Source organism: Protopterus annectens, chromosome 13.part0 (genome assembly GCF_019279795.1).
Source record: "Protopterus annectens isolate FY-2018-M chromosome 13.part0, PAN1.0, whole genome shotgun sequence".
Lineage (NCBI taxonomy): Eukaryota > Metazoa > Chordata > Ceratodontiformes > Protopteridae > Protopterus > Protopterus annectens.
In genome coordinates this window covers 673,198,902-673,343,080 of record NC_056747.1, presented here as the reverse complement: position 1 = coordinate 673,343,080, position 144,179 = coordinate 673,198,902, and positions in this window count along the sequence as shown.

Here is a 144,179-nt window from a genome sequence, read left to right as displayed (position 1 = left end):
CAAGGTTCAGCTGCAGCTGCCAGATCTCCGCCAAGAAAAAAAAGAGTGTTTAGACCCTATTTGACTTATCATGGACTGCGTGACACAGAAATCATAGAGTGATATTGGGTGGACAGGGAAATGCTAGGGGAAATATGCAACCTCTGCTGCCCACAGCTGAGGCCCCGGATAAATCATGGAGAGCCCACCAAAGTAGAAACAAATGTATGTGTAACCTTACATATAGTAGCTACAGGTACATTCCAGATACCCATGAGGGATATATGTAAGTGGTGTCGTAGGCCTCAGCTTCCAGAATATTACATCTTCAGTTTCTAAATACAATGCTAGAACATGCAATAGAGTATATTTGTTTTCCTTGTACCCCACAGGAGAGAGCAAGAATTATGCAGGAATTGTATGCAATAGTACACTTAATTGAACTTTTGGAGGCCATAGATTGCACACACACAGAAATAAATGCTCCACACAGTGAAGAGGAAAAGAGGTACATTAACAGGAAAGGATATAACACTATGTAAACTGTCAAGTGGTCTGTTGTCTAAGGGATCATCTACAATGTCTGTGATGGTAACCCAGGCAGTTTTCATGACACACATTTGGCACACCTGTGAACTGTACACAAAGTTTGCTAGGAGTGAGTTTCCATAAAGGCATCTAGTGGTGGACGCAAGTTATGCACTAGTCAGTTGTTTATACAATACTAGGTCAACAGTTTGTTCTTTTTTAGGCTATCAGTAGAAGCAGTGCTGAATGGTATTAACTGGGACAAGTGACCCCTGGGAAGTAGTCAGCATTAGAATGTTGGGGAGATGCACCATTTTCTGCTATACTCCATACTCTTACACATGACAGAATTATAAGTGTGTAATCTGCATTGCTTGTGTGTAGTGTACAATACAAATGTTATATTAGTTAAAATATAATAGTTATATTTGTGTGTAGTGCACAATACAAATGTTATATTAGTCAGTTGTTATATTGTTACTTTTCTTTTATACAGTTTGTAGAAAACAGCCAATATTTCCCTCTCTATAGAATTTGAATTAATCACTAGTACTAAGTATCTGGACATCAGTATAGTTTAAGTGAAGTGTACAATACTAATGTTATATAGTCATTGTTATATACCCTAAAACACATTACACTAGAGTCTGTTTTTATCCTGTGAACTCCTATATGGTGTTCTGAATTTGTATATGTAGCAAAGCAATACATATTTGTATAGAGTGTTTCCTTGGCTTCTTGCTATTTTGATTGACTGCACTTTTGCCTGCACTGATTGTACCTTTTCCTGAACTCCATCCAGCAATGTTGAATTAACTCATAAATGTAGTTTTTTGATATTTTGCTTAGCCATAATGTCTGTTCTACCTACTAAGGTCAATTGTCTCGTTTTTCTCTACTACTTTTAGTCTTGCTCCCTCTTCATTCCCTGCTCTCCAGCTTGCCCTCCTTCCACTAGAGGCTGAGAATTTGAATATCTGGAATCTCAGGACCCTTCCATTTTACCTGCGGTCTCATCTCTGAGCTCTTCCAAGAAAGGAAGAAAGAAAGTATGTGTTCACCTAGACCTGGCAGAAAAGCTGACATTTAAGATTATTATGTCTTGTAGCTTATAATTGTTAGTTTTTAGCCAGGACTGCTAGCAGCCATACCCTCCTCTGTACTCAGTGGTCCAATTTCAAATTACTCCCATCCACTTTCCTATCTTGCTCTCCTATAATTTGCATCACCTAAGTTTTGTTGTCTATACCCTGCTCCTGCTATCCTATACATTTCTTTAAAACATTCTGCTGCCCATACCTTGCCCCATCCTTTCTTCATATATCTTTTGCTCTTCTGTAATTACCTCTTTCCTTCTCTGAACAGTACTCCTTCACTTTATTATTCTCTACTCACCTGCACTTTTCTCTTACCTGAGCAGTCTGCAATCCACTGATTGTTCATCCTGAGCTGTTCTACTCTTTTGTCTCTACCCGCTCTGTTCGCCCTGCGGGCTCACTCCGCTCCCCTACCCTACTCCCAAATCTCACCCACCCCCACTCCACCTACATTTATTATTCCAGTTAACCCCTCCCGTCTCTATCCACACCAATCACTAGCCTTCCCGCCATTCTCCTCTCCTCCCATCAATCATAGGCCACTCCCTTTAAATACATCCTCCTATCCTCCCACTTAGTAAAACCACTCCCTACACAAATTACACCACAGTTACTTCCCTGCTCTCTGTCTCTTTCTCTCACCCTACTTTTCCCTCCATTCTTCCTTATCTTTCTTACTCTACCCACTCACATTATGTACTCTCCACTCCTTCTCACTCTTCGAATCCCCTTTATCGCACTTTTAATTCTAATTCCACTGCACCTTACCTCCTCCTATACCTCCTCTTCTCTTCCCCATTCTTTTTGGTCTCACCTCTCAACTTCCATTCCAAATTCTAACCACTCCACAACTCACTTCCAAATTCTAACCACTCCACAACTCACTTCCATACCATATCATCCTCTCTATTACAGCATAATCCTCTCCACTACTTCAAACCAAAGATCCTACCCATCTCTACAATACATTACTCTCCCAAGGCTCTAATCTACTGCACACAAGAGTCAAAAGGCAAACTAAATATCCTACTATTTTCCTTTTTCTTCCACCTACTCCAATCAGGCGATATCCACCCAAACCCTGGACCTAGCACTACTAACAATCTCTCCTTCCCAAAATGCACTACTAACAATCTCCCTCCCAAAATGTAGCAAAACCACCAATCTCAAAAGCCTAAAAATAGTTACTCTCAATGCCCAAAGTCTAAGAAATAAATCTACTCTATTCCACGCCTGGCTTCACCATAACCTTCCTGACATTGTAGCCATCTCTGAGACTTGGCTAAAACCTACCATCTCTGACTCTGAAATCCTTCCCCCTGGTTTTCAAGCCCTTCGATCTGATCGCTTAAATAGAAAAGGTGGAGGAGTAGCCTTGATATTCTCCAATTTACTCCCCATTACTCCTTACCCAAACCCTATTCCACAGTTTTACAATGCAGAACTAGTTATAGGTTTACTACAAATGAATACTCACAAAAGTATCTGCTTCATCTCCCTCTATATTCCCCCAGGTAACAATGCTATCACTCTTGAAGAAATCCTCCAGTGGGTCTCAACTAATATTAACCTAGAGACCTATATTTTTGGGGATGTCAATATCGATTGGAACAAAGTTAATAACCCAAATTCAGCCATAACTGTCAGTCTTTACAACTTTACTCAATTAACCACTTCTATTACCAGACCCAACAAGAGCAATCCTCCAGGATCTACACTTGACTGGATCTTAGCTACCCACCCTAATAATATCTTGGACTCAGGAATCCTTCCGGACTCCTTCAGTGACCACCTGCCAGCCTTCATCCACCGAGCAACCCAGTCTCCCCCCCTCCAGCATCAATACCTACATACACACAACCTTACTCACTTTAATCCTGTAACTTTCTCTAATACCCTCAAACAAACTAACTGGAATAATCTAAAGTCTTTACCACTTGACAGTGCCGTCGAAACTTTTAACTCTACCTTCCTAAATATACTTAACTCCCAAGCACCTCCTCGAACCATAAGAATAAAACTAAATTCACACCATGGTTAACTAGGGAAACCAAAAAACTCATGCGACAGAGAGACAAATGCTGGAAACTATCTCAGCATAATAAACATCCTGAGACCCTACTTCAATATAAACAACTTCGCAACCTTACTAAAAGACTTGTATACAAAGACAAACAATCCTACTACATGACTCTCCAAGCCAACCATTCTAATAACCCCAAACAATTTTGGAAGTCCATTAATTCTCTTCTCAACCCAGGCACCAAAAATAATCCTTGCCCTGATACTACCAAATCCGACACAGAAATTGCTACTCTTTTCAACTCCTTCTTTATTAATTCTATAGCTGAACTAAATAAGTCCTTCCCTATTAACCCATCCTCACAGTTCAGTCAATCTGCCCCAGCCTCTAAACCCAATCCTCCCACCACTTTTCAACTCAAACCAGTCTCTACCTCATATATAAAACAACTTCTCAGCAAACTGAAACCTTGCTCAAATGCCCCAGATAATATTCCATCTAAATTCTTACAAATTGCTGCAGATGGAATCGCTCTCCCCATTAGCATCCTAATCAATCGATCCATACAGGAATCATATGTCCCTAAGCTGTGGCATACTGCCTTTATACATCCCCTTCATAAGGGTGGTATAAACAATAATACCTCAAACTTTCATCCCATAGCCATCCTCTCCCCAGTATCAAAAATACTGGAAAAATACGTTCATGTTCAGCTAATGCTTTTCCTTACTAAAAACCACCTAGTCTCTCACACCCAACATGGTTTCCGTCCTGGCCATAGCACTATAACTGCTCTACTTTCATTCCTTGATATAGTCAATCATGCTCGTGACTCTGGCAAAATAGTTTCAACAGTCCTACTTGATGTCTCTAAGTCTTTTGACACTGTCTCCCATACTCATCTCCTTAGTCACCTCTCTAACCTTAACCTCTCTGACAATACACTATCCTGGTTCTCAAGTTAGCTTTCCAACAGATCCCAAGCTGTAAAATGGAGAAAAGGCACCTCTAACTTCCTTCCTACCCCCACTGGAGTTCCCCAAGGTTCCATTCTTGGCCCCATGCTTTTCAATATCTTCATCAATGACTTCCACTCTGCTATCCAAAATACTAAAATCGTACAATACGCTGACGACTCCACCTTAATCTGCTGTACCACCATTCTCACTGAACTTCTAGCACACACACAAAATGCCTTCTCTGCCACTGAGAACTGGATGCTCCATAATCACTTATCTCTAAATGCTAACAAATCTAAAATACTACTCTTCCCCCATACAAAATCCTTCCCTCTTGACAAAAAGACCTTCAAAATTAAAAGCCTTAAAAATTCTACCATAGAAATTGTCCCCCATGCCAAACTTCTTGGGGTCACTATCGATGAAAACCTAAAATTTGACATCCATGTTCAACTCAACATTATGAAAACACATCAAAAACTTGGCTTGTTGTACAGAAACTTCCACTATCTCTCTCCTTCTTCTAGACAAACGCTTGCCACTACCTATCTTCTTCCCTCACTAATGTATGGTGCCCCTCTATTAACTAACTTATCCGCCTCCACCTCCTCAAAAATGGAAATTTGTTATAACAAAATTTCTAAATTCACCACTAAAGCCAAACACTCCTCCCATCATTGCTCTGCCCTCCAGTCACTAAACTGGCTAGAACTCCCCAACCTTCTAGACTACCTCCAACTTACCACTGCCCACAGGCTATTATTTAACCCCTCTAAATGTCCTGCACTATCCAACATCCTTCAACCATATACCCCTAATAGGCCACTTCGATCGGCCCACCTAAACCTACTCAATGTCCACAAACCAAAACGACCTGCCGGGCAGCACCTCCTTTCTTTTTCTTAGCCAAAAAGTGGAAATCTCTCTCTCCTACTTTAAGATTGACAGAAAATCCTAATAATTTCAAAACACTACTCCATTCCTACCTATTTTCTAAGTGGAAGTGCAACTGCACTTTCCCCACCTAGCCTCCTCACTGTACATATTAACAGTAATGCTATTCAATTTCTTACTACTATCAACCTTGTTCATATCTACTTATTGTTACTGTTGTCCTGTGTATATATGTAAATACTGTAAATAGTTTGCTCTCCCTTTATTCCCCTCCCTAACATTTATGCTTGTTCTACCACTCTGCCATTACTAGACTCAGACTCTTTGTAATCTTTTAATCATCCATTTCAATATATGACTAATATGTTATGTAAACACCATTCCTTTTATTGCCTCTGTATCACAAATTACCAGCATTCATACCATGTAGACTGATGGCTGCATCCTTATGTATCTGTACCTTGAATCTTATGTTAATTTTTATCTTTTGTATTTTGTTTTTATCTTTTTATCTTTGTATTTTGTAATGTGGAGCTTTTCTCCATGGGCCTCCACTGAAAATGGGCTCCTGAGCCCAGTGGACCTCCCCGGTCAAACTGAAATAAATAAATAAATAAATAATAAATAAATATCTTTGCAATTAGAAACAGTCTTCCCAAAACAGAGACAAAGAGATACTATAAACCAAGCCCACACAGGAAGGCTTGGTGTGATTGGGGATGCGGATCAGGCAACATAATGGAACTGCATTGTACTATACCACTGCGGTGATATTCTTAATCACAACTGTTATGCACCTCATTGGCATTCTAATGATGTACAATAGAGGGAGGAGAAAGGGTGTCCAGACTAGTGTACCAGGTGTAGTTTGATGGTGATCGAGGCCTGGCATAGTAGGGGAACAGAGGGAGTAGCATCCTGCAGGGAAATAACTGTGGTGGGCAGGCTGGTTATATTGCCCCCAAGGGGTGTTGGGGGGTTTCACTGTTAACAACTGAATTGCTGGTTAGGGGGCTGCACTGGTCACTGAAAGGGCAATGCAGGGTTGTTTCAGGCTCTTGATCATTGACAGATGGCAGGGAGTAGCTGTTAGCAGACTCTAATCACTGTTAGGTGGGAGAGGTGGCCTGACAGTAGGCTCTAGTCTCTGAAATATAAAAGGGAAATTAGTCATGATACACTATTACTTTGAGAGAAAGTTAGGCTGGGTACATACTGTACACAGGCTGGAGATGCTTGAGAATGGCTGTGGACTCCACACATTAACAGGTGGATAATGAAGTTGGTCAGGTCTCTCTGCTTGCTGACACTCTACTCTGGTGGAAACCAAAGACTGTGACTCTTGGTAGATGTGGAGATACAGATTTGCGTGGGGCTTCCTGTTCACTCTTAATTATGAAGTCAGTAGTGTGGGTATGGCTCTGATCATCACCAGGTCCTGGTAAGGGGGCATCAGGCTAAGCACTTCATATCTCCAGCATAGGAGTTATGGGTGATCTGTGCACAGACAGTTGATGGAGGAAAGCATCAGCTGGTGATAGAATGCTGTGGAAAGGTGTGTACCCCAAGATTTCCCAGAATGCCTCCTACAAGATACTCTACCCTCAGTGGAAATGTTCAAGAATCATACATCTCTGACCATAGAGCCTACTTATCATATTTAAGAAATTCTTACTGTAATTTTGTAAGAAGGATACAGGGTGATTGGGGATGGTAAATTCATGAATCCTGATATGCCATATTTATCTTTTTTGTCCTCTGGATGCTTATAGTAGTACTCTGAATATGACAATTAGTGACAGCAAATAAGGAAAGTTTATTCAAAGTCAGTTTGTCCATTTTTCTCATCTTGTATAAAATATATACATTCTTCTTTTGCAGCATTTGAATTTATTTGGACTGTCTTTATTTGTTTTGTCACGATCAGCTCAGCTCAAAATTTGTCTTTCTGTGGCAACTTATACTTAGTTAAGGTGAAAATAAAGCACTCATTATATGAAGTAAAACAGGCAAAAAAAAATATTCTGTCACAGGAGGGATTAACCTGTATAAGAAAAGAGAAGACAGTGCATTTTATTGTATTAAACCAGTATGCATAGTAAAGTGGCTTGCACTGAAATCAGATGCATGGACAAGTGAAAAGGTTATGTAGTCAGGCAGGTTTTCTAAATAAATGTTACAGGTTTAGGAATGTGAAGGATTTCAGTGGTCATTGCAGGTGAACCTTTAGGCTGTTTTTGATTCATTTCCTGACAGCGAGATCTATATACACCCAGGTAACTCACTGCAAGCAGCTGATGACATTTCTGCAAAGGCTCATACCAGGTGGCAGGGAAGAACTTAAGTTAGAGTAATTTGTAGTTTGATAATCTTAGGTATCTGATGCTCAGTTTGGAAGATGGCAGAGTTGTATTGCATGGAAGATTAAATGAGAATGCATTTTGAAGGTCATTTATTGGTGAGCTATTCTATTGTCAAATAAATATGATTTTACTTTCTATGGTGGATCACAATTGCCTACAGCAAATGTTGTTACGTGGTGATGCAGTACTCACAGCTGTGGGGCCACAGTGACAAAACCTAAGAAGACAACTTATTCTTCATTTAGCAGGCTGAGAAAGAGCACACATTATGGCATTTCTACCTAGGTCTCACCTTTGGAAAGTGTGCACTTTACATTAAACGTGTTGCAGTTATTTTGCAGACAAGAACTGAGTTAAGCTGAGAGGTGCACCCAGGATTTTCGGAACAGCATGTTAGCTTCCAAAATGTAGTTCGGCAACAAGTATAGCCCATGTCAACTCATAAATGAGCCATTTAACAAGATGTTTAACCACAGGTCATGATTAAATCATGATAAGTACACACATTATATTGCATAACATAAATTAATTTTATGAGTATGCTTGACTATCTTTGCAGAGTGCAAGAGTTGAAGTAACTCCTACGTATTTGGTGGAAATGACTTCTGCAAATGGTGCCACATTGTTCAACTCAAGTGGTAACTACTCAACTGCATTCCATCAATTTTTATCACATATATGATTGACTAAATCCCCAAACTTTATTTCAGGTGCCCCTGCACCACTGGTAGTCAAACAAGTGTCAGTAAAGTGTTAAGAGCTGTCATCCTAATTGATTTCAAAATAATCACCCTGTGCAATGTTCAGCCAGTCTCCTTCTCAGCACTTCTTCTTCTGTGATTAAACCCCACTATCTACCTTTATTTTCATGTCTGGCAACTGGGACAGTCGGCAATAGTACCACAATTGTTCCGGTAAATTGCTGTTTCTGTTATCATTATTATGAAATTCTGCATTGTAATTTTGAAAGTACATTTTTTCACTGTGTAATTCATCCATAGGGCTGACAAACAGGAACTAGTTGATAGGGACTAAACTGGTTGCAAGAAGCCAAATAAAGATTATATAATTAGCAAAAATCAGAAAGCATCCTTCTCTCATAAGCAGCCTTCAAGTTTCTTCAGCAAGCAAAATAATCAACATTTATCTCTTCTCTGCAAAATCAGACTGGTCACTGTGACTTCATATTTAATAGCAAACTTTTTCTTGCTAGAGTACAGCTTGCCCTAATTAGATAAGAAATGAAATGATCTGTGTTGCTTATTGACCCAGGGTGTTGGAAGTTGTCAAATAAGAGAAAGTGCATTTGTGTTTGTGTTACAGAGTCAGTGAGTGTGTTTTCTTATTTATATGTGTTAAAGGGTATAAGGATTTCTGGAAGAGGTCATTCTCACAATTTCATATTCTTGAAGGTAAGAGGCTAGAGAGACAGACACAGTGATTGAATGGATGGATAGAATATTACCTCTGCAGGTGGGTAATTTATCCCTAGTTTTCAGGAGTAGATTATCATCTGTACTTTGTCCACATGATGCCGTATCAAAGGTCATGACTCCAACCCTGATTTATGACAGTAAAATTCCTACATGATTAAAGAGGCCTGGTCTTGTCTTATATGAGGATTCAGTTTTGGTTAAGTTTCAGAGGTCTAGATCCTATAGTAAATGTACATTTATATATTTGCATTTTAGAACGTCTTTTTTTTTTTTTAAAGAAAAGATACAGCATATCAAATGATGATAGCTGCTTACATCCATTCAGAATAAGTGATACATATGTGCATAATATCATGCTTTTAGATTCAGTAGGTAACTCTTCTCTACTGTAAATCAAAGGATACCTCCCCTCCTTACTGTCCCCAGATCACTGAAAATTACCTTCACCAATGAACACTGAGCTGCAGCAGATGAGCACAAGTGTAGGAACAAAACTGTGTAGAAAATAAGGGTTATACAACCATAAGGCACATAGGTTCATAGGTTCATACTAGGCTATCTGCCCTAGGGCATTTATAAGCCTAGCCAGAATGTGTTTGGCTTTCGCCACCCATTTTAAATTTATTTTGCTATGCCCTTTTTTGAGGTTAGTATACTGTGCCTCTGCCTAACAGTGACACAGAAGTGATACCTGGGGTAAACCTACGATCTCCCATCCACTCATCAAGACTCCTCTTGAAGAAAGTCAATGAGGGACTCTGCCTAACCTGGACTGGGATTTTATTCCAGAGTGAAGGGAGCCTCTGAGTTATGAATCTGTCCCTCCAGCATGTCCTACTTATTTCAGTGCTGAGGTTCAAGTCTCTCGAGCGCGTAGCTCGATGGGATTTGGATTTTCTGAGGTGCAGCATGTCCATTAATTCCAGGTTGGACATGGCTTTATACGTCAGGCACAGATCGCCTCTGAACAGGCGGTATGCCACTGAGTAGAGCTGGAGTTTCTTTAACCGGGCAGCATATGGCATCTGTTTGAGCCCTTTGATCCTCTTGGTGAGGTACTTTTGGGGTCTTTCCAGTTGCTGCAGGTGTCTGGTAAGGTACATCCCAAAAGGGGCATTGTACTCAATTATGGGCCTGATGAGGGATGAGTAAAGAGGCACGATGACCTCCCCTGATCTAGATGTGAATCCCTTCATGATTAGGTGGGCTATATAAAATGTTTTTCTAACCACTTTGGCTACGTGGTTGTCAAATGAGAGATTGCTATCAACTTGGGTTCCCAGGTCCCTAATTACTTCTTCTGTACTTAATGGATTACCACCTATGTGGTAATTTGTGGGCACTTTGTTTTTGCCAAAGGGGATGACTATACACTTTTTGGCATTTAGCTTGAGGCCATGGCTCTGGCACCAGTTGTCTGTTTCTATGAGGCCCTTTTGGAGGATGCTTGTGTCGGCTGGAGAGTCGATTATGGTGCCCAGTTTGCAGTCATCTGCGAACTTGGTCAGCCACAGTCCTTCCGTGTTGGCCTGTACCTCCGAGAAATATATACCGAACAAGAGAGGTCCCAGGACTGAGCCTTGTGGGACACCACTTGTAACTGGTTTGGAGTCTGACATGGCTCCAGCAATTCTAACCATGTGGGTTCTGTCCTTGAGCCAGTTCAATCCATGTAGTGACATAGGGGGTTATATTTAAGCTGGTGAGCTTATCTATAATGCCCGAGTGGGGTATTGTATCGAAGGCTTTTGCGAGGTCCAGGTAGGCTGTGTGGACCACCTTCCCCTCGTCAATGGCCTTGGTGACTGTTTCAAAGAAATCAACCAGGTTTAAGAGGCAGGATCTGCCCTTAACAAAGCCGAACTGGGTAGGATCCAGTGTCTGTAGGTCCCCAATATCTTTATTTATGAGGTCCATGATGATCCTTTCCATAGCTTTGCAGACCAAGCTAGTCAGGCTTATGGGGCGATAGTTTCCAGGATCCGTTGAGGCACCACCTTTATGGAGAGGGACCACTGTTGCTGTACGCCACTCTTTGGGCACATATCCTGTAGTAAGGCTGAGATTAAACAGTAGTTTTATGTTTGGGTTTAGCTCTTCTTGGAGTTCATGTAGGACGCAGCCCGGGACACCGTCTGGTCCCATTGATGCTGTGTTTTTTGCTTTGGAGAGGGCGGCTCTTACCTGAGCATCTGAGATGTCAGGGGGGCAGCACTCTGCTGGGATAGATATTTGCCCTTTTGGTGGGGGGGGGAGTTTGCGCTGAACCTTTCAGCTGGGATGTTGGCAATGTCTGTGGGTTCAGTGTATTTTTTGTCATTTTGGACTAATTCTGAGCATATCTGGGAATTACCACCCAGGTTACTAACATAACTAAAGAAAGCCTTGTGATTATCCTTAGTGTCCTGTGCAATTTTTCTCTCGAAGCTGGCCTTAGACAATTTTATGAGTGCCCGTAGTTTTTTGCTAATACTGATCAGTGATGTCTTCCCTTTTTGGGATTTTGCTCTATCATTTAGTAGCTTCCTCCTTCTATTGTATAGTTTGTTTATGGCTGGGGTCCACCAGACAGGACGTCTGCCTTTGGAGGATTGGGTCTTGGTTTTATTTGGGATCGCATGATCCATGCATTCCTGAAGGTGTTCATAGAATGCATTTATAAAGGATTCTGCGGTCTGGGCCGTATTTTCCACATGTACATTACTACCACGTAGCACTGCCCCTTGTGTTACTACTTGCAGTCCGCAAGCTTTAAAACATATACCCTGTGGAGGGGCTCAAAGTATGTGTGTGTGTGTGTGTGTGTGTGTGTGTGTGTGTGTGTGTGTGTGTGTGTGTGTGTGTGTGTGTGTGTGTGTGTGTGTGTGTATACCCCGTGGAGGGGCTCAAAGTATGTGTGTGTGTGTGTGTGTGTGTGTGTGTGTGTGTGTGTGTGTGAGAGAGACAGATGCATACACCATAGGGTGCAATAACTTAAAAAAAACACAATTACTACAACATCTATCATTTCAGCAGTATTCAGAAAGATTGAACATATTCATTCTTATTTAACTCTGCCAAAAGTCATATTAAAAGAATTTGACATTCATAAATAAAAACATCAGCAATGCAGCACTATTCAAAAGCAGTAGTGAATAGCTAGGTGGGAAAACTGAAAAAAGTGAACAGGTCATAGTTAGTACTCCGATGACCCATAAAGTAGACATGACTTGAACAAATCATTAGCCAGGAACAGACCCCAGTGTCCTGAATTTCTTGAATACTTTAAAGCAACACCTGTCAAGACAGAATTTTTCTTGTTCACCTTTGAGTTACTTTGGTCTCCATCAGTTCAGAATTTCAGTATTTTGCCCTACGAGCCCAATTGCCCTTTATAGTTGGAGTACCCACATATTTATGATATGATTAATGCAACACCCCTTTCCATAGGTTCAAAGGTTCATAGGTGTGTACTAAGCTAATGGCCCTGCAGCCTTTACAAGCCTAGCCCATAGGATTACCTTGGCATCATGCCACCCGATCTTAGTTCCCAGTGCCTTTGTCGAGTAGAGACACTGGAGTAATCCCTGGGTTGAATTTTCTATTTCCCATCCACTCATCAAGATTTCTCTTGAAGAGGACCAGTGAGGTGCTCTGTTTGACATGCATGGGAAGTCTATTCCATAGCATGGACAGTCTCTTATCTGACTGCAGCGCGATGCTGGAGAGATTTGTCTATCTGTTACTGTTCAATATGGAGTAGTGATTCACGGGGCAGACCAGAGTGTAACGGGGACTCATCCGAAACTATCAGTTTGTGATATGAGAACTGAAAAGTAATAGAGAGTTTAACTGGAACAATTTAGGAGATTGAACTGTAATCTCAAAATATGCATGTGGTAAAACTGTCATTGCCAATGTTATGACATGGACCCCTTCAAAAAAATCCAAAGAGAAAGGGGTCACAGGAAAAAGAATAATGTTCTAGAAAAAAGTCTCCCTGATTTAGCATATAGACAAGGGTAACCATTGTGGTTCACCTTTAGGGTGCCGGCAATGGCAGACTGGTGAGATATCTGTCTCACAGCTCCACAGTTTTAGGGTTCAGGTTTCCTCCTACCTGCCAATGACATGCTGTTTGATGCTGACTGATAAATATTATTTACTCTTGTAATTTTGGCTTATAAATGTCTGAATGGCTGAAAAGGTTCCATGAGCCAGCTCATTTAGTCATCCAACTAAAGGCAAATGACTATGCTGTTATAACTGACTACTTGCAACATCTTTTCATAGACCGACTGATACATATCAGTGCACAGTGATGATGGATGCAGCAAGTTCATATCTGGTAGGCCATAAGAATTATACGTAAGATAAGTTGTTGACTGGCCATCCACAGAGGTTGTGAATATTTAAAGATAATGACTGAACATGTACAGTGAGTCCATACCTCTCAACTGTACAGATTTTTGCAGAATGTCCAGATTTTTTGCTTCATATTTTTGGTCTGTTCCTCTTGCAATTTGAGGTTTTCTTGCAAATCACTGGGAAAATTGTTGAGTATTGAAGTCAGAAAATATTGGCAGACATTTGAGTTTCAGACTTCATATAGGTTCATAGGTTGGTACTAGGCTATCGGCCCTAGGGCCTATACAAGCCTAGCCATAACAATTCCCTGGATATTTCTTCCCACAATATTTACTTCCCTGGACCCCTGTCTAGCAGGGCGACTGACATGATCCCCGGGGTGAATTTCCTATCTGCCATCCAATCGTCAAGGTTCCTTTTGAAGATGGCCAAGGAGGTGCTCTGCTTGACATGTATGGGCAGTCTATTCCAGAGTATGGGGAGTCTCTGGGTCAGGAACCTATCCCCCCAGCATGTTTTGTTCATTGTGATGACAAGGTTTAGATCCCTGGAGCGTGTGGCTCTGAGGGATTTTTAAGTCGAGCATGTCCAACAGCTCAGGGCTTGACTTGGCCTTGTATGTTAAGCAGAGATTGCCTCTGAGTAGACGATATGCCACAGAGTATAGCTGGAGTTTTTTTAGACTGTCAGCATAGGACATCTGCTTTAGGCCTGCGATTCTTTTAGTGAGGTATTTTTCCGGCCTTTCCAACTGTTGCAGATGTCTTGTGAGGTACATACCAAACAGGGCATTGTACTCTATAATGGGTCTAATGAGGGATGAGTACAGTGGGACAATGACCTCCTTTTTTCTGGATGAAAAGCCAGAAGGATTTTCTGACTGTTGTGGCGATGTGGTTATCGAAGGTAAGACCACTGTCCACCTGTGTCCCTAAGCCTCTCATCACACTTTCGGTGTTTAGTGTACTGCCACCTATGTGGTAATTCATGGGTACATGTTTTTTCCCAAAGGGGATAACTATACATTTCTTGGCATTAAGCTTGAGCCCATGGCTCTGGCACCAAGCATCTGTTTCTGTAAGGCCCTTTTGTAGAATATCCACATGATTTGGGGATTCAATAATGGCTCCCATTTGCAGTCATCTGCGAACTTTGTTAGCCAGAGTCCCTTAGTTTTGGCCTGTACTTCAGAGAAGTAGATGTCAAACAAGAGCGGTCCCTGGCTGAACCCTGAGGTACTCCACTTGTCACTTGTCTGGAGCTGGATTTGGAGTCGGCTACTTTTATAGTCTGGGTTCCGTCAGTAAGCCAGTTGGCAACTCATCGAGTGACATAGGGATTTATGCCCAGCTTAGTAAGTTTATCTATGATTCCAGAGTGGGAGATGGTGTCGAAGGCCTTGGCGAGGTAAAGATAGGCTGTGTGGACTGCCCTGCCCTTGTCCACAGCTCTGGAGACTAATTTGAAGAAGTCAATCAGGTTCAGGAGACAAGATCGTCCCTTCATGAACCCAAACTGGGTGGGGTCCAGTGTTTGAAGGTTGCCAATGTCTTTGTTTATAAGTTCCATGATAATGCGTTCCATGCCCTTGCAGATCAGGCTTGTCAGACTGATGGGATGGTAGTTCCTGGGATCCAAGTTGGATCGCCCTTGTGGAGTGGGATAACTGTAGCTGTGCACCACTCAGTGTGCACGAAGCCTGAGGTGAGGCTATGATTAAACATGACACTTAGGTGCGGTGCCAATTCATTTTGTAGTTCATGTAGTACACAGCCCGGGATGTCATCTGGTCCCATGGATGCTGTATTCTTAGCCTTTCAGAAAATTCATGCAAATGCAAAATCAGCTAGTCTATTAACTTTCAAAGTTTATAAAAAGCAATATTTAAAATGTGTCCCTATTTTGGGGCCTTTGCCCCCCCCCCATTATTTGTGGCTTTGTCCAGATTTCTTGTGCTAAATGGTTGAGAGGTATGACAGTGACTGTGAGTGTGGCAATGTGATGAAATCACAAATGCTTATTGTATATAATATAAATTTCATACCTTCTTTGTCACAACCTAGTTCTACTACTGTGATTGACTTTACTACTGCTTTCAGTGTCAGCTTATCAACTGACTAACAGCACTTCTTGTGGGCGCATTGTTGAAAGTGGCACTTGTGTTTTGCTGGTGGGTGTGTTTTTCAGTTTAAATAACGCTGCATACCTGTGCCTTGATAGTTTTATACAATTGCTTACTACTGGCATACCTGTAACAACAGTACAGTGATGCCAGCTATCTCACTTTCTGATTGTACTGATGTTGTTGTATTTAGAGCTGTAACTAGGGTGGGGCAAGGTGGACAGTCCCCTTGTTGCAAAGAATTAGGGGTCTAATTTGTAGATCCTGATCATTTTAGTGCATACCAGTATTTAGAAATAAATGCCAATGTTTTATTTTTGGTCAGAAATGTTTGTTTGAGAAATGCTTTTTTTTCTTTTTTAAATGTTTTTCAACTTAAAGTTGAGGGGGCAGAGATCTGAGGATGACGTTAGATGCAAAAATAGCTAGTTACACCTCTGGTTGTGTTTTTACTTTTTACTGAATTTTGTAGTGTTTTGCAGCATTTAAAGCTATTGCTCTACAGTATTGTACGATAGAGTACACGATTGTCTATGTGTTATGCTTTTATTACTTGGCTAACTGCTTTAATGATACTGCACTAAAAGTATTTACTTTACAGCTATTGGACTTGAAACTATGCAGTTAGATTTCTGTATCTTCAGAAAATGCATGCTAACATAAATCCATAACAACTTGCCAAGTTAATAAATTCAATATTTCCTATTTTTAGGCCTTTCTCCCCAATTATTTAAGGCTTTGTCCAGATTTCTTGTGCTAAGAGGCTGAGAAATATGAAGTATTCTCTTAACTTGCAGGCTATCTTCTCACCTCATAATGCATTCAGTAAGCACAACATGTATACAGCCCCAGCACAGAACACTTCCTCTAAATCAGATTAGACATAGGTTGTTAACAGGCCATTGCCTAAGCCTCGAAAGCTAAAGATTAGGAAACCTCAAACATTAGTTCACACAGCAACACACCCAGCTTCGCCCTTCATACCTGTACTTAGCACACATACCTCTAAAAGTCACAAGGGTGAATACTCCAAACCTTTAAAGCCCAATAAGACTGCATCTAACTACAGGAATGATTTAGTAAATAAGTGACTCTATTGTCAGGCATACAGACACTATCCTCACCAGGCTGAATGACAATAGATTGACAGTTAGCTGTCTTTCTGGATCCAATACATACAAGGGCTTTTAGAGCCCTCCGTCCTGAAAAATACTGTTGACCTGATAGTGGTCCATGTTGGGGAGTGTGAATGAATTTAGACATTCCACTCAGATGGACATGCAGAAGGAAATGATGGCACTTGCCAACCATGTGTCTGAATCAGAAAAGACATTGGTCTTGACAGGCATTTTTCCATCACCCAGAATAATGCCAAAATTGAAAGAGAACATACCTGTCTTTAATAATTAGCTAAGTAGCTGCTGTCATTTTAAGGGGATCAAGTATATGTCAGCCTGGGAAGAGAAGGCTGACAAACCTTCCTGGTTTGCAAGGGATGGTTTGCACCTCTTTTATCAAGGATTTTACATTTTGGCTAAAGCCTTTTCTATTGTATAGTGCCTTTTTAGGAAGAGTTCATCTGACAGACAATCCAACCTAGTGAATTCTAATTTGGAACATATTAATATGGCCCTGCTCAATGCCAGGGGTCTTAACCAAAATGCCTCAGCTTAAGACCTCCTGCAATTTCAACACATTCATACATGTGTAACTACAGAGACATGATTTAAGAGCAATGAAAGCACCCCTCATTCCTGGCAATTGTGGGGGGATATCAGCATTTCTCAAAGATCCTTCATAACAGTATCCTTGGAGCACCAGATATGAATTTCTAAATCTCCATTTCACCATAAATAAGACTAATTACCATGTCATAGCTAATTATAGAACACCCTCAGTATCTGCTTCTGAGCACGATAGCTGTATTAACACATTAACTGAAATCTCTACTAAACCAATTCCTTTCTATTAGGGAATTTCAACTACTCAACAATAAACTGGCAGACCTAAATTGCCAATGGCCAGCATGGCCAGTGGGTGCTTGACATTATAAATGCTACCGCTGTTTTACAAATAGTTAACCATCCTACTAGGGGCATCCTAATATCTTTGATCTAGTTCTCACGAATATGGCCACTTCTTGCACAGCTCCATACATATCAACCTGCCATGTTAAATCAGATCATAATGTAGTGACCTTTTCATTTAAAACTGGTGGTACTTTTCCTGTTAATACCTCTGTCTTTTGGGACCTCTCAAAAATAAATTTAAAAACAAATCCTTATTGTGGAATACCTGTACAGTTTTGAAAAAGAAATTGCTTGATTGCAAAAAATAATATCTAACATCAAAAGCTAAGTACGCAACATCAAGAGGATATATTTCCATTACAACAAGATACTTGATTATTGATTAAGATGAGAGATTTATTTATGCTGAATAGCTGAATATTTGAGTTGTTTGGTTAGCTGGTATATACCTACATCAACTGCATTACAAGCTGAAATAACTACAAACTTGCAGTGTTAAAGGATAGTACTGCATTTTATTTTTCTGTTTATTTGTTTCATTGAATATTGTGCTAAAGATAGTACTGCATTTTATTCTTCTGTTTATTTATTTGCTTCACTGAATATTGTGATCTCTCTGTCTCTCTGCAGTAAGTGGGGGTTATTGTTCTCACTTCATTGATATTCGGTGTTGAACTCTTAGCCTAAAGGGTTTCTCTGTGCTTATAAGTCTTAGTCACTTATCTGTGAATTTATTTCTTCTGAGTAGCTGAATATTTGAGCTGTTTGGTTAGCTGCTATATACCTACATCAACTGCATTACAAGCTAAGATAAGTAGAAACTTAGTGTTAAAAGATAGTACCGCATTTCATTTTTCTGTTTATTTATTTGCTTCATTGAATATTGTGGTAAAGATAGTACTGTATTTTATTTTTCTGTTTATTTATTTGCTTCACTGAATATTGTGATCTCTCTGTCTCTCTGCAGTTAGTTTCCTGCCCTCCCTCCCTGTTCTTGCTGTGGTATTAATCTTGGTGGCTTTGGAATTGCCCGCCCCTCCTGTAAATTTGTGTTTGAACACTCCTTCTGGGTCCATCTCATTTGCTCACTCAATCGAGTACAGTGAAATCATATTTTGATTTCAGACACTCCTACGAGTCCCATCTGTTCAACGCTATCCCAGCTCTAGCCCAGTCTAGTGTTATTAGCTCATTCTACGTAACACAGAGAGAACATTTGAAAAGGCCAACCCACTTTGGCCAGTAACCTTGAATTATCTTCTGTTTCTCCTTTCTCCCTTTCCACTTTACTTTGTGTTCTGACTGAGTGTACTTCTCTGATAAGTATGTTTTTTGGCACTTTTTAGTTGTTTAGAGTTGAATTAAACAATAATTGAATTCAGTTCAGAATACAGTTTGAATGAATTGCTTTAACATTGCTACACACTCAAGTGTGCTAGCTTGCACTGCACTTGAATTGTTTTTAGTACTGTTTTAGCTGTTTTTCTGTAACAATAAAAATAATTCTAAACTTGTTTCCTGCCTTTCCTGTAACTATTCTAGTCCAGATACAGATTTGCTGTATCCAGAACTATTTGTAAGCTGCTGAGACCCCCAAGCATTTCTGTGTTGGAGGGAAGCCTTCTAGCTTATCAGTGGGAGTGGTAAGCACTAGGTAGCCTAGCTACCACAAGAGTGGTTTTTGGCCCAGAAATTGTAGTTTATTGGCTGTTTGGGCAGTTTTTCCATTTCTTCCAACTTGCTGGTCTAAAAGCCCGTGTTTGTGCTTGTTTCCTGTCTTTCCTGTCGCTAGTCTAGTCCAGATACAGTTTTGCTATATCCAGGACTGTTTGTAAGCTTCTGAGCCCCCCAGGCCTTTCTGTGTTGAGGGAAGCCTTCTTGCTCATCAGTGGGAGTGGCAAACACTAGGTAGCCTATCTACCACAAGAAGAGTGGTTTCTGGCCCAGAAATTGTAGTTTACTGGCTATTTGAGCACCTTTTTCCATCTCCTTCAACTTTCTGGTTTAAAAGCCTGCATTTGCACTTGTTTCCCACCTTTCCTATAACTAATCTAGTCCAGATACAGATTTTCTGTATCCAAGACTGTTTGTAAGCTTCTGAGCCTCCCCCCCCCCAAGCCTCTCTGTGTCGGAGGGGAAGCCTTCTAGCTTGTCAGTGGGAGTGGTAAGCACTAGGTAGCCTATCTACCACAAGAGGAGCAGTTTCTGGCCCAGAAATTGTAGTTTATTGGCCTTTTGGGGCGTTTTTTTTTCCATCTCCTTCAACTTTCTGATCTAAAAGCCCACATTTGCGCTTTTCCCACCTTTCATGCAACTAGTCTACTCCAAATACAGATTTGCTGTATCCAGGACTGTTTGTAAGCTTCTGAGAGGTGCCAAAGTCTGCTCTTCAAATTTTCCCTTAGATCTGCTAGTTCTTTCCTCTCCTGCACTTTTACTAGCTTATTAGTCTAGCACTTTACCATACCAGACTTCTTGTAACAATCATTGTAGCACACAAAAGTGTTACCAGCACTAAACATTCTACAAGGAAACAGCTCCAGTACTTATTATTAATGCCCACCCCTCCAGCCATGTCTAAAGGTCAGTTCCCTGTGCTTTCTCCTATTAACCTGGTGAACTTGGGCATTATGAGGCAATGTAGCAACTGCCTCATGTAAACAGACAACCCTTTCCTCTTACCTCCCAACACTCAGACTTGCGAGAGATGCACTTATATATCCAAACTGGAAGTCACACACTCTCCAGCCAACACCGGAATAGATGGTCAAGAGGAGAAGGTCAACACTTGCACCACACCATATGGAACACATAGCCCTCCAGAACACACACCAGCACTGCCTTCACATAAAAACACAAACCACACACCCACCTTCGCGGAGGTTCTCAATAAAAATCTACCCAAACAGCAGAGACCTCCAAGGCAGAAATGCAATTGACCATCACAACACAACACTAATCACGAGACACATAACTTTCCTAAACAGTGTGCCACTCAACCAAAGCCCCTAAGGCAAAACAGCATGCCCAGCACACTATTCATAGACGACTTGATAGTGAGGCACACTGATGTCCCACTTACTAGGTTGAATAAGGAAAAAGCAACAGTCAGCTGCCTGTCAGGTGCCAGGATCCACCATATAACACACGCACTCAGGTCCCTCAACAACAGATACAAATATGACTCTGTCATTGTACGTGTGGTGTGAATGACCTGAGATGTACCTCCCTAGACTACATGAAAAGAGACATGGAGGAACTCTCAGATTATGTAGCCCAGGCAGGTATGACCCTAGCCCTGAGCAGCATCCTGCCATCACCCAGAATGATACCAAAGTACAAGCAGAAAATGATTGATTTCAACAATTGGCTAAGTTTCTGGTGTCATTCTAAGGGGATCCAGTATCTGTCTGCCTGGGATGACATGACTGACAGACCTCGATGCTTTGCCAGAGATGGTCTACATCTGTCACCCTTGGGCTTCTGAATACTGGCCAAGGCTCTTGCCACCCCTATAGTGCCTTTTTTTAGGTGATGTTCCAAAGAACAAATTACCACTGTAACAGCTACAAACAAATGCAATCTGAGGGTCATGCTGCTCAATGCTAAAAATCTAAATCTCAAAATGCACTCGCTTGAAGCACTCCTTAAAATGGAGAACATCAAAATTTTTGCTGTAACAGAGACCTGGTTCAAGGTAGCAGAAAGCACCCCTGCACTACCAGGCTATAACTCATCCCATACCTTTCAGCCCCAGAACATGGACCAAAGCTCCAAAGGCGGTGGTGTTTCCATATTCATAAAGGATGCGCACATCTCCAGACTGGTAGCCCAACATAACACATCAGAGATACTTCAGGTGCAGCTAACATTGGCTAAGACAGCGATTAGGGTCGTAGCCTGTTATAGTTCCCCAACCATGTCGCAAGACACTTACTCCACTTTCCTAAGCACCCTGAAGAATATTAGGGTCCAACCTAACACTTCAGTCTGGGTGACTTCAACTACCCCTCTATTAACTAGGAAAACTACTCATGTACCAATACACTTGCCCAATGTTTCCTGGAATTCATTAATTCCAATGCCCTGGACCAGCTCGTTCTTACCCCCACTTGAAGTAGCAACATCCTTGACCTGGTCATTACTAACATGGGCGACTCTTGCTCTACAAAAATAGTCAACTCCTCCCTGGTTAGATCCGACCACAAACTAATCACCTTGGAAATCCACCCCCCCCCCCCCCGCAAAGGTAACCACAATGAAAAACTTCTCCAAAGCTAACTTTGGGCTATTAAGAACAGACATGGCTAACATTACGGCACCATGCAAATGTAGAATAGCTGCATGACTGCCAAATCATACACCAATGCACTGTACGAACACATACACAAATGCATGGATCCTGCCATACCCAATAGAACCAAGACAATCTCCCCCAAACAAAGGAAGCCAATCTGGTGGTCCCCTGCCATAAACAAATACTACAACAGAAGGAGAAAACTGATGCGGAATAAGGTGAAGTCCCAAGACTGGAAAAACTCCCTTATCAGCCTCAACAAAAAGATGAGATCCCTCATCAAAGCTATGAAAACAGAGTTGCTGCAGATAGTAAAGACAACCACAAGGCCTTCTATAGTTATGTAAGGAACCTCCACGACAATACCCACATTTGCTCTGAGCTACTGCACAATGGGACCTCAATATATTGTCTGACAGACTCAGTGCCAACTTAACCCCTCTCTCCCCCCTCCCAAAGGACCAATCACAATACCAGTAGATTGCCAGACACCCAGTATTACTGCTGCACAGGTTAAAACAGCACTGTCCAAGGCCAAGCATACATCATCTATGGGACCTGACAATATCCCTGCCTGTGTTCCACATGAACTACAGAGTGAGCTGGCACCTCACCTGTGTTCTCTGTTCAATCACAGCCTCACCACAGGCTTTGTCCCTACCAAATGGCATACTGCTATAGTCAGCCCTCTCCACAAAGGAGGAGCGACTACAGACCTTGGGAACTATCGCTCCATTAGCCTGACAAGTCTGATATGCAAAGCTATGGAACACATCATCATGGACCTAATAAACAAGGATATAGGGAATCCCCAAACTCTGGAACCCACACAGTTTGGTTTTGTGAAGGGTAGATCATGCCTGCTCAACTTGGTTGACTTCTTTGAGTCAGACACCAGAGCTGTGGATGAAGGTAAGGTGGTTCATACAGCCTATCTTGATCTGGCAAGGCTTTTGATACCATTCCCCACTCAGAAATCATAGAAAAATGCACTAAGCTAGGAATCAACCCCTATACTACTAGATGGGTTGCAAACTGGCTCACAGATAGACCCCACAGTGTGAAAGTAGCTGAGTCCAAGTCAGATTACTGACCAGTCATGAGTGGAGTCCCACAGAGATCGGTCCTTGGTCCTCTCCTGTTTGGTATCTACTTCTCAGAAGTCCAGGCCAGCACAAAGGGACTCTGGCTGACAAATTTCGCAGACGATTGCAAGTTGGGAGCCATTATTAACTCCCCAAGTGATGCTGACATCCTACAGAAAGGCCTCACTGAGACCAATGACTGGTGTCAGAACCATGGCCTTAAGCTCAATTCCAAAAAAATGTGTCTTCCCCTTTGGGAAAAACCCAGTTCCCATGAACTACCACATCAATGGTAGTCCACTGAACACAGAAGGCATTACAAGAGATCTGGAAACACAGGTTGACAGCAATCTCTCTTTTGACCACCACACTGCCACTGTGGTTAGAAAGTCCTTCTATGTGGTACATCTCATTACTAAGGGTTTTGCATCCAGGAAGAGGTCATTGTCTCCCTCTACTCTTCCCTCATTAGGCCAATCATTGAGTAACAATGCCCCATTTGGCATGTACCTCGCTAGACACCTGCAACAACTGGAGAGGCCACAAAAGTAGCTCACAAAGAGGATTCTAGGCCTTAAACACTTGTCCTATATGGACAGACTCAAAAAATTCCAACTATTCTCTGTCTCATATCACCTACTTAGAGGCAGTCTCTGCTTGACTTACAAAGCCATGTCTATCCCAGCTCTGTTAGAAATGCTACATCTAAAGAAATCCCAGTCCCTCCGCACCACACGCTCCAGAGACCTCAACCTCATTACCACAATCAACAGAATGTGCTGGAGGGACAGGTTCATAACCCAGAGACTGCCAATGCTATGGAATAGACTTCCCTTACATGTCAAGCAGAGCACCTCACTAGCCCTTTTCAAGAGAAATCTTGATGAGTGGACCGGAAATAGAAAATTCACCCTGGGGATCACTCCAGTAGCTCTACTCGACTGAGGTACTGGAAACTAAGGTCGGGTGGCACAATGCCAGGGTAATCCTATGGGCTAGGCTTATAAAGGCTCCAGGCAATTACCCTAGTACACACCTATGAACCTATTGAAAAAATATATAAAAAAGAAACACCACAATGGAACATCTGAGGGATATTAGAAGAAAAAATATGAACAGCCCTGTAGCAAATCATTTTCTGCACATGGGAGATTGGGGAATAGTTAGTTTTTTAGTGCATTAGCTCGGTCATATTTGAGTAGAGTAGTTTTAAAGAAGAACTTAACATTAGAGTGTAGGAGGATTATAAATTATAGGACACTTTACCCCAGGGGAATGAACTTGGGTGCCAATTTGACTCTATAGGAATGTATTTATGTGGAATTTTAAAATAAAACTTATTTAAGAAGTATGTTATTTAACTAATAAATAAGCAAGAAAGTTTTTTTAAAGTATTTTGTATAAATGATATTTTAAGCAAAATTGTTAGTTAACTTGTTGGTAATAAGATTATTGTTTATTATACCATGACCCCCCCAAAACGTGCACGCTGATTGGCCAGCGTGCTCGTTGTAAATCGAGTTATACTAATGGAAAAGGTCCGTCGCCGGACTTTTTCCATTAGTATAACTCGTTTTAAAACACTGTCTCGCTATGTTAAATGGGTTTAACATAGCGAGACAGTTTAAAATAAGCAACGGAGATCTCCGTTGCTTATTTTAAAGCTGTCTCGCTATGTTAAACCCATTTAACATAGCGAGACAGTGTTTTAAAAGCAATGGAGAAAGCAAGATCTCCGTTGCTTTTTAGTGTCTCGCTATGTTAAATGAGTTTAACATAGCGAGACAGTTAAAATAAGCAACGGAGATGTCCGCTGTTTATTTTAAAACTGTCTCGCTATGTTAAACTCATTTAACATAGCGAGACACTAAAAAGCAAAGGAGATCTTGCTTTCTCCGTTGCTTTTGCTCAACTCTGATGTACTGCGCGGTAGCGCAGTACATCAGAACTGCCGCGGATGCCAGACATCTGCGGAAGGGCAGTAAACAGGCATTATACTATGCCATTATTTAAGAAAAGTAATAGTTTCTTTTCTTAAATAATGTCATGTATAATAGCAATAACCACGCCTGGGTGTGGGTAATGCTAAATTTACCCACGGTTGGCTTTGTTTGGTCCCTCGGGCTTCGCCCTCGGGATCAAACCACGCCAACCGTGGGTAAATTTAGCATTACCCACACCCAGGTGTGGGTTATTGCTATAATAGGTTAATTACTGAATCAGATTGTACTGTATAACTTATTCCTAGAAGCCGAAAGGTTGAGGTACCAGAATAAAGCTAAAAAATTATCAAGATCTGTGTGGTGAAGCTAATTTTTTTTTTTGGTGTTTCTTTTTTATGTTTGGAAAGTGTTTGTAGAAAAAAAATATAAGAAATGGAAAAGAAATTGAACTATAACTTTGAAAACTGAAATAAACAACTAGGACAGACAAATTAAGCATAGTGTTAGATATGATCAAGAAAAAAATTAAGAAAAATTATATAAAGATAATAGGAAATCATTTTATAGACACATAAGATGTGGCAGGAATAAAGGCATACAAATTGGCAGAGTACAGATTCTAAAATTTATTCTCAAACATAACAGATTACACATATATTTACAAAATCTTATGCAAAGCAGTTTGGCTCCATAAAGGGGGTAATGAATTGTCCAAGTAAGATCCTGGTAACTTCAGATACTGAAATTAAATTTATTTATTTGTTTGTTTTCCATGAAAGTATGACTGGGTCAAAAGTACACATTTTCAGTGAACGCCTCTGGAGAAAAGCTCCAGACTTAATAGATTACAATTATTGTTACAATCATACATATAACTAAATAAACATTCCAGTAACCTAAATGATACAGAGAGTAGATAGTGTATCATCAGATTTAGAATAATGGATATTAAGATTAATTTATATGAGGGATAAAATACAGCGATATCTTGATGAGAAGCATATACACTATATTAGCAGAACATACTAATTGTAATAGTGGAGAAAGATTGTTGCCAAAAGAAGGCCAGTATATTAGAAAGGCAGCAGAGAAATGTAGTTAAGAGAAGGAGTAAAGTGGAGAAAGGGGTTTAAGTGAGAATCAGTTATAGGGGTATAAAAGAAAGAGGGATTCTGACTAGTCTTGCATGGAAGCAAGAGTGAAAAGTGATAGATCTAGGATACTTGAGAACAGAGGAAGATATATTAACAGGAGGAGTGAAGGGCAGATAGATAATAAATTGAAAAGTATAATGTGTGTGTGTGTGTGTGTGTGTGTGTGTGTGTGTGTGTGTGTGTGTGTGTGTGTGTACGCACATGCGTGTTTGTGTGTTTGCGAGCGCACGCGCTTTTGTGTGTGTGTGTGTGTGTGTGTGTGTGTGTGTGTGTGTGTGTGTGTGTGTGCGCGTGTGCATGTGTATTTGCATTTTCATGCATGTCCATGCTGACCCGAGGGAAATAGATATTTTAGCTGACAAATTCAGTGCAAATTTTATTATACCCTATTCCAAAATTGCAGCCACCTCCTGTGTATGCACACACACACATGGGTGTGTGTTTGTACATGTGTGTCCATGTGTATCATCAGAGACCTCACCATCACTTCTGAAAACCATTACAAATATCCTGCAATGATCCTAGACTCCTCCCTCTTATTTCATTAGGTATATTGAGGTAACAGTTATCAAAGTTTTTACCAGATCTAATAAACCCACCAGCCACCTCATAACTGAAATGAGAAATGCTGCTGCAAGGTTCATGTTTATACACCTTTTTCAGTACTGCTTGCATTTTGTCTTTCTTGGAAATTCATAAAAGACTGCCCTCCTACAAAAGATTACCAATAAAACATATAGCGTCATTAAACTAGCTAATTAATATCTTTCTGTCATCAGATAAAACACTTCCAGTTAGTAAATCAGCCACCTTCCTATTTGCTTCTAACCTCTACATATTTTTCATCTCTGGCTTCTGCCACGCTTGCTACCAAACGTACCACCTGTGCAAACTGCTACACCCACCACACAAATAATTCCAACTCCATTATATTCCAAGGATCCCATTTACCTTCAGCTGCACTTCAAGATCGTACTCTAATATGGATCCCGCAATCTGGAACTTCAGACCAGCTCATTTTTGTAACCTACCTAACCTGCACATTTTCAAACATACTGTCCTGGAACACCTCAGCAACTCATCCAAATACCATTGCTTCAACATCCTTACCAATCCATTTTCCACCTATACCTATTTCCTCCTTCTGCAACACCATCCATATATCCATTCTATTCCTGCATCCAGAGATCTATGTCTTAAGAAAATTCCGTATTGCTGTAGTCAATCCATGGCATATATTTCAGGCAAACAAAACTGTTTATGTAAATATTTTATAATTACTTCATATGTGAATACCCAAGTTTTATATATTTCTGCAGCTATTAATTTTAACAAATCTTTTCACACAGAGTATATAACCTAATTGTTTAGTGTTATTAATATATGACCCTTTTTTGCTTAATTCATGCACTACACAGTTGAATAACCTTAACTGTTAACCTACTATTTTGCAAGTACTGCTGCTTTATTTTGTAAACCCTTTTACATTCATATGCCTTTGGTTCAGGTCATGTCTGAAAAGAGTTTTTCAACCAGCTCACCTACCCAGTTAGTAAAATAAATAAACCAGAAAACAAATACACGATATTCAGAAACAAATGTTATTTTGAATTCTGTTCTCATCTAATTACCATTATTACTTCCTCTGCCCCATCCAGCACTTTGTATATTTTGTTTTTTGCACTATTTGTCAAGCTTACACAAATTGTATAATACTCAGTCTCTGGGATTCAGAAACAAGTAACACATCATGGTAGGTGAAACAGCAAAATGAGTGATCATTGTCAGGTGTGTGTGTGATTCAGAAATGCGCAAATGAGTGATCATTGTCAGGTATGTGTGATTCAGAGATGTGCAAATGAGTGATCATTGTCAGGTGTGTGAGATTCAGAGATGTGCTTAGTGTGTTTGACATAAGCTGCAAAATATCTTGGCCAGCATACCAGTGATTGATGCAGGCATTTTGAAAAATCAACATGTGAAAACTGAAGAAATAAAAAAAAAAATTCCAAAACCCTACTGCACATTTCAGATGCAATTCGTCAGAATAGTGTTAGTGTTATGGAAAGTTTTTTTAAGGAGCCCTAAACAAAAACATAACTTAGGAGTTATCAATACCACAGTAGGGTTTTTTGGCATGTGGACAACTGCTTCTTCTTAGCTGCAAATATAGGATATTGCAAGCCATCCCCTCTATTCCATACTTTTATGAAAATGCTATATCTTTATGACAGTACCAAGTCATTTCTGTCTTCTTTTAGAAGAGTTTATTAGTCAAAGTCAAATGTTCAACAGTCATCTTGTAAAATACATCCAGTAGATCAGTATAGATCAGGTCTTATAGAATTTCACATGAGATTTGTGATGGTCTGCTAATTTTGTCATGCTGCATAGTTCTACTGAATTCAGTATCATAGAGGCATGCCCATGGGAAAAAGTGCCCAATTCTGCAGCCATACTACTAGCATAACAGACTTACCTTCCTTTGGTCAAAAAAAGACACCAATGACTAACAAATCATTACCAATGTGCATCGCTTGACATACAAATGCCAAATGATGTTCATTATTCCCTAGAGTAGGCTTTTCTGTCAGTTTGTGCTAATTGGGTTCACTTTAACTAACAACATTGAAACATTTGACATGATATCTATTACATAAAGTGACTCATCACACACTGAACCAATCTGAAAGGAAGGACCAAAGAATTTCAGTAACTTGACCAATACTGAAACCTCCTTGGCCACCATCAAGACTTCCACATGAGTGTCTGTTCATTCCCAAGCAGACACATCCTGTAATATTGCATTTGAAAGATGCAGTACCATTGAGAGTTTTGGCAGAAACTTGTGGTGATAATTTTCTACTGCTAAGTAGAATCTAAACTGCAGGACTTTTTGATACTTGTGTGCTTTCAGTGCAGCTTCCATTGTGTTGTCTGATAAGTGTAGCCCATTATTGTCAATTACATAAGAAATGTTCTTTTTGAAAAAAATAACTGTCTCTGCTAGCTCAAAGCTCATACTCCTTTAGCCTGTCCATCCACAGATTACTCAGGTGGCCTCCAACATCTTGACTTGTCATGAGGACACCATCAAGGTAGCATTGTATGTAAGGAGTTTCCTGAAGTACCTGTTCTATTGCTGTCAGAGGTACCAGAATGATTGAGTTATATTCCATGTAGGCACAAATGACTTGAGATGTTCTGCCCTAGAGTATATGACGAAGGACGTTATGGAGCTCGGACTGTGTGACACATGCTGGTATGTGCCTAGCAATGAGCAGCATTTTGCCTTCACCAAGGATGATGTCACATTATGAACAGAAGATGATTGACTTTAATAATTGGCTTATGCTTTGGTGTCATTCTAGAGGGATACAATATTTGTCAGTGTGGGATGGTCTACATCCATCCCCTCTAGGTTTATGAATATTGGATAAAACATTGCCCTCACTCACAGTCCCTGTTTTAGGCAATGCCAGATTACATATGTTCCAACATAACAAAATCTTCCCAAGGAACTCTAAAGGTACTGCTGCTCAGTACCAGGAGTCTAAACAAGAAGATCCAGTTCTTCCTAGCTCTCCTCACCTCAGAGAATTTGGACATCTGTGTGTGACAGGGACTCAAGGTTGAGGTTTGTCAATCTTCATCAGTAATAAGCCACTCTCATACCTCTAGGTTGGTTAAACAGGATGACACACTGGAGTTCCACCAGATCCAGATTACCATAGATAAAGTGCCATACCCTCTATGTCCCATAAAACCCACAGCTCACACTTAGGCCTATTAGAGATACTCACCCTTCAACCAAATACCATACTCATGGGGGATTTTAATTATCCCTGAAGAAACTGGGAATCCTGCATGACCCCCTATTTGCAGGGGCAGAGATTCCTAGACTTTGTAGACACAAACATCCTGGACTAGTTAGTGCACTCACCTACTAGAGGTACAAACATATTAGACATGGTGCTTCCAAATATGGGAGAACTCTGCACCCCCCATGATGTATCCTCTTTGGCATGGTCAGACCACTAACCAGTATCCTTTGAAATAAGAATCAATTATGTAACCCTGTAACAGTTATAAACTACTCCAAGGCATACTACCGTTTATTAAGTGATAACCTGTCAAAATTTTACTTCCCTCGAAACCCAGATTAGCAGCTTATGTAGAATTAATTACAAAAGCTCTGTACAACCATGTCAATGATTGCATAGAGACTGCTATGCCTTCCAGAAGTAAGTCCATGACTAACTCAGAAATCAAACCACCCTGGTGGAATCCAAAATGAAACAAGCTAAACTCAGGAAGTGTTAACACCAAAAAAGCTAAACATCCTCTGATCAAACTAAATAGACAATTAACTTTTCCATTATTGGGGCAACAGTTCAAATGAGCTGTTTGAGTGTTAGCACATGCTCACACTGAGCCGCAGTTAAGAGAGTCATCAGTATCACTTCCTTTCATTGCTGTTGTGAATAGGCACTCATTTCATGGTGTGATGCTTTTCATGTTATTACCAAGCCCTGATTTCCTTTGTATTTTGCTTCTTGACAGATTCATTACGAGGGTTTGGGAACTTGCATCACCTTTTATTGTATTGTGTATACTGTGCAGTTCATGGTGAAGCTTTGGGAAACACATTCTTTTTTACGCTTGACCCATGCTTTAAACTGGGAATGTGACAGTGAGCCTAAACTCTACTTTCAAGTTCCTTCAGATGGAAAGAGGCTAGTGGGTAGAAGAAATATTGTGTACAAGTACACAGCCAGAAACTTTTCTTTGTGTTGGACTCGGATTTTCCTGTTACGTTTCGCATATGCTTGGCATTGTAAAAAACTATGGCAGACTACTATACATTTAAACCACAAGCGAGGAAGAAAAACCAATAAGAGCCGGTAACTACAAAAAAACACTTATTTAATGAGCACTTTCGGTGGAGGAAATACTTAACCTTCATCAGATACAAAAACATCAATTAACTGTGTTTATATACATTCATCAAGTGACTAAATAAATTGATTAATTGCTTAGTTGCAAATGGTTACTACCATACATGGCAGCAGGGAAATGTGTGGATGATGCGCACACACAGTTTATATATTCTACATCGTTCACTTTTTCTGAAAGGTAATTTATGTAGACAGTACCACAAATTCTATTTTTTATTCTGCAAAAAAATGTTGCAAAAAGACTTTTTTTTTGAAAAATAAAAAATAGGTCGAATTTGCGGTTGTAGCCATCTACATAAATTACCTTACAGAAAAAGTGAACGACCTAGAATATATATATAAACTGTATGTACATATTAACCACTCATTTCCCCTGTTGCCCTGTTAACGAAAAAGTACCAAGAGGACTAATTAAGTTCAACAAAGCAAATTTTGAGGTCAAGGTAGCGTCCCAGCCAAGGACAACCATAAGGCCTTATTTATCTTTGTCTGAAACCTCAAAGGAAGCACACAATGGTGTACTGAACTGTTGATAAATGGAGCTATGTTCAGTGAACTGGGAGATTTAGCAAAATTCATCTCCAACTTTACCCCTCTTTGACCCCCAGCTGCCACCCAGGAAACTCCATCTAACATAACTCCTCCAACTATCAGTAGGGAGCAGGTATTAGATGCGGTCTCTAAGGCCAAGAATTTAGCTTTGATGAGCCCCAATAATATCCCAGTATGCCTCCTAAATAGCCTGAAATATGACCTATCAGGGCCACTAGTGTCAGTAATCAACCATAGCCTCCACACGGGCTTCTTCCCATGCAAATGGAAAACTGCAACTGTCATCCCTCTACATAAGGGTGGACCATCAACAGATCTCGGGAGCTACAGAGCCATTAGTCTCACTAGTCTGATATACAAAGCCATAGAAAGAATTACCATGAAATGATTAACAATGACATAGGAAACCTTCAACCATTAGCCCCAACACAGTTTGATTTCATCGAAGGTAGGTCATGCCTACTGAACTTGGTGAACTTCTATGAGAAGGTAACCAAGGTATTGTATGAGGCCAAAATGGTGCATACTGCCTCCCTAACGCTAAGGCATTTGATGCAATACCCCACTCAGACATTGCAAACAAACTCATGGAATTAGGCATAACCACTGTGTAACCCACTGGATAGCCAACTGGCTCATAGACAGGACCCAAAAAGTTAGGAATAGAAAGATCACCTACACAAGTAGGCCAGTCACAAATGGAGTCCCCCAGGGCACTGTGCTGGATCCACTACTCTTTGTCATCTATTTTTCATATGTTGATGCCAATGTCAAGGGCCTCTGGCTTACCAAGTTTGCAGATGCTTGCAAGCTAGGAACAATCATAGAAATCCCCCAAGATACTAACACCTTACAGTAAATTTTAACACAGACAAATAACTGGTGCCAAAGCCATAGCTTAAACCCCAATGCCAAGAAATGCATAATAGCACCTTTTGGAAAGTGAGCCACCCGGGGAAACCAATACATTGATAAAACACCCCTAAAAGGTGACACAGTAGTCAAGGATTTGTAGACACATGTAGATAGTAACCCTGATTTCAATCAACCTGCGTCTAAGAAAGTAAGTAAATTATTCTATGTCAATCAACTAATAAGTAAGGGTATGGCATCTAGGCCCAAGGCAGTCATCATGTCACTGTAGTCAGCCCTCATCAGATCTATCATTGAGTATAATGCCCTCTTCACTATGCACTTGACCAGGCACATGCAGTAACTGGAATGCCCACAGAGATTCTTCACAAAAAGAATACAGAGTTCAAACACAATGCTTATGCAGATTGCCTCAAAGCCCTATCTGTATAATTTGTTTTCTACAGACTGCTGAGAGATGATTTATGTCTGGCACACAAGGCATCCTTGGATCCCACTCTGATGGACCTTTTGCATATCTGCAAAACAAACAGCATCAGAACTACTAGAGCTAAGGATTCAAACTTTGCTTGCATCTTAAATAGGATATGTTAAGATGATAGGTATGCATCCAGAGAATCCCTGTTCTCTGGAACAGGATCCCATCCAGAGAGCCCTTCCCTAACCCTATTCAAGCAAAACCTGGACGAATGGATGGGAAATTACATAGTCACCCTGATCTGATGCCTATATCTCTGATGGACAGAGGAGGCCATTAGTTCATCCCCTAAGATACACCCCTTAAAATAACCTCTAAGGCACAATAACTCATCGGATATGTTTGAGTTGCATGGCAAGGCTTCTAAAGGCCCCAGTGATCGTTAGTCTTGTATACACCTATGAACGTATGAACCTACTATTGTTAAATGACTGGTGTAAAATCCATTAAAATAACAACTCTACTATTCCGAAACAATCGCTTCTGTATTAATAGTTAAAAATTCCTTGGATCACTCTTCTACCTCCATCCATAGGTAAGGTTTTGCTAATCTTTGCAAACCATCTTTACCCTCACTCCCACTAGGGAGTAACCCTTGAAATCAGCACAAATTGAAGCATCTCTTACTTCACCCTTCTTTAGTGTAGACATTACGGGTGAATCTTATTCACTCCCTTCCACCTTGGATAGTATTCAAACATTTTGTAGCTTTTATAGCTCAAATTCCAATTTAGGAAAGAGTGAGTATGGCAGGGAATGAGCTTCTTGTAACTTGGGATAGCATTCTGTTTTAGCTCAGTCTTTGCCTTCATGCCCTTACATATCCTATTTTTTTTTTGTTAACATTTTTTTTTGCAATTAACAAATGTAATACTCTCCCTGTTTGACTATTATCTCTATTCCATAATTGCAAAGCCATCTTTCAGTGGTAGTGCCCTGTCCCCAGTTTTCATTTTCATATGTGCAAATCTATCATCTTTGTTTTAATAAACTACATCATTTGCATTTTGATCTTAATTTCAAGGGCCACTTTCTCATCAGTATACATGTTTAATAACAATTTTGTTTTTTTTTCAGTGGTATGTGAGGCATCATTTCTGTATGGTCAGCAACAGAATAATAGGCAATACTACTCCAGTATCCACTTCCATTTTTATTTTCAACCATACCATCTCTGGGGTGACCCATATGATTTGTTGTTCAGTTTCAGTAACATTATTTACTTCTAAATACATAATTAAATCATCTTTTTCAGCATCTGCATCACATTCCATTTTTTTGACTCAGTTGCATTATCTTTATCAACCAACATATGCCCATTATTTGCATTAAGTTTATTTATATATTTTGTGTTTACCACTTGTACTTTTCTGAGGTGGCACTGTGGCATAGTGGATAGCATTGTCACCTCACAGCAAAAGGTTCCCCAGTTAATTCTCAGATGGGGTGCCTTCTGTGCAGTCAGCATGTCCTCCCTGTGTTTACGTGGGTTTTCTCTGAGTGCTCCGATTTCCTCCTACATCCCAAAGACATGCTGTAGGTGGATTGGACACTCTAAATTGGCCCTAGGTGTGAGTGTGTGCATGGGTGTGCCTTCTGTGGAAGGTTGGGGGCCGGGTTGGCAACTTGACACCATAAAAAACTCCACTGCCAATCATGAGCGGACAGGTGATCCACTGTGGCAAGAAGCAGCAGCTCTGGTTTCCTCCACCATTCCAAAGACATGCAGCAGATGGATTGGACACTCTAAATTGGCCATAGGTGTGTGTGTGTGTGTGTGTGTGTGTGTGTGTGTGTGTGTGTGTGTGTGTGTGTGTGTATATGTGTGTGTGTGTGTGTGTGTGTGTGTGTAAGAACTGCAGAGCATGGCTAGCCACCTGGCAGTGTAAACCTTGGATCTGGATAATTGTCACTGTTGTGGTGACAACCTGACCCCATGTGTAAAAATGGGAAAAAAGGGTTGTGGATGAATGGATGGATTTGTACTCTTCTTAACATCATTTATTTCATCCATGCATGTTTTCAGTACAGCTTCTTTTGTGGCATTTCTTGCAGTCTTTTTCTTTTAAATGACAATCAATTATACCTGTGATGCACATACACATACAGTAGCTTCTGTATGTCTACTAGTTATCTGACTAACTGTGTCCTCAAACACAACTGGTTGCAACCAAAAGCATTGCTTGTAGCTGTTCCCATAACCCCTTTGATATGTAGTGCCGTATCTGGTATTTCCTTTCTGTAACAGCAATCTTTTTATATGCTTTCATTATGCAGGTCATGTATAAGTCCTCCTTTTAATACATCACCCAAATAACTTCCTAAAATACAAGGTTATGCTGATGTATACAGCTCTGTAACATAGCAAGATAGACATTCATCTATCTTATACTTTCATCTATTTTTTGTTCTTTAATAAAAAAGTATTTTGTTCTGCAGTTACTGATAGCTTTTGTTTAAATGTTTTTGTAAATCTCTAGAACTTCTGCAAATGATTTTGAGCTAAGCTTTTCTGGTGTAACTAAACAGTGGAAAAGCCTATATATTGTTGAAACATTCTATAAACCTATGATATTGTTGACTTCAAAGTAACTTCAAAAGTCTCAACATACTCAACACAACCTGCAGTTTTGTCTCATTGGTCTTTTCTAATCCTATCATGAAGAAATCACACTGTGCCAGTCTATTTACTTCAAAAGTCTGTACTTATAATTTGCTATTATTTAAAATTCTTCAGAAAAAAACATGTTTTTCTGTTTTGAGAAGTTGCTTATGTACAGTTCACTCTTGTTTTTTTCAGAAAATATCTTGCACTTCTTATATAAATCACTGCTGGGTTAACTAAAAAATATATCTCTACTGTCCCTGACCTCTCTTTCACAGATTCTGACAACCATTGACAGACACTAGTCTGATTGATAATGGCATCCTGAGACAGTGTAGCAACTGCCTTATGTACACAGACAACCCTCTACCACTAACACCTAGGAACACAATATGTGAGAAATGCAATTACATTAAGAACCTAGAATCCTTGCTGTCTCAGTCACAAGCCAGTACATCTAAGAAATAAATAGCAACAGTATCACCAAACCAAAGAAAAACAAGCTTCAAAGCAGGATCTGACCAACGTAATCCACAGAGTAAACAAGTGCCAAGTGGGTAGCTGCAAGAAAATTAATTGATATAAAACAAGCGCTTTCGCTCGGCTAGATACTGAGCTTTTTCAAGTTAAAAATGAATTAAACCATTGGAAACAGTGCCATTTTATATATCTTTCCCTATCACATGGTTAGCTAGTTAGCTGTTAGTCTTAAGTCAATTAACAATTAACAATTAGTGAGGAGTGCTACTTTAGTGAAGCAACACTCATAATTTAAAAAGGAAAAATGCTCATATGTTTAAAAAGAAATACCCATATTACAAAGCGTTGCACATCTGAAACATAAAATACACTGTTTAAAAATGTACGTGCTAATGCTCATGTATTAACTCTAGTAGCAAGTGTGTATACATATAAAACCTGTTAAATGAACTGCATTATCAGTTATGTTAAAAACTGTATTCCTGTTGTTCATAATTTTTGTGTTAAATATATTTGGTGAATGTTAAAACAATTTTAAAAATAGTAGAAATAGAAAACATACATCTGTAGAGAAAAAAATGTTGAAAAAAGTATACAAGCATAAAGTTTACTGTAGTTTAAAAGTCATGTTGCAGCAGACACCTACAACAGTGAATGATCTTACTGTGAAGGGTGTGTCTACTTACAAACCTACAAGCGAGCTCTTCTTATTTTGAGAACACTACTGATGTTAACACTCCCATTTAAACCTGGGGCTCTACTTGCTTCTAACCTGAGTTGCCAGAAAAGTTCTCTATATTCTAGACTTGTTTCCCAGTTGCCACCCCTAGCAACAACAATTTTTTCTCTACAGATGTATGTTTTCTATTTCTACTATTTTTAAAATTGTTTTAACATTCACCAAATATATTTAACACAAAAATTATGAACAACAGGAATACAGTTTTTAACATAACTGATAATGCAGTTCATTTAACAGGTTTTATATGTATACATTTTTAAACAGTGTATTTTATGTTTCAAATGTGCAACGCTTTGTAATATGGGTATTTCTTTTTAAACATATGAGCATTTTTCCTTTTTAAATTATGAGTGTTGCTTCACTAAAGTAGCACTCCTCACTAATTGTTAATTGTTAATTGACTTAAGACTAACAGCTAACTAGCTAACCATGTGATAGGGAAAGATATAAAATGGCACTGTTTCCAATGGTTTAATTCATTTTTAACTTGAAAAAGCTCAGTATCTAGCCGAGCGAAAGCGCTTGTTTTATATCAATAAATTTTCTTGCAACTACCCACTTGGCACTCGTTTACTCTGTGGATTACGTTGGTCAGATCCTGCTTTGAAGCCAGTACATCTGACACTAAGAAGGTTGCACAAACACGACAAACACCAGTGGCAGCTCGCCCAAGCTGTGAAAAGAAAGAAAAAGAAAGAACAACATTTAAAAAAAATAAAATATTATTAATATACTATTGTATACACTGGGCTAGCTGCTTAGCTGCAAGTCTGACTGGCTCGCTGTTAAAGTCCTGAAACTCAAACTGCGCATGCTAGGCATGTTCCGGGTTTAACAAAAAATAGTTTTGTAAATCCGGACTGCTGTAAAAGCAGTCCAGATTAAGTAGAAAAGGCATCAGTGCTAATGCCCAAAAGTCTATATGGTTTGTAACTGCAGTAAAGTGGAAGGGGATCGGATTGCTACGTCCGCAGTCACGTATGTGATGTGGATGGCTGGATGACTACTGATTGGTTCTCGCTCTCTTCCTGCACTTTGCGTGATGGGAACAATAGAGTGAGAAACAGTCGGCAGCAGTACTTTGGCTTGGATGGAGTTCACTTTGTTCGATCGGACAGTGACTGAGACTGACAGCGGTGTTGGATTAGAAAACGGAAAGGGAAAGAGGCGAGTGGTTCCACTTTTTAAATTTGTCAACTGAAAAGGAAGGAGGAAAACAGCAGCATATTAGTGAGAAGGAGGATACAAAAAAAGTTAGTAATTTAGAGGTTTATTCTTATTTATCTAACTAAATGTTTTTTAAAACATTGCTTCATCAAGTATGCAACCCTGAGCCCAGATCTACCTATGACCAAGCTACTATTTCATCTTTGGTAGTCTGGCTTGTTTTCTCTGCTTTTTTCCTGTATGCCATAAAGCAGGGCTCTGTTGTATTTTTTAACTAGAAACCAGAAATCACATTGTAACATATGGGCGTATATAGAATATAGATCTTTATATATGTTGATGCAGTCTACAGGTCATATGGCACACTTTACTATTTCTTCTGCTAGAAAAAAAAAACTTCATCAAGGCTGAAAGTACATTCATGGTGTTGGAGTTGTCCATCAAACATCCTGGTAAGTAACGGTATTCCATGGTGCCACAATGATTGTTTGCAGCCAAGAAGAAATGTTTTATGTTTGTGTTTAGGAATACAGAAGTGCAATTTATGGTTAGTAAAATGATCCAACTGTAGTCAGCAGACTTTCTCTCACTGCAAGGTAGATTAGCAGAAAACTGCAAGCTTTGGGTCCAGAAATTTGAACTGATTCTCTCTCTCTCTCTGCCAGCAAGAGAGCCAAAAAGCCTTATATGGTACTGTGTGTTATGTATTTCTGCAGTTTGCTATGAAATAATCCTTGTATGCATGTATGTATGTAATAATTCTTGAAAGATACAAGAGGAGAGAAAATACCAGCAGTTAGTAAGAAGTTCAGGAAATACTGTGAGCCTAGGAAGAACTTTACATTTATTCACAATTTGTTTACAAGGGCACAGTGTCCAATAGATATTACATATGCTTTTGTGGCTCATCTGGAGAGAATCTAGGCAAAGACTAAATTTGGTGAGTTGCATAATTTATTTATAAGAGACAAAACAGTTTGTGGTACAAGTGATCAAATGAAGGCAGGCTGTTAAGAGAAGTGGTTATCCTGACACAGCAACCACCAAATCAAATCAAATAAATAAATAAATAAATAAATAAATAAATAAATAAAACTTTATTCCATGACATAAGTATCTCATTGTGTCTCTTAACACTTTCAGTGGAGTAAGATTCAGCAAGCACACACTAATAAATAGTAAACTGTGTCCATACAGCATTGCAATAAAGTAGTGGATATACTGCTTCAGTAAAACAAACAATTAGCACACACTAAGTAATCTACAAAGATTTAAAAATATGCTCATTAATGGCTTGCAGAAGTTTAATGTTGCCACTGTGAAAATCATAAATATGCTGTTAGACTATCCTTTCTTTGACTCTCTGTGTTCCTATGGCCTTAGTTTAAATGTCCTGCTAGCCTATGTGACAACTTGCAAAACACCTCAAGGCATAAACTGCATTTTAGTCATGCAGGTGTATCTGTTTTACTTCTTCCTTTTGATTACTGTGAATAAAATCTGCTTAAAAGCAATGTCTTTCAGCTTTTCCCAGTTAGGGGTCACCACAACAGATCACCAGTTTGCAGACTGATTGGCAGTGGATTTTTTATAGTGTCAAGTTGCCAGTCTGGCACCCAACTTTCACAGAAGGCACCCACCTGCATGTCTTTTAAAACTCATTCAACTGCAGGGAGGACGTGCAGACTCTGCACAGAAGGCACTCCAGCTGGGAATCAACAGGAGAATCTCTTGCTGTGAAGTGACAATGCTAACCACTGCACCACCGCACCCAACAAGAATAAAATATTCTTAACATTGTTGGAAAAACTAGAAAAGCCATGTGAATATATCCTAGTTGAGTACAAATCAATACTAAACTGTTGTGCTGCAACGTTTTTAAACAGGTAGATTAAAATATGCACTTTTGAAGTTAATTAGACTTCATCATATTAGGCAACAACAAGGTTGTTTAAAAGTATTTTAACCAATAGATGCTAAAGGGGAAAATGTATGTCAGAGCAAGACAAAATTTTAAACCAATGTACAAAGATCTTGATACAAGTTATTCTGAACATATGTAAATAAATTTTTGAATATTGGTTTGAGTGTGGCAGTAAGCACTGAACGTGAAATGGTTAGAGGTGGATTCTTGATTTAAAACCGATGAGTATGTCAGATATGGATGTTTCCATGATTCTATAGAAACTGGACAACTTGCATGAACAACAGTGGAGCTACAAGGCCATCTGTGATATAGAGGGATGAAGCTTTGCCTACTGCCCAGGTGACCTGAGTTTGATTAGTGGATTGACAAAGGTGGCAGGGGAAGGTTGCGCATGACCACTCTGGGAGGAAGTGGATATTCCACAGCTGTCGAGAGGGAAGGCACAGTGACAGGCAGTCCTGCAGATGGATGTTCAACTACCAAGCCATTACAGCAGTAGGTCTTATTTCATGTGCTTGAGGGCATGCCCCAGTATTGGGGAAAAGCATCATGGTTCCAGTGGTGACTGATGCTAATCGTTTTTCTTCCTACCCAGTGGTTCAGTTAGGTCTAATAATGATGCCTTCACTACTAGGTTACTGGTGAGGACCCAAACAACCACTGAGGCTTGCTGTATGACATCTACCTCCTGTCAGCTCTCACTCTCACTGGATAATAATCCAGGACTTGGGGGGATAAATGGGCATGGCTGATATAGCGAGGCAGACCCAGCATGAATAACATAAAAAAGGCGGTACTGCATTATTTAACAGATAGAATTCACAGGATACAAAAGTTCTAGTGTTGCTAAATGTAATGGCAGCCGAAATATCATGTTGTTGCATAACTTGGCATTTGTCTGAAAGTCATTGAAAGAAATTGTATATATTTTACAGAAACCTTTAAATCCCAAGTATTCTATAACTTTTGATTCCATAGGTGAAATCAAATGACCTGTACGACTATTTTGGAATATATGGCAAAGGAGTGCAGATTTCATGAGATTTGCAAGTTAGGAGTATATTTTATACATATGGTGAAAGACACATTACAGGCATGGAAAAACAAACAAATCAACTCATATTGTTGGTGTCACAAAAAATAATGGTTTCAGTCATTTCTTTTAGAATTGTATGTAGAGTTGTTCCTCAGGTATTTTGCAGATGCAAATATTGTCTTGAACAGTGCTTGCTGGCTAAGAAAGGCCAGTTGCTGGAAGCTGTTTGTTTGCAATTAATAAGGTAGCATAAAACCACTCCATCTTGATGAGTGTTAAGATTACTAAATGGTAATGAATTTCATTTTTATTTGTGGGTTTGAGTCTCCCAGTGTCCAGTTGCATATTATATGACTAAAAACAATGTTCCTGAGTCAGTCGTTAAAAAACAAAGAAACAACAACAACAAATATATATATATGCATAGTGGCTCTTATTTAGTTGACAAGTAAATATCTCAAAAGATTAGTAGAAGTATCAGCTGGCTCTAACCTGACTGGATACAGCAGAGATAAGTCTTCAAAACAGTCTGTATATACATGTAACAATGTGCTGTGTAGAATATTCAGCATGCGCCATAGCGACGGAGCATTTATTTCATGTAAATTGGTAAGCATGGCCAGCATTGATCTCACTTTACCATAGCTCCACCCCTTTCTAGTTGGCCACACACTTTCCCTTTGGCCCCACCCATTCAGCTGTCTCCTGCAGCTTCCTCTTTGATTTGAAGTCACCAGCCACCACTGACAAACACCACACCTCTAACACCACCCACACCTGTACAACACACTCCTACATATGCAAAGGTTCTCAACAAAAACATACCTAAACAAAAGAGACCTCCAAAGCAAAAACACACACATACGCACATCACAACCCACAGCACCAAGCACCACACATAGTACACACGCCTGTGTCTCACAACCTCTAAGGACCAGCTGCAAACCCAACATACTCTATCATGAGACACACAGATGTACCTCTCACCAGACTAGACAAGGAGAAAGGCATGGTAAGTTGCTTGTCAGGTGCTAGAATACACCATATCACACATGCACTCAAGTCTCTTAACAACAGGTACTGTTATGACTCTGTCATAGTCCATGTTGGTGTGAATGACTTGAGACGTACCTCTCTGGACTATGTGAAGAGAGACATGATTGAGCTCGCTGAATATGTGTCCCATGCAGGTATGTCCCTAGACTTAAGCAGCATTCTACCATCACCTGGAATGATGCCTCAATACAAACAGAAAATGACTGACTTTAGCAATTGGCTTAGTTTCTGGTGTCATTCCAAGAGAATCCAGTACCTGACAGCCTAGGAGGACATGACTCGACAGACCACAATGCTTTGCCAGAGATGGCCTTCATCTGTCTCCCCTAGGCTTCAGGCTTTTGGCAAGGGCTCTTGCCTCCCCCATAGTGCCTTTTTTAGGAAAAATCATTAGCAGAAAATTGTCAACATGAAAAATTCTTCAAAACAAAATTTAAAGGTCATGCTGCTAAACACTATGATGAATCTTAGCATTAAACTACACTCATTGCAAGCATTCCGCACCCTGGAGGATGCTGACATTTATGCAGTCACTGAAACCTGGTTCAAAGCTGTGGAGATCACCCCAGCCTTACCAGGTTACTCATTCTACCATATTTTCAGACCCCAAATGGAGGGCTACAAATCCAAAGGAGGTGGAGTTTCAATATTTATCAAAGACATACACACCTCCAGGCTGGTCAAACGGTATGACTCACAAGTGCAGTTAGCTGTTGACAAAACACCTATTCAAATCATAGCTAGCTACAGACCCCCAACCATGACTCAGGATGCCCACTCCACCTATCTGGACTTACTTGAATCCATCAAGATTCAACCCTCTACCCCGATCCTGGGTGACCTTAACTACCCAACCATAGAGGGGAAGACCTATTCTAGCCCAAACATGAATGCCCAGAGATTCCTTGACTTCGTCAATGCCAATGCATTAGATCAGCTGGTCGACACCCCCATGAGAGGTGAAAATATCCTGGACCTGGTACTAACCAACATGAGTAACCACAGTAGCACCCCTACAGTGTCATCCTCCTCACTAAGATCTGACCATAAAGTGATCACTTTTGAAGTCACCATCTCTTCTGACTCCCCCTTGTCAGGTTAAACAAAAAAACTTTTCCAAAGCTGACTACAATCTCCTGAGAGCAGGTATAAGCAGCTTCACAGCCACCATCCCTTCAGATGGAACTAACACTAATGTCCAAGCCTACACCAAAAAACTATATGAGTACCTACATAGCTGTATGGACTCAGCAATACCCGACAGGACCAAATCATCTTCCTCAAGGAAGAGTAAACCTTTCTGGTGGACAGTAGCAACAAACAAACTCTATAATAAAAGGAAAAAATTGCTGTCCAGGACCAAGAAGGAGCAGGTGCCAAGTTGGAAGCAATCTCTCCTTTGTCTAACAAGCAAATAAGGTCACTGGTGAAATCCTCTAAGTCTAACTTTGAGTCCAAATTGTTCACATCCACTAAGGACAATCACAAGGCCTTCTTCACATATATCTGCAATCTCAAAGGTAATACTGAAATCTGCTCTGAACTGATGGTCAAAAACACCACATACACAAACCCCATAGATATAGCTAACATGCTGGCAGACAGGTTCAGTGAAAAGTTCACCCCCTGTCCTCCCCATGATTAACCAGGACATCCCCAACACCTGCCCCCCTTCCCTCATCACCAGAGAGCAGGTCTATAATCCCCTCTCAAAGGCAAAAGATACAGTCTCCATGGTACCTGACAACATCCCTGGGCTGTGTCCTATGTGAACTCAGGCATGAGCTCTCAGCTCCATCAGGCACCCTATTCAACCAAAGCCTGAGCACTGGCTTCATCCCAGCCAAATGGGGGATAGCCACTGTCATCCCTCTACACAAAGGTGATGCATCCACTGACCCAGGCAATTATAGACCCATCAGTCTATCTAGCCTGATCTGCAAGGCCATGGAATGCATTATCATGGACCTTATGTACAAATAATGTAGCAACCTCCAAATGCTTGATCCCACACACTTTGGTTTTGTCAAAGGGAGATCATGCCTATTAAACTTGGTCAACTTCTTTGAAACAGTCACCAAAGCCATGGACGAGGGGAAGATGGTGCACATCACCTATCTTGACCTAGCCAAAGCCTTGGACACTATTCCCCACTCAAGCCTAATAGATAAACTCTCCCAGCTAGGCATCAACCCGTATGTTACCACATGGGTAGCTAACTGGCTCACTGATAGAACTCACTCAGTCAAAATAGGGGAAGCCACCTCTAGTAGTCCTGTAACGAGTGGTGTACCCCAAGGATTGGTCATGGGGCCTCTACTGTTTGTGATATACTTTTCTGAGGTGCAAGCCAAAACCAATGGTCTGTGGCTGACCAAGTTTGCAGATGACTGCAAGCTGGGTGCTGTCTTAAATTCCCCTAGTAATGCCCCCAAAAGGGCCTTACCAAAACTAATGATTGGTGCCAGGAGCAGTGCCTTAAACCGAATGTCAAAACATGTATCATTATCCCCTTTGGGGAAAATGGCATCCCCACTAATTATCACATTAACAACAATGTACTAAGCATGCAAGCAGTCAGGAGAGACTTGGGCACCCAGGCTGATGGCAACCTGACTTTTTACCACATTGCCTCTGTTGTATGAAGGGCTTTCTACATGGCCCACCTCATAAGTAAAGGTATTTCTTCCAGGAAAAAGGAGGTGATAACATCTCTTTACTCCTCCCTTATCAGACCCATTATCAAATACAATGCCCCCTTCGGCATGTACCTTGCCAAACACATGCAGCAGCTGGAGAGACCACAGAGGTCCCTGACCAGGAAAATCCAGGGTCTCAAACACCTGTCCTATACAGATAGGCTAAAAGCCTTTTCCCTCTACTCAGTCTTGTACAGACTGCTCAGAGGTGACCTCTGTCTGGCATACAAGGCTATTTCAGACACAGCCTTGATGAGTTGCTGCATATCCATAAGTCAAAATCCATTTGGGCAACCCACATGCAAGGCCTAAACCTGGTCTGTGACATTAATACAACTTGTTGGTGGGATGGATTTGTGTCCCAGAGACTCCCCCGTCTGTGGAATAGCCTCCCCTCTCCATGTTAAGCACAGTACCTCTTTAGCCTTCTTTAAGAGGAGCATGGATGACTGGATGGGAAACAGAAAATACACCCCTGGGATCCCACCTGTGCCCCTGCTGGACAGGGGAAACAGGTGCTGACTCTGTGGGAACATGGGCAAAATTCTTGGCTAGGCTTATAAGGGCCTCCAGGCTAATAGCCTAGTATCATCCTATGAACTTATGAACCTATGTTACAGGAAAAGTTAATTTGTATTTCTTCATATAAATCATTTGTATCCAAATGACTTCACTTAAAAGACATCTTAATACTTTTGGTAATTACTTTCTTTTTGTTACATAAAATACTCTTTTCCTGACATTAATTTATTGTTTCAGTAATAATCATTTGAGCACCTTCAATATTTAGACCATTAAGAGAGTTGAATTTCACGTTATGCCATTTTTCTGTTCTGTTTCCATTGCTCATTTGGTGCCTTGAACTTTGCTGGTACATATGGACCAGCGTCATCACCAGTGAGCAGTATAACAGGGAATACCTTTATAACAGCCCATGCCGGAAGAATCAAAAAGTATACTGAAAAGAGATTTCACATTTGTCTAACTTCGGCCTAACAGTTACAGAATGGCATGTGCAGCTGAACCCACACTCACACAATACTTCTGACTTGATGACAGTCAGCTTACAGTAAATATGGGTGGTTGTGGGTGCAGTTATTTCATGTCTGACAGTCCAGACTGAGTGTGGGTAAGACAGTTCCTGGTTAGCACTCCAGTATAATTGGGAGTAAGGTGGCTGGGCAACAGAAGACCAGAGCAATTGTGGATATAAATGCATACTGACTGATACTCCAGCAGCTATAGAGACATAACAATCCAGTGACTGCTATCACAAAGTGAACTTGGGTATGCTGTGCTACTGACTTGCAATTCAGAGTGATTGATGACATGATGAGATAATGACTTCCAACCCAGAGTGACTGAGTATAGTAAGCTACTGAATGGCCATCCACAATGCCAATGAATATAGTGAAATCAGGACAGGCAGTCAACAAATACAGTGGGCGTGATCAGTTCATGACTTACATTCCACAATGGATTGTGGTTAGGTTGAGGTCATGATTGTCATTGTCCATTGATTGACATTCCACACTGACTGTAAGTTCAGGGCATTACACAGTAATTGTGGGTAAGTTTAGGTTGTGTCTGGCATTCTACAGCAACTGTGGGTAAAGTAAGTTCATGACTGACATTCCTCGGTGATTGTGCGTATGGAAGCCACAATGACTGTTGGGTATAGTGAGTTCATGACTTTATACCACACTGACTATGCATTTGGTGAGTTCATAATTCATGATCTGCAGTAATTTAAGGTGTAGTGAATATGCTACTGAAACAGCTGATAAGCTGAGCTCACGACAGGCCAACCAGAGTGATTGCCACGGCCAAACTCTCAGTGGGGTAAAATGGTTTTACATGGCACACTTTTATTTAAATGTTTAAACTTCAAATTTTCCCTCCTGCTTGCAAGCAGATCTGCCACAAGATCATAGGTTCATAGGTTTCATACTAGGCTATCTGCCCTAGGGCATTTATAAGCCTAGCCAGAGTGTGTTTGGCTTTCGCCACCCATTTTAAATTAATATTGCTATGCCCTTTTTCAAGGTTAGTATACTGTGCCTCTGTCTAACAGTGACACAGAAGTGATACCCGGGGTAAAGCTATGATCCCCCATCCACTCATCAAGATTCCTCTTGAAGAGAGTCAATGAGGGACTCTGCCTAACCTGGACTGGGATTTTATTCCAGAGTGAAGGGAGCCTCTGGGTTATGAATCTGTCCCTCCAGCATGTCCTATTTATTTCAGTGCTGAGGTTCAAGTCTCTCGAGCGCATAGCTTGATGGGATTTGGATTTTCTGAGGTGCAGCATGTCCATTAATTCCGGGTTGGACAAAGCTTTATACGTCAGGCACAGATCGCCTCTGATTAGGCGGTATGCCACTGAGTAGAGCTGGAGTTTCTTTAACCGGGCAGCATATGGCATCTGTTTGAGCCCTTTGATCCTCTTTGTGAGGTACTTTTGGGGTCTTTCCAGTTGCTGCAGGTGTCTGGTAAGGTACATCCCAAAAGGGGCATTGTACTCAATTATGGGCCTGATGAGGGATGAGTAAAGAGGCACGATGACCTCCCCTGATCTAGATGTGAATCCCTTCATGATTAGGTGGGCTATATAAAATGTTTTTCTAACCACTTTGGCCACGTGGTTGTCAAATGAGAGATTGCTATCAACTTGGGTCCCCAGGTCCCTAATTACTTCTTCTGTACTTAATGGATTACCACTTATGTGGTAATTTGTGGGCACTTTGTTTTTGCCAAAGGGGATGACTATACACTTTTTGGCATTTAGCTTGAGGCCATGGCTCTGGCACCAGTTGTCTGTTTCTATGAGGCCCTTTTGGATGATGCTTGTGTCGACTGGAGAGTCGATTATGGCGACCAGTTTGCAGTCATCTGCGAACTTGGTCAGCCACAGTCCTTCCGTGTTGGCCTGTACCTCTGAGAAATATATACCGAACAAGAGAGGTCCCAGGACTGAGCCTTGTGGGATGCCACTTGTAACTGGTTTGGAGTCTGACATGGCTCCAGAAATTCTAACCATGTGGGTTCTGTCCTTGAGCCAGTTTGCAACCCATCTAGTGACATAGGGGTTTATATTTAAGCTGGTGAGCTTATCTATAATGCCCGAGAGGGGTATTGTATCAAAGGCTTTTGCGAGGTCCAGGTAGGCTGTGTGGACCACCTTCCCCTCGTCAATGGCCTTGGTGACAGTTTCAAATAAATCGGCCAGGTTTAAGAGGCAGGATCTGCCCTTAAAGCCGAACTGGGAGGATCCAGTGTCTGTAGGTCCCCAATATCTTTATTTATAAGGTCCATGATGATCCTTTCCATAGCTTTGCAGAACAAGCTAGTCAGGCTTATGGGGCAATAGCTTCCAGGATCCGTTGAGGCACCACCTTTGTGGAGAGGGACCACCGTTGTTGTATGCCACTCTTTGGGTACATATCCTGTAGTAAGACTGAGATTGAACAGTAGTTTTATGTTTGGGTTTAGCTCTTCTTGGAGTTCATGTAGGATGCAGTCCGAGAAACCTTCTGGTCCCATTGATGCTGTGTTTTTTGCTTTGGAGAGGGTGGCTCTTACCTGAGCATCTGAGATGTCAAGGGGGCACCACTCTGCTGGGATAGATATTTGCCCTTTTGGTGGGGAGGGGGGGGGGTTTGTGCTGAACCTGTCAGCTAGGATGTTGGCAATGTCTGTGTTTTCGGTGTATTTTTTGTCATTTTGGACTAATTCTGAGCATATCTGGGAATTCCCACCCAGGTTCCTAACATAACTAAAGAAAGCCTTGTGATTATCCTTAGTGTCCTGTGCAATTTTTCTCTCAAAGCTGGCCTTAGACGATTTTATGAGTGCCTGTAGTTTTTTGCTAATTCTGATCAGAGATGCCTTCCCTTTTTGGGATTTTTGCTCTACCATGTAGTAGCTTCCTCCTTCTATTGTATAGTTTGTTTATGGCTGGGGTCCATCAGACAGGATGTCTGCCTTTGGAGGATTGGGTCTTGGTTTTATTTGGGATTGCATGATCCATGCATTCCTGAAGGTGTTCATAGAATGCGTTTATAAAGGATTCTGTGGTCTGGGCCGTATTTTCCACAGACCCGGGGGCTTTGAAGGATTCCACCTCAGTTTTGAGGAGTGTGAAATTTGCTTTAGAGAAGTTTTTCACTGTGGTTTTCTAGGCAGGGGGTGGGGTCGGGATGTGAATATCCAGTGAGATTAGTTTATGGTCTGATCTTACCAGTGAGGGATACACTTCTGGTCTGGAGCATAGAGTCCCCATGTTGGTGATGATCAGGTCCAGTATGTTTTCCCCTTTTGTGGGAGTGGTAACAAGTTGTCCCATAGCATTTGAGTTTATAAATTCTAGGAACCTTTGGGCTAGGGTGTTGGAGCTAGACTAATGCTCCCAGTCTATGTTTGGGTAGTTGAAGTCGCCCAATATAATGGTGTTTGGAGAGACCTTCATATTTTCCAGTGTTCTCAGGAAGGCCGAGTGGAGTTCCTGGGTTTGGTAGGGTGGTCTGTAGCAGGCTATAAACTGGGAAGCAGTTTTACCCACTGTTAGTTGCACATGGATAGTCTCTGATGCTTCGTGCTGTGCCACCAACCTGGAGGTGTGGGTATCTTTGACAAATATTGATACTTCCCCTCCTTTTGTGGTTCGGTCCAAGTTTTGGGGCCGAAAAGCATGGTATGAGGTATAACCTGGTAGTGCTGGGGTGCTCTCGGGAGCCTTGAACCAGGTTTCTGTTACTGCACAGATATCGATGTTCTCCATGCTAAGGAGAGTTTCGAGTGCATGCATCTTGAGGTTTAGACTTCTGGCGTTGAGTAGCACTACTCTTAGTTTCTTATCCCTTGTGATACCTATGGAGGTGGGTTTGTTTTTTGAGCCTTGCCTAAAAAAGACACTATGGGGGTAGCAAGAGCCTTTGCCAATATCCGAAAGCCCAGGGGTGATAGGTGCAAGCCATCCCTAGCGAAGCATCGTGGCTTGTCGAGCATGTCATCCCAGGCTGACAGGCATTGGATCCCCTTTGGATGACACCAATACTTAAGCCAATTGTTGAAATTGATCATCTTGTTTTCATATTGTGGCATCTAATTACCAACTTAGATTGCTCCACCCCTCAATACTTTCCTTAAAATTCCTAGAAATGAAATGTACTGCCCTTACCATAGTCTTTCAGTTACCACCTATAAGCTTTAAGAATCAATGTCAAATTGATGCAAAATGCACCTGCTTTCATAGCAGTTCTGTTACATAATACTAAACCTCTCCTTAACTATATTCACTTTCTCCAGTAACTTCACTCAGCTTCATAGAATCTGCTTCCTCTGTCTTCATTCCTAAGTTATACCAGTCAGTATGCTGAGAGGGTCATTCCTTTAAATAATGCTGTTTCACCTTTATCCCAGACCTAAATATGACCTCACATATTAACCACATGAAATCTAAAATTATCTCATTCCTGCCTGGTTGTCACAAAATATCCTACTTTCTCATCCCAGAAAAAAGAGCAGTTACAGGTAAATACATCCTGCAGCACAGCTCTCAGGGCTATAGGTAGCTCAACTGGCACCCTGGGCATTCCTCCCAGCTAGCGCTCTACCTCAGCCAATGTTAGGAATAAAAGGATTGTAGCAAAGAAATATACTTGCTCTTTCCTACAGTTCTTAAAACACACACACACACACACACACACACACACACACACTATATTATAACCATAATTTCATATTACGACTGCTCCAACACTGCACTTATGCACAGCCACCCAAGTGCCATTGACTTTTAGACCCCAATCTGTCCCTCTTCAATAGTGCCAGTTATGCCCCCTAACAGCTTGTACCCAGGGCAATTGCTCCATTCATCTGTCCTAGCTATAGCTCTACCAGCTGGAATATAGCTTATTACTTCTTACCCACAATTCCGGGAAAACCTCAGTGACCTCTGAATTGTCTCGACCAGATCTGTCACTGTAGTGTACTTCGGCTTGGGCTTACCACTGCTGCACCACACTCAATCATGTCACCTAGTATCTCTGTAACAAACATGCATAGTTCCTCTACCTCAGTTTAATGCACATGATCCTGTACAGTAATATACACTCCCACCTCAGGTACACAGACCTATGATCAAGTACAAGCAATGCCTCACTATTACCTAGGCCTGTTAACCACCTTCTCCTCCACTGACTCTGATGTTTCTCCTTCTCCTTATTAACGTTTGTAACTGTACCTCCTTCAGCAAATGCAGAAACAAGATGACTGGCCACCAAAAATGTATACTAACTGAACTTGCTTGAAACAGCTATTGCTTAATGCACGTTCAGCAGTTCCTTCTTTCATTTCTCTCTTTAGCACAACAGTTTCTCTATCTGATTGACTTGACCTTAAACATTTAACTCCTAATTTACAACCTTTTTCCTTTGCTCTTCTATATTCCTACCAAAACTGAATTATTTACTGCCCCTAGCCTAGTGAATCTGAGATTATTCTCAAAACATAGACCCTGTATATGTGTATATATACACAACGTTCACTGTATGCTGTGTAATACTTCTCATTGTGATTATGTCTGCTCACTTCTGTTACAATATGCTAATTATGTTCTCTTTCTCACCATTTTTGGACATTTCTGTTGTAAACCCTGGGCTGTGTTTCAAATGGGTTCACTTGAATCAGTCCCCTACCCTTGGTAATAAACAAAAATAAAATAAAATAATAACATTCTTCACTTGCTTCATCCTTTTAGATTATTTTCTACTCATTCCTGAATCCAATTCTTAACTCTGTATAAACAATACATGCTTAGAACTTTTAAAGTAAATAACTTTATATTATTGCACCGTATTGCCCTATGTATGCAGTGTTGTACTGTGTATTATAAATTACCACTACTGTGCTGATTGTCATCTGTGATAAGATACTATCCAAGCACATCAGTGTATGTTTGACTGCACACCTGATTTACTGTGCACCCTTACACAGTTGTATTTATGTACTCTTGGTGTGCGCCACCTGGCAGGCATAAAAAGGGTCCAACTGGACCAGGGTGGGGCCCCAGTAAACAAAACAAAACAAAACATTAATAGTGGGTTATGGCGAGTTCCCAGCTGTTGTAATGGCTTATGTGCTGAGGTAATGGCTGTAATGGCTGCAGCACACAAAGTCAGTTGGTGCAATGAGTTCACAACTTTCACTTAAAAGTAAGACTGTGAGTTCTTAACTACCAGTACAGAGTGAAAGGGGCATGGCGATCTGACGACTGCCATTGCACAGTGACAACATATAGTATGTACTCACTGCTGTCATAACATGTGAATGCATTTATGGTAAAGTCACAATTCAGCCGACCATAGTGAATATTTATACAGTCACTTAAGGATTAATAGTTTTAACCACACACAAGGCAAGGTTGGAGCTGTAGTTCACCAACAGTTTATTGCACCACAAAATAAAAGAAACATAAGCGCTTTCGTTAATAGAAAATACATAACTTCATCAGATAAAAGCCAACATTCAAATGGGCACATATATATGACTTGCATTAACACATGACAAACACCACTTAATGAATTAAAACAACAATGTATAAAAATATAAAAACAGTTAAAAGCACATATAACCATTAGTAGATTCCCCAGAAAACATATATGTATATATTTAGGAAAATAATGCATAGATATGAATGTAAAAAAGCACATATTTAAAAAAATACAACTAAAAATGTAAATATGTGTGTATAAGACCATTAAAACATATTTATGTGTGTAAGCCTATGCTATCTCAGTTCTGCCTTCATTTTTAACACACATCCTATAGATGCAATTTCATTTAAACCTGGGAGCCCCACTGCATCCAAACGCAAAATACAATACAGCTCACGGTTCTCCAAGAACAATTGCCAGGAACCACCTCTTGTATTCTTTTGCACTTGTTCAATTATAATGAACTTGAAGTGGTGTTCAGGGAATTCCAGAATGCGTCTATATAGGGCATTGGTAGTTTTTCCCCCGTATATCGTAATTGTGCTCATAAATACGTTGCTTTAGCATCCTCTCCTTCTTGCCAATATAAAAAGCAGGACAGGCCTGGCACAAAGCCCCATATGCAACTCCAGAACTATTACAGTTGTAATGCCCCTTCACTCTAAAATGAAACCCATTGATAGCAAAAAGCTCACCCACATTGATGTATTTACAGTGATGGCATCTCCCACATGGATACATGTACCTATGTTTTAAATCATCATGTTGTTTACCAACTTTTTCTACCAGGTTTTTGATGTTCAAACCTGTTTTCCATACTATGACTGGTTTGTTACTAATTCTAGGTCTAATCTCCCCATCTCCCAACAAAACCTTCCAATTTTTTGCTAGAATCTGCTGGATCGATTTAAAGTCCACAGAGAATCTGGTTATAAAGGACAATTTGAAACTGGTATCAGTAGTAGTAACTGTACTCCCCCTATTTAGTAGAATAGTTGAATTACATGTACTTACATTATAGTCATGACCATTTTCATCAAGAATGGGGGAATAGAACCCAGATCTTCTCTTGTCCATTACTTCTCTTTTAATATATTGCACAAAGCCCATGGGGTAGTCCCTCTTAATAAACATACTCTCTAAAAGGGCACACTCAGATGAAAATAAATCAAAATCTGACACCATCCTTGCAGCCCTGACAAACTGTCCCTTAACAACCACTTTCTTTTGGGACAATGGGTGACTACTATCAAAATGAAGGAAGGCATTAGAATAGGTAGGCTTCCTATATATGGTAGAAACAAATCTCCCTTTTATCACATCCTTCTCAAGTTTGACATCAATATAGCTAATACTTTCCTCACCAATGTTATGAGAGAAATGTAGAAAGTCAGTTGTATTATTAATATAGTCTAAGAAAATGCCAATACTCTCTCTGTTCCCATTCCAAATAAAAAAAAAAACAGGTCGTCCAGGTATCTCAAGTATAGAATACAATTTTGGAACCTTGAGTGTTCAAAGTGAAATCTCTGCTCCCACTCACACATAACGATGTTCGCATAAAGAGGTCCACAAGCCGCTCCCATTGCCACCCCGGTCTGCTGACAAAAAAAAAACTGCTCAGCAAAATAAATATAATTATTCCTTAAGACCATTTCCATCATTTCAACATATGTGTTAATGGAATTTTGGTCAATCCCTTTTCTAAATAAAAATCCACCAAACCAATCTAAGCCAACCTCATGAGGTATTTCAGTAAATAAATCTTTTACATCCACAGTAAAAAAGAAAAACTGTTTGTTGAACTGTACCTCATTACATTTAGCAAGAAATTCCCAAGAGTCGACACAGAGATGTTTCTCAGTTCTTAATAACAATTTAAGTTTGGTATCTAGGAATTTAGCAATAGGGGAGGTAATAGAATTATGGGCATCTACAGTGGGGCGGAATGGTGGATCTATAATTTGTTTGTGCAGTTTAGGGAGCCCAAATATAGTTGGAATAACTGGGGCATTCATTTTTAAATATTTAAATTCAACAAGGGAAATGCAACCTTTCATAACCATGTCACTTAATTGTGTGTTAATCCTATGATAGGCAATGTCAACCTCATTCCTAGACACTTGACAGTAAGTGGTACTGAAAATAATATTATACATACAGTGGATATAGTTCTCCATGTCCATTATTACAATCCCCCCACCTTTGTCAGTTTGAACAATTCTAACCTTTTGTTGTCGCACCATAGTCAAAATGTCAAGTTCAGCTGGTTTTAAAGTCTTATGGTATATGACTGGAGATTTAAATAAATGCCTGAAATCCAGTTCACACATTTACTCAAAGGAGTGGAGGGTGGAATGCATGGGCGGGTTACACACACTGGAAGGTCTCAATTCATTTTGAGTGGCCCTATTACTGTTGTTGAATACAATGTTAAGGTTCATTTTCCTGGTAAAAAAATTTTAAATTAATTGTGGAAGAGTGGAACGAACAGCAGGAACAAAAGTAAATCCCCTTGCAAATAAATTTGCGATCTCAACAGAATAGTCCAGAGAGCTGTAATTAAAGACCTTAAAGTCTAGTCCAGAGAGCTGTAATTAAAGACCTTAAAGTCACCTGTATTGTTAATGAGTATACGAGGTCCACCATCATCACCCACTATTGCTCTCAAGCTCATCAGTTCCGCTGCTGGTTCCGATTCCAGCCCCTCCGTTGGTTCGACGAATTCCTCTGCTGGTATCCATGCTGGTTCCAAAATGACTGAGGTTCCCGGCCATTCTGTTGATTCTGATTGTTGTGCTCCCTCTCCCTGATCCACTCCGAGTGTGTCAGGCCTCCTTGGTCTAAAGGGACTTCACTTCTGGTATTGGCATCCTCATGAATATTCGTGGATTCACCATCCTCATTGGTTGTATACGTTCTCTGACGTTGACCCTATTCTTGTGAGTTTATTTGCATAGCCATCAGCGTCTCGTAATTTATTGATTTTACGCAGTTTAATGCTCTGAATGATGTTATCAATGTTGTTAAACACATGTTGATATTCAAGTTGGTTTTGTGCAAACAACAAATCACGAATGATAGCAACATCAAGATCTTTGGTTTCTTTGGTTAATTCATCAATAGTGTGGGCATTGAATTTAACCAGGACTTCCAGATACTCACATCCATGCTGGTCAAACAGTGACAACAATTCTTGATGCAACGGAGAGTTTTTCACAAGTCTGATTGGAAATTTCCACTACCTAAGCCCTTTGGGCACTTGTTTGCGTTTAATACATTCACACAGATATGCATTTTCAGTCTGTAACTTATGAATTTTAAGAAGCTGGTAGTGAAATAAGTCCAGACTATCTTTACCGTTCTAGTATTATTACTGGCTGTATTTTGAGAAAATGTAATGCCAAGTTGCAGCCAGTTACTCAGGTCCATACTCTCTTTCTCAGAAAGTGGATTCCTTGGCTTTGGAAGTGCAGAGTTTTAGGAATAACCTTCCTAATAATCCTCTGTCCTTCCCTGGATTCTCATGTTTTGGCTGGCAGTAATGGTGTACAAAACAACAGGGGTATTATTGTGGGGCAAGAACAAGGACATGGTAATCAAACTCCACGTACCGGGGTTGTTAGAACCATTGGAGGGTATGGACTTTCAAACTAATAATATAGATAAACCTATTTCTTTACAAGATATACAAAACCAGATAACAAAACTTAAATTACACAAAGCCCCCGGGAATGATGGCATTATCCCAGAATTATATAAATTATTACCTAAATCTGCTTTAAATATTCTGCATAAAGTATTTAATATTTCTCAAAGCAGCACATTCATACCCCCTTCTTGGAAATATACCTTTATCTCACCAATAATCAAATCAAACAGAGATCCTACTAAGTGTTCTTCATACAGACCAATGTCTTTATTAAATACAGATTACAAAACTGAACTTGACATTTTGACTATGGAGCGACAACAAAAGGTTAGAATTGTTCAAACTGACAAAGGTGGGGGGATTGTAATAATGGACATGGAGAACTATATCCAATGTATGTATAATATTATTTCAGTACCACTTACTGTCAAGTGTCTAGGAATGAGGTTAACATTGCCTATCATAGGATTAACACACAATTAAGTCACATGGTTATGGAAGGTTTCATTTTTACTTGCTGAATTTAAATATTTAAAAATGAATGCCCCAGTTATTCCAACAATATTTGGGCTCCCTAAACTGCACAAACAAATTATAGATCCACCATTCCGCCCCACTGTAGATGCCCATAATTCTATTACCTCCCCTATTGCTAAATTCCTAGATACCAAACTTAAATTGTTATTAAGAACTGAGAAACATCTCTGTGTCGACTGTCGGGAATTTCTTGCTAAATGTAATGAGGTACAGTTCAACAAACTGTTTTTCTTTTTTACTGTGGATGTAAAAGATTTATTTACTGTAATACCTCATGAGGTCAGCTTAGACTGGTTTAGTAAATTTTTATTTAGAAAAGGGACTGACCAAAATTCCATTAACACATATGTTGAAATGATGGAAATGGTCTTAAAGAATAATTATATTTATTTTGATGAGCAGTTTTTTTGTCAGCAGACCGGGGTGGCAATGGGAGCGGCTTGTGGACCTCTTTATGCGAACATGGTTATGTGTGAGTGGGAGCGGAGATTTCTCTTTAAACACTCAGGGTTCCAAAATTGTATTCTGTACTTGAGATACCTGGATGACCTGTTTTTTTATTTGGAATGGGAACAGAGAGTGTATTGGCATTTTCTTAGACTATATTAATAATACAACCGACTTTCTACATTTCTCTCATAACATTGGTGAGGAGAGTATTAGCTATCTTGATGTCAAACTTGAGAAGGATGTGATAAAAGGGAGATTTGTTTCTACCATATATAGGAAGCCTACCTATTCTAATGCCTTCCTTCATTTTGATAGTAGTCACCCATTGTCCCAAAAGAAAGTGGTTGTTAAGGAACAATTTGTCAGGGCTGCAAGGATGGTGTCAGATTTTGATTTATTTTCATCTGAGTATGCCCTTTTAGAGAGTATGTTTATTAAGAAGGACTACCCCATGGGCTTTGTGCAATATATTAAAAGAGAAGTAATGGACAAGAGAAGATCTGGGTTCTATTCCCCCATTCTTGATGAAAATGGTCATGACTATAATGTAAGTACATGTAATTCAACTATTCTACTAAATAGGGGGAGTACAGTTACTACTACTGATACCAATTTCAAATTGTCCTTTATAACCAGATTCTCTGTGGACTTTAAATCGATCCAGCAGATTCTAGCAAAAAATTGGAAGGTTTTGTTGGGAGATGGGGAGATTAGATCTAGAATTAGTAACAAACCAGTCATAGTATGGAAAAGAGGTTTGAACATCAAAAACTTGGTAGAAAAAGTTGGTAAACAACATGATGATTTAAAACATAGGTACATGTATCCATGTGGGAGATGCCATCACTGTAAATACATCAATTTGGGTGAGCTTTTTGCTATCAATGGGTTTCATTTTAGAGTGAAGGGGCATTACAATTGTAATAGTTCTGGAGTTGTATATGGGGCATTGTGCCAGGCCTGTCCTGCTTTTTATATTGGCAAGACGGAGCGGATGCTGAAGCAACATATTTATGAGCACAATTATGATATACGGGAGGGGTAGAACTACCAATGCCCTATATAGACACATTCTGAAAATCCCTGAACACCACTTCAAGTTCATTATAATTGAACAAGTGCAAAAGAACACAAGAGGTGGTTCCTGGCAATTGTTCTTGGAGAACCGTGAGCTGTATTGGATTTTGCGTTTGGATGCAGTGGGGCTCCCAGGTTTAAATGAAATTGCATCTATAGGATGTGTGTTAAAAATGAAGGCAGAACTGAGATAGCATAGGCTTACACACATAAATATGTTTTAATGGTCTTATACACACATATTTATGTATTTACATTTTTAGTTTTTTTTTTTTTTTTAATATGTGCTTTTTTACATTCGTATTTATGCATTATTTTCCTAAATAAATATATACATATATTTTTTTCTGGGGAATCTACTAATGGTTATATGTGTTTTAACTGTTTTTATATTTTTACACATTGTTGCTTTAATTCATTAATTGGTGTTTGTCATGTGGTAATGCAAGTCATATATATGTGCCCATTTGAATGTTGGCTTTTATCTGATGAAGTTATGTATTTTATATAGCAAAAGTGCTTATTTTGTGGTGCAATAAACTGTTGATGAACTACAGCTCCAACCTGTGACTGTTGTAAAGGAAACTAATCAGTTTCCTGTCAAAAATGAATATAAGTATAGTGGTGAGTAAGGTATGCTTATGTCTGCCGGTGCACAGTTTCTGTGGATATAGTGACATCACATTTGCCAACTCACCATGACCATGTATGTGACAAATTCATGACTATTAGCCAAAGTAGTTGAATGATGTGTTTATGTAAATCTTGAATGTGAAGAACTCATGACTGACAGTCTAGTGTAACCCTGTATATACAGAGTTAATGAAAGGCTGCCCGTGAATATGGCAATGTCATGCTTGGCTGTCCACAATGATTGCATATCACTGCAAAGTCATAGTGACAGTTATTACGGTAAGTTTATAACTGACAGTCCAGTGTAACTTTGCACATGGCATATTCAAGATCAGCAGTCCACATTAATTCTGGGCTTGATATATTTATACAGGCTCACTGGCTGAGAGTCACTCAGAGGGGTATCTAGAATGCCTTGTGAGACATAGTGCAAAGCAGAAACACTTTTCAGACAACAATCCTGAAAGTCTCATTTCCAGATGCAACAGTGGGATACTGACCAAAAGATACAGCCATTAGTACCAAAGGTACTACACTTCCTTAGTCTGTGATCCAGTGGTACCAAAGGTACTGCACTTCCATAGTCTGTGATCCAGTGGTACCAAAGGTACTGCACTTCCATAGTCTGTGATCCAGTAGTACCAAAGGTACTGCACTTCCATAGTCTGTGATCCAGTGGTACCAAAGGTACTGCACTTCCATAGTCTGTGATCCAGTGGTACCAAAGGTACAGCACTTCCGTAGTCTGTTAATCAGTAGTACCAAAGGTACAGCACTTCCGTAGTCTGTTAATCAGTAGTACCAAAGGTACTGCACTTCCATAGTCTGTTAATCAGTAGTACCAAAGGTACTGCACTTCCATAGTCTGTTAATCAGTAGTACCAAAGGTACAGCACTTCCGTAGTCTGTTAATCAGTAGTACCAAAGGTACTGCACTTCCACAATCTGTGATCCAGTGGTACCAAAGGTACAGCACTTCCATAGTCTGTTAATCAGTAGTACCAAAGGTACTGCACTTCCACAATCTGTGATCCAGTGGTACCAAAGGTACAGCACTTCCATAGTCTGTTAATCAGTAGTACCAAAGGTACTGCACTTCCATAGTCTGTTAATCAGTAGTACCAAAGGTACTGCACTTCCACAATCTGTGATCCAGTGGTACCAAAGGTACAGCACTTCCATAGTCTGTTAATCAGTAGTACCAAAGGTACTGCACTTCCATAGTCTGTGATCCAGTGGTACCAAAGGTACTGCACTTCCATAGTCTGTGATCCAGTGGTACCAAAGGTACAGCACTTCCGTAGTCTGTTAATCAGTAGTACCAAAGGTACTGCACTTCCATAGTCTGTTAATCAGTAGTACCAAAGGTACTGCACTTCCATAGTCTGTGATCCAGTGGTACCAAAGGTACTGCACTTCCGTAGTCTGTTAATCAGTAGTACCAAAGGTACTGCACTTCCACAATCTGTGATCCAGTGGTACCAAAGGTACAGCACTTCCATAGTCTGTTAATCAGTAGTACCAAAGGTACTGCACTTCCATAGTCTGTGATCCAGTGGTACCAAAGGTACTGCACTTCCATAGTCTGTGATCCAGTGGTACCAAAGGTACAGCACTTCCGTAGTCTGTTAATCAGTAGTACCAAAGGTACTGCACTTCCATAGTCTGTGATCCAGTGGTACCAAAGGTACAGCACTTCCGTAGTCTGTTAATCAGTAGTACCAAAGGTACTGCACTTCCATAGTCTGTGATCCAGTGGTACCAAAGGTACAGCACTTCCGTAGTCTGTTAATCAGTAGTACCAAAGGTACTGCACTTCCATAGTCTGTTAATCAGTAGTACCAAAGGTACTGCACTTCCATAGTCTGTTAATCAGTAGTACCAAAGGTACTGCACTTCCATAGTCTGTTAATCAGTAGTACCAAAGGTACAGCACTTCCGTAGTCTGTTAATCAGTAGTACCAAAGGTACTGCACTTCCATAGTCTGTGATCCAGTGGTACCAAAGGTACAGCACTTCCGTAGTCTGTTAATCAGTAGTACCAAAGGTACTGCACTTCCATAGTCTGTTAATCAGTAGTACCAAAGGTACTGCACTTCCATAGTCTGTTAATCAGTAGTACCAAAGGTACTGCACTTCCATAGTCTGTGATCCAGTGGTACCAAAGGTACTGCACTTCCATAGTCTGTGATCCAGTAGTACCAAAGGTACTGCACTTCCATAATCTGTGATCCAGTGGTACCAAAGGTACAGCACTTCCGTAGTCTGTTAATCAGTAGTACCAAAGGTACTGCACTTCCATAGTCTGTGATCCAGTGGTACCAAAGGTACTGCACTTCCATAGTCTGTGATCCAGTAGTACCAAAGGTACTGCACTTCCATAGTCTGTGATCCAGTGGTACCAAAGGTACAGCACTTCCGTAGTCTGTTAATCAGTAGTACCAAAGGTACTGCACTTCCATAGTCTGTTAATCAGTAGTACCAAAGGTACTGCACTTCCACAGTCTGTGATCCAGTGGTACCAAAGGTACAGCACTTCCGTAGTCTGTTAATCAGTAGTACCAAAGGTACAGCACTTCCGTAGTCTGTTAATCAGTAGTACCAAAGGTACTGCACTTCCATAGTCTGTGATCCAGTGGTACCAAAGGTACAGCACTTCCGTAGTCTGTTAATCAGTAGTACCAAAGGTACTGCACTTCCATAGTCTGTTAATCAGTAGTACCAAAGGTACTACACTTCCATAGTCTGTGATCCAGTGGCACCAAAGGTACAGCACTTCCGTAGTCTGTTAATCAGTAGTACCAAAGGTACTGCACTTCCATAGTCTGTTAATCAGTAGTACCAAAGGTACTGCACTTCCATAGTCTGTGATCCAGTGGTACCAAAGGTACTGCACTTCCATAGTCTGTGATCCAGTGGTACCAAAGGTACTGCACTTCCATAGTCTGTGATCCAGTGGTACCAAAGGTACTGCACTTCCATAGTCTGTGATCCAGTGGTACCAAAGGTACTGCACTTCCATAGTCTGTGATCCAGTGGTACCAAAGGTACTGCACTTCCATAGTCTGTGATTCAGCAAAAAAGTAGAAAGGAAATGGACAAAAGCAACCTTTTGGGATCTTAATTTTGCAGTGTTATTGGCAAAAATAACTCATTTCTAGATTTTTTTTTTTGTAAGTAAAGGATTTTTACCTACAAAATTCTAAGGAAAGGCACTAGAATGTGCTAAATATTTCAGCACTATTTTTAATCAGGGTTTCCTTTTCAAAAGCTACATGAAACAGCTGTACTTTCAAAATACATAGAAGGTAAACCTAACTCTATTTTCATAAGAGGTACTGTCACGTTTGGACTTGTAGTGATGAGTAGCCAAATTCCTAGATGTATAACATATGTAGGGCAATGCTCATCTCAGCTGTTGAACTGACAGATGTATGATTCATAAATAGCATCATCTTAGTCTACAGCCAATATGCCACAGCGAGAAATGTATTGAGCAAGGGGTCAGTGTGCCATTCATTTCACTGGCATGCAGAGTGCTATAGAATGATTTAAAGATATAAAGTACAATTCTGGGGCATGCAACAGCAAGCATATACAGAACAGTAAGTTATGATCCTCATTTTCCAATAATGTTATCAAGACTTGTGCAAAGGTATGTTGGAAAAAAAGGACACAAACCACTGCAGTATGTATGACCTACATTGCTAGGGGGCATGCAGGGCTTGTTCAAAGGAATTTGATAAGGAAAGGAAATAGAACATCAAAGCCCACACACCATGCTTTGTAAGGAGGCATGCAACACTGCAGTAGTATAGAGTATATTAACAGGGATGCACTCTGCACGTATGTGTTGTACTGGATAGAATGAGGAGAGACAATGTTTATGCTTACTAAACTTTCCAAATACACACACACACACACACACACACACACACACACACACACACACACACACACACACACACACACACACACATCTATTTACCTCATCAGTGAGGCAATACATATTGGCTAAAAAAACAAGATGGCATTCTCCTATCAAGGCCACAATGCTCATTAACTAGCTGCAGGATGTCTTCTATAAGACTGTTGCTGCATTTAGGAATAGCTCCACACCCAGAAATTGTGGTATAGTTTTAGTATTTTCAAGTCAAGTTCAGTTTTGCATACTAGAAACAACTGATCAACAATACTAAAAGAAATTACTGAATAAAAATAACAGAACCTGTATAGTGCTCAGACAGGGCTTCAACAATCATTCCTGTCTTCAAACTGGAGATCTGTGGTAGCAGTCCAAACTTAAAGCCAACCAGGTATGTGGCTTATTTGTTGTGTTAGCTAGTAGTAGGCAATTTTCAAACTGGAGTATAAACAATGCATGCCAATGAACTGTATTGGAGGATTTTTTTTCTAAACTGTATGTGACAGTAAACATTCATAAGAATGTGTTCAAATATAGCAGATAACCTTTTGGACTGTCCTCCACGTCCACTATATTTCAAAGTACAATAAAAACATGACTTTGTATGGAAAAGCTTGAAATTCATCTTGCATATATATATATATATATATATATATATATATATATATATATATATATATATATATATATAAATATATATATGTTAGTAAATGGTGGAACATAAACACAGCATTTGAATGCTTTCTATATTCTTTTAACCAGGTTAGAAAACACTGAGTTATGCTAAGTGTTTATTTTTTATTTACTATTTTTTTTGGGGGGGGATAAAATTCCTGGGCCACTGTATTTGACAACTTTGTCAGTCCATGCAACACCAGGGAGGTACATATTATTGTAGTATACTATCATGTTGCAATTGGAAACTACCGTTTGTCATATTTAGATCATTTTACTGCATTTTTATACTTAATTGGAGACAAAGGTTATCAGCTGGGTCTATATTATATCCTTGAAGAGGCATTCCATCGAACACCTCTTCATCGACCCTTAAAATGAGAAATCACAAAACAGCGAATGTCTATATCAGCGATTTCTTTCCCTGGGAAAGAAATCACTTGCCCTAAAAAAAAAAAACACATCACTACAAACGTTACAAGTGGGGGGGGGGATTCACCCCCCACACCACCCACAGTACTCCATGACCCCCTAACTAAATGTACCAACTCCGAGATTGCACTACAGTGGGGAAAACAGCAAAATAACAAGGATAGCCAAGTGATTTCTTTCCCAGGGAAAGAATTTGCTTATGTGGCCATTTGCTGTTCTGAGAGTTCACTTTTTAAGGGTCAATGAAGAGGCGTTCGACGGAACGCCTCTTCAAGGACAAAATATAAACCCTATCAGCCAAGTGTCGGTGTCATCTTGGAAAAAGTGTAGTAGTTATCTTGTGAGATAAAGTTAATTGCTGCCATTTCTGAGCGTCTGAACACTGTTGGCTAACCAATAAGTTGAAATCCAATTGGTCTTTGCTGTTTTCTGACTTGCTATTTATTATGTGGCTTGCAGGCCATTACTGTCCTTGTGGCTGGACTGCTCTGAACTGCGGCATTGTGCCCTTGCTTTTACCTGATTGAGACAAACTTCATTAGATTGATGATTTTCACAGTCCCTAGAAACACCAGGGAAGTACAGTTTATTACACTTTAGTGTCATTTATCTACTGAAAACAACTGTTTCATATTTAGTGTTCTTTGCTGCATATGTTATACTAATCTGGGACAGCTTGTAAACCGAGTATTGGTGGCATCTTGGAAAAAGTGTACTAGTTATCTTGCAGGAGATGGTTAATTGCTACCATTTCTGAGTGCCTGAGTACTGCTGGCTCACCCATAAGCTGAAATAGGATTACTTATTGTTGTTTATTTGCTTGATGTTTATTATACAGTTTTGCTCTGAGCTGCATTCTGCAGAGCACCAAAATAGTTGTTACTAAAAAGTAGTAATAGAGAACTTCTTTTGATGCTTCCTTTTAAGTAACTTGCCAAATTATCATTGTTTTCTAAGTAGCCATTTTGTTCTCTTCAGTCCATACCCCTTCGCAGTGGCACTAATTGGCATCTGTTTGCACGTGGCTGCTCTGATTTGACCATAAAAATGGGAACAGCACCATGCTATTTGTCACTCTGTTACCCTAGTCATTATTAATATTCTCCCATGTTTATTACCTCAGCTTTACCTTACATGTGCAGTTATACATATGAATTGTCCTTCTAGGCAGTCAATATACCAAAACAATAATTCCCATAATAAGTGTCCAAATTGTTATTAAAAATGTCTAACTAGTGCTTGCTTTAATATAATTTGGCCATCTACTCAATGCATCAGTTACCCTCTCATTCCCATATAATGTCTTGGTTTAACTCCTATAAGTCTTATGGGTTTCTAATACCCAAGACAGCAGTTAGCATAATAGTTAAGGTCTTCGCTTACTATCACAAGTTACAAGATTTGATCCTGAACTCCAGTCAATGTCTGTTTGGAGTTTGCATGTTCTCCCTGTAGCTCTGTAGGGGTCCTCCCACCTCCAAAAAACATGATGAGTGTTTCCATCTCAAACTCATCAATGAATGGAGTTATGGGCAGCAGCACAGACTCTACATGGTGCCCTATAGGAGGAACAGTTGTATAGATCAACCATTTGGGCATTTACTGTGGTGCACAGTATCCTCAAGATAGGAGAATATGGATGACAGACTGCACGCCTTGGCAAGACTAGCTACACGACAGTGTATGATATGGCTATAGGTGATTCAGTCATGTTGACTAATGTCACCAAATGGGCATGGGTATTTGTCGGTGATAAGTGGGTTGAAGAGCCGGCCTGCTATGACATATGCTAGGGAACCATGCTAATGGTGGGAGGGGTGTATGTGCCCCTGTTGGCCAGCAGCTCTAGGTTAATAAGATACTGTCCAACGAGTGTCCAATTGCTCAGCTTAGTTTACCTGGGATAGGTCTGTTGAGTGAAAGCTGGACGTAAAACCAATCAACCTACTAAACATGAACTAAAAATTGCTACACTCAATGTAGGTTCACTGACAAGATGCAGCTTAGAAGTGGATGACATGATGGTACAGAGGAGGCTGGGCATCCTATGTATCCAAGAGACAAGATGGAAGGGCAGTGCAGTAAAGCCACTTGGCTTGGGATTCAGAGTCTACTACTCAGGAGGAAGACAGGCTAGAAATGATGTGGGAATTGTGGTAGGAGACAGGCTTTAGAATGCAGTAAGGGATGTCATCAGAATTAGTTACAGTCTCATGGCAATCAGACTCCAGTTTAATGACAGGACAGTATTTATAATCTCAGCCTATGCTCACAGCAGGGTTGTGATAGTGAGGAAAAGACTGCAATCAGACAGCAGTTGCAGGACCTACTAGATAAAGCAGAGCAGGAATTGGTGTTGATAATGGGTGACCTGAATGCACATATCGGGACAGACAGAACAGGGTATGAGGACTGTCTGGATCCGTATGGGTGGGGCAATAGGAATAAAAAGGAAGATGCCATTCTATACTTCTGTCTGAGAAATAGCTTGATAGTAGCCAATGCATGGTTCAGAAAGACAGTCACAAGATCACATACAAGAGTGGCCAACATGCAACTCAGGTAGACTTCTTCCTAGTAAGGAAAGGGCACTGGGGTAGAATCAATGATTGCAAAATTCATCCTCAATAAAATAGATGCTCCAAAGCATAAACCACTGATTGCCAAAATAAGCTGCAAGCAGTAGTCAGAGAAGGCTCTAAGGTCAACAGAGACCAGGCTGAAGACCTGGAAGTTGACCGGACAGTTCAACATAACAGTTCAAGGAATTACTCAGAGCTCTAGCACCCCAAGAAGGGGAGGAAAAAGGTGGAGTTGAAGAAGAATGGCAGTGCCTCAAGACGGCATGTGTGAGGACTACAGAACACATATGTGGTCAGGCCAGGTATCGAAATAAGGTGCATAAGGAAAGCTGTTGGTGGAATGCAGAAGTCCAGAAAGTCATCAAAATGAAGGAGTGTGGGGAAAAAGTGGGAGATAGAAATGACGGACCAATCTAGGAAGGAATACTGGTTTGCAAGAAAACAGGCTAAGAAAGGAGTTGCAATAGCAAAGAATAGGGCATCAGAGGCACTGTGCTACCTTCTGGAAAGTGGCTCAGTAGGTGGCACAAAGAAATTATATCATGTTGCAAGGCAAAGACAGAAAGATAAAGAAGATAGTCAGACACCCTTCATACGGGATGCCAGCAGCAACCTGCTCAATAGTCCACAGGACATCAAAGGCAGATGGAAGGAGTACTTCCAGCCACTTCTGAATGAAGAAAACCCCACAAAAGCTGTACTGTCCCAGACATATCCTACAGTGAGAGGGGAAGAAGAGGAGTCTAACATGAAAGAAGTAAGAACAGCACAAAGGAAAATTAAGTCATGGAAAGCAGCAGGCTCAGATGAGGTCACAGCAAATATGATAAAGGTGCTGGGTGAGACAGGGGAGCAATGGCTCCTGAGGACACTCATAGCAGTGGGGAAAGAAAGGTGTATCCCACATGACTGGAGAATAAGCATACTCATGCCAGTGTAAAAGAACAAAGGGGATATCCACAACTGTGGGCATACAGAAGAATCAAACTCCTGTTACATTGCATGAAAGTTCTGGAGAGGGTGATTTATAAATGGATACACAGAGTAGTAGAAAGTAAGATGGCAGATGAGCAGTTCAGATTCAGATCAGGATGCAGCAAAATGTTTACAGTGAGACAGATAGTTGCGAAGAAGCTAGGGATGAGGAAAAAGTCCAATTGGGCATTCCTACACTTGGAGAAAGCATATGACAAGGTCCCGAGAAAACTGATTTGGCAGTCCTGTAGTGGTTTGAAGGAGAGCTGGATCATGATCAAATGGAGCCCTAGTCAGGGTAATAGAGTGGGACCCCCCAGAGCAACCTCTCCTGCAGCAACCAGCTACAACCCCCCCCCCCCCCCCCGCAGCAGTCACTTCCCCAGCCATTTCAGTGTTCCATTACTTAGGTATTTCTCCTCAGTTACCATAAACAATGTTCCAATCTGTCAGTGTGCATACTGTTTTCTTATTTACTTCTGCAATGATTACAGATATTAAAATAGAACAGTACAAACACTGATACCAATTTGCTAAACAAACAATACAGTCTCGCAATGAAAACAGTATGAGCAGTAAACTTCTCTGCCCTTGAAATTCACTTTCTTTGAAATGGCATTAAAACCCACATTCAAAGAAAATGCATCTGGCCCATGTAGGATTAAGGCATATTTAGGCTGTTTTTAAACCTAGGCTCCTTGTGCACATTTTAGGGCCATGCATACATGTATGTGTTCTTTGATTCACCTTCCTGATTGTATTAAATTATATTCCTTGTATAATATGGCACCACTTGTTAGAGTAGTTTTGAATATTCTTCCAATAAGCAATGAAACAAAATGTATGAACCAATAAGGACAAAACTACTTATTTCAGAAAATTTCAACCATAAAAGGCCATTCAAACTTCTGTCATTACAATCCACCAATAGCAGTCAATAAACACAATCTCTGCAGAAGAAAAAGTTATCTGAATAATTCCACCATTAAACAGATCTGTAACTAATGAAGAGGTTGCTACTGACAAGCAACTTTACATTTCAGTGTGTCATCTACAAAGTCAGTGCCTGCTGCCCTTGAAGAATGTATTACTTATGTTACATTAAAAACGATGGAGAGGACGGAAATAGGCAACAATAGTCATGCATTTTTGCTTTGAAAAGGTGATGCTTGAAACCATATTGCTTTCTTTTTAGTGTTACCTTGACATTTCTTTTTACTTGTTTCCCTTAACAACTTTCATTCACTCAATCATTACATAAATTTCTCATTTCCAGTCTTCAATTAAACCTCACTTCTCCTTCTGAAAATTATTCTGCATGTAATGTTAATATATATCCTGTTTATTTCAGTGAAATAGGCTCCTAACCTTTTTCTAAATATCCCACGTCTAGTTTTATCTCCTTTACAATATTCAGTACTTCTTTTTTCCTAGCAATTGCTCTTTTGGCTAGCTAACATCATTAAATTTAGTAAGGTTTTACTGTGTCTAGGCAGGTCATATCATACATATCCCAGCTCAAAAGAATACACCCAGAAATCCTTTTGTCAGATTCACAGGCTTATTTCTATCCAGGTGTATCTCCTGAAACATTGCTATTTGCATGCTATACTTTCTAATATAATTCAATGCACTTTGCTTTTTGTCTGTACTTTTAAGGCAATTTACATTCTATGTTATTATTGACAGTAGCAGTTATGATAAAAGCTATTACCCCCACCTGTTGTACATTACCATTCTGCATTTATATTTTGAACTTGTACCTTATATACATACACTGTTTGGCAGTCCGATCTTTTGTGTAATTTTTTTTATAATCTCCATTCGAACGCTTATCAGATTTTCAAGATTTTTGCTTCAATAAAAACACTCAAAAATCTAAATAGATTTTCAGAATCCTTCATCCCTTTTTAACTTAAAACAACCACAAAAAACTGAAGTTTGCCCATCCAGATAGGAATAATTGCCTGAAATGATGGCTGCACAGTTGGGCATTGTGTATGCTAAAGGTAAGGTTACACATTATAATTTACATGTTAGCGACCATGTTCACTTGCACACAAATTACTATCTGTCTGTAACCCTGTTCCCCTCCCAGATGTGAAAAAACACTTGCATACTTTTAATAAACATTAACTTTAAGCCTTAAAAAAAGTGCACTTGCTTCACTTAAATCAACTAAATTGTACACTTGTATAACCACTCACTTCCCACAGTTTCAAACTTCATTTATTTGCTCTGAGCCACTTGATACTTTCCAGTTATATTTTAACATCTACATTTTAGTTAGAACACATTGTTCAGACCTTTCCTGATTAACAGCATAAAGTGGGGTCTATGCTTTACAGTTCTCCCACCAGTTTAGCATGGCCATCAAACTTTCACTCTTTTCAGCCACTTCTTGTAGACTCACAATTCAATAATGGGCTATCTACTGATATATATAGATATATATATATATATATATATATATATATATATATATATATATATATATATATATATATATATATATATATATATATATATATATATATATATATATATATATATACACACACACACACACACACACACACACACACACACACACACACACACACACACACACACCCACCCTGGTGTCAAACGGGTCAGAGGGTCTATGAGACAACTGCCACTTTACACATCTGTAGCCAAATGTCTGAGGCAGCTACAAAAAAACTCACAGTTCACTATTGCACCTGTTTATAAACTTTATAGTAATGTTCTCAAGTTCACGACTCCAGGTGCTGTTGGTTTAGGGTTGCATACTTTACAAGAAATGGCACCTTTTCTCCACAATAAACAATTAAGCACATAGAAACAGAACAATAAAAGAATATAAGAAAAATGATGACTTATTGCCGGCTCTGATTTCAGTAGCTCAAGTATGATGAGGAGTCCTGCTACAAGGCACAGCACCACTATTCTGTAGTTACTCATCTTCCTTCAAGCCTTCGTCTTTTCCCCTCTTCTGCATGAAGCATGAAGGTGGTGGTGTGTTAGCAGATGAAAAAGCATGCACACTCATCATCTCACTCTGTGAGAGGAACTGTTAAGTTAAATTTCACGCTCGAGTGTGGAACATGTTTACATCTGTGTTGGCGCATGGACCTCCTTAAAGCAGAAGATGCTGCCACACCAGATGTAAACACGTTCCACACTTGGGGGGTGGAATTGTTTATTTATTTATTTATTTATTTTTTATTTCATAGTCAGTGAGGCCTCCTGGCCAGAGTGAGCCCTCCCAGCCACGGGGCCCTAGGCAACTGCCTATGTTGCCTACTGCTGGATCCGGCTCTAGTTTGAAGTCCCAGAAACATTGGTAGAATTAGTACAGGCTATGTACAAGGACCCAGTGACTCAAGTATGAACAATGTTCGGTCTTGCACAGGGAGTTCCAGTGGGAGTGGGTGTGCATCAGGGTTCAGCTCTGAGCCTACATGGACTACATTAGTAATCAGATAGGAGGGGGAAGATCAACAAATTTGCTATATACAGACAATTTGGCATTACAGGCAGACTCTGAGCAAGAACTTCAGCAATGCATAGGGAAATGGAATGCAAAACTGAAGGTGCATGGAATAAAACTGAGTACAGATAAGACGGTGGTAATTGCAGCATATTGGGGAAATCAGCAAAAGCTGAGAATTGAGATAGAAGGGAAGATAGTGGAACAGGTTAACAGCTTGAAGTATCTGGGAAGGCGGTTGAAGAGACGGGGGGTTTGAATGAAGAGGTCAAAGCTAGAATCAGAGGGGCTTGAGGCAACTGGCACAGAGTGTCAGGTGTAGTGTATGATAGGAAAATGACAAAAAGTAAGGTGTACAAAACAGTGGTGCGACCAGTACTACTGTATGGTATAGAAACTTGAGCAGTACAGGCAGAGGAGATGAGGAAGATAGAAGTGATGGAAATGAAGTGGCGGAGATGGGTTGCAGTAATGCAGATGAAAAATGAAGACATAAGAACAGAAGCCAAAGTAGCTCCAACTGCAGGAAAGAACAAAACAGAATGGATTACAGTGGTTCAGACACATGTGCAGGAAAGCAGAAGGCAATCTGGTGAAGAAGATTTGGGACAAACAGGAAGAAGGCAATTGGAAATGAGGGCATTCAGAAAAGAGGTAGATGGATTGCATGACAGAAGATCTGTGACAGTCAGGCATGAATGTCAAAGAAGTCAGGAGTCTGGCATTGAATTGAGAGAGATGGCAACAGTTGACACCCCATCCCCATGTAGAAAATGGGAAAAGGGGGGGGGGGTGTTGATGACGATTCTGGGTTTTTAATACCATGATGGGAATGGACCACATTCCTAAGTCAGGGTATGATTAAAGTTCATAAAATTAGTATTGCTTCAGTCTTTGATATTAGCCAAAAGTGCTCTCTCTCAATGTGCCTTAAACTGACTCCTGTAATTCATATGAAGTTTGATATATTGGTAGCATATCTAAATACGACTGTAAATTCTTTCTTATTAAATCTGTTGCTACTGGAACTGTCTGGGTATCCTTCCTCCACATTATTCTCATTTCTGCCTGCAAATCCTGGCATTTTATGACTTTGTGCCTCTCTTTGTGTAAGACTCTGTAATCAGAGTGTTGCAATTTCAATGATCAATTGTACTTTTGTCTTTTTTTCCTTTCACTGAGTTTTGTATTTTCAATGACTGATGCTACTGTTGTCTTTTTTCCTGGACTGCTATACCTGTGTTGTGCATCTATTTTTTTGAACTGTTGGTAATGGGTGATCACATAACTTTATCATTTTCTACACTGTTTTGTGGTTCATGTTTCAAATGCTTCTCAACTGCTTAAATACTGTAGGATTTGTAGAATCCCTGCTGCAGCAGTCTTGCCACCTTATTGTGCCTTTCAGTGTGTAGGTCCTCTGCCATGAGTGTGCCACATCCTACAAGATGTGCGACTGTTTCCAGTTCTTTCTTACAGAACTCTTATTTGTCTGCTTCTCCCACGTGTTCAATAGGCTTTGTAAACTGAGTACATGGTCCACTATTCTCAGCTGCCATTATTAGCCTATCATCTTTTGGCTTCAATTCATCACTCCTTAACCATTCCTGTGTCAAATCTTGATTGGCCTGAGGTTGTTTCAGGAGATATCTATACTTGCCACAATATTTATACCTTTCCCACATTTCTTTCCTTCACATTTGATATTTCTCTTTATATGCTTTTTTGTTGTTTTTTTGGCAGATTCAATCACCTCCTTATATTTGTCCACTTCTGGTTTAATTTTCATTCATGCTTGACATTGATATACTTCTGCTAACCTAAGCAGGGAAATCATCTTAAACTTCTTATCCTCATGTTTTAAAACTTTCACTATGTTTGGATCTGTTAAGGTCAGCAGATATGTATGCAGTCCTACAACTGCTGATCTCTGCACATAATTAGTTTCAAGGAGCCCCATACCTTCTTCAGAACAAGGAATATATAATCTTGGTATACACTGATTTTTGTATATCATTTGATAAGCATGGAGTATTTTTCTTGTTTTTCTGTCCCACCGATCTAATACCTTTTGGGGCCAGTCAATCACCATAAAACCATAAGTTAGAACAGAAAGAGCAAATTGGTTTAGAGTCGGGACTTTATTGCTAGATGTCAAGGCAGTTTTCAGTATTAGTTTTACTCTTCTAAAGTATTCTTTACTGAGTTTAATTTACATTTGTTCATGTTTTATTGCCCATGTTTCATTACTTCCCAAATATTTATCCACTCCCTCTGGCTCAAGTTCCTTCATATGACATTCCTGTCCCAGATTGATATTTTCTTGATGCTGCAGCTTTCCTGCTTTAAATGCTGCTTTTGCACATTTATCAAGACCAAATTACATTCTTATATGTCTAATTTCTCCGTATCTTTTGGATTTCTAATACCATGACAGGAATGGACCCCTTTCCTAAGTCAGAGTATAATTAAAGTTCATGAAATTAATATTATTTCAGTCTTTGATATTTGCTAAAAGTGTTCTTAGCAGCGCTTACAATGTGCCCAGAATCGACTCCTTCTGCAACTGATAAGGCATTACATGCATTGGTAGCATATTTAATGACTGTACATTCCTTTTTATTAGACCCTTTGCTCCTACTACTATTGGAATTTTCTGCATATCTTTCTTCCACATTGCTCTTATTTCTACCTGCAAATATTGATATTTTTCTGACTCTGTGTCTCTCTGTACATGAGATACTGTAATCGCCAGGTGTAGAAGTTTCAATGATTAATACTGCTTTTGTCATTTTTTTATTGACTACTATATCTGGTTTTCCTGCATCTGTTTTTGAATGGTTGGTAAATGGGGATCCCATGTGATGTAGACTTCATCATTCTTTAAATTCCTTTCTGGTTCGTGTTTCCAATGTTTCTCAGCTACTTCTATATTTTAGTGTTTGCACAATCTTGAATGCAGCGATCTTGCCACATTATTCCACCTTTCATTCTATAGGCTTGTGATGATAGGAAGTACTGCCAGCCTTGCCAGAAGAAATAGGGTAGTGGATTTGTAACATATGCCAGCACAGCTAGCTGGAATTTTGTAAATAATTATATGTCATTTGTATATCAAACTGATTTAAAGAGATGATTGTGCTGAAAATGTATTTGTGAGGCTTGCGTGTGTTAAAATGTATCAACCGTGCACCCTGTTGGAAGTAAAAGAAATGTACATGTATTATTGTAAGTGAATTAAATGTATACATTGTACCAGCATATACTGGAAGTAAAGAGGTTAATCTTAATCCACCTGACTTTGCAAATATTCTTGAAATTAAATTACTTTATGGGTTAAGCCATAAAGATGTTATCCTACAGTTTTGAATGTAGCCAGAGATGCAATGTGTGTGCTAGAGAATAGTTAGTAGCTCTTGTAAGAAAGAGTGAAATGGTTTTATGGTTTTGACTTCCAGGAGATCTGAGCAAAGCTCTAACTTTGTGTATGGTAACACATAGGTGTTAGAATCCTCTCAGCTTCTCGTGTTGGTGATAGCATGGGAAACAGAATCAAATGACCAGATGAGTGTGATATCATTCTTTAAGTCAAAAGTAATATTTAGATATTAGTAGGAGTTTGCTCTCAGCATTCTGCATTCTGCCTTGGATCTGACAAGAAGGACCACTCACCCATATCATCTTGCTTTGCAGTATTTTTTATTTATTTTATTTATTATTTTATTTTACATTTGTTAACCGGGTTAGTCTCACTGAGCTTTTGGCTCATTTTCAGCAGAGACCCAAGGAGACAAGCTCCTCAGGACTAGAAAACAATTTATTAAATTTTAGTAACATAGTATAACAATCAGCTATAGGATCTTCCAAGCAGAGACCTGGAGAGAAAAAAGCTCATCAGGCAATGCAATTATACAGAGTATTAACAATTGGCAGACAAGTATGTGAGATGTTACAAACAAGGGTTTAAACAATTAGCAGAAGAAAATGTGACTAGTTACAATATTATTTAAGCTGCTTAGAGCAAAATGAGTTAATAGTTAGGCAGATGCTTATTTAAAGTGGGTAGGATCTAGTTGTATAGGAGTTTGGAAACAAGAAAGGAAAGTAAGAATGGCTAGTAGGAGATGTAGGAGAGGTAGAGTATAGGAGACAGACTAGACAGGTAGGTTGTTTTGAGACTGTAAGAATTAAGAGTGGTTGGAGATAGAGGAAGGGAAGAGGTAGAAGAGGCAGGGGAATAGTGTTAGAGATACATTAAGAGTGAGGTGGTGAAATAGATGAAAGGATGGTGGTTTCAGGGTGGTTGGCTACATTGGCAAGACCACTTTGTTTTTAGGTATTTCTTGTGGCTAATTTGAAACTTTTGTCTATGCTGGAGGGATTTTATTTCCAAGGAGAGTTGGTTTCAGGATGTAGCTGGGTTATAGTTATAGAAAAGGCAGCCTATTTTGGTTTTGGGTTTGTAGATATCTAATAATTCTTGATTTGAGCTGCGTAGCGTCCTAGCAGGGGAATATTTGGATATGATAGTGGAGAGGCTGGGGAGAAGGAGGGTAGATAAAGGATAGAGTGGATGATTTGTAGTTGGCATAGTTGGAGCAGCTGAGAGAATTCTAGCCAGTCTAGTTGCTGTAGTGCTAAGCAGTGGTGTGACTTGTAGGTTTGGTTAGCTGCAAATCTGATGATCTTATTACAGGTAGTTTCAAGCTTGGAAATAAGTGTTGAATTTAGGTTTGTGAATATGTGGCAGCTGTACAGGTGTGTTGGGAGTAATAAAGCCTGGGAGAGAGTTATTCGGGCAGTGTTAGTTAAGTATTTCTTGCTACAGAAAAAGTGTCCATTTTTCTGATGAGTTCTTTTTACCGAGTTAGTAATATGGAGATCAAACTTAAGCTGATCATCTATTGTAACACCTAGCAATTTAGTACTAGATTCAGCTGAGATGATAGTGTTGTTGCAGGATAAGATGGTAAATGTACTTTTGAGTGTGGTGATGTTTTTAGGGAGGAAGAGTAGGCGCTTAGTTTTTTTTTTGGATTAAGTATTAGCTTGTTATCACTAAGCCAAGTCTCAATGGTTTGGAAGGATGCCTGGGTAGTTGAGTCGAGGTCAGGTAAGTAGTAAGTAACTTAACCATGGAACAGTAATTCATTTAGAAAATATAACGAGATTAGAAGAATTGGTTTTCTATAACTCTGTGAAATTTTCCATTGGTGTTATTTTTAATATTCCCTATGACTGAAACTCTGGTGTTTACTGTAAATAGATGTTTAGTATTTTCATGTTCTTTTGTTTTATATTATTATATTTAAACATTTCATTGTGGATGGTCTTTTTTAGAAAATATTTAAGCTTTGGGAGGATTTGCATATATTTATTCGTCTGGGTATCCTTCTTCCACATTGCCATTTCTGTCTGCAAATCCTGGTATTTTATGACTTTGTGTCTCTTTCTATGTAATGCACTGTAGTCACTGGGTGTAGCAATTTCATTGCTCAATGCTACTTTTGTCTTCTTTTCATGGACTACTATAAATGGTTTTCTTGCATCTATTTTTTTAAGTGTTGGTAATGGATGATCCCATGTAAGATAAACTTCATCATTTTCTATAATGCTTTGTGGCTCGTGCTTCCAATGTTTTTCAGCTACTTCAATATTATAATGTTTGCACAATCCCCAGTGCAACAGTCTTGCCACATTATTATGCCTGTCAGTATACAGTGCTTCTGACATTAATATATCACAACCAGCGAAAAGATTTTATTTATTTTAGTGTTATTTATTTGTCTTTGTTTACCAGGGAAAGTCTGAACTGGGTAATGTCCATTTTCAGCTGAGGCCCGGGGAAAAAGCTCCATTTGCTTATATTGCATTATAATAAGTTCCAGTCAAACATGGAGTAGTTATATTTCTATTTACATTCATACACAAACAGTAATTACATTTATACATTCTAAGATTTTACAGAGGTGGAAGCTACTAAAAAGAAGGCATGTGTGGAACTTAATGGATTGTAGATACAGCAGTTATGTATAAGAATTGTTTTGTCATTTCAGTAAGAGATTGAGAATATTATGTTTAAGGAGATTATTTAGAGAGTATGGTACAGTGAACACAAAGTTTTAACCTTGTGATGAGCATGTACAGGACCAGGACTGGTTAAGATGTTGTTTAAGCAGCAGTTTAAAACTACTGTTTGTTTGAGAGTTTTATCTGTGTAGGTATACTATTCCTGAGTTTAGCAATGCCGTGGGAGTAGAGCTAGTGTCCTGCAACATCATTTGACTTATTTGTAAGTAATAAGAATTTGTTACTTGAACAGAGGTCCCTTGCTGGGCAGTAGGGTAGTAATATGTTTTGTAGTTTGTGTGCTGCACTTAGTTGTGAATATATTAGACAGTTGTGCAAGTGTAGTGTTCAAGTCAGTTTAATTGCTTTTAGTTAAGACAATGGTGTGTTCTATGAAGGAGACTGGCAACAAATTTATCTATTTTATTGTAGCAAGAGGGAAAGTTTCTTTCTTTAGGTATTGTTTAAGTTTGTTATGATAGGAGCAGAGTATAAGAGAGTCGGCAATAAGGCAGTGGTCGCTAGTATTTTTCTTGCAGTATCTGTAACAAATCCACTGATCCTATAAAGGGAGCCTAGGAAAACAGCACTGACATCTAGGAACAAAATCCAAGCTATAAAATAATTTGCTCTTCTGTCCTAACTTGCAGTTTTGGAATGATTGACTGGCCCTAAAATGTGTTGGCTAGATTAGATAGGAAAACAAGAAGGACGTTTCATGCTCACCAAATGATTTATAAAAATCAGTGCATACCAAGATTATATAGTCCCCGTTTCGAAGGAGGGACTTGCCTCCTTGAAATTGATTACATGTATAGATGTGCAATTGTGGGACTCCACACATATCTACTGACCTCACAAGACCCAAACTTAGTGAAAGTTTTGAAACATGAAGAAACTAAATCTGCTTAATCTAGTAGAAGCATATTGGCATCAAGCAGAATGGAAATCAAACCAGAAGTAGATTAATATCAGGCAGCAAATTAATGTGCCAAAAAACAAGAGAGAGAATATAAGATGAAGGACCAGATGAGAAGGCAAGAAATGTGGAAAATGCATAAATATAGTTGCAAGTATAGAAAACTTCTGGAAGGAACAAATGTAGGACTGGTTAAGGAGAGGCGAATTCAAACCAAGAGATGAAAGGTTAGCATTGGCAGCCCAAGATAGTGGGCTACGTACATGCTGGTTTACAAAGTCCATTGAACATGTGGGAGAAACAGACAAATGTAGGTTTTATAAAAGTGAATTGGAAACAGTCACACACCTCGTTGCTGGTTGTGACATACTAATGCCAGAAGGACTGTATACTGAAAGGCATAATAACGTGGCAAGACTGTTGCAGTGGGGATTTTGCAAACATTATGGTATTGAAGTGGCTGAAAAACACTGGAAACATGAGTCACAAAGCATCATAGAAAATAATGAAGTTTACATCACATGGAACCACCCATTATCAACAGTACGAAATACAGATGCCAGAAAACCGGATATAGTGGTCCGTGAAAAGAAGACAAAAGTAGCATTGATCATTGAAATCGCCACACCCAGTGACTACAATGTGTTACGTACAGAGAGACACAAAGTCACAAAATATCAGGATTTGCAGACAGAAATGAGAGCAGTGTGGAAGAAAGATACCCAGACAGTTCCAAAAGTAGTAAGAGCAACGGGTCTTATAAAAAAATCTACAATCATATTTAGACATGTCAGCAATAAATGTAACCTCATACGAATTGCAGAAGGAGTCATTACTGGCCACATGCTGTGAAGAGTACTTCTAGCTGACATCAAAGATTGAAACAATACTAATTTCATGGACTTTAATCGTACTTTGACTTAGGAATTGAGTCCATTCCCATCATGGTATTAGAAACCCAAAAGACTTGGAGAAATTAAAAAAGGGAGTCTAGTTTCTGGTGTGTAGATTTTCTGGCATGCAGTATACGATGGGCATATTTGAGATTGCCATCTATTATAACACCTAGAAGTTTACTGTGAGTTACAGTAGCAATGACAGTATTATTTGTTGACTTTATGGTAAAAGATTGCTTTTGATTTTGGCAACTTTTTGAGGTGAAAAGCCTTAACTTACTTTTCTTGGGGTTGAGTAGGAGGTTTGATTCTTTGAGCCAGGTGTCTACAGAGGAGAAAGATTTTGGGGTAATGTCTTGGAGCTTATTTATTGTTGAGGCTGCACATATTAATGCTGGGTCATCTGCATGCTGAACTAAAGTAGCATGGTAAGTGGAGGTGTGGAGGTCATTAATAAATATATTAAATAGTAGAGGACCCAGGATAGAGCCCTGAGGGACACCTGTAATAACCGGTTGAAAGGATGAATAGGCTTACTGCCATTTAATGTCTTGTTGCCATTAAACTAAGGTAGGTAACTAAGGAACCACAATAAGGAGTATTGTGAAAGCCCTGCTGAAGAGAGTCGAACGAGCAGTTGCTGGTGTGATACAGTATGAAATGCCTTTGACAAGTCTAAGAACATGGTTGACACAAGCAGACCATCGTTTCTATGTTGGTTTATTATACTGGTAAAATGTAGTAGAGCAGTAGTTGTCATGTGCTGGGGCCTAAAGCCATGTTGCATTTCTGACAGCAGGTTATTTTTGGTTAGGTACTGCATCAGCTGTATATGGATGCATTTCTCTAATATTTTGGAAAGGGGGACAGAATTGTTATCGGTCTATAGTTATTAAACTCTGTAGATGTGCTGCCTTTGTGCAGTGGTATGATGTAGGATTTTTTCCACAGTGATGGTATGTATCTTTCTGCTATGGACCTGTTAATTAGTATGGATACAGGGAAAGCTATGACGTCTGCAGCCATTTTTAGGTAGTCTGATGGTAGCTGGTCTACAGCTACAGAAGTAGTTTTTCATTTAAGGACCAACTTCCTTATGATTGAGGTACTGGACTAAAATTGAGGAGTTGTGAGTGGGTTTGATTGGGGTAGAGTGAGGGGGCAGATAATACTGATTGTATAAAGTAGAAATTAAACTGTGTGGGGATAGAGTCTGTCATATTATCTGGTTTTGGAGAGGGACTAGTGGTCTTGCCAGGGTGGAGTAGTTTATTTAGTGATGTCCAAAAAAGTTTTGGGTTGTTTATATGTTTGTCTTGTAGGTTGGTATAGTATATTTGCTTATCCTGTTTGACATGGAGTTTTGCAAGGTTTCTAAGATGTCTAAATTGCTGGAAGGCATTTTGACTTCTATTTTTATACCGATTTTTCCAGGCTTCTATTTTTATACCGATTTTTCCAGACTTTATCCCTTTTTATCATGATTTTTTTGTTTCCTTTGTCAGCCATGGTGCAAGGTTGAACTTTACTCTTTTAATACGTACTGGTGCTAGATTATTTAAGCTCTGTCAGAATATGTTATTAAAGTGTTCTACAGCAGTATCTAGCAGCATTGTTCTAAGTACATTCCAGTTATATTTTTTAGTGTTTTGTTGAAAATATGTTTGCTGAAATTGGTTGTATTTCATATTTGATTATAATGTGTTTATCTAGGTTATGGTGAGTTCTATTAGCATATGTTGGTATGTGGTCACTTATGCTATGTGAGATGCAGCCTACTTTTGTCAGTTTGTCTGGTTTGTTTGTAAGAATCCAATCTAATGTTGACTGCATCCCCTGAAGTTTTATTAATTCTAGTAGGTGTGGTTACTCATGGTCTGAAGTTGTACAAGTTTATGGATTCAGTGGGGGTGGTGGAATTTATGAGTTGCCAGTCTATATTTAAGTCTCCAAATATTATAGTTTCATGGTTAATTTGTTGGGATATCCAATACAATATAATATGTTTTCAGCAGTATCAACGTTATTACCTGGTGGTATACAAATTGCTGTTAAACATATAGTTTTCCTATTGTTGATTTTTAGGAATGTTATTAGCAGTTCAGCATTGTTAAATATGGGTATTTCCTGTGGAAATAAGGTAATGGTTAGGAAATGTTTTATAGATGATTGCTACACCACCTGCATGCTTGTTTTGTCTGTCATACCTGAGTGTACTGTATCCTGGGGGGGGGGGGGGCCTCATTATCCTTTATTTCTTTTTGACCCAGGTTTCAGTAGCTATGACTACATCAGAAGTGTATGTGGCAAGATAAGCATGTATGTCATGGATTGTATTGCACATACTTCTTAGGTTCATATTTAGTAAAGTGAGTTTGGATTCTGTTTTTATTTCCTGAGATGTATTAGGTAATTGTTTTATTTTGGGATTGGAAGTGATAATTTTATGAACAGTGGGACCAGGGGTGGGGTGAAAATCTCAGCTAATTTTTTCGAACTGATATTTTGTAGAGGTAAGAGTGGCCAGTTATATTTTGGTCTTGGTTTGATATTTGATCATAAATTTGGATGCTTAGTTTTAAGATATTTATAGAAAAATAAATCAGATATGATTTGTAGAGATAATGTGTTAATGAGAAAGACAGGTTGAGTAGATGTTGATATTCTTTGTGAGGACTGGTTGAAGTTCTAAGCATTCGAAGGAGGTGGATTTGATAATTGGTAATGAAGACTAATAGGGTGAAGAGAAATAAAATAATCTTACTTAGAGGCATTTTAATTAACTTGGTTTATCTTTGTTGTAAATTAGGATGATAAAATATTAGAAGGGGTGCGGGTTGGTTTTAGAGATGCAATTTGATAGTTATAGAAGGCAAGGATTAAGACAATTTGAGAGTCTTGGGTGGTAAAGTAGAGTGGCTGTTACTGTTGGGAGTAATTGTATTGATTGTTTTTCTACTGGAGGGAACTGATGGTATTGGTTAGAGGAATGTGTAGGTGATGCTAGGAAGTAGGGGGTCGGTTAGGGGAGCGGAGTGAGCCCTAGGGTTAGTAGGGGTGAACAGAGTGGTTGAAAACTTGTCAAGAGACAGAAAAACAATCAGTGACTTAACAAAATCAGCCACAAATCTGCTGAGATAAGTAAAAGGAACAATGCAGTTCAAAAGGCCTCTGTGCTTGTAGATGAATGTGCTGATTTTATTGCTCTAGGATACAGTTTTCATAGAAGAGTTAGTCCAGTATCACCTTTACCTGACTAATGGTGATAACAGTAAAAAATTGCACTTGTCCGTTTAAACTGTGTAATGTAAGCAGGTTTCTATGGACTTTGAAATGCAAAATCCAAAAGCCTACCACAATCCCCACAGACCAGCAAAGCAAGGAGAAAAAGTAAGCCAGAATGCAGTAGTTCAGCTCTGGAAAATACTGGCTGTTTAAGGATGCCATAATATTTATTTTGTTAACTCCCTTACAAATTAAGGAAATTAATCTTTCGGAAAGCATCTTTTTAGCACCAGAACAACAAAGGAGTACTGAACAATTAAGGATGAGGCAGGAAAAATTTGCAATAATAGCTCCAAACCTTACAAGCACTTCAAATAGAACTGAAGTTTTAACAAGCACTTACTTTAACTTAAATTCCAACATACTTGTTTTTGACAGTGAAATGACTTAATATTGCTGTGAGATCTCTGCAGTTTAGATAACCTTTCTAGCTTATTTAACACCAGTTATAACAACTTATGCTAATAAAATAAACATTCAGTCCTTATGAAATAGTAGAATTATGATGACAGATATTGGGCACTATTACATCTGCTGACACAAATCAACTAAAGTACAAGCAATGGTTGCAAGTCATACATAGAAGGTACAATTACAGGTAGAAATTAGCTTCAGCAGCAATGGCTACAAAGCACCAGTTAGATAAACACAAATCAATTGATAAAATATGTATAATTATAAACTTCAAACATTCTATTCTCTTATATCACTTACCCTGTAACTCCCTTGCACTCTGCTAGGGAGAGAGAGAGAAAGCGAGGGAAGGAAGGAATGATGAGACAGTGTGGGGGTAGTGAGGCATAAAACACAAAAGAAGGTGGAGCAGTAGAAAGGAGGTATATGTAAATTACCCCAAAACAAGCAACAGACTCTGTAATTAGCCTTGATTAACCTCCTCCCCAAAGATCTGCAAAACAATCAGAATGCAATAGTTCAGCTATGGAAAAATACTGGCTGAGAACTCAGAAGTGGTTACAAAAAAAGACCACTGTCAATGGACTGTTAAAACCAATGAATTGAGCACAGTTAAAAGAAAAAGTACCACTGGGACTGCTGTGGTCTAAGAAAATGGACCTATTATAGTGGACAAAATTCTTTGTTTTAGGCTGCCATAATATTTCTAACTTACATAAAAATATAGCTCACAGACTGGTGTTCAAACTGCAGACTTCAACACACACATTTGCTTGCAGGGATACTTCTATTGAAAAATAAAACAAACACACTAAAGAGACAGTTGAATGCACTGAATCGATAATGACTGTGTATAAATACTAGCTCAGAGCTGAAATGGGTTTAGTAACTATTAGAAAGGAAGGGGGAGGACCAAGGGTGGCTTCTTTGAAGGCATGCTGTTCCACTAAAGAAAGACGGGCGTATATAAATAATGGGAGTAACAAGTCTAGAAGTGAAGAAAACTATAAGAGAAAATAGTTTGAGTAGTTGGAGTAAATGTCAGTGTCTGTTAGGAAGGAGAGAGTAAAAGCTGACCTGCAGGATGTCAGGGGAGGCGGGTTTACAAACTATAAGGCTATTGCTTAGAAACTAGGAAACATAAAGCACTTGTCTTCAGACTAGTCACTATGCAGGCTAAAATATATGCAGAAGACTGGATGCTCCTAACACTTACTTAAAGCACAAGGCCAGAGGTGGTACACAGTTTGTCCTAGTTAAATGGTGCTTGGATTGAATGGACTCAGACTGCCTATTATTTGTATGAGACTGCTGTGTGTATACTTAAGTTTCCAGTGAACCTAATGCACAAGGCCAGAGGTGGCACACAGCTTGTTCTAATGAAATGGTGGTTGGATTGAATGGACTCAGTCTTCCTATCTGAAGGGCCTGCTGTGTGTATACTTAAGTTTCCAGTGACCCTGTAACTCCCTTGCACCCTGAGAGAGAGAGAGAGAGAGAGACGGGGGGATCATGAGAGATGTACAACTGTTTCCAATTTTGTTTTACAAAACTTACATTTGTCTTTTTTTCCCACATGTTCAGTGGACTTTGTAAACCAAAATGTACATAGTCCATTGTCTAGGGCCGCCAATATTAACTTTTTGTCTTTTGGTTAAAATTCACCTCTCCTTAGCCATTCCTGCATTTGATCCTGATCAACATGAGGTTGCCCCCAGAGTCGTCTGTACTTGCAACTATATTTATGCATTTTCCACATTTCTTCCCTTCTCATCTGATCCTACACCTTATATTCTTTTTTTTGTTTGTTTGTTTTTTGGCACTTCAGTTACTACCTGACTTTGATCTACTTCTGGTTTGATTTCCATTCCCAATTGACACAAATATGCTTCTGCTAAACTAAGCAGGAAAGTCACCTTAGACTTATTCTCCTCATGTTTTAAAACCTATACAGGCTGTCTTATGATTCTCTACTACTCCCTGATAATCTCAAACATTTGCAGATGTAGTTGATTCTAAATGCTCTATATACCTGAATAAGGTCTATACTTAAACATGTGTATGAAACACTGTACAAATTCAGATATTTTAATCTTTCTTAATTATCAGAGATTCCCATGGTGCATTTCTGCTGTACTCTTTCCAGTTACTTATACTACCTTTTCCCAGTTAGGGGTCGCCACAGCAGAACTCCGGTCTGCTCATGACTGGCAGTGGATTTTACGGTGCCGAGTTGCCAGCCCGACGCCCAACCTTCAACGAAGGCACACCCATTCATGCTCACCTACCTGCATGTCTTTAACGTCACTCGACCGCAGGGAGAACATGTAGATTCCACACAGAAGGCACTCCAGCCAAGAATCAAATGGGAGAACCTCTTGCTGTGAGACAACAACGCTAACCGCTGCACCACCGTGGAAAGTACAGTTGTGTACACTTACCATAAATGTAGATGTTCGAGTGTATTCACTGTTGCAGTCATTAGATTTGGGTTATCTGCTTGCAGGTAGCCCTCAGTCAGCCTGATTAACAAAGTCTTGGGTCCTGCTTCGGTTGCTGTTCCTTCTTCCATAACGTCAGGTCATCAGGGGTATAAAACATGCAGCCAATGCCATTACATCAGTTTTTCTTGCCCCAGATGTCAGGTTCCCCCCTAATGGGAAGCAATTAAATACAAAAGTACAAAGATATACCTCCAACAAAAAATCAAATACATCAGAAAGGCTTTTAAGCATAGTAAAGGAAAGTAGAGGTATAGCCAAAAGAAGTTAGGGGGCTGGAAGGAGGGTAACCAGGACTGCAACAGTGAATGCACGCGAACATCTACATTTATGGTAAGTGAACACAACTGTACTATGCTCTTCATGTTTCACTGTTATAGTCCTTATATTTGGGTAGATTACCAAAGCTATGGTTGGGAGGAGGAATTTAGATAGCATTAGGGCCAGCTATAAGGCCCTGCAAGACTGCAGTGGCAAAGCCAGCTCTGGATTTAGAGAAAATTGGCAAATGATAATGCTTGGTGAAAGTATGTGCAGAACTCCAGGTAGCAGCTTCTAGGATGTCCCTAGTAAGGACGCCTCTGAGAAAGGCTGTAGAGGTAGATGCAGCCCTGGTGGAGTGAGATCTGATCCCCTGGAGGATAGGTTTTCCATGGTGCTTATAGCAGAAATGAATGCAATGGCTTATCCATTTAGAAATGGTTTGCTTTGAAATAGCCTTCCCCTCTGCCCCTGCAGCAAATGCCACCAGCAGTTGTTCAGATTTCCTTTGAGGTTTAGTCCTGTCCGTGTAGAATCTAAGTTGTCTGTGCACATCTAAGGAATGCAGTATCTGTTCCCCTTTATTCTATGGATTGGGAAAGAAGATTGGCAAATGAATGGACTGATTAAGAGCCACACGGGATGCCACCTTGGGCATGAAGGATGGATTGGTTCTGAGGGACACCCTGTCCACATGAAAGATGATGAAAGGCTCCACTGCCATAAGGGCCTGTAATTCAGATACCCTTCTAGCTGAAGTGATTGCTAAAAGGTAAGCTGTTTTCCAAGAAAGAAATTTTAAGTCTGCAGTAGCAGCTGGCTTGAAAGGAGGTAAAGTGAGTTTCTCCAAGACAAAGTTAAGGTCCCAGGCTGGGGTTGGAGCTCTCCTGGGTGGTCTCAAATTTTTGGCCCCTCTGAGGAACTGCTTGAGCAGTGGATAAGAGAAGAGGGGAGGTTCTGTGTTATAATGAGCTGAAATGGCTGAGGCGTGGATTTTAATGGAGGAAAAAGACAGGCCCTTGTGAAGCATCTCAGTTAAGTATTGTAAAATCTGAGGTAAATTGGGCGCTGCTGTGCTCATCCCTTGAGAATGGCTCCAGGCACAGAATCTTTTCAATTTTTCAGTATAAGATTTTCTAGTACTAGGCCTCCTTGCCTCTAAAATGATATCCATCACAGGTTTGCTGAGGGATGGTAAAGGAGAGATTAAGTAATTAGCCAGGCTGCAAGGTTCAGTGTTAGAAGCTGGGGGTGCAGAATCTGGTTCTCCTGCTGAGACAGCAGGGAAGGAGTCTGAGGCAGGTGCCATGGAGATAACCATGACACACTGCGCAGGAGGTAGTACCAGTGTTGGCATGGCCAGTCTGGAGCAATCAAAATCATCCTTGGTTTGTTCTGTTTGATTTTTAGTAGTACTTTGGAGAGCAGAGGCAGGGGAGGGAAGGCACAGACTGATAGGTTTTTCCAGCTGAAGGACAGAACATCCACTTTCCAGGCTTGTTTGTGGGGAATCCTTGTGCAAAATTTGTCCAATTGGTAGTTCTGGAGAGAGGCAAGCAGGTCTATATCTGGGCTCCCCCATTTGCTGGTCAACATGTTGAAAGTCCTTGGTTCCAGTTTCCACTCGTGTGGGCCCATGAGGTTTCTGCTTAGTCCGTCTGCCAGTGTATTTAATTTTCCTGGCAGGAATTGCACTTGTAGGTGCACTTGGTAGCTCAAGGCTGTGTTCCACAATGCCATGGCTAGTCTGCAGAGGGGGTAAGAATGTGTAACCCCCTGCTTGTTTATGTACCACATAACAGTGCTGTTGTCCATCTTTACCATTAGTTGTCCTGGAAAAATGTGGTCCTTGAAGACTGTCAGAGCATTCTATACAGCTAACATTTCTTTTTGATTGATATGCAGGTGCATTTGACTTGGGTTCCATTTGCCCTGAATGCACTTCCCTGCCAGGTGAGTCCCCATGCATAGTCTGATGCATCTGTTGTTAGGGTTTGGGTGGCAGGGGGTGGTGTAAAAGGTAGTCCCTTGTTTTGGTGGCAGGCCTCTGCCCACCAAAGGAACTCTAGGTGTAGGCAAGGTATGATAGGAATCATTGTTTCTAGGTCCTGAGAATGTTAACACCATAGGCTTTTTAAATACCGCTGTAGTTTCCTCATATGCAGTCTTGCATATGGAATTAGAAGAATGCAGGAGGCCATGAACCCCAAGGCCTGCAGTATTTGTCTTGCAGATAGCAGGATTTTTGTGGCCACTTGTTTGAAGTAGGTTGTCAAATTAATTTGTTTCTCTGGCATGAGGTAAGCCATCTGGGAAGCTGTATTCAAGCTTGCTCCCAGGAATATAATTTGTTGACAGGGTACCAGTTGTGATTTATTTTCAGTTATGGTGTACCCCAGACAAGTTAGAATCTTTTGTACAAAGGCCAGATGATTCAAAAGTATATCCTGGCTTTCTGCCTGAATTAGACAATCGTCCAGGTATGGGTATAGTTGAATATTTCTTTGCCTGCAAAATGCAATAACTGGAGCTAGGCACTTTGTGAATACCCTTGGCGCAGTGAGCAGTGCAGAGAACTGATAGTGCATGTAGCCTGCTTTGAAGCATAGGTATCTTCTGCAAGATTCCCTGATTGGGATGTGCAGGTATGCTTCTTTCAAATCTAGTGTTGCCAACCAGGCATCTTTGCCTAGCATAGGAAGTATGCATCTTGAATTTTGGAATCTCCAAAAAGGTGTTTAGAGTAGACAGGTCCAGGATAGGATGCCATGAATTGTCTTTCCTGGGTACCAGGAAAAGTCTTGAGTAGAAACCTTGTCCCTTTTCCTCTTCTGGTACCAGTTGAATACCTCCCATGCTTAAGAGAGAAAGTACTTGTTTCTGGGTCTCTTTCCACTGATTTGGGGGTAGGTCCTGCCACCCGCTTGGTGTTGGCAATGTGTGGAAGTGAAATCTGTATCCCTGGGACACTATATTTAAAACCCATTTTTCCTGGGTAATGAGTTCCCAATTCCTTGCATGAAGAGCAATCTTCCCCCCCAAAGGGGCAGTCAGTTGATAAGTGCTTGGAAATTTTAAAAGGAAGTCATTGAGACAGTTTATCATAGGGGGAAGTCTTATTATTCCCAGATTTGGAAGTGGAGGCCCCCCACTGCTTAGTTATGTGTGTCCCCTGGGACTGAAACTTGGGGTTTTTGCTGTGTCTGGGTTTGGCTTGAGAAGACCTGGAAGGGGCTGGAAAGGACCAATTCTTAGAGGGCTAGTGCCTACTAAATCTAGGAGGCTGAACTTGTAAAAAATCTTTAACAATTTGCATAGATTTAGCTTTATTTTTCATCTTTTTAAGAACTTCCTCAGCCTTGTTGCCAAACAGGCGGTCCTGATTTAAAGGAGTATCCAACAATTTAGCTTTAACATGATCAGGCAGATTGATCCTTAAGCCACGCATGCCTTCTGAGCACAGACTCAGTAACAGCAGCCCTGCAAGAGGCCTCTAATGAATCAAAACCACATTGCAAAGTATGTTTTCCAACTTGTTCAGCAGAATGCATTAAATCCTGTAATTCTTTATTTTCCACACAGTCAGGAATCAACATAATTTTCTGTTTAAGCAGTCCAATAACATGTTGCTGGTACCTTAACATATGAAACTGGCAGTTTAAAACCCTAATGGCCAAGGTTGCAGAAGTGTAAACCTTCTTACCCCATCTATCCAGCGCCCTGGATTCTCTATCAGAAGTGGTAGGAATTTTAGCAGTAGAAGCCTTAATGCCCTTGGGCCCCTGTGAAATAGTCTCTGGATCTGCAATAGGATTTTTAAAAAGGAACTTGTGGGACTCAGGGACCCTGTAGTATCTGTCAGGTTTTCTGGGAGCAGGAAGCAGGGAATCAGGGGCCAAACTAGATTCCAAAAAAGCATCATCAACAATGTCTAGTACAGGAGGAATAGCTAAAGGCCTATGCTGTGGTAGGAGAAGGAAATCCCTAAGCCTCTTTTTTGAATCAGAAAAATCCTGGCTTTCCCAGTGGAAATGCTCCCTTAGAGTATGTAAGGTTTCCCCAAAAGAAAAATCCTCAGGAGGGAAACAGAGAGAATGGAGTCTTCTGCATCAGACTCTTCATGAGTAGATAAGAGCAAATCCAGATCATCAGAAGAATCAGTAAAAAACAGAATCCTGTTCAGAAGATTCATAATCAACTTCAGTCCTAGGCCTCTTAGAAGGTGGTGGTGGGGTTGCTACCCTTGATTAGAGTTATTAGATCTTCAGCCATTCTTATCATTTGTTTTTTAGGCATAGAGGCCTGAGCATGTGGCCTGGGCATCATTTTTTTAGGCATGGATCGAGATTTAGGCCTAAGTAAAGAAGGAGACATCAATTTAATATGCAAGTCCATAGGCCTGAATACACCCTCAGAAGCTGGTGCCTGCACAGCTGCTTTGGACCCATCCAAGGTAGAGACATCCACGAGTTCCATAGTTGAAGTATCTTGTGGCATACCGGACTCCAAATGGGTCTCAGTAGAGGCCTGTGAATCAGACGTAGCGAGTATCAGGGGCTGTGAAAGCACCTCACTGAGTTCCTGCGAATTGGCGACTGGCTTAGGAGAAGTGTCGTCAGCTGTTTTGGACCTCTTTGGCCAGTCTCTGTCTTTATCTTTGTGTTTTTTCAGAATCCCGTTAGTCGGATGGCTGACCGACGACATTTCTGGATAATTAAACCAAGAACTGAAATACTTAGAGGTAAAAATATACTGACGATGGATAGTGTGCTGATTAAATAAAGCACAAAACCGACAGCAAGGTACATCGTGGTCAGGGCCTAGGCAAGGAATACAGTATGAATGAAAATCTTTATGAGGTATTTGCTTTCCACAAGTAATGCAATTATTAACTTTTACTGACATCGGTAAGGAGCAAGAAAAAGTTTCCCCAATGGGGTACTTAGCTTTAGTTGAAGACTTCAGTTCTGAAAGTCGAAAATGAAAATTTCAGGAGTCGGCTGACAGGCACTTGTGAACTGCTTCTGCTTCGGGCACCACACGGTAAGAAAGACTGATGTAATGGCATCGGCTGCATGTTTTATACCCCTGATGACCTGACGTCATGGAAGAAGGGACAGCAACCGATGCAGGACCCAAGACTTTGTTAATCAGGCCGAATAAGGGCTACCTGCAAGCAGATAACCCAAATGTAATGACTGCAACAGTGAAACACGAAGAACATATGCTACTTCTCTTACAAGGTTTCCATATTATTATTCCATGCTGTAGTTTAGGTCTGATGTAACTTACAAACAATGATGTCATCATTTCTGATTTCTTAGACTTTATAAATCTTGTTATACAGACTATAGTTTTATAACTATCATTTATTTATTTATTTGCTGTTTACCGGGTAAGTGGAATGGTCTACTGATACTTTTTAACCACAACCTGAGCTCAAAGATCAGGAACTATATTATTCTAATCAGAACATAATGGTAAGATTCAATGCAGATACGTTAAGATTAAAATATTTAGTCAGAGTGCTTTGAGAGAAAAAGAAAAATATATAAAAATGCAAGCTAAGATATGCATAGTCACCAGGACAGAACCCACAGGTAGAGTTGCTAATGCCTTAGGGCAGATAGCCATAAACCTATAAAATACAGTGCAATCATGCATATAATACATAAAGTCCTATATACATGTGAAATATATGTGTATAAGATACCACATTAACACGGTAAGGAAAGTTTCTTAAAAGAATTTTGTTGTCTATGATATGGAGTGTTATGTTACCTAATCCTTGCTATGTAAGCAGGTGCAGACAGATTTTGTAAAATGCTGCTGTTTACGAAAGAGCATCTTTGAAGCTTTCAATGATTTCTAGGTTTCTGATTATTGTAGGCAGGTGGATGCAGGTCCCAGTTCTAGAGAAGGCTGTCTCACCTTCAGCCTTCAGCAGTTTTAAATGGAGGGTATACCAAAGAGCAATTGTTGTCCTGTGTACTTCCAAGTACATAAGGGTTTTCTTGTAAATGTAGTTTCACTCTTAAAGGGGGTGGTGACAGTGTTTTACAACCTTGTAAATTAGAGTACTTACAAGAAAAGTGGCCTTATGAGGCAGTGAAAGTGAATTGGATTAATTTAGTAAATTGCAATGGTGCATCGGAGGGGGGGGGGTCTGTTAATAGAATAAATTTGCAGATTTTATTCTTGACAACCTGTATTCTGTGGGTATTGTGGGCTGAATGTATAACAAGGAAATGAAGACCATATTCTAGTTGGGTATTAAAATATTTTTAGCAATGGGTGAAAGGACTAACTAATTGGTTGATAGGATCAGATGATCAGAAAAATTCAGAAGTGGAGCTACCCATACACCCAGGTCCTTAAATGAATCTACAGTTTCAATCACACTGTGCTGTATTAAATACTCAACCATTCAGTAAATACCTCCAAAATCTCATGCTTAGTTGTTGATGTATTTATCAGTGTGCCCAAATAGTCATTTTAGTTAAATACTTTTGCAGACATGCCCTATCTGCAACACATAATCGGTTTACCCATTTTCAAGTCATCTACATACAGAATATAAAACATCTCAGATGAAAAAATATAGATCAGAAAGATACAGCCTGAACAAGTATGGGCCTAGGACAGTGCCCTGTGGTACACCATGACTGTAACTTAGAATTTCACCTGTCCAGCTGCTGTATGATACTTGCCATGTCCTATTTGTAAGCCATGCAGCTATTCTCCTTATCAAGAGTACATCAATACCTAGTTGTTCTAATTTATTCATAAGTGTTTGTGTATGACACCATCAAAAGTTAAAGTTGAGACATAAATTAAATCAAAGTGTACCTTTTCCTTTATAACTGTTATAGGTAGTTATAGATCTCTTTTGCAACAAATGTATGCAGATTCATAGGTTCATGGGTTTATAGGTAGGTACTAGGCTATTGGCCCAAGGGCCTAAGTAAGCCTAGCCAACAAGGTTCCCTGGCTTACGCCACCCAAAAAAGTTAATTTCCTGTGCCCCTGTCGAGCAGAGCCACAGAAGTGATCTCTGGGGTGTATTTCCTATTTCCCATCCACTCATCAAGATTTTTCTTGAAGAGTGCTAATGAGGAACTTTGCTTGACATAGATGGGAAGCTTGTTCCAGAGTATAGGAAGTCTCTGGGACAGGAATCTATCCCTCCAGCATGTCCTGTTTATTGTGGTGACAAGGTTTAGGTCCCTAGAGTATGTAGCTCGGAGGGACTGGGATTTCTTTAGGTGTAGCATGTCCAACAGCTCTGGGTTTAACATAGCTTTATATGTTAGGCAGAGATCTCCTCGGAGTAGGTGATATGCTACAGAGTAAAGCTGGAGTTTTTGAGATGGTCAGTGTAGGGCATCTGTTTGAGGCCGGTAATCCTTTTTGTGAGGTACTTCTGTGGCCTTTCCAGCTACTGCAGATGTCTTGTGAGGTACATTCCAAAAAGGGCATTGTACTCTATAATGGGTCAGAGTGCCGAGTAGAGGGGAACAATAACCTCTTTTTTCCTGGATGAGAACCCTTTTGTGATGAGGTGTGCCACACTGAAGGATTTCCTGACTGCTGTGGCAATGTGATTATCAAAGGAGAGACTACTGTCCACCTGGATCCCAAGGTCTCTTATCACGCATTCATGGGTACAGAGTTTTTACCAAAGGGGATGACAATGCACGTTTTGGCATTGAGCTTGAGGCCATGTCTCTGACACCAGGCGTCTGTCTCAGTGAGACCCTTCTGCAGCATGTCCACATAATTTGGGGACTCAACTATGGCTCCTAGTTTGCAGTCATCTGCGAACTTCATTAGCCAGAGGCCTTCTGTGTTAGCCTGTACTTCAGAGAAGTAGATACCAAACAGGAGAAGTCCCAAGACTGAACCCTGTGGTACTCCACTTGTTACTGGTCTGAAGTCAGATTTGGAGTTTGCAACTTTTACAGTGTGGGTTCTGCCAGTTGGCAACCCATCTTGTGACGTAGGGATTTATACCTAGTTTAGTGAGTTTAGCTATAATTCCAGAATGGGGGATTGTGTCAAAAGCCTTGGTGAGGTCAAGATAGGCTGTGTGAACCACCTTACCCTCGTCTACGGCTTTGGTGACTGCCTCAAAGAAGTCGATCAGGTTCAGAAGGCATGATCTGCCTTTCACAAACCCGAACTGGGTGGGGTCCAGAGATTGGAGGTTACCAATGTCTTTGTTTATGAGTTCCATGATGATACATTCCATGGCCTTGCAGACCAGGCTCATCAGGCTAATAGGGCGATAGTTCCTAGGATTAGTGGTGGCTCTCCCTTTGTGGAGTGGGATAATTGTTGGTGTGTGCCATTCAGTGGGCACAAAGCCTGATGTGAGACTATGATTGAACATGGTGCTTAGGTGGGGAGCCAGTTCATTCTGAAGTTCATGTAAAACTCAGCCTGGGATGTTGTCCGGTCCCATGGATGCTGTGTTTTTGGTTTTAGAGAGTGCAGCTTTTACCTGCATAGATGTGATTACAGGGACTCTGCATTCTTCCTGTATAGATATGGGCCCTTTAGGGGGTGAGAGGGGATAAAGTTAGCACTGAACCTATCTGCCAGGATGTTGGCAATATCAGTTGGTTCTGTAATTTTCATGCCATTGTGCTGTAACTCAGAGCAGATCTGAGTGTTGCCATTGAGATTCTTGACATAGCTATAGAATGCTTTGTGGTTGCCCTTAGACTCAGTTACAATTTTGTTTTCGTAGCTAGCTTTGGAGGATCTTACTGAGGCTGACCAGGGAGCTCCTCCACTCATGGGATTTTACTCTCTTTTGCAACAGTTTCTTCCTTCTGTTGTAGAGTTTGTTTATGGCTGGGGACCACCAGATTGGCTTCCTTTTTTTGGAGGATAGCGTCTTGTTTCTGTTTGGGATAGCACGATCCATGCACTTGTGTAAGTGCTTATAGAGTGCATTTGTGTAGGATTCAGCAGTCATAACTGTATTGTCCATCTGCTTGGGTGTCATGCAGTTCTCCACTTCTGTCTTAAGAAGCATGAAGTTGGCTTTGGAGAATTTTTTTACCGTGGTTTCCTTAATGGTGGGTGTTGGGGGGGGTGGGTTGCGGATATCTAGGGTGATTAGCTTATGGTCGGATTTAACCAACGAGGAGTTGACTTCAGGTGTGGCACACCGGTCACTTATGCTGGTAATGACTAGGTCTAAGATATTGTTGCCCCTGGTGGGGGTGTGGATAAGTTGATGCAGGGCACTGGAATTTATGAATTCCAGAAAGCGTTGAGCAAAGGAGTTGGTACATGAGTACTTTTCCTAGTTAATGGTGGTGTAGTTGAAATCACCCAATTATTAGTGTGTTTGGTTGAACCCTAATATTTTCCAGTATATCAAGAAAAGATGAGTGGGAATCCTGGGGCATGGTGGGGGATCTGTAGCAAGCTATAATTTGGATTGCAGTTTTGCCCAGAGTTAGTTTCACTTGGATAACCTTGGATGCATTATTCTGCGTAGCTGGCCTGGAGGTGTGGATATCCTTAATGAATATGGTTACACCTTCACCTTTGGTGTTCTGGTCCAGGTTAGATGGCCGAAAAGTGCGGTATGAGTTATAGCCTGGTAATGCAGGGGTGCTCTCTAGAGCCTTGAAGCAGGTCTCAGTCATTGCACAGATATCGATGTTCTCCATTTCAAGGAGTGCCTCGAGTGAGTGCATTTTGAGATTTAGACTTCCAGCATTGACTAGCATTACCCTCAGTTTTTGCTTGCCTGTTCCTGTTATGGTGGTGAATTTATCATTTGAACCTTGCCTAAAAAAGGCACTATAGGGGCACCCATTGGAGTTCTGACACCAATATATACAAAATAACCCTCTCCATTATTATCTACAATATGAAAGTAAACTTATGGGCCTATATGAATCTTGGTTTGACCTTTTCCCATTTCTCTTATAGATGGGTTTAACAAGTGCACGTCTGCGGTGTGGGAGAAGCTTCCCGTACTTAAATGACTTGGTGAATAACAGATATGATGGTACTGTAAGTTCATGTTGAATCATTCTCAGGTAATTATTATTAAATCTGTCTTCTCCCTATGTTTTGTTTTGGTCTAGTTTGCATAGTTCTTTTTTAATACAATCTAATTTCTGTATCTAAACTAAAGTTACTTGCATGTGACTAGCACAATTTATGACCCCTCCCCATCCTTTGTGGGAGCCAAACTGTTTTGCATAAAATTTTGTAAATATATTTATAATCTGTTGTGCTTGCAAATATATTTTATAATCTACACACAGTTTATCAATTTGTATGCCTTTACTCCTACCACATCTTATGTATCTATAAAATGGCTTCCTGTTATGCTCACTATTTTTATTTATATATTTTCTTCAGTTTTTCCTTATCTTGTCTCACACTATGTTATCTATCTAATACATGAAGCACTGGCCATTTTAGAAGATAAGCCAACTTGTTTCTCTTTCTGTTGCCTTTGTCTTAGTATTTGGTGCCCTCAGGCAGCGTAGAACTTGCCTTATGTTCATTTCTCACTGATAATGATCCTTTACTTAAGTCAAATAACTTTGTCAGTGAGCGGTACAAATGTAATTAATGTTAGGGCATCCCTATCACTAAATAACATGCATAGTGTGCATCATACAGTAACCGTCATCTCTACTACATTCTAAACCAAATAAAAAAATGCCATATGCCTACCAAAGCCTCCTAGAACTTGTAAAAACAGGCTTGAGTGCATATTCTAAAACTTATCCCGTATACTCACATCTACAATAACAAGAAGTCTACAAGAGTCAGATTGCACGTAATTCTGTAGTACTAAATGCTCTACTAACAGAACTGTCATAGTGTCTGGTGATTCCTTTGTTAGACACACAGATTTTCCACACAGGGATACTGTAATTCCTTTTGAGGTGTAAAGTGCTCTGATGCTACAAGGGCACTAAAAACCCTTTACCAGGAAACTATGATATGGCGGTGATCCTTGTGGGAGTGAATGACCTAGGATGTTGTTGGCAACACTCTGATCCTGAATGGAATACTTCTTTTACTAAGAATGATGCCTAGGTAAAACAAAATGTTACTGGTTTTGACAATTTTCTGAAACGTTGATGTCATTCTAGGGGGTAACTGGCATGTGTCAGAATGGGATAAGGTAACTGATAGTCCACTTGCTTTGCAAGGGATGGCCTGTACCTCTCATGCAATGCTTTTGTGCACTAATACATTTTCTGTCCTTTAAGTGCCATTTTTAAGCAGAGTCCATTTACTGGACCTTTCAATGTAGCAAATTCATCAGACTTGGATTTGAACCACATTAAGGTGGCTCTTGCCAATAATAGAAGGGTCTCAACAGCAAATTACCTGATTTTAAGTTTCTCCTGCATCTGAAGCATATCCATGTGCATGCAATTACTGAGACTTGGTTTAAATGTAAAGAAGCACTTCCTCCATAACTGGTTTGCTCATACAATGCCTTCAAGCCTATTGGTAATTGAGGTGGTGTCTCCATAGTTGTCAGTGACCATATCACATTCAGACAGGTTCCCTGAGACTCACAAACAGAACTCTTAAAAATGCAAATCAGCATAAACAAGACAAACTACCAGCTTATTGTGTACTACAGGACACTCTCCATATCCTTGTACTAAATTCAACAAAATTTCTGAAGAACTCATTAAAAAAAAACCTATTGACAAAGCCTGAATTAATTTTGGGAGACTTTTAATTATACCATGCAGCTGGAACACACATAATGAATGGCCTGCTCAGAAGTTCTTGAACTTTATTAACAAATATTCCCTGAAACAAAAAGTAAACCCATAACAATATTCCAGATCTTATCATCACATATGCAGACTCTACATATTTTAGTCCCATGATCTCTCCTTCTCTACTTAAGTCAGACCATAAATCTGTGACATTTGCTTTCAAAATCTCCAAAACCGTTGAAACCAATATTTCTGAATATAAAAACTTCTAATGGGCAAACCTCCTATAATGATATGATGAAATATTAAAATCCACCTAAGATAGCACCCGGCTTGGATGATGAGTAGGTATTCAGTTTTACAAAGGAGTTGTATGCCCATTGCCCACTTAGAATTAGCAGTCTTCACCAGCATAAAGCAGAGTGGGAAATTCAAAAACAACCACGTGGTGGTTTGCCAACATAAATAAAATGAAAAAAAGAGAGAAGAAAAACTCCTCAAATTATACATCAAGTCCAAAACACTGTATAACAAGGACAGCAGAAAAATATTACCAGAGAGCTAAAAAATGCTGTGAGGACTAGTAAAGCAACCCATGAACTTAAGCTTGTTTCTATGGCAAAGAATAAGTGCAAGTCCTTCTTTAGCTACATTAGGAAACCAAGGAATAATATTCAACAATGCTCAGAACTTAGCGCAAACAGAACCATACACTCCAACCCAACAGACATTGCCAATATATGAGCAAACAAGTTTAGTACAAACTTCATGCCAGAAACATCTACTCAGACGTCACATATTAGAGAATCCCTCATATTCCTATTATTACCAAAGACCATGTTCTGAAAGTATTATCAAAGACCAATAATGCTTCCTCTATTGGACCTGACAACATACCTGGATGTTTAGGGTTGGAGAGATGGTTCTGTTTGTGCTAAGGTCTGTTACAAAGACATGCATCTGGAGTGTTTCTCCCAGGCCCTCCGCTAAAAAGTGTCTCATTCCAAGTCAGACTTTCCCAGTTAACAAATGTTAAATGTTGTTGTTGTTGTGTCTTTCGGCTTTTCCTGGTTAGGGGTCGCCACAGCAGAACTCCGGTCCGCTAATCATTGGTAGTTGATTTTTACGTGCCAAGTTACCAGCCCTGACGCACAACCTTCAACAAAGGTATGCCCATTCACGCATGTCTCCATGCAGAAGGCACTCTAGCTATGAATCGAACCAGACAGCGTCATACTGTGAGGCGACAACCCTACCGCAGCACCACCACCGCAGGTAGTTAACAAATGTTAAATAAATAAATAAAAATAAATAAATAAATAATAAACATTAATCATACTCTCACTAAACTTCTCCTCAAATTGTTTAACCTAAGTCTAGCACCAGACTTGTTCTTGAACTGTGGCCCACTGCAATGATGATGCCAGTCTAGAAGGGTGGCCCCCACCATGGCCATAGAAGTTATAGCCCCATTAGTCTTACAAGCCTAATCTGCAAAATTCTAGAGAAGATACTGTTTATGTTGGCCTGTTTCTTGAAAACATGTTTCTGGTTATTATGGTTACTTATTCATAGTGGACGGAAGTCTGTCCTGCAACATCAACTTTGGGCATAACTACTGAAAACATAGAAAACATTTACTGATATGTACCAGCAATTGCCACACTAGATAATGCAGCATCCTTTGTAAATAAGGATGAATGGAATTATTCATGTTACCTCTGCTCCTTATAATTCTTTTACTGAGTGTTTCAACTACTGGACTGTCTCTTGATCAGCTGTTACTTAGCAGGAAAGTGAGATTTACTTTGCTTGGTTTTGTCTTTATTTCCAAAAGAAATGTAAAACAAGTTATACAGCAAAAAAAAAAAAAAAAAAAAATCCACTGTAACAACACACTGTATTACTTGTTACTGATGTAATTATGAATCTTCCCAAACGAATCCAAACAAACCCAAAAGCGAGGTATATAACAATGTAGAAGAAATACTGAAATCAGAAGGTAACTGAATTGTTTGGATATGATTGGATGATTTGAATTTGCAATGTATATTTAACTAGAAGCTGTTTGTTGTTTGTTTGTCTGATGAAGCAATGTTGAGCATTGCGAAAACACTCACTTTTGTTCATTAAAACTGTGGATTTTACACGTTGGTGGACTTGTCATCTTTATTCCAGTTACCTTCTGCTTTGGGTATTTCTTCTATATTGTTACTGAGGTAAACTACTTTGAAAATGTGGAAAGTGTTGACCCAGCAGGAAAAAAAATACATCTATATATATCTATATCTATATCTCTCGTATATATATCTACATCTATATCTCTCGTATATATATATATATATATATATATATATATATATATATATATATATATATATATATATATAGGCACAGTGGTGCAGAAATTAGTGTAGTCGCCTCACAGCAAGGGGTTATCCAGATCAATTCTCAGCTGGGGTGCTAGGGCTCTCTCCGCTACCCTACCCTACCCTACCCCATTCTCACCTACCTCCCCTTTCCTGTAACTTATACCTAACCCCGATCACACACCCTCTACCTATCCACTCACACTATCTGAATTCCTTGACCCCTCCCGATTACTCCACCCTCCCCACCTAAGACTACAACACCAGACTTATATCCACTCCAACTTTCATTTCACTTCTGCCTGCTCCCCTAGCCCTCCATACTACCCAACATGCATTTCCACTACTGCATGCTAACAAATACCCTTCTAATACTGTTTATCTACATTACCCACAACTCCACCACTCTCCACATATACCATATCAAACCCATACATTCTCCAACACTTCCTGTATCCACCTCTAACCCTCTAGATTATGCCTTCTCTTACATCTGCTTACAACTGTATAATAACTCTACCTGTCTGCTTGCTTCTTTCAAACACTTGCATACCTACTGTCCAAATTCCTCTGCATACCGACACCATAAACTGATTAACAAATTAAGACAACTCATGTTACATTCCACCACAGAAATCAAGCTGCATGCAGACATTTGCCCTAACCCTGGTCCCAATAACACCCCCTGCACTCCACACACCCCAGCATACTCTACTCATTCCCACACACACTCCCATCCCTACCTCCCACTCCCAAAAAACCTCCAACTCTGACCTGCTATTCACCAATTTCAACCTTTGTAGTATAATTAATAAAGCTAGTGAATTCCAAGCCACCTTAGCCACCTACTCCCCTGACATAGCAGTAATAACAGATACCTGGCTAAAAGCTCACATCAAGAACAACGAGATTACCCCAAATGGATATAACATTATCAGACTAGACAGACTAAACTAAAGAGGTGGTGGAGTAGCTGTACTATTTAAGGACAGTCTTAAAGTTGAACAACTACAATTGCTCCCCACCTATCCTAGCCAACTGTGAGACTCTAACCACTTGTCTTGTAATAAACCCAAACAAAAAAATAATTATCGTAGTTTCCTACCTTCCTCCAGATAACAATCTACCCATCATTGAAGATCTGCTTTCATGGGCTTTCAACAATTTCAACCAGCAAACAATTATACTGGGTGATTTCAACCTAGATTGGCAATCCTGCACATCCAAAAACCCATCTAATTTCCTCAATCTCTACAATTTCACAGCGACCATAAATTGCCCTACCCTCAATGACAAATGTTCCAATAAACAGTCTACATTAGACTGGATACTAACCAATAAATCCAGCCTCAGTTACCTAGCAGGTTGCCTCCCAGACTCCCTCAGTGACCACTCACCTACCTTTCTGTACAGAAAACATGTGTACACACAAAACAATATCTCCTACAAATACATCCGCAACAAAAAAAAAAATTCTCCCCCACAGCTTTTAACCAAATTCTCCAACACTATGATTAGACCCTACTTAAGTACCTTCAGCTAGGCCTAGTAGTTCAATTTTTCAACACTATCTTCCTTAACATACTCAATAATCTAGCTCCGAGGAGGAAAGTTCAGCCAAAGTCCAAGCACTTGCCCTGGTTAACCAATGAAACCAAACTTTTAATCAAACAAAGGGATAGAGACTGGTCACCTTTTAAATCTACCAAAAACACTACTGACCTCACTACCTATAAACAACTATGTAATCAATCAAAAAATAAATCAAAGCAGACAAACAGTCAGACTTCATGACATGCCAGCAACAACATCTTAACAACTCCCGAAAATTCTGGGACAACATCAACTATCCCCTATGCCAAGGTCACACCCCTACCTCAACCCCAGTAACAACTAACAACTCAAACCCCATTGCAACTCAAATCAACTCTCACTTCATAAACTCCATAACTTCCCTACTAGGCAACACACCAAATACCCCCCTCACTCTTTCCACACCACCTCTGGATAATCCTAACAATTTCTTCTTTACTTCCATTCAAACAAACTATATAAAATCACTCCTTACTAAACTTAAACTCTGCTGTCTGGCAGCAGATCAGCTCCCAAATGAATTTCTAAAAATCATAGCCCCATCTATCACCTACCCCATACCTATACTAATTAATCACTCAGTTGCTGAACACTATGTCCCACTTCTCTGGAAAATTTGTCACATCATCCCTCTCCATAAAGGTGGTCCTTCCAAAGACCTAACCAACTTCCACCCCATATACATCCTTTCCCCGCTAGCTAAAATCTTAGAAAAGTGCATCCACAAACAACTCCTTAACCACCTTTGTAAAAACAATCTCTTATCCAATTCACAACATGGTTTCAGACCTAAACATAGTCCTTCATCTCCTCTATCTTTCTTGACATGTCAAAAGCCTTTGACACCATTTCCCACCTACTACTCAACAAACTCCCAACCTATGGCCTCTGCTCATCTTCTCTATCCTGGTTTCTCAGCTATCTTGCCAATCATCAGCAAGCCACTATATGGGAAAACACTCTTTCTCCCCTCCACCCTATCTCTGTTGGCATGCCCCAAGGCTCTATACTTGGTTCTGTCCTCTTTATCTTATTCACAAACAACCTCAACACTGTTACCAGTCTAGCCACCATTGTCCAATATGCTGACAATGTCACCCTTATATGCTCTGCTCTCTCCCCCCTACAACTCAAATCAAAAATGCAATCATCTTCCCAAAATATAGAATACCTCTCCAAACGTTAACTAATCCTAAACCCTAATAAAACCAAATTAATAATCTTCATACATAAAAAATCCGAACCCTATCAAGCCTCCCTGTCAATCCTCTCCTCAAACAGTACCAAAATTGAACCCATAACTCATGCTAAACTCCTAAGGGTCACTATTGATGAGAATCTAACTTTTGAAAAACATGTCTCTCAGAGAATCCAACAAGTGTACATCAAGCTTGGCATTTTATATAGAGCCGGGCCATATCCTACTCACAATTCCAGACTCACAGCTGCCCGATCTCACTTGCTTTCCTCCCTCCTCTGCAGATCTTGTATTCTCACTAACCTTTGCAAGACTGACCAAACCAATCTAGAATCTTGCTATAACAAAATTGCCAAGTTTGCGACAAATGCCCCAAACATGTCTCACTACTGTTATGCACTCTCTCAGCTAAACTGGGTAGAACTCCCAAACCTATCAGCTCTTAACCAACTTACTATGACCCACAAGTTAATCCACCAACCCTCAAACATTCCTGCTCTTTCCAATCTTATCCAGCCTAGTCACAATCCCAGGCCCCTTAGATCCTCCAATAAAATTATGCTAAAGGTTACCCACTCCCAGAACTATTATGGTGAATGTCTCTATTCCAATAAAATTACCAAACTCTGGAAAACCCTCCCTCAAACCATCACCAAAACTCCACACCCAAATGAGTTCAAACTACTACTTCATAACTACCTAGCTAATCACTGGCTCTGCTCCTGTCATACTCCTGGCTAATTCTACTTTCTCCTGTCCCACCACTCTCAGCTCTTCTATAGTCTACATCCAATTACTACTACCTCTCTCAGATTATTACTGTCTCTTTTTGGTTCTTATGTCTCCACCTCTACAAAGGACATTTGGCACCACAGTGGATACAGTTATTTCCTGTTGACTTTACAAAATTCAAGACTGTTTTTCCCAATGTAACATTCTAATTTGAGTAACATGCTATCATGCCTTTGTACCATCATTTTTAGTGTTCTCTACTCAAGCTTGAAATAGAATTCTGTGTGTTTTTAAAAATTTCCTATGTAAAATATTTCATATGTTAATATTGTACTTGTACTGACAAGTATTGTATTTGTACTGTTTTTCATCTGGAGCTTTTCATCCCGGACCTTTGCTGAAAATGGGCTCCTGGCTCAGTCGGACTTTTCCCGGTAAACAAATGTAATAAATAAATAAATAAATATGTCCTCCTTGTGCTCATGTGGGTCTCCTCTAGATGCTGCAGTTTTCTCTCACATTCCAAAGACATGCAGTAGGTGGACTAGACACTCTAAACTGGCTGTAAGTCTGAGACTGTGTGTGAGTGTATGGTATATCCTCTGAGGGGGGTTGGGTGCTGGACTAACAACCTGGCCCCATAAAACCATAACTGCTACAGAAACAAGTGCCTGGAAAGTGCTTGTTGACTGATGTGCCAAATGACATGAATGGAGCTGAGACGCACACACACACACACACACACACACACACATATATATATATATAGATCCCTATCATATGGTAGAAACCTCATTTGACTGAAACTCATTTGACTGAGACAATAAGACTGAATTTTCAAAAGACTGAAAAGTCACTTGACTGAAACCCATAATGCTGAACTTCAACATACTAAATCGTAAACTGGACCATATAAAACCAAACTAGGTGGGGGGCTATGCCCCCCCACACACAAGCACCCTAACTATATATACTAACTGAAGGATCACACTACAGTGGGGAAAAGGGCATATACCTTTCACTTACCTTACAGTAGTCTACATGCTGCCACTATTATGCCCTTTTCCCCACTGTAGTGCGATCCTGGAGTTAGTATATATAGTTCGGGGTGTGTGGCACAGGGATCCATATATATATATATATATATATATATATATATATATATATATATATATATATATGTGTGGTGTGTATATATATATATATATATATATATATATATATATATATATATATGTGTGTGTATATATATATATATATATATATATATATATATATATATATATATATATATATATATATATATATATATATATATATATATGTATATGGGCTCACTTTGGAATCTCGAATACTGAAATGTCGATTTTCAGTATCTCGAGACCAAAGTGTCGAATCTGTAGTTGTGGGAAGATTCAGAATATCGAATGCAGAAATCTCGAACCTGCAGTAGTAATTGCATGTTTCGTAAGTGTAATATTTTTTAAGGGTTTTGGGGAGGGTTTGTATGTGTGTGAGTGTGCTGGGAAGTTTTAGGTATGGGTTAGGGTAGGTAGGTACTAGTGTGAGTATGTAAGTGTTGAGAGTAGTTTGTATGTATCTGATGTGTGTTTGTGTAAGGGGGGGTGTTGAATGTGTGGTACTGGGTTTGCTGCCTTCCGTTTTTTTAGTGCAATCTCAGAGTTAGTATATATAAGTAGGGGGGTATCTGAAAGGTGGGTGTGTGTGTGTTTGTTTTGTTGTGTTAATTTGTGTTGGTTTGGTTTGTTGTAGTGTCGGCAGGTAGTTGTATTTGTGTTTGTTTGTGTGGTGTATTGTTTTTGTGATGTTCGTGGTTTTGAATTTCGCAGTTTTGGGGTTTTGTGTTTGTGAGTTTTCGGCTTTATAGTCTCGGTTTACTATGGCATGGTTGAATAGTGTTACGTCGAATGATCAAAAAAATGATTAATAATATTAATTTCCGTTAATGTAGAAGAGCGGAATGTCGAAAATGGTTTGCATGAGAAAGTGCATTCGACATATTCGACATTCCCCTCTTCCAGCAGTGGTAGTTAGCTTATCCCTATTATTTTGCAGGGGGGCTATGCCCCCACACCCCTGCACATTAAATATGCCAACTTTGTGATCGCAGTACAGTGAGGAAATGGGCTACTTCCCTGTTCCTCACTGAAGCGAGACCTCCACCCACAGTCCTGGGATATATACAGTATAAAACTTTACAGTGAGATAGTTCTGAAGAGACAGGTTTATCAAATTTTTGAAAGAAGGCATGGAATGGTTTCTTTTGAGTAAGATTGCTAAAGTACTACAATAGGTGAATTCATTATTCCAGAGAAAGAGAGTGACCCATCTGTGAAAATATAAGTACCAGTGACTGGAAGCAGTGACAATGAGCGAAGGATTAATATTTGTGATGGTGTTTTGTAATCCACAGAATCTAAATTCCAATTAAAACTGTGACAGAAAGAGACACTAAGTCAAATATACAAGGTCTTGCTTTTTGGTGGAGAAGTCTTCTGAAGTCTGAAGTTTACTAGCACATCTCAAAGGCTATGTTTTTTTCAAGCAAGATATGAAGTGTTGCAATTTATAGCAGAAGATTTCAATCTGAAGGGAGAAGAAACAAATTAACATGCAGTACTGCAACAGTCTGTGACTTCATTTAACCAACCTTATTTCCTTTTTCCTTTTTACATGCATAGTTGCATAGTTTATGCATATGTGTGAGCTATATATACATATATATATATATATATATATATATATATATATATATATATATCTATGTGAGTGTGTTTGTGTTTATATATATATATATATATATATATATATATATATATATATATATATATAAAATGTATATATTTACAGTATATATATATATATATATATATATATATAAATATATGGAGCTATGTTGTAACATCAAAGGTACGTTTCAGCGAAACATACATAAGCAAACTCACTTTTGCGAAAGTGCATTTTATCATAAATGCACTTTTGAGAACAAAAAAAAAAAAAAAAGCAGCACACCAAACAACCTACACAAATAAAACACTACTCAAGTTTATGCTGTGCCCCCCACACCCCCCTACTTTAATATTCTCACTCCAAGATCTCACTACAGTGGGGAAAAGGGAATATTCCCTTATCCCCACTGTACCACGATCTAAGCAACAGTTTGCTTAGTTGTACATGTTGATGTACAACTAAATCTACATGCAGACTGTCTGCCTGTTGTTTTTTTTTTCTTGCGAAAGTGCATTTTCGATAAAATGCACTTTCGCTAAAGTGAATTTGCTCAAGTACGTTTCGCTTAAACCTACTTTCGATGTTCAGACTAGGAACCATATATATATATATATATATATATATATATATATATATATATATATATATATATATATATATATATACATATATATATATATATATATATATATATATATATATATATATATATATATATATATATATATATATATATATAGACACACACATACATATATATATATATATATATATACACACACACACACACACACACACAGATATACATTTTATATGTATATATATATATATATATATATATATATATATATATATATATGGTTCCTAGTCTGACCATCGAAAGTACGTTTAAGCGAAACGTACTTGAGCAAATTCACTTTAGTGAAAGTGCATTTTATATATATATATATATATATATATATATATAGAGAGAGAGAGAGAGAGAGAGATAGGTTGAAAGACCTGTCATTCAATAAAATAGTCCATAAGTGGAGCCTGAAACAGTTGGAAGATCTGTGATGTAATGAGATGGTCTATAGGTGGGACCAAAGTAACTAAGGAGAAGTACTTTGACTATAAAAAGAGAATGGAGGTTGGAAGCAACAGAGATGTTTCCCTCTCACTGTAGATGGATTACAGAGAGATGCAAATAGGGGCATGGTCTGCAGGAAATTTAGACAGGTTTGGGCTTGATACTTAGACAAGGGCCCATCTAAGAGATTTAAACAGGTATGAGCATAATGCCCAGGCAGGACCCTGTCTGAGGTCAGAGAGTGAAGCAAGTCCAATGCCAAAGGCATGGAAGGTCTGTACATTCATTGTAAATTAAACTAAATAAAATTGTGAACTGCTGTTAGAGAACTGTATCTGAAAGCACTTCAGAAATGTGTCAAACGTGTACATTATGACAAGTTAACTTCAGTAAAGGCATTATTTAAATTTAGAGATGCATCCTTTCTATAGAACTAAAAGATTTGTAATGCATGTGGTTTATGCAGTAAAATAGAATGAAAAGTGGAAAGCGTATGCTATTTGAGTGAACATTCCTAATATATGGTTTTGCAATGTAGGCAAAATTTGGTTCTGTGCTATTACTCTTGCAAGCTAAAGTGAAATAAAACTGTGCATTAAATGGGGATTATTCTCCACAGAAAAAAAACTTCTTAATTGAAGAAGTTACTGGTGTACCAATGTTTTAATAAAGACAGGTGTCACATCAAGAGGGAAAGGTTGTTTGTCTGGGTTCACTGTGTGTTAAGAAAGGTCTATATATGCCCGAGAATGAATAACATTTATTTTGTTTTATTTATTTCAAGCATCCAGTCAAGTAAACAAATGTCTTAACAATTCAGTTTTTAAATATCACCCAGAAGTGTTTGAAACTATATTTGTGAAACTAATAACAGCAAGTATACTGGGTCACACTGAAAAGGGGGTGGGGAACTACCCTGTTGAATGAAGTCTTGGCCACTTCTAGTGGTGGTATATTCTAAACAGCTCAGAATGAAGTACCAAGCAGAGTCAGAAATAGAAGCTAAAATGTGAGATTGATGTAAGTGAAATAATTTTTGTTAAACCAAGTTTTAATTATTTTTTTTTTTTTGGAAAACAGCAAAAACAGTCATAGAATAATAAGTTCTGTCGAATTTTATAACAAAGAAACATGAAAATGATGACAGTTTACTTACCAAAGGTTTGCATTCTGAATATACTAATCTGCTGATACAATGCATTGGGAAAAACATTCTTGCAGTAAAGAAGAAACTGCTGAAGCATGCAATAAGTAAGAGAGAGTTGCTAGCATATGGAAACTATGTAAAGGGGCCTGTTTAAAAAAGTGAAACAATAACTGATATAAAAGTACTGGGAAAATGCTATGGCAGTACAAAACATCTACTCTAAAGAAGTTGCAAAACTTTGCAAATGGTGCTTGTATTATTATTACAAGGCAGAAAATAAAGTTGGTTATATTGGAGATTTTGTAAACAAAAGTAATGAACCAAGCAAATGCTGCTGTTAATGAGCTATGATATTTTATGAGGACATGAAGCAGCTGCAGTCTATCTGCTATTAGCTGTGCAGCGTAATGCTTTAAAGGGAACAGCAGGTAAATGAAATGTGGCTGAGGTATGTGTCATAACAGAATAACTTTAGTGCTTGCCACTCTATGAAAGAAATCTGGAAAAGTAACAAGTACTGAGAAACTGTGAGGCAGTGTTGTGAACAAAACAAAGTGTATAGCCCAAAAGGAAGTTACACGATCTTAAACAGTGCAAAACAAATACATAAGAGCTGAAACTAAACTAGGGTGCTGCTTTAACTAACCAAACATGCTTGTTTGAACTGATGGAGAATTAAAAGACACTGTGCTATAAAAATTTGATACTGAAATGTAACAAATTTTGTGGGATAAAAGAGACTGTTTGCATTGATAAGATGAAAAGCAAAACAAATGCAGTAGGTAATATTTTTGCTAGAGGTAAATGTCTATTAGCGTCTAACAAAAACAATAATGTAAACATGCAGGTGGGATAGAGTGCCTAAGAAACAAAGCAGTGTTACTGAATCAGCACCCTGTGTAGACTTCAGACTGGCAAGGCTGAAATCCTAGATGCATCTAAAATACAAAATGAAATCAAGCAGGCTACTAACTGTGTGTTTCTGAAGTGCTTCTAGCATACAACAAAGTGATACTCAAGAGTCAAACTGTATTTCATACTGGTGCTGAAAGAATAAGCATTGTGATTATTAAACTGGATATGATAGAAATGGTTACAACAACAAGAAAAACTGCTTGACAGCAAGCACAAATGAATGTTTCAAGCAGTGTGGCTGAAAAACTAAATGCTGTAGAAAAGGCCGTATATAATTTGATATTTCTTGATTTTGAGAGACACAGACAAAGTCAGTCTGAAATTCATGTGGCTAAGTGCTTAGAAAGTGATGAGAAAATAGGGCAAGAACTCTAAACTGAATATGAGTTGCTAAAAACGTTGGTAAATAGGAGATTACGAAAATGCAAAATTACACTTTGTGTAACCTTTTTGGCACTGCAAAATTTAAGTGTTGAAACTATCTCTGACTTGGCTCATGGTTTGATAAATACACTTGATTATGTGATAACAAAGCAAGCAGGGTTTCAGAGTGACTTGAACTCTTTAATGGAAGAAATCTTAGGGATGTAGAAGGTTACAGAAAACATTTTAGCAAAGCTGATGCTTGAGATGTTCATACAAATGGAAGTATAGTATAAAGGAGAGCTAATAAACGCAGAATGTATGATGGCTGTTTTTCAAAACTGCCAGAAAGGACTGATGCCCAACTTTTAGAGGATGGAAAGCAAAACAAAGAATGAGCTAAAATCATGTACAAAGAGTGTTTAAATAAGATACTGCATGAGTTCATAAGGAAATAAGTACCTTAACTGAAAGTCTGACTGAGCTTATTAAGCAGGTCTGAGACATAAAGGAAGTTGTGGTTCAAATGGAGCCTTAACTACAATGCGTGAAAGAAACCTTGACTCCAAATGAACTGCACTGAGTGGAAACATGCAGATTAACAATATAAAAGTGCTACAGACACTGGCTGTACATATATCTAATGTGACATCTATAAATACAAGGTCTCCTGAGATATAATAGTAAACCAAGAGATGTCTGCGTAAATTGATGCCTTGTAGAAGAGTAAGGATAAGACTCAAAAGTCTGTGAGTTTGGAAAAGGCTCTGTCTCAAAAAGGTGAATGAGCCACAGTTAACAAAGGAAATGCAAGCTTTCTGTGTACAGAAACACTGCCTAACAAAAATGGTCTAACAATATAAGATTCTGCATGTTGAAGTTTCTGATGTGGAAAGGAGGTGCACAGCAGAAGAGTATAAATTGTGTGAGGAGTACGTGACTTGATACAAAGGTAAAGAAGTACATGTTGTGGGAAGGGAGTCCACAACAAAAGCACATGACTTGATACAAAGGTAAAGAAGTACATTTTGTGGGAATGAAGTCTATAACAAAAACACACAACTTGATATAAAAGTAAAGAAATGCATGCTGTAGGAAGGCAGTCCACAACAAAAGCATATGACTTGATACAAAGGTATAGAAGTACATGTTATAGGAAGGGAGTCCACAACAAAAGCGGATCACTTAATATAAAGGTAAAGTACATGTTGTGGGAAGGGAGTCCACAGCAAAAGCAGATTACTTGATATAAAGGTATAGATGTACATGTTGTGGGGAGTTCACAGCAACAGCAGACGACTTGATATAAAGATAAAGTACATGCTGTGGGGAGTCCACAACAAAAGCAGATGTCTTGATATAAAGGTATAGAAGTACATGGCATGGAAAGGGAGTCCACAACAAAAGCAAATAAGTTGTGGGAGGTGTCTAAGATGCAATACAAAATTAAAGAAATGTGTGGTGTGAAAAGAGAGCCTATAACAAAAGACAATGAGCTCTAAGAGGAAATATAAATCAGAAAAAAGCCAAGCAGTAACCCGTGAGAAAGAAATAGAACACAAATTCAGTACGGAAGTCTGTTGTAGAGTTTGAAATGTTAAAAAATTTCAGCAAAAAAAAAAAGGAAGCAAAGAGCTGGTAACGCAAATTAAAAGAAATAACAATATACAGAGTATTCTAAATAATGGATCTCTATTTTAAAGTGCAAATCTGTTAAAAAAAGAACTGAAAAGCATGTCTGCTAAGAACTATATCAAAGGGTTTGTTCAGCTAATACAGCCAATTGTAATAAATGAGATGAGGCAAACTTTAATAAAAATATAGTAAAACATAGTGAAGTAAAGAATACAGTAATGACAGATACAAATTGGTGCCAGTCTGACTACCAGCCAGAGGATGATAGGAAACTGCAGTACAGGCATAAAAGATCCGGTCAGTAGTAAAAGGCCTCACAATGAGTACAAATACCAACTACACACAGTGATAAATACACCGTAGTGTAGAAGAAAACAAGTGCTAAAGCTTAGAATTATTTTAATACATTTGTACATTTGGGGGTAACCCTCCTTTCTGGTGACATTTTGGAGGACTGAGTGTACTGAGCATTCAGGGCATAAGGTAAGTCATTTGGTAAAACGAAATGGATGACTCAAGCAAAAAAGAGTCTAGCCTGCTCTGTTGAAGGAGCTATTAACAAAGTATGTGCAAGTATTTTATTTTAGCTGTTTTTGTATTTTGTTTTATTATTATTATCTAGATAATAAAAGGAAATGATAAACAGTAATAACATTTTACAGAAACTAGGTTTACTAGAAAGTGTGTACTTATTTTCAAGAATGGCCCTACAAACAGCACCAGTGACAATAATATACATGAGGTGCATATGAAAACTGATGCCTTGTGCTTTGACCAGTGCTTGCTACACTCAAGTAATGTTCACTTTGTCTGCTGTATAGCAAATCCATACACCTTAATTTCAGCTCAGTACTTCAGTGCTGTCTTATCAACAGTAAATATATATTGGATAAACTATCTCACACACACACACACACACACACACACACACACACACACACACACACACACACACACACACACACACACCACACATTGATTTCCAAGAAAGACTAATACATATATACAAAAACAAAAATAATTAACAAACAAGCAAAAGGACAACTACAGATTTTACAAAACTTTTCATAACACTCAATGAGATAAATTGCTAGGAAAAAATACAATTAAATCTGATTCCTGGCATGTAGACCAAAGGGTACAGCATTGTAAAAGATGTAGATAAAACCTGATCTTATGCTTTTGTGTTACTGATTGGAAAGTAGAGATCATAATAGTCAACTGCAGCAATGCAAACAGAGGTGAATTTGGTAACCTAGTAGCTTCCTGGTTTTGCTTAAGAATCCAGTGGATGTTAACAATTTGATGTCTGGTGTCTGTACCTGTTCTTAAACCATGTTAAAATTACATGTGTTACTACTATTGAGAGTTTTCAGTGTTTTTATACTGTTTTAAAACCAGCTTGCACATCTAGCAGTTTTCTCTCCATACATTGCTGGAGCATGTTTTGCAGGATCTTAAGCATTACCTTGATAGCAAGTCAATTATTTGATAATGCGTGTATAATTCAGCATTGCTTTTTTTGGTATTGGAATACAAATTAAATGTTTCCAGTTCAATAACCACTTTTGTGTTTTCCAAATTTGCTAGCGAATTACAAGCAACACCATTGCAGCATCATTTTGTAGGATTTTAAATAGTTCAACTGGAATTTCATCTCTTCATGCTAATTTGTTATTAGTAATGCTTTCTAGAGATCATTTGCCTTTTCTCTAGGGATGGATGACTGTAGATCAGAAAAATATGATTCAGAGAGGTGGAATATAAGGAAGGGTGTGAGCTACAAAGTCAATGTTTCTAACTGCAATGTTTGAGAAGCTATTTATGGTTTCCATGGATGGCAAGAGCATCAAGTCAGTCAATAAAAAACTAAATCCAGATTGTCAGATCCGTATTCACATCACCTGGCACCTTGTACACGTTGACAAACCAAAACAAAGTGATGCTGTAAACTGAAGCTCAAGTATAAAACAATCCAATGCACCCACTCAAGATAGAATTCCAGGCATCAAACATTTATTAGCTAACATGCAAAGCTTTCAGGCAGCCACCCTTTATCAATGCAAATTTGGTGTCCTGAGTGCCAGCTTGTGTGGGTGCCTTGAGCTCCCACATCATAATCACCTGCCAGTCATGCCCTTTAACAACTTGTGCCCATGGGGGCTGCCCCTTTTAACACTCATGCCCAGGGAGGCTACCCCTTTTAACACTCATGCCCAGGGAGGCTACCCCATTTAACACTTGTGCCCAGGGAGGATGCCCCTTTGGCATCGTGTGCCCAGGGAGTTTGACTCCTTTGACAATGAGTGCTCAGGGAGGCTGCCTCCTTTGTATTTTTTTTATTATTATTATCTAGATAATAAAAGGGAATGATAAAACATTAATAGCATTTCACAGAAACTGAGTTTACTATAAAGTGTGTACCTATTTTCAAAAATGACCCTACAAACAGCACCAGTGACAATAATATACATGAGGTGCATATGAAAACTGATGCCTTATGCTTATTAGCTAACATGCAAAGCTTTCAAGCAGCCACCCTTTGTCAATGCAAATTTGGTGTCCTGAGTGCCAGCTTGTGTGGGTGCCTTGAGCTCCCTCATCATAATCACCTGTCAGTCATGCCCTTTAACAACTCATGCCCAGGGGGGCTACCCCTTTTAGCACTCATGCCCAGGGAGGCTGCCCCTTTTAGCACTCATGCCCAGGGAGGCTACCCCTTTTAACACTCGTGCCCAGGGAGGATGCCCCTTTGACAGCGTGTGCCCAGGGAGGCTGACCCCTTTGACAATGTGTGCTCAGGGAGGCTGCCTCCTTTGTATTTTTATTATTATTATCTAGATAATAAAAGGGAATGCGCTTATGCCTCTGCTGAAAGAACTGATAGTAAAACCAAATCTCAAATACTTTTGACACATAATATGAAGACCGACATCACTGGAAAAGGCACTAATGCTGGGAAAGACTGAAGGAAAAAGTAAAAGATGACAGCAAATGGTAAGATAAATAATGAATATGAATTTACAAGAAATGAAAGAAGTAGTGGTGGACAGCCAGGTATGGTGTACTAAAGTCCTTGTATACACAAACAGTCAGACTCGACTAAATGACTAAACATCAACAAAATATGACTAATGTCCAAGCTTACTAAAAACGTTAGCTCCAGAAATGGTAACTATGGTCAGTATGATGCTGAGGTAGGAGGAGGTGAAAGTCCATGAGTGACTAATTATCAGATGAAAGACAGGGTAAACCGATGTCACATTGGTGAAGTTCTGTCTGAATCAAGACATATTTTCTAAACTTTAGACACCTTTATTTCCACACTAAGCAATGACTCATCATATCTACTGGAGGGTGGAATGAAAGTATAAGGCAAGAATGCAAGGGAGGAGCACTTCTGTTAGTCAATGTAAGGTATTATTTCTAATGTTAAGCAATGGTTCCTAAACAGGGAAACTACAGTCATATACAGTTGCAGGATTCTAATAACTTCTGATTAAGATGGTAAGTAATGCCTTGGCACCTTGCTGACCCATCCAAAGTTTCTAACCCTAAGCCTTTAAGTTCTTCACATCTTAAATTGTATGTTTGTTAAATAACAGACATTATCTAGTCAACCCTTTAAATGAAAAAGCTTGGCTTCTGAAAAAAGAGAAATAAAATAATATATCCCTGTGGCACAATATGATAAAAAATTACAGATTGTCAGTAATTGTTCCATTTATCAGCATAACATTATTAAAATTTAAATAAAATTAAAAAAAAGAACAGTGCCGTTTAACAGTTTTATTCCCTTAGCTGAGTTGTGCATATACCTGAACCTGACATATAAGAATAGACATCGCTAATCAGAGGCTAAGTGCAACAGCTTTCTCAGCAATCTCCTGCAGAAATGAAGATGAGGAGGTGATTTGTAACTTGTCACTTTGTTTAGGGTTATTAAGGATTCTTAGTAGCACAAAGAACTCTCTGTAACTGCAAACTGAAGATGGACCATGCATGGTGAACTGCAAATTCTAAGAAGGGTCATCTGTACATCGATGCAAGAAACTTGAACCTAGATGACTGAATCATGCTATGCCCCTATAAATTAACTGACTTGGGAACTATCATTTTATGTCATGTTTTCTGTTTAACCCAGGATGTGCTAGCTGTCTTTGCAAAGCATATGGGTAAGCCATAGCTCTCCAAACTGTAAGGGGCTGTAAAAACACACAGTAATAAATAAAATACAACATATTGCATATGCTAAAATAGCATACAATGCAAATACAGTCAGGTAAATATTAATACAAAACAGCACACCCAAAAGATAATAACTAAAATGCAATGTATTGCATGTGGTGAAACTGCATTCAGTGCAAAAGTAGTGCAGTAAATATTAATACAAAACAGCACCCACACATACACACACAAAAATAAATTACAACATATTACATGTGTGAAATTGCATTTAGTGCAAATACAGTCATGTAAATATTAATAAAAAACAGTAATCTGAATAACAGCTAATGCAAAGTATCACTGCTTCAGAGCAGTCCTTGGTCAATTCTGATTGTTTCTTAAACACAAACTTGTCTTTGCTTTGGCTCATTAGCAGCAGTACAAAATAACTGCCTGCTCACACCCTTGTTCTCCCTCCCCTTCCCTGTTTATTGCTTTAAGCCAATCCCAAAGTTAATAAATATTACCTGTGGCAGGCACCATTTTTGAAACTACAACTACCCTTTGAGCACCATATGCTCAGCCCTGCCATAAAACTTACTAAAACTGCCTGAACTTGGGCATAGCTAACTGATAGTTTGTGGAAATACAGGGTACCTACCTGAGTCTCCACATTCACTATCATATGTTCTTTTATCAGTTTACTCTGGTACGGCGGTAGCATTGTTACCTCACAGCAAGAGGTTCTCCTGTTCGATTCTCGGCTTGGCTTGGGAGTGCCTTCTGTGTAGAGTCTGCATGTCCTCCCCGCAGTTGGGTAGCATTCGAAAGACATGCGTGCATAAATGGGCGTGCCTTCATTGAAGGTTGGGCGTTGAGTTGGTACCTCGGCGTTTCGTAAAAAAATCTAGTGCCAGTCATTAGCAGACCGGAGTTCCGCTGTGGCGAACCCTTACTGGGAAAAGCCGAAAGACCAACAACAACAACTCTGTTACCTGTTTGTTTCCAGCCCCCTCATAATAGCAACTAACAGGTTCTCTGCCCGCTTCACTCTCCACCCTGCCCCCAATTTCCTCCTGCCCCCAGTAGTCCTACCTTTATTACACACGCAAACCCCTTCCATCTTTCCAACAGCCAACCACAGCACTAAACCCAACACTACCTCCTCCATCTTCCCACTACTATCACTCCTCCTCAGCTAACATGTATAAGCATACCATACCTATGCTCACTGCATGCACTCTTCTTGCATATCTTACATCCTACCAAAACTCCATCATTCCCCCCACTCAACCACTACCACTGTACTACTACTCACACCACCACTCATGTCTCACCCTCACTCAGCTCCCCTCCCACCAACTCAAGAACCATCCCTATGCACCCCCCACATATTCTATCAACTATATTACTCAAACAAAAAGTATCCCTACAACTTAACATATTAACCCTCCCACCATACCTATTACCCACAGAGCACAATCATAACATTTCCCTGATAAACAAACGCATTAAAAAAATGAGAAAACTAATAACTTCATGCATATCAAAACTAGCCCTAAGTGGAGACACCCACCCCATCCCTGGCCCTACCATCTCCAACCCCAATCCTCATAATCAGACTAGAAACCACAACTTCTCCCAAATCACAGCCAATAGAAAGCCACGTGACTTCCTTCTACTAAGCTTAAATATTAGAAGTATATCCAACAAGGTCCATGAACTCCATGCCACCATAGACTTGTACTCCCCAGCTATAGTCATCCTGACAGAAACCTGGCTAAAACCTAAGCTTACCAGTGAGCAAATCCTCCCTACCAGTTACAGCATACTAAGAGTAGACCGGCTAAACAAGAAAGGATGCAGTGTAGCTATAATATTTAAACAGCATCTAAACATCCAGATCTTAAAATCATCAGCTCCACAAATAGGCAATGAAGAAATAATATATACCAACCTCAAAATAAACCAAAATAAAATCATAATTGGATGCTACTTCCCACCTGGCCAAAACATCCCTCCACTAGAAAACCTCCTCAACTGGTCTACCCACCATCTCCCGCAAGAAACTATAATTTTAGCTGATTTCAATATTGACTGACAACCCTGTTCTGGCAACCATCCAACCCATCATCTAAACCTTCATGGCTTCACCCAACTTGTCCAGTCGCCAACCAGGATAAATAAAGACTCCAACAAGCACACTGCTCTGGATTGGATACTAGTCAGTAAGAGCCCTGAGTCATATATAACAGGCTGCTTATCAGATAGCCTCAGTGATCACTCCCCAACATTCCTACTCAAGAAACACCTATACCAAGCTAAACCTGTCATCTACCATCAAATACGTAACAAACTAAACTTTAACCCACTCACATTCATCTCATCCCTCAAAGAATGTAACTGGCATCCTCTAAAGTACCTCAGTCTTGATGACGCAGGTGAATTTTGTAATACTACCTTCCTGAGCATCCTTAATTACCATCCCCATAAGACTTTCCAGAACCAAAGCACAACCCTCCCCATGGCTACAGAAAACCATTAAGTCAGAAATGAAAAACAGGGATAATGCCTGGGAGCACTGGCACAAAACCAAACCCCCTCAACTAGACATAAATTCTTATAACAAACAGAGTCAAAAAGCTAATAAAACAGGACAAATTCCACTACTACCAGTCTGCCCTAGACTCCTCCCAACACAACCCCAAACAATTCTGGTCCTCCATAAACTCCATCCTCCACCCAGGTAAAGTCAGTACCCCTCCTCCTAACATCCGTCACTCCTCCGAAAATATAGCTACCTCATTCAACACACACTTCACACAAACCATACTATCACTAGCTAGACAACACAACCCCCCCCCCCTCCAACCCATGCCCTCAACTAGTAATCTCCCCACTGTCTTCTCTTTTTCTCCTTTTCCTACCTCCAACATAAAAAAAAACTCTTAACTAAACTTAAGCCCACCAAATTAGCAGCAGACAACCTCCCAAGTGAATACCTACAGATCGCAGCTGATGCTCTGGCCTACCCAGATCCATCTTGATTAATCGATCTTTGTCAGAATGTTACATTCCCACACTATGGAAAGTATCACATATAATTCCCCTCCAAAAAGGTGGCCCCTCCACAGAACTAACCAATTACTGCCCCATAGCTATTCTCTCTCCACTCTCCAGAATACTAGAGAGATGCATTCACTCTCAGGTCTCAGACTACCTCCTTACTAACAACCTCCTTTTCAATACTCAGCATGGTTTCCGACAAAACCATAGCACCACCACTGTCTTACTCTCCTTTACTAACACTATCCTTTAGCATAAAAACAATGGCTATCTCTCCTCTGCTACTTTCCTAGACCTATCTAAAGCATTTGACATGGTCCCACACGAACAACTCATCTCTGTCCTCAATAACCTATCCTTCTCTCAATCAGTCACCAATGGTTTCAGAGTTACCTGTCTGACCATCAACAATCCATTGTATGGCAGAATGACATATCTCCCCAACTACCTGTCTCTATAGGGGTTTCCCAAGGATCCATCCTTGGAGCCCTACTCTTTTTTATTTTCACCAATAATCTAGCCTCTGCCACCAAACATGGCACGATCATACAATACGCAGATGACTCAACCATCATCTGCTTAGCCCAGTCCTTACCCAAACTGCAAAAAGTCACACAGGAAGCCTTTTCCTCTGTTGAAACTTGGTTATCCAATGCCCAATTAATACTCAACCCAAACAAAACTAAACTACTCATCTTCCAACCCACCAAACATACTCAAAACAACTCTCACTTTAACATCACAGCAAAAGACAACACCACTATACACCCAACAGAACACACCAAATTGCTAGGACAGGAAATAGACAATAAACTAAAATTTGACAGTCACATATCCATGACCATAAAAAAGTCCACAAAAAACTAGGAGCGTTGTACAGAAATAATCAACTTCTCACCAAAGCAGCAAAGATTTCAGTAGCACATTCCCACCTTATCTCCACCCTACTTTATTCCTCTCCAATATATACCAACCTAAGGCAATGCGATCTAAACAAGCTAGAGACCTGCTACAACAAAATCTCCAAATTTGCCACAGGGGCATCCTACCGTAGTCACCACTGTCTCTCACTTGCTGAACTGGGCTGGCTTGAACTCCCTCACTTCCTTCAATGGTATCAACTCACTCGCCCACAAACTAGTAAACCATCCACTAAAAGTCCCATCCCTCTAGAATCTACTCCAACCCTATCGCACCACCAGATCACTAAGATCCAGCAACAAAAATCACTTACAGGTCACTAAAGCCAATAACTCTGCTGGAGAAGCACTATTCTCTTGAGCCATAGCCAAATTATGGAACTCCCACCTACCCACATTTACCTCCGTACCATCATGCACCCACTTCAAAACTTTTCTAAAAGAACATGCTGGCTATGCCCTTGCAACTCCCCCTCTAATATCACCCATCCCATCCACCCACTACCCTTCTTTCTACCCCACTAACTACCTTGATTATAGCAAGCTCTGATGCTCATAAGCCTAACTACTTATTATACAGCAGGAACTTCTTAATGTAACAATTGTAAATGTCTGTTATGTACTTCGCAGATGATAAAGATTCTAGTTGTCTACTGATGTACTATGTTTTTCATCTGTAACTATGTTTGTAATTGTTAATTTCTATGTTGATCAAATTGTTAATTGCTATGTAAATCCAATGTAACTACTGTCTGTATATTTTAACTGTGGAGCTTTTCTCCCTGGGCCTCTGCTAAAAATGGACCTACGTCCAGTCGGACAGTCCCAGTCAACAAATGTAACTAACTAACGAACTAAATTAATAAATAAATAAATAAATCACAGTATTGAATTTTAATTGTAAGATAGTAGAAATAGTACAAAACAAATGCAGTTGCAAACGCACACATATATAGGATGTGAAAAGATACTATAAAGCCAGGTCTGGGATCACAAAAGTTTTAAAAAGCAAGCCTGCTAACAAATTATAATTTCAGACCCGTCTACAATCTAAATCCCATTGCACAAAAAGCTTTAGTTTACAATTGTTCAACAAAGTCCTGAAATACATAAACAATCCAAAACAAAGAATAAGAAGCCAACAATTCGGAGGTGTGACAGATCAAATGGATTAATCATAAACCTGACTGTGATTCATCAACAGGAATGGTAAATACTGTACCTGCACACCCAAATTAGGCCTCAAGAGAAATCACAGCCATCAAAGTTCACAGAAGTTAAGGACAGCAATAAGCTGGAAAATTTAATGTTAACAGATTACTGATCCAAAAAGTGATGGCACACACATACACACACATGGAGGTTAGATAATAGGAGAAGCTGGACCTGACCTTCATCCAACATGCACTCAGAAAAGTGTAGGAAAGCTGTTCCTTAACATGTAATCATAGTCTTTTTAAGACCTTAGTTGACTGTTCCTTTCTATCTTATTAACTTTAGCAGTCTAAACTTTGCCCACAATGGCATCACACAGCTTTCCCGCTTACCATTGACCTTTGCAGTTAATGTTTGGTTAGTCTCTTTTGCCTCTATCCTTCACCACCTCTGGCATCTCCTGAAGATCTATCCTAGTCCCTATTTTATCTGCAAGTTACATTAATTCTGTACCATCAGACCTAAACTTCATCAACATGTCTCTGTTAATTCTCCAATCATCAAATGACCTAAAACCCTTACAATCAGGTCTTCAAAAAGATTTCCTAAATTAATGCAGCTAATTTACTATGAACAAACTTACAGTAAGTTCCGCAAAAACTAAAACCATACTTTTCAGAACCCCCCAAAAGCTAGAAAACACCTTTCCCCTGGAAGTATCTTATCACAAAGGTATCCCTTTCCCCTTACAAATACCGTGGTATTGCAACTCTTCCCTCAGTATCCTTCAACAACTACATAGACAATATGTGTAAAAAAGTGCAGCAACAACTTAAACTCACCAATTGTAGCTCAAACCTGTTATTACCTGAAGCCAGTTACTCTACAGGAAAACATTTGTCCTTCCAAAATTAGAATATTTCATGCCATTAGCTCAAGTCTATTCTCCAGTACCAACAAGATACAGGAGACAGTAATCATCATATACCGTTTCCTAAACTGATCAGACACCAGAACCTATTACTGCAATCTGTTTACAAAAAAACAATACTCTACCTGTCAACTTGTGAGGCACCTGTTGTTTTTCACAACCATTTCCTATTCCTCAACTTTTATTCCTCCACAGGTTACTATTAAGAACCTCCACTACCTGCTATTCTGCTGTAAGTATTAATTCTTCCTCTCTTGCTTTGCAGTGGCCTCCCTTCTCACAATCTATTGAAGCCAGTGTGCTAAGGAATTCCAAGAACAAGTGCCAGTCAAGCAATCACTTATTCTCTGTCCTACACCTCAAAACCTGACAGTCACTGCTTCCCCTTTCAACTTTAAACAGTTCCATGTCCAGTTAGTAAAACAGCTCATAGAATGGTTGAGTATGACTGCTTCACACAGTCTGCAGTTACCTGGGCAACCTTTTTCCATCACCCTTTTCCCCACTCGTTATCCTCATCTCTTTGACGTCTGTTCAAAACCCGCTAATACTAAACAAATTATGCTTCGAAACTACCTGATCAACCAGAGTGTTACTTTAAGAAAAGATGGTTTTAAGTACAGCTTCTGCAAATAAGATTAAATTTCTCTCCCTAACTAACCCCATTTACAGGACAAAAATATCACAGACAGAAACTCCATCCTTAGAGCAGATGCTTATCACTCCCTCCACTGCCTCCATACACACCTGAATAATGTAAGAATTGTATCTATTTAACAAGTAAGTGAACTTATTTTTTTCGACCCTTTACAGACATGACTTAGATGACAAGGGTAGATGTAGCATATATGTTTAGCATTTACTGTAGCCAATTAACTAACATGTTTATGGGAGGTGAAAGGAAAGAAGAGGGCAGAGAGAAAACCTACAAAGATAGAGTGACCAAAGGTCAGGACTGAACTGTAGACCCTAAAACTGTGAGGTAGAGATCTTGCCTCTGAGTCACCATGTGCAATATATGAATGTTAGTTTTTTTAGGAGGAGAATGGTTTGCAATAATAGTACCACTTTTTGAATTAAATATAATGTACGATAGAAGGTTTGGGGGTACTGCTATGCCTGCTGTTTCCTTTCCAAGGCTGGCATGGAGTTTGAGGGAGTGGTCACAAATGTGTTACCTACACCTAAGATATAGGATGGAATTCAGAAAAAAAAACTGCTTAGTATGCACCACCTGCAAGGTGCCTTGCATACCAGGTGAGTTCAGAAGTGCAGCTCTATATCACTGAGTATTAAGAGTTTTGGTGTCTCTGAGCTATGCAAGTTACATTCAACAGCAGTGCAGAAAATGTGTTAAGTATATGCCACTAGTGTGCTCCAATGCATTTCAGTAGGAGGGAGTCTGTGCAAGGCAAGGCAAAGCAGCTTCACCCTGTGTAATTACCAGCCCAGGTAAATAGAAGTGTGTATGGGAAAATAGGTGTGTGTTTGTGTGTTGTGTGTGTGTGTGTGTGTGTGTGTGTGTGTGTGTGTGTGAGAGAGAGAGAGTGTTGATGGTACAGTGTATGATCAGGGTGCTTGTATAGAGCACAGCAGTGATCTATAGTGCAAATGTACTCTATTTAGCTTTCCCTGTTTGACAGTGCCTCATATAAGTACATAATGAATGTTGTCTGTGTGTTATGTGTGCACAGGTCATTGTGTTTGTGTGATTCTGTCCAGTGGCAGATCCAGGAATTTGCAAAGGGGGGGGGGTGCAGTCTGGTTAGTTGATTACTAGGGTGGAAGTAGGTAAATGGGACACTGGGTTTAATGGTTGTGCAAAGATCACCGTAAGAAGCTCTGACATCATGTGTGGAAAGACATCAATTTATATTCAGTTACACATGATTTTGCTGTAGATATAGGAGTAGAAACAGGTAATTCCTGTGCAGCACACAGTACATGTACAGATAGTACAAGCATGCATGCCTGGAAAAAATTATTAATTTTCACTGAGATGTGCTTTGTGTGTGTGTTTTTTTTTATCTTTGATTGGTTCTTAAGTGAAACTGGATTTCTTCCTCAAGTTTTTGGCCAGCCAGTTGTTATTGGTATGACATAGGCTCATTCAAAACTGCAAACTGATAGTTGGACTGTCCTTCTAGTATTATTACATTGACTCATTTGGTAGAATTTCATTTGTGTTGGCATTACAAAGGCATCCTCATACTTCTGCATCCATTACATCAATTTCTTAGGGTGCAAATTGGCAGCTTCCAGTCAGAGAAAACTGTGTTGCATTTTAATGTTGTTCACAATTTTAGTGCTGGTATGCATAATTTAATGGGAAATTAATTTTTTTTAAGTTTAAAAAAGAACCGAATACAGGCACCAATAAAAGAGCAATTCCTGCCAATTAAATTAAAGAAAAAACTAGAATGTATGAGTGCTTTTGCTATCTTTTAACGTAAAGACTTCAGAAGAAGTTCTTTACATTAAAAGGGAATGAAAGCAATCATACATTCTAATTTTTTAAGTTTCTAAATTTCAAAACAGTTTATCTTTTGTCAGTGTATGTCAGAAAGGTTTTACGCTAGATTTGTGGGTGGTTTTAACTGCAGATATAAGTAAGCTAAGTGGTTGTAGTATAAGGGAGCATGTGTACTACATAGTGACAAACAGTAAAGTGCACCATTAGTCAAAATGAAAGAAGAGCATTAAACGAGACAGCTGCTTTACTGAGCTTCACTTATGTACAGTATGTGCTCATATTAACTGTAAGATTTGTATAACAATTACAGCATTAATGCAGATCCTAGCATTAATATGTGCATATACATAAGTGATGTTCAGTGAAGCAGCTGTCTTTTAACTTATATTTAACCCTTGTAGTTATCTCATGCAAGAAACACTAGGGGTTTTATGATACACACACACACACACACACACACACACACACACACACACACACACACACACACACACACACACACACACACACACACACACACACACCAAATAAGAATTACACATGCGAGCTGCAGACTTTGGAGTAACAAAATTATAAACATACAACTTAACCAGGGCAGAGTGTGAAATCGAGTGTTTGTTCAAAAATCTAAATGAACTCTGGAAAAATAAGAAATAAGTAGATGTCATCAGGCTTTTATTTAAATCATTTACATTTCAATAAAACTACAATCTTTATATAATCAGTTGTCATTGAAAGGTGTATCTGGCATGGTACATCAACAAAAGATATATAATGGACGTATTTTACTTAATATGTGCAAGTCCACCTATCTGTTTCACTAATATGCCATACCTAATCTGTCATCATCACACAAACCTCTGTGACATCAAGTGACTGATGGCTAATGTCTTGGCAGTCCCCTGACAGGTTGTTACTTAGCAATAATAATATCAAAGGCTGTGAGGGACCAATTGTCTTTAATATATCAGATAAAGTTTAAAGAGATCTGTAATTAATCAAAAGAACATGTGTACAAGGTTATGGTTGACTGGATTTGCAAAACGTTTTATTTTATTGCTTACCTTACCTCTTTAAGTTATGTATGGGATACTGATGTATTTCCAAAATGTCAGTGGGCAGCTTTCTGTCATCACACTTGTTTACTCCCTGTGTAATTATTTTGCCATAGTTACTGAGCCATCTGTAGCATAAACTGTAGTAATGCCCCTGCGCCCATGCCTAAATCTGTCACAGTGTGCTATACAAGGCTGAGTGACTGAAAAGTGTTTAACAAAATCTAGAATGGTCAGATTAAGATCAGAATGACCATTAGAAGTAGTTTAACACTCGGTTTAGATTAAAATTATACTTCAAATACATATAGGGCTGTTATGGCATAATACCTGAAAAAGAATAAGCATTTTTGTTTTCATATGCAAACATGGGGAAAAGGGGATTGTGGATGGATGCATTCTCTCTTTAGTTATTGTGGCATAAACAGTCAGACTTTTTTTAAATACAGGTCAGTACAAGGGGTTAGCTAGTATGTATACTCAGTGTACTCAAATGGGTTCATAGGTTCATAGGTGTGTACTAGGCTAATGGCCCTGGGGTCTGTGTAAGAATAGCCAATAAGAATCCCTAGTATCATGTCATCAGATATTAGTTCCCATTGCCTCTATCTAGCAGGGCAGCTGAGGTTCTAACAGTTTCTTCCTTCTGTTGTACAGTTTGTTTATGGTAGGGGACCACCATATCTTACATGATGTCCAAAAGCCGAAGTAGCAAGCCTATTTATTGGAAGAATAACAAACTAACTTAGCCTTAAAAAGTTACTTTATGTACGTATTTATTCATTTATTTATCATAAATCCATGTAGTTTTGATTCAGAATCTCTTTAATGATGTGCTAGCCTGGTCCATTTCATCCACATCAGTGTTATTTTTGATTAAGAAAAGGTTATCTTCCCAAGTATTAAACATCCCATTTAAACAGTTTTAAAAATCTGCATGGAGAACACTACTCCCTTATCTAAACAAAGGGAATAAACTTGGTTTACAATGCGATCAGTTCAAAGCTCTGTGGATAATTTCAATGTCATGAAGGATTCCTTACAGGTTCAGTACCTTTGGGATCCATTTTTTTTTTTTATTTTAACAACTTGTACACTTCCCCTTCTGTTTTTCACAAAGACCAAAATCATTAAGTTACTCATTTCAGATCTACTTCCTATATCTATAGGATTATCTACAAGTTTCTTATTTTATTTCATTTCACACAAAAGTCAGTGGTCATTTGCTCTTCTTACCTCTTCTACCCACATCTATCAATGAAATGTCAGTCTCTTTTCTGATCATGTTGCTGTACGGCTAGCTTCAAGAACTTTTGGGGAAAATACCATTGCACACTACCAAATGTTAAAAACCCACTCTGCAAGGTAATGCCAACTTGCTTGAATGAATGCTCTTTTCTTAGTGGAACTCTGAGGTGGACATTTTGAGAAGCTGATCTTCAGTCAGAATAGATGCAAGAAATTATACTAATTAATCAATAATAAAAGCAGAAAGCAGTCACTTTTGATGCAAATATACACAAAAAAACTTTTCTGACAAAAAAGATCAAGAAGTATCTGAATAAAGCTGTTCACGCCACAATTAATTTTCCCAAATGAGTACATTTTTGTTGAGCATCTCTGGCAAACTTCAACACTCAGAAAGTGCAGAATGTGTAGAACTGGGTACATGAATATTTACAATACAGAGGTATGCAAAGAATGCTTGTGAGAAAGGAAGTAACAGGATCACTGTAATATGCCTCCCATATCTCTCAACCTTAGCATAAGAAATTTGAATGAAGCCTAAAATAATGGAGGGACAAAGGCCCAAAAATAGGGACAGAGTTTAAAATTTGATTTTATAAACTTAGAAAATTGCTAGAATAACAGGATTTGTATTAGCATGCATTTCCTAAAAGATATGAAGTGTGAAACTAAATTGTATATCTCATTATTTAGTGACTTCATTCTTCAGTGATTTGCAAGAAAATCACAAATTTTATGGGTAACAGACCAAAACTATGAGGCAAACATCTGGACACTGTGCAGAAACCTGGACAGTTGAGATGGATGCCATCCCCCATACATGGCATTAACCAAACCCCCCAGACTATTTCAACTGCAAAGACTGTCATACTGTGCTACCTTAACATTTTGAGAGATACTCAAAGGCAGTGAAGTCCAAAGTTCTACTTTACCACTAAAATAATAACAGAATAATTAGCAGTGAGTGCTTATTCTTGTTTGAACATGAGGCAGGTACTACATACAAGGAAATTAAGGAAATGTTTCACTGTAAATGCCTCCAGTATTCCTCAGTTAACCACAGCAGGCCAATAATAACATAACATATTCTCTCCCTTACATACCCACTGCCACACATGATTAAGATATTCCTGCATAGCCCAGTGTTATCTGTTATGAACTTCCTATTATACAATTACCTTAAGAAGGAGGAAGTTTTAGATTCATTTTAATCTATGTGACATTTCCAAAGGTACAGTGTAAAACTGATAACCAGTATGCTGATAATTTCTGTTAAGGACAGTGACACTGGGCCTGGTACAGGTGTGATGCTACAAAATGATTCTATTACTGAGGGCACTCATAGCTTTTATTAACTGACATTACTGGAACTCAAGACAGCAACAAACTCAAACTACAGGTAACGACTGTAGGGTGAGCAGAGGTGAGAATGACATATTAAACTAACCTGTGAAGCAGATTTAACATTTTCCAACTCTGAAGAACAAAGGGAATCATCATCACCTGACATGCTGTTATCAAAAATTGTCCAAAACCAAAAATCATGTAAAGGTGAAGCCTACACTGTACCGAATGAGGCAAGCAAAAAGTGGTTTGGTACCTTGCCAGCACTGGACAAATCAGAGGCAGTCGTAGGGAAATAATGTAAAGCCACAGTGCCTACCGATCTTACTTTTCTTCACTTCAAAACCATGCTAAACTCAAAGTGAACAATAAGAACATTTTCAATTCAGTACACTATATTTTGAGAAACAACAAGTAGCTGAAGTATGCTTCAGTAATTCAAATGTTACTCCTTTTGTTACTCTTTAATACAGTAACAGAAGTAATACTACATTTACAATGAAAATCTGTTCTTTCAGCACAGTGTTTAAAATGACATAGTCATTACTGATTTCACTCATAATTTCACCACTACAGTTAAGCTGTCAGGCTTATAACTTACTATATTGCAACTGGGACACTAAGGGGGAATATTTGCATTTCTACATTTCAAGATTAGTGTTCCTTCACCCGAAAGCATAATCACCAGCATTTCATTGCTCAAATTATTTCAGCACTTTTAAGTTTAACTTGGCTAATATGCCTTGAGTTTCAGTTGCAACTTATAAGAATACGTTCATGATTCACTTGATAGATAAGCATCTGAGTAAGCATGTCACACAATTCTTAAATAAAAGCAAATGCAGGGCTGGAAACTCATACCTAAAATCTGTTTAGCTGCCCAGTCAAGACTAAGACTCAAACTGGAATCCCAAAGAAATAAAAAAACACAAAATAATGAAGACTCTCAAAAGTAAAGTGCAAAATAACTTTACTGGTGTCTCCTGGTACCTCAGCTAAAAAGCCTTCAAGGGATAATTTGTTACACCAAAAGCACATTATTTATATTGAATCACATGATGTTAACCAGTTATACAAATTGCACAACCCCTTCCATTTAAAGTGACTTTGAACCATTAAAAATTCTTGTTATCTCATTTCCCAGCCTTACATTCATTATACATTGTATTGATTATAATTCTTACCATTTATAATCGGGTCTATATTACCATATTGCACGCTCAAAAGAGCGAACGACAGATAATTGACCCCATGTAAGCGAAAGCTTACAACGTTGAAACTTCAGAACAGGGATTATATTCCAATGGAAAATAATCACTGTTCTGAAACAAAAAAAAAAAACAGTAAAACATTACTTAACGTAGGGGGTTTTGCCCACCACACCCCCCCTACTTAAATAGACCAACTCCGAGATCGCACTACAGTGCCAAAAAGGCAAAGTAGTGAAAGCAGACAAACAAATTCTTTCCCAGGAAAGAATTCACTGAAATGCCGCTTCGCTATTTTGCCTTTTTGCACTTTACTGTTCGACAAAGATGCATTCGACAACCTGCATCTGCAACGGCTTAATAGGGAACCTTTATAATCAACACTTATTTATGTTTCAAATTGGACATACCTTTGTCAAAACAAATATTAGTACCCAAATAACTTTTCCAACATCAATATCACATATTAATATTTACCTCCAGGTTAAGACCTGAAGGAAATAAAGTGTTGTAATTAATGATGAACCTGGTTTCCAAGGCTAACAGCTTTTTATAATGAGCTTCCCCATGTTGATTTAAAGGCATGGCCAACACATGAAGAATAAAATGAATTTGAACCTGCATGATTTGAGCAGAAATGATGTGCCACTGGACTATCTAATCTCCTATGTCTGATGTCCCCCATGTGTTCTAAAATACGTTTTTTAACTTGTCTCTTGGTTTGTCCAATATACCATTTTAGGTGAACAATCACAACCCAAAATGTAAACTAGTCAACTCAATTGACAAGAAAAGTTCAGTGTAGCCCTATAAATTCTCTCAATACTACAATTATGCTTTTGAACATACCTTGCACCTACAACATGGATAACATCCCACCTGACCATCTATTTTATCAAACTTCCTATTCAATAACTGTTTCAAATTCATGCACCTCTTATATGAAAAAAATGTTATGCTCCGAAAATATACCTTTGGTAGATTCATCGCATTCATTGCATCACAATAGGCCAAAATTTTCTAACTAACCTTGCTAAATGATGTGAAAAAGGGAAAAATTTACTAACAAAATATATTTTCCTTGTACCTATATCTGAAAATTGATCTTCATATCTCCTTCTTATTCCTTTACCACCTCTTTGTCAGATTCCCAAGACTATTCTCTGTCCTTACCAACAAATCAGGGGAATAACCTCTACTAGATAACCTATTCCTTACTTCTGAAAATTCTTGAGATATCCTTCTCTTATCTGACGTATTACCAAAAATGCTTTTATATTCCCCATAAGGCAAAGAATTCAACAAGTGGGGAGATGCATACTTGAGGCTAATAAAAAGTTAAAGGGCACGGTTTCTTTATGATAAGGTTTAAATTGTACTAACTTATCTTGACCCACATATAACTCTAAATCCAAAAACTGCATCACCTCTCTACTAGTTTTGTACGTAAAAAGAAATCCCAAAATCATTTATTTCAAGTTCAGTCATGTACGTTCCAAATTGTTCCATTCCCCCCGACACACAAATATTAGGTCATCTATATATCTCCTATAGACCATGATCTTTTTGTTAAAGAACCATTTATTATACATGAATTTCTGCTCAAAAAAATTAATAAAAATGATTGCATAAGAAGGAGCAAATGAGGCACCCATAGCGGTGCCTCACTTCTGCAAAAACAGCTCTTCATTAAACTCAAAAAAATTGTGTGTCAGGCAGAACTCAAGCAACTGCAGAATATAATTTGTTCTGGGTCCTTCCCTCAATATTTTTGCTTTAGCTTTCAAACCCACTCTATGACTGATACTGGTATATAAAGCTTTTATGTCTACACAATCCTAGTGAAAATCGGCCTCCCATTGCATTCCCCCCACCAACTTACAATATTCTTGTTTATTTTTTATATGTGAAGGTCCTTTAAGACTAAACCTTTTAAGCTGTTTGTCCCAAAAAATCCCTACATTTTTTAAATAACCCCCTACCCCAGAGACTATGGGCCTCCCTGGAGGGTTCATTAAATTTTTGTGAACTTTAGGGATTGTAAAAAACCTAGCTCTTCTGGGATTTTTAATAAACAGCTTTTTGATGTCCTTGGCTTCAAAAAAGCAGAGCCTTTCCCCTCTTTCTAAAATTTCTAATAGACATGCATTAAACTCTAAACTAGGATCATATTCCAATTTTACATAGGTATCCCCCATCATTTAACAACTCAAAGGCCATTTTATTGTATTGATCTTTGGACAAAATGACCCAATTCCCTCCTTTATCTGCAGGAGTGAAAACCAGGTTCTCATCATTACTTTGCAATATTTGCAATGTGCCCCATTCCTCTTTAGTTAAATTGTACATTTTTTTTCTTTTTTTACAAAAATCTTATATTCGCGTTCAATTTTTTTTACATAAAGTATTTTCAAACACATTGATAGCAACAGTATTCTTAGGGGGAACAACATGGCTTTCATAAGGAACAGGTGGAACTGTTAGCTTGCCGTATCCAGTAACAAATGCTTTCCCCCCATCATCATTGATTCTGTTACTGTCCATCAGTTCTACGATATCCTGGACATAAAATTCCTCAGATTCATCTTGTAAACACATCTCTACATTGTTAACATCTATAAACGTTTACATACACAGACAAGTTTAATAATGAATCTTCAGAATCACTACTATTTCCCCTACAGAACTCCCCCATTAAAACTCATTTGTATTACTAACCTGAATTTTTTTATTTTGAAAAAACAATGCTAAGTTCAGTTTTCTACAAAAGCAGCCAACTTCAAGCAATACATCCGCTAGGCTGGTAAAATGAGTGGATAAAAATTTTATACCTTTATTTAACAAGCATTTAACATTATCAGTCATTTCAAACCTATATAAATTAATGATGTCAAACTGTCCAAATTCATCATGTCGTTTGGGGCCAAACTCCTTCTGCCCAAGGTAAAACCGGCTCAAAGTCCACATTAACAATTATCTTCTCCTTCTCCTGCTGTTCGGCCCAGAACGTCCATTGTTTCTTTGCCACTACTGGCCTCTCCCTTGTGTTTGCTGGGAACTGTTCTGTTGCTGGTTCTGTGTACCTTTGTTACTTTCCTCATTTAAATCCTCAAATGAGATGCTTTTTCTGCTGCTGGAAGCCATTTCCCCTGATGAAATGGATGAGTCTCTGATTACACGAGCATTCGCTTCGACCCGTTGACTGACATTCTTGCCCCTTCTGGGCTTCCTCTGCCAAGAAAAAAGCAAATTATTTTCATAATCCTTAGAATCATGCTAAAGCTTGCACTTCTTTCTCGAAATTACCTAAAACCTGTTTAGGTCAATCCATTAATGAATGACGAATCTGTACACACAGAGTAAAAAGTGTAAAACAACCACATACAAAAAAAAAAAAAAAAAAACACAAAGCCACCAAATGAATACCACAACTAGACGTAGAAAGGTGGAGCAATAAAATTATATATACTGAAAGAAGTAAATAATGCAATAGACAGAAAGGTACCAGCCCCTCCCCCACAATAATCACACCCTATTGCGCACAATAAATGAAAAATAAGAGTGAATGCATAATTTAATGGGAATTATTTAAGTATTCTATAAATAAAGCATATACATTTCATGTTCTACTCCTCCCTCACAAAAAAAAAAAAAGATTTGAATACCCCAACAAAAAACGGCTCTGTACAAGTCAAGACAGTAACAAGAAGAGGTCTGTACAGTCCATTTAAATTGTTACTAATTACCTGATCAAAACTGCAATAAATTATTATGTTGTCATTGTATACAAATATAAAAACAGGAGTAATTAAAAAAAAGTCAGAGCAACAATCTATGAGTAGCAGTTTCAATCCGAGAAAGTAAAACAAGGAACAACATATGTAACACCACAGATTTGTCAAAATGCAAACCTAACAAAGTCAACACTTAATAAAATGCTCTCTAGGCACTACAAATGGGACGGTACAGAACAAAATAAATCTTCAAACACTAAAACCGCATAGGTATGCTCGGAACTAATAACATTATTAGCCATATTTGAACAATATAGAATCCACAGTCCACTTAAAATTCATTTCACAAATAGCTGCTGACTTTCACTTTACACAAAACTTTCTCTTTTAAATGCCAGACTACAAACTGATTTTATCCAGTTGTAATATTGCTGTTGTAGTTAATGAGCCAAACACAGCACTCTCAACTGTACCGCTTCTTTGGCGACATGTTAGTACTTCAATAAAATAAAAGAATTAACAAATTACCTCAATGCAAAGCACATTCAAAGAGTCAGTCGTTTGTCCAACTGGTATATTTATTTTAAAATTAAACTAGATGACAGAAGGTTAGCTAACATTGATATCACAGCTCAATGCGTCTAAATTACAACGGAGATGCAGTTGGAGGAGGATCATTATGAAAACAATCATCTGACTGCAACCTCCAATCACATCTCCATTGTATTAGGTGTGTTTGGTGACAGGATTCTTTGTGAAGAAAAGATGCACCTGATTTAAAAAAAAAAAAAAAAAAAAACAAGTTTAAAAAGGGGCCGGCAAGCACGCCCTACTGCACCCATGCCTAAATCCAACACTGGTGTGTGTGTGTGTGTGTGTGTGTGTGTGTGTGTGTGTGTGTGTGTGTGTGTGTGTGTGTGTGTGTGTGTGTGTGTGTGTGTGTGTGTGTGTGTGTGTGTGTGTGTGTGTGTGTGTGTGTGTGTGTGTGTGTGTGTGTGTGAAAGTGTATGATCTGCTGGGTCTACCTTATAACATCGAATTCCCAGAATGCTGAATCCCATTTCATTGAGATGAATGTATCAAAACTGCGGAAGAGCAAAACTCCATATCATCGAACCACACTTCCGCGAACTGAAGGGACTTCCTATTCCTCAGTAGCAACAGTAGTGAAGGGAATGGAGACACTGTAAGTGTACAGTTCACTGGGTGGCTCTGTGGTAGATGTGGTCATGCTGTGGGTGTGCGCCATTTTCTACAATGTAGTGCAATCTCGGAGTTGGTATATTTCATTTGCAGGAGGTGGGGGGGGGCACAGCCCCCCTGCTAAAATATAGGATGTGATAGTGTAGGTTTCTGGTGTTTTGTGGGGTGGGTATGTTGTAGGTGGAGTTTGTGTAGTTTTTTGTTTTAGCCCAGGATTGTGTTCATGGAAGTGTGGTTTGATCATGTGGAGTTTTGCTCTTCTGCAGTTTCTATGCATTCATCTTGATGAAATGGGATTCGGTGTTCTGGGGATTTGATGTTATAAGGTAGACTCAATCTGCTATGTGTATGTACTTTTAACAGGTAAGTGGTGCAAAGTTGGGCTGGGTGAAATGAACACAACTAGAAACTGTTATATGGTGGATCAAGGCAACATGTTGCCTCTATGCTGCAACATTTGCATTGTTGCACCTTTATCTATGCATCCCAGCCTAGAAGACATTGTGTTGTTACACAACTATGCTTAGTTATGGAGTGTGATGTGGGTATAACCACCATATCAGAGACATTTTGAAACATATTTTGGAGGTTATTAGCTGGGGATACAAATATTGACATCTTTTATGGGAACTAAGCCTAGAAGTATATTTTTTAAAGTTAGTATTGTAGCTGATCAAGAAGTTTACAAGCCTTTAAGGCACAGCATCATCAGTAAGTTATTATTTAATTGTACTTACACCTGGTCACTGCCAATGCTATGCAGTTATTTAAAAGCACATTTCTCTGCATATGCTGTCACTGTGTGATACACTACAGTAAACATTCTTAATTGAAATAAGAGATGTGCAATATGTAGTTACATGAGGTTTAGAAACATTTTATGTTGATAAAGCCACCCATGAATTCAGATGTTGGACAACAGAACATTTAAATGATACACAGAAGGTAAGGATACAAAATGCTGTGGCTACCTACATGTTGTTCAATCAGTTAAATTGCCAGCTGGCTCACAGACAGGACACAGATAATAAAAATAGGGGAAGTTACCTCCACAAAGACACCAGTGGAGTCCCCCAGGGTTCTGTGTTAGGGCCTTTACTGTTTGGCATCTACTTTTCTGAAGTAAATGCCAATACCAAAGGGTTCAGGCTCACAAAGTTTGCAAATAACTTCAAGCTAGGAGCAGTCTTTGAAACTCCAAATGACTTAGCCATCTTGCAGGAATGGTTGTCTCAAATAAACAACTGATTTCAAAATCATGGTCTGAAACTAAATGCCAACGTACACATTATTGTATCCTTTGGAAAAAATTCTACCCAGGGGAGCTACCACATTAACAATATGCCTCTAAGGGTTGACCCAGTTGTTTGGGATTTGGGAACAGATGTAGACAGTGACCTAACTCTTTATGAACATGTGTCTATTGTTGTAAGAAATTCCTTCTATATTGCAAAGCTTATAAACAAAGGGATTGTGTCTATATCTAAGGATGTCATTGTCCCCATTACTTAGCTCTTATTAGTCCAATCATTGAATATAATGCCCCCTTTGGCATGCATTTGTCGAAGACCCAAGCAAAAACTGGAAAGCCATCAGAGATACCTTACAAAAGGGATAACAGGACTAGACATGTCCTACATGGATTGGCTCAAAGCCTTGTCACTAAAGTCATTATCCTATAGACTGCTAAGAAGGTGACCCATGTCTGGTAGACAAGGCATCCTCTGACCCATTACTGATGGATTTACTGTACATCAACAAGTCAAATGACATCAGAAATACTTGGTGTAGGGATCTAAATCTCTTTTGCAACATCATCAGAATGGTTTGGAGGGTCAGGTTTATTTTGCACAGTATACTGCTGCTATAAACAGACTCCCTATCCACATAAAACAAACTTCATCCCTCTACATGTTCAAGCACAACTTAGATTAATGGTTGGGAAACAGAAAATTTACCCCAGGACTGCCCCTGTACTACTAATGGATGAATGAAGATCCTAAATGCTTTATCCCAATCAAAGGTCCCCTCAAATTATCTATGGTATGATCCCTGTTATTCTCATTGGGCTAATATATAATTATTGACCATGGGATGGGTAAGGCCAATCTATATTCAGATGGGATAGTTATTTAAATCGGAAAAAAGGAAAATTGGCTAGGCTTAAAATGGTCTGTAAGAGCAGCTAGCCTAGTACTTATCTGTGAACCTAAGAACCTATAAAAAGTTTACATTGCCTTAGATTTAATTGTTTAAATATATTTATGAAGTCATGAAAGGTGGAGACTTGGACCTGCTTCTGTGCCATACAGAGATAAATTTACCACTACACCTAAGATGATCCATGTCTAAGTAGCAGAATTGGAAACTGAAAGAGCTCGGTGAGAGGAGATGAGCAGCTGATTACATTTTGCCCAGCTTCCTGGGAAGGTTAGTTTGAATTGCCATAATGCTGATCCCAGTAGCAGTTTGGGGGGTGTAACACTGAGCATTAGAAGTCATATGATGTCCATGCTATACTGTAGCTGGAGGGGTTGAGACTGGACACATCTGTATAACAGCACACATGTAAACTTCCCAGGAATGCAATAATTAAGAAAGGTAAACCACTATATGGAGGGGTGGGTTTGGAAAAGGAGGGAGTACCTCACATGGTAACTAGTCAGTCCACTCCCAAGCACCCAACTGTCACCTTCAAGAGGAACAAATGGAGTGATTCACCATGAATGGCACAATTTAGCCTAAAAGTGTGATGGATATAGGGCATCATCTACTTTGAACTGCTATCTGCACAGTTTAACAATGCAGAGAAATACTGCGGTCTACACTGTCTATAGTTTACCTAATATTTTGAGGTATATTGAAGGTTACCTGTGCAAATGATGATGGGGAGCTAACTTGACACTCCAACATGAGTTTTATGAGTTAAGGTGTGATACACAGTGTGAGTAGGGCAAACATAATAGATAATCACCTGCACTGCATCATTATGATCTGTGTGGCACTATCACATACATGCTGTCATGATATATTATTTCTTTGCTGCTCACTTTATTGCATTTTTTAGAAATGCCTAGTTATTAGTGTGTACATTTCCTCACCTATTTTAGAATGTGTTATACCATTTAATTGGTATCAGTATTCCTATACATCTGCAACTGCATTAATCTGTTGAATGTGATAACTGACAACTTGTCTTAATTTTCACATTATCACGAACTGAGGTATTTATCTGTGTATAGATTACCTAGTTTTTCTTTTCTTTCCACTCCTCTGTTATCAGCTCTATTTTTTTTTTTGCATTTTTTTCTTAACAGTTGCTGTATTTTGTATTAATATTGATTATATTTCTTCCCAGCTTCTCCTTTTAATTCTACTTTCCTTGGATCCCCACCAAGCCAAGTTCGATCTATTGGCCTGCAGTGCTCTTTAACCGAACCAGGCAACCTTGGAATGAGGGTTATTTTTAAAATATACAAAAAGTATGTTTTATCCTCCAGACAAAATTAATTGCTAGCCCTTGTTTAATTTCCATTTTTAAGTAAAGCACTCCATCACGGACGTTAGTTTGCCCCAACCCATACTGTACATCCTAACAGCAGTCTCCCTTTGCAAGCTGTTTCAACTATTTGAAAGCCCTGCTGTTTTTCTAGTATTACTAAACCCTTTCTCCTATAACTTGTGGTCTTTCTAAATCCCACATACTCCTGGTTACAAGTGTTTATTTTATTTCAAAAGAAAAGTATGCAAAACAAGTAAGTCCAAAGTACCTACTGATTTTCTTATTGTTTCAGAACATTAGCCGCCCCCCCCATTCTGTACTTCTAACTGCAATCTGTCTTTAGATGCTGTACTGTTTGTATGCTCTGCTGTTTTTCTACTTCTACTAAACCTTTTCTCTTAGAAATTCTTGTCTTCCTAATTGCCACATAACTCCATGGTAAAATTGGCTTATTTTATTTCAATAAGACAGGTATGCAAAACAAGCAAGTCAGGGTACCTACTACCTTTTCTTATTGTTTCTGTAGACGTGGATATCTGTGAAATCAGGGCCAGCCCTTTTCATCATACTATTGCTATTCACCACTTTTCTGGTCTATTCTGATCCTCCCCCTCCCCACAAGAACAATTTCAGTCTAATCAGGGCCAGCCCTTTTCATTATAACCTATAAACCTACTGATAGTCTTCCTTCATCTGTTGGCCGCTATGCTCCCCTCCCTTCCCCCAATTTCCACCCATCCCCAGTGGTCCTACCTTTATTACAAACAGTAACCCCTCCCACCCTTCAACTTATAACATCACCACACCTATACTTCCTCCTACAACTTCTCACTACTATCCCTTCTACTCAGCTAATATGTACAAGCACAACATACCTATACTCACTGCATGCACACTCCTTGCATACATCACATCTTACCAAACCTCAACCATTCCTGCACTCAACCACTACCACTGTACCACCACACACACCACCACTCATATCCCACCTCTACTCTACTATCATCAGTTCAACAACCTTCCCAATACACCCTCTATATAGACTACAGACCACAATACCTAAACTAAAAACAACCCCACAACCTAACATAACCCTACCACCATATCTGTTGCCCATAGAACAATAAAAAAAACTTCCCTTATAAGCAAGCATATACAGAAATTGATAAAACTAATAATCTCATCCATGTCCAACCTAGCAATCAGTGGAGACATCCATCCTAATCCTGGTCCCTCTATCTCCAACCCCGCCCCTCACAATCAGACTACAAACCACATCTCCCAAATCACAGCCAATAGAAAGCCAACCGACCTCCTTCTGATAAGCCTAAATATTAGAAGTATATGCAACAAGGTTCATGAATTCCATGTCACCATAGACTTCTACTCCCCTGATGTAGTGATCCTTACAGAAACATGGTTAAAACCACACATTACTAATGAGCAAATCCTCCCTACTGGTTACAATATACTAAGAGTACACCGACTAAACAAAAATGAGGTAGTATAGCTACAATATTTAAGCAGCATCTAGACATCCAGATCTTAAAATTAGCAGCTCCCCAAATAGGTAGGGAAGAAATAATATATGCCAACCTTAAAATAAATCAAAATAAAACCCTAAACATAATAGGTTGTTACTTCCCACCTGGCCACAACATCCCTCCATTTGAAAACCTCCTCAGCTAGACTACCCACCACCTACCCCAAGAAACTTTAATTCTAGGAGACCTCAACACTGACTGGCAATCCTACTCTAGCAACCACCCAACCCATCATGTAAATCTTCATGGCTTCACCCAACTAGTCCAGTCACCTACTAGGATAAATAACTCCAACAAACACACTACCCTTGATTGTATACTAGTCAATAAGAGCCCCCAGTCATATATAGCAGGCTGCTTATCTGACAGCCACAGTAATCACTCCCCAACCTTCTTACTAAGAAAACACCTTTATAAAGCAAAACCCATCATCTACCGTCAAATACGCAAAAAAACTAACTTCAACCCTCTCTCATTCAGCTCATCCCTAAAAAACTGTAACTGGCAACCTCTAAAATACCTCAAACTAGATGATGCAGTTGACTACTTTAATAAAACATTCCTAAGCATCCTTAATTACCATGTCCCCATAAGACGTTCCCGAACTAGAGCCCAACAATCCCCATGGCTACAAAAAAACATGAAGTCTGAAATGAAAAACAGGGATAAAGCGTGGGACAACTGGCGCAAAACCAAAACCCCCTCTACTAGGAAAAAATTCCTAGAACTACGCGATAGAACCAAAAAGCTTATAAAACAGGACAAAATCCAATACTACCAATCTGCCCTTACCTCCTCCCAACATAACCCCAAACAATTCTGGTCCTCAATAAACTCCATCCTCCACCCAGGTAAAGTAAGTACACCCAGTCCTAACTTAACTCACTCCTCCGAAAATATTGCTACCTCTTTCAACAATCACTTCACACAAACCATACTATCACTAGCTAGACAGCACAACCCCCATAAACCCACTCCATCAACTACAATTAACAATCTCCCCACTAACTTCTCTTTCTCTCCTGTTTCTACCTCCCAAAATAAAACTATTAACTAAACTTAAACTCACCAGTTTAGCAGCAGACAACCTCCCAAGTGAATACCTTCAACTTGCAGCTGACGCTCTAGCCTACCCAGTATCACTCTTGATTAACAGATCTCTGTCAGAAAGTTATGTTCCCACACTACAGAAAATCTCACACATAATTAACAGATCTCTGACAGAAAGTTATGTCCCCACACTATGGAAAGTCTCACATATAATTAACAGATCTCTGTCAGAAAGTTATGTTCCTACACTATGGAAAGTCTCAGACATAATTAACAGATCTCTGTCAGAAAGTTATGTTCCTACACTATGGAAAGTCTCACACATAATTAACAGATCTCTGTCAGAAAGTTATGTTCCCACACTACGGAAAGTCTCATAGGTTCATAGGTTTATACTAGGCTATCTGCCCTAAGGCATTTATAAGTTTGTGGCTTATGCCACCCCTATGTTAAAAATACTGTGCCCATTAGTTTGTTGTGCCTCTGTCCAGCAGTGACACAGAGATGATTCCCAATCTCCCATCCACCGGTCAAGATTTCTCTTGAACAGAGCCAGCGAGGTGCTCTGCCTCACATGGACTGGGATTTTATTCCACAACATAGGGAGTCTCTGGGTGACAAATCTATCCCAGCATGTCCTATATATATATATCCCAAGCTAAGGTTTAAGTCGCTTGGTGGATCTGGTAGATTTGATATTTTTTGAGGTGTAGCATGTCCATTAATTCCTGGTTGGACATGGCCTTGTATGTCAGGCACAGGTCACCTCTGAGCAGACGGTATGTGACTGAATAGACTTGAGTTTCTTCAGTCTGGGGTCTCTCCAATTGCTGCAGGTGTCGGGTGAGATACATCCCGAATGGGGCATTGTACGGAACAATGACCTCACTTGATCTGGATGTGAATCCCTTCATGATCAGGTGGGCAATGTAGAAGGTTTTTCTAACCACTTTAGCAATTTGAAAGAAAGGCCACTGTCAACCTGTGTTCCCAGGTCCCTGATAACCTCTTCTGTGCTTAGTGGATTGCCACCTATATGGTAGCTTGGGGTTACCTTGTTTTCCCGAAGGTATGACTCCCCGCGGTATGACTATAATTTTTGGCATTTAACTTCAGGCCATGGCTCTGGCACCAGCTATCAGGAGACCCTCTGAAGGATATCTGTGTCCGATGTACTTTCCACTATGGCTCCCAGTTTGCAGTCATCTGTGTGGGACACCACTTGTGACCGGCTTGGAGTCTGACATGGCGCCAGCTACTCTAACCCTGTGGGTTCTGTCCTTTAGCCAGTTTGCAACCCATCTTGTGACATATGGGTTTACATTTAAGCTGGTAAGTTTCTCTATAATACCAGGTCAAGGTAGGCTGTATGGACTGCCTTTCCCTCATCAATGGCCTTGGTGACTGTTTTGAAGAAGTCGACCAAGTTCAAAAAAAATGATCTGCCTTGAACAAAAAAAACTGTCTCGGGGGTCCAATGTCTGCAAGTCCCTATGTCTTTGTTTATGAGTTCCATTATGATCCTCTCCATAGCTTTGCAGACCAGGCTTGTTTAAGATTAAACAGCTGCCTTATGTGCGGGTTTAGTTCCTCATTGAGTTCGTAGTAAGCACCAGCTGGGGACACCATCTGGTCCCATTGATGCTGTATTTTTAGCTTTAGAGAGCAGCTTTCACCTGCGCATTGAAGATGTCTGGGAGGCTGCACTCAGCTGGGATAGTTATCTCTCCTTTCTGAACCTGTCTGCCAGTATGTTGGCAATGTCTGTGGGTTCAGTGAGACTAATTCTGAGCATATCTGGGAGTTTCCACCCAGGTTTCTAACATAGCTGAAGAAGGCCTTATGATTGTCTTTTGAATCTATGGCAATTTTTCTCTCAAAGTTGGCCTTGGATGAATGATCAAAGGTTTCTTCTTTATGGATTTTGCTCTATCATGTAACAGCCTTATTGTAAAGTTTGTTTATGGCTGGGGTCCACCAGACTTGGTGGAAAGAGTCTTGGTTTTATTAGGGATTGCCTGATCCATGCCTATTAGGGATTGCCTGATCCATGCAGTCTGGAGGTGTTATTTCCACTGGCTCAGATGTGGATATCCAGTGAGATTAGTTTATGATCTGATGTGTGGAGCATTTGTCCCCATGTTTGTGATGATGAGATCTAGTATATTTTCTCCTCTTGTGGGAAAGGTGACTAGTTGTTCCATGGCATTTGAATTTATGGACTCCAGGAACCTTTGGGCTAGAAAGTTTGGGCTTGAGTAATGTTCCCAGTCTATATTCGGGTAGTTGAAGTCACCCAATATAATGGTGTTTGGAGATACTTTTATACCCTCCAGTGTCTTCAGGAAGGCTGTGTGGGGTTCCTGAGTTTGAGAGGGTGGCCTGTAGCATGCTACAAATTGCAGAGCAGTTTTGCCTATGGTTAATTGCACCTGGATGGTTTGAGGTGTGGGTATCCTTGATGAATATGGATACACCCCTCTTTTGTGGTGTGGTCCGGGTTGGGGGGGGGCGGCATGATATCAGGTAAAACCTGATAGTGCCGGGGTGCTCTCAGGAGCCTTGAACCAGGTTTCAGTCACAGCACAGACATCGATGTTCTCCATACTGAGAAGGGCCTCAAGTGCGTGCATTTTGAGATTTAGACTTCTGGCACTGAGCAGCATTACTCTTAGTTTCTTCCCATTTTTGTTTTCTAGGGTGGTAGGTTTAGACTTTGAGCCTTGAAAAGGCACTATGGGGTGGCAAGAGCCTTAGCCAATATCCGAAGCTGTCCCTTGCAAAGCAGCGTGGCTTGTCAAGCATGTCATCCCAGGCAGACAGACACTGGATCCCTTTTGAATGACACCAGAAATTAAGCCAATTGTTAAAGCTGATCATCTTGTCTCTATGTTGTGGCATCATTCTTGGTGAAGGAAGGATGCTGCTCAGGGTCAGGGTCATACCTGCCTGGGCTACATAGTCAGAGAGCTCCTCTATGTCTCTTTTCATGTAGTCCAGGGAGGCACGTCTCAGGTCATTCACACCAGCATGGACAATGACTGTGTCATATTTGTACTTGCTGTGGAGTGACCCGAGTGCTTGTGTTATGTGCAGCTTACTGTGACCCTCTCCTTGTTCAGCCTGGTGAGTGGGACGTCAGTGTGTCTGACTATGAAGTCACCTATGACAAGTATGTTTGGTGTTGTAATTGGCCTTAAGGGCTGTGACTGCTTTGCACACTGATTTTGTGTTTTATGTGTTGCCTGTGGTGTGTCATGAGGTGGCAGTTGCTTGGGTGTCTGCTTTGGAGGCCTCTGCTGTTTAGGTAAATTTTGCTCAGAGCCTCCTAGTATGTCTTTGTGTGTTTATGTGTTTGATTCATTGTTGTGATAGCTTTATGTGAGACTGGTTTTGTGGTGTGTGTAGTTGCCTTCTCCTCCTGTCTGGTCTTGCCAGTCCTGAGTTGAGAGAGCAGCCTCTCCAGTTTGGCTAAAATAGCTGCATCTCTACAGTAGTATTTTGTGTGGGAGGAGGAGAGGGTTGCGCCAGCATCTGGCCCTTCGACATGCTAGAGAAATTAAGAGGTTTGGGTGTAAGAATGAGAGAGAGACTAGTAAGGAAGGAAGTTACCTGGGGTTGCTTAGGGAGAGGGTGTTTGGCATAAAAAGTGTTAGCTTTTAAAAAAGAAAGATGCTTTTAAGGGATATACTGTTTAGATTACTAGTAGAGCAGTTCTAAAATGAAGAACAAACTTTATGGAGCCAAAAAGTTTAACCTTGTTAAACCGGGCGCTGATGCTGCTCTGATAGCAGGGGCTGAAAGAGCCAGGAATTAAACTACAGTTTCAAGTCAGTAACCACTCCCACGGGGGGCAGGAGCTGCTCAATGTTTTCACTGCCACTGATCAACAGCCCAAGCAAAATGGCCTCACAGAAACTTACAAACAGTTAAGGAACAGCAAGCCTGTAACTGAACTTTTTAAATCTCAGAAAAGTGGAAAAAAGCAAGATTTTTTTGTTTTTTCATAGATAGCAGAGGTTCACAAGTAATATCAAGTTATAACAATGCAGCAAATGACCCCACACAAGAGTGCTAGGTCAAAGACAGAAAATATGCAAGTTTTGAGAAAAAACGATTTTAAAATTAAGTGCAAACAGGAAATTCAGTAAACAGCTTTTGGTTGTGCTCTAAATACAGCTACTAATGCAGAAATCAAGTTTAACAAGCCAGAAAATGCTCAAACTAGGCAACTATGCAGAAAAACTTAGCAATTAATTCCCCTACACAAAGGAGGCCCCTCCACAGATCTAACCAATTACCGCCCCATAGCTATTTTCTCGCCACTCTCCAAAATAGTAGAGAGATGCATTCATTCTCAAGTCTCAGATCACCTCCTTGCTAACATCCTCCTCTCCAACACACAACATGGTTTCCGACCTAACCATAGCATCACCATCGCCTTACTCTCTTTCTCTAACACTATCCTACAAAATAAAAATGCAGGTTGTCTCTCCTCAGCTACCTTCCTAGACCTCTCTAAAGCTTTTGACATGGTCCCATACAAACAACTCATCTCTCTTCTCAATAACCTATCCTTCTCTCAACCAGTCATCAACTGGTTTCAGAGTTACCTATCTGACTGCCAACAAGCAGTTGTTTGGCAGGATAACCTATCCCCCCATCTACCAGTCTCCATAGGAGTTCCCCAAGGGTCCATCCTGGGGCCCCTACTCTTCTCTATTTTCACCAATAATCTAGCCTCAGCCACAACACATGGCACACTCATACAATACGCAGATGACTCAACCATCATCTGCACAGCCCACTCCCTACCAGAACTGCAAAAAGTCACACAGGAAGCATTTTCTTCTATTGAAACTTGGTTATCCGATGCTCAACTAATACTCAACCCAAACAAAACAAAATTACTAATCTTCCAACCCACCAAACTTACCCTAGACAGCTCTCACTTTAACATCACAGCAAAAGACAAC